The sequence below is a fragment of the Puma concolor genome, chromosome A2 (genome assembly GCF_028749965.1).
Source record: "Puma concolor isolate L17-30 chromosome A2, mPumCon1.1.hap2, whole genome shotgun sequence".
Lineage (NCBI taxonomy): Eukaryota > Metazoa > Chordata > Mammalia > Carnivora > Felidae > Puma > Puma concolor.
In genome coordinates, this window is record NC_141668.1 from 153,963,008 (window position 1) to 154,064,527 (window position 101,520).

At 53.6% G+C, this 101,520-nt stretch overlaps 4 protein-coding genes across 13 annotated transcripts; all 4 read left to right on the top strand.

Moving 5' to 3' along the window:
* Window positions 1-8,916: 8,916 nt before the first annotated feature.
* On the top strand, window positions 8,917-17,679 carry UQCRC1 (ubiquinol-cytochrome c reductase core protein 1). Of its 2 annotated transcripts, none has more exons than XM_025916038.2 (13): window positions 8,917-9,067; window positions 9,322-9,462; window positions 11,468-11,554; window positions 12,620-12,749; window positions 12,969-13,167; window positions 13,706-13,785; window positions 15,205-15,320; window positions 15,560-15,703; window positions 15,835-15,995; window positions 16,106-16,191; window positions 16,526-16,614; window positions 16,967-17,042; window positions 17,484-17,679. In XM_025916038.2, the coding sequence occupies exons 1-13, from the start codon at window positions 8,999-9,001 to the stop codon at window positions 17,546-17,548; spliced, it is 1,443 nt and encodes a 480-aa protein (XP_025771823.1). In that variant the 5' UTR covers window positions 8,917-8,998; the 3' UTR covers window positions 17,549-17,679. The 2 variants fall into 2 exon arrangements, with proteins under 2 accessions (XP_025771823.1, XP_025771822.1); XM_025916037.2 differs by having other exon boundaries at window positions 8,922-9,067; window positions 9,319-9,462.
* Window positions 17,680-21,438: 3,759 nt separating this feature from the next.
* COL7A1 (collagen type VII alpha 1 chain) lies at window positions 21,439-52,458 on the top strand. Of its 5 annotated transcripts, XM_025916101.2 has the most exons (118): window positions 21,441-21,683; window positions 22,189-22,369; window positions 22,993-23,158; window positions 23,238-23,331; window positions 23,423-23,584; window positions 23,821-23,984; window positions 24,062-24,191; window positions 24,289-24,405; window positions 24,540-24,686; window positions 24,772-24,888; window positions 24,963-25,112; window positions 25,195-25,323; window positions 25,907-26,050; window positions 26,139-26,264; window positions 26,367-26,510; window positions 27,108-27,227; window positions 27,387-27,530; window positions 27,839-27,964; window positions 28,064-28,210; window positions 28,396-28,518; window positions 28,816-28,962; window positions 29,219-29,353; window positions 29,439-29,585; window positions 29,667-29,803; window positions 30,101-30,227; window positions 30,312-30,458; window positions 30,546-30,718; window positions 30,819-30,854; window positions 30,939-30,965; window positions 31,058-31,102; window positions 31,176-31,238; window positions 31,676-31,747; window positions 31,843-31,878; window positions 32,012-32,047; window positions 32,213-32,284; window positions 32,396-32,473; window positions 32,718-32,744; window positions 32,827-32,880; window positions 33,022-33,084; window positions 33,170-33,229; window positions 33,334-33,369; window positions 33,567-33,611; window positions 33,691-33,726; window positions 34,082-34,126; window positions 34,210-34,245; window positions 34,373-34,405; window positions 34,772-34,804; window positions 34,983-35,036; window positions 35,114-35,173; window positions 35,266-35,301; window positions 35,408-35,488; window positions 35,591-35,626; window positions 35,824-35,868; window positions 36,022-36,093; window positions 36,311-36,355; window positions 36,603-36,629; window positions 36,829-36,858; window positions 36,977-37,057; window positions 37,134-37,169; window positions 37,246-37,281; window positions 37,370-37,450; window positions 37,706-37,741; window positions 38,393-38,455; window positions 38,692-38,736; window positions 39,726-39,761; window positions 39,835-39,870; window positions 39,983-40,078; window positions 40,200-40,235; window positions 40,332-40,367; window positions 40,476-40,523; window positions 40,847-40,882; window positions 41,015-41,137; window positions 41,219-41,419; window positions 41,514-41,549; window positions 41,631-41,684; window positions 41,867-41,935; window positions 42,012-42,056; window positions 42,173-42,235; window positions 42,384-42,428; window positions 42,744-42,779; window positions 42,907-42,942; window positions 43,084-43,128; window positions 43,349-43,381; window positions 43,461-43,523; window positions 43,614-43,649; window positions 43,730-43,810; window positions 43,950-44,018; window positions 44,139-44,174; window positions 44,249-44,290; window positions 44,444-44,488; window positions 44,578-44,622; window positions 45,233-45,268; window positions 45,351-45,410; window positions 45,545-45,652; window positions 45,829-45,900; window positions 46,042-46,077; window positions 46,203-46,262; window positions 46,360-46,404; window positions 46,628-46,663; window positions 46,774-46,809; window positions 46,889-46,945; window positions 47,095-47,166; window positions 47,646-47,717; window positions 47,931-47,966; window positions 48,283-48,363; window positions 48,610-48,663; window positions 48,741-48,794; window positions 48,867-48,929; window positions 49,384-49,446; window positions 49,546-49,662; window positions 49,833-49,910; window positions 50,008-50,061; window positions 50,191-50,239; window positions 50,888-50,920; window positions 51,069-51,155; window positions 51,388-51,477; window positions 51,604-51,801; window positions 52,132-52,458. In XM_025916101.2, exons 1-118 carry the CDS (start codon window positions 21,599-21,601, stop codon window positions 52,146-52,148), a joined length of 8,817 nt encoding a protein of 2,938 aa, XP_025771886.2. In that variant the 5' UTR covers window positions 21,441-21,598; the 3' UTR covers window positions 52,149-52,458. The 5 variants fall into 5 exon arrangements, with proteins under 5 accessions (XP_086554414.1, XP_086554413.1, XP_086554411.1 ...); XM_086698285.1 differs by lacking the exon at window positions 51,069-51,155 and having other exon boundaries at window positions 21,440-21,683; XM_086698286.1 differs by lacking the exon at window positions 28,816-28,962.
* A 110-nt stretch (window positions 52,459-52,568) lies between these two features.
* UCN2 (urocortin 2) lies at window positions 52,569-54,453 on the top strand. Its single transcript, XM_086698289.1, has one exon. The coding sequence runs from the start codon at window positions 53,318-53,320 to the stop codon at window positions 53,807-53,809; it is 492 nt and encodes a 163-aa protein (XP_086554415.1). The 5' UTR covers window positions 52,569-53,317; the 3' UTR covers window positions 53,810-54,453.
* An 805-nt stretch (window positions 54,454-55,258) lies between these two features.
* Window positions 55,259-89,973, top strand: PFKFB4 (6-phosphofructo-2-kinase/fructose-2,6-biphosphatase 4). 5 transcript variants are annotated; one of them, XM_025916620.2, is made up of 14 exons: window positions 55,259-55,403; window positions 64,702-64,818; window positions 64,962-65,058; window positions 68,627-68,693; window positions 71,216-71,290; window positions 71,657-71,713; window positions 72,375-72,496; window positions 74,698-74,905; window positions 75,467-75,613; window positions 82,747-82,851; window positions 84,347-84,476; window positions 84,584-84,646; window positions 85,656-85,720; window positions 87,817-89,973. In XM_025916620.2, exons 1-14 carry the CDS (start codon window positions 55,340-55,342, stop codon window positions 87,874-87,876), a joined length of 1,377 nt encoding a protein of 458 aa, XP_025772405.1. In that variant the 5' UTR covers window positions 55,259-55,339; the 3' UTR covers window positions 87,877-89,973. The 5 variants fall into 5 exon arrangements, with proteins under 5 accessions (XP_025772405.1, XP_086554417.1, XP_086554416.1 ...); XM_025916618.2 differs by lacking the exon at window positions 55,259-55,403 and adding an exon at window positions 58,921-59,108; XM_086698291.1 differs by lacking the exons at window positions 55,259-55,403; window positions 84,584-84,646 and adding an exon at window positions 58,920-59,108.
* Window positions 89,974-101,520: the final 11,547 nt, after the last annotated feature.

Below are 101,520 nucleotides of genomic sequence, written 5' to 3' on the forward strand. Positions count from 1 at the left end.
ATTAATACTTGTACTCCTATACTTTCTGGCTGCTGACTCTGATAACCTCTATATAGGATGAAGATTTTGTAGTACAGAGGGGACATATCCTCTATACACAGAAAATAGATGAATTCAGTCTTCCTTCTAACATGGTTGATTGTTGAAATTTGTGTTTTAATTATTGATAGTTTAGAAAATCCCTCTCCTAAACTATTATTGATGATGTCACATAAATTGTCTGGATGTTTTTCAAATTTGGAAAACTGCCATCAACTTGCTTTCATACAGAAGCTCTATATTTTGGAAGAATTTCCCAAAGGTAGGCTCTGGCTCCACATACATTTCAAAACTTGTTTTCTCTCCATGGCTCACAATTTTTCTAGCACCGGGCACTCTGGGGCAGGTGCTAAATGCAATAGGATCCTGCCTTTCTGTCCTGACCAGAAGCTCTGTCTGACCTGGCAGGAGGTTCCTGGAGGCCTCATGTACCAGGACAGAAATGACAAGGTGAATGCACACCCGAGTGGAGCAACCACATTAGGTCCCTCTAAACCCCGGCCAAGTGTGTCCCCTTGGTAAACTTGGAGGTGGCCCCCTTTCAGGGAAGCCCGCTGCTGCCAGTCATCAAGAAGGGTCTCAGCTGCAGGCGGCTTCGTCACAGCTAGTTTTTGCCCTTGGCACAACCCTTTCCCTCTCTCCCTCAGATGCTGATCTCGACTCCCTGGTAAATGTCCTAATCTCCCTCTGGGGAGTCTGCTTCCTAGAGAACCCAACCTGGGACAATCCCCAACCCACCTTCCTCTTGGCTGAACCCCCCACATGTTATAACTTCTCCAGTATCCCCGTAAGAGGTGAGGTAGGATGGAGGGATTGACTAGAAAAGGACAGAGGTTCTAACTACATGCAGTTAGAATATCTTCATTTCGTGAGTTTAAAAAAGACTTGCCTCTATGGACACACTCCTGGGGCTCCTCCCAAGGTCTGGAAGAGAAGGGCATTGAAGCTTGAGATTCATCGGCCTCTTGTTAGGCCCACTTCTACATTCTACAAGGTTCAGTAAGCACCTACCATTTGCTAGTCTATTGTGGATACCAGGATCCATTGATGTACAGAACAGAACCAGCTCCTCTCTTATTCTTTTTTTTTTTTTTTTTTTTTTTTTATTAATTTTTTTTTTTTTTTCAACGTTTATTTTTGGGACAGAGAGAGACAGAGCATGAACGGGGGAGGGGCAGAGAGAGAGGGAGACACAGAATGTGAAACAGGCTCCAGGCTCTGAGCCATCAGCCCAGAGCCCGATGCGGGGCTCGAACTCACGGACCGCGAGATCGTGACCTGGCTGAAGTCGGACGCTTAACCGACTGCGCCACCCAGGCGCCCCGCTCCTCTCTTATTCAAATGGGAGGGTGGTGGTGGTGGTGGTGGTGGTGGTGAAACCAACTCAACAAAAGCCATGACTCTGCAGAGAGATGTGCTGGCCTAGTCAGGGCAGTGGGCGGCAGGCGGGTGGGGGCATGGAGCAAAGGTGGGCTGACTGCTGACACTTGAAAAGTGAGGTGACTAAAGTAGGGGACAGTGCTCCAGTCAGAATGACAGGTCCTTATGGAGGGTGTGGGGGTGGACCTTGGCCTGGTCCAGGAACTATAAGATGGTCAGAATTTCAGTGGAAAGAAGGAGCCCTGGAGAGGAGGAAGGGGCAGGCTGGGGAGGGACAGGGTTTGGTACCTCCTGGTGAGGATATGGTGGGCAGAATAGTGGCCCTTCAAGATGCCCATGGAATCTTTGGATATGTTATAGTACCTGGCAAAAAGAACTTGGCAGATGGAATTAAAGATCTTTTTGGATTATTTTGCTAGGCCCAATGGAATCACATGAGCCCTTAAAAGTGATGAAGAGGGCAGGAGAGTTGGTTAGATTTAAATTGTGAGAGGTACTTGATCCTCTGTTTCTGGTTTTGAAGATGGGGGAAGGGATCTCCCACCATCCAAAAATCCAAGGAATTCAGGCGAGCTCTGGAAACTGGAGATAACTCTCTGGTGACAGCCAGCAAGAAAACAGGAACCTCAGACCTACAACCACTAGGATCTAAATTCTACCAACAACCCAAATGATCAAGGACACAAATTCTCTCCTAGAACCTCCAGAAATGAACATAGCCCTGCTGATGCCTTAATTCAGCCAAATGAGATACATGTTGGACTTTGAGCCTATAGAATGGTGAGATAATAAATTTGTGTTCTGAGCCATTGAGTCTGAGGTAATTTGTCATGCTGGCAATAGAAAACTAATACAGATGTTGATATCGAGAGCAAGGTACTACTGTAACAAAGTCCAGAAACATGGAAATGGCTTTGGAATTGAGCAGTGAACAAAAGGTGGAAGAATGTCAAGGAGCATAATGGAAAAAGCCAAGACAGCCTTAAACCGTTAGCAGAAATCTTGACTTTGAGAATGCTGCCAGCGAGGGTTCAGAAGGAAATGAGGAACATGTTATTGGAAACCAGGAGGTTTCCTTTCCCCCTTTTCTCCTTTCCAGGAGGAAAGCTTAGTGGAGTTGTGTCCAGCAGTTTGGTGAAAGGCAGAACTTGTGAATGATGAAAGTGGACATTAAGTAGAGGAGATTTCCAAGGAAACTGTTGAAAATTCAGCCTCTGCTCTTTTTGCTATTTATGGTAAAATGCAAGAGGAGGGAGAAAGATTAAGAGAAAAATGGTCAAAACAGAACCAGGACCTGATACTGGAAATTCTCAGCCAACTGTCCAAAAAAACACTTTCCCCCAAATTATTGGAGTTGATATAATTCTTTTTTTGTAATAAATTTTTTTAATGTTTTATTTTTTGAGAGACAGAAAGAGACACAGTGAGAGCAGGAGAGTGGCAGAGAAAGAGGGAGACATAGAATCTAAAGTGGGCTCCAGGCTCTGAGCTATCAGCACAGAGCCCCATGCGGGGCTCGAACCCACAAATGCGAGATCATGACCTGAGCCAAAGTCGGATTCTCAACCGACTGAGCCACCCAGGCACCCCTATATAATTCTAATCAAATTAGGCTTTTCTTTTAGATGGAATATTCTTTTTACAAATCATTTAGAACAGGGTGTGACATCACAAAAGATGGCAGAGTAGGACTCTCCAGGAATCCTTTTCTCCACCAAAATAACTATCAAGCTAGCAGAAACTGCAGCAGCTATTTTTGGAACTCAGAAGTCTAGTTGAACACTTGCAGCATCCAAGGGAGAACTTGATGAAGAATTCAATTCAATGAATTTCCCTGTTTCAACCCCCACAGGCTGAAGCAGCTTCCCAGCTGCAGGGAATTTAAGTAGACCTCACCCCCCACCCCCATCCCCACCTTTCCTTTGGGAGCAAGACGTTTAAGGAAATCTTTGTCAGGTCACTGGCTGATTGCAGAAATAATAAATTCGAAACTTCAATTACTACACACAACAAGGAATATACACTTCGTAAAAGTAGTATGGAAAGGTCATGATGGCTCCACTCCTCAACAAGCTGAAATCAGCAATCCCTAAAGAGAGAATTCGATCTCCAGAATTATCATATGTAACACTCAGAACGTCCAGTTCTCAACAAACATTACAAAATATGCTAAGAAATGGGAAAGTGAGGCCCATTTGCAGAGAAAAAAAGGAACCTGACAGGAAACATCCCTAAGTACGCCCAGGCAATGGAATTATTAGTGAAAGGACACTATAGACAAATAGCTAAAGAAAACCAGAAAAATAATGTCTGCCTAAAATTAGAATATCAGTAAAAACGAAAATTTTAAGGGGCACCTGGGTGGCTCAGTTGGTTGGGTGTCCAACTTCAGCTCAGGTCATGATCTCATGGCTCGTGAGTTTGAGCCCCATGTCGGGTTCTGTGCTGACAGCTCAGAGCCTGGAGGCTGCTTAGGATTCTGTGGCTCCCTCTCTCTCTCTGCCCCTCCCCTGCTCATGCTCTGTCTCTCTCTCTCTCTCTCTCTCCTTCAAAAATAAATAAACATTAAAAAAATTAAATAGGAAAAAACCCCACAAAATAGTAAGTGGATCTAAAAATTCTGGAGCTGAAGACTAGAATACCCGAAATGGAAAACTCACGAGAAGGGTTCAGCAACAGATTGGAGCAGACAGAAGAAAGGGTCAGTGAGCTTAAAAGTAAGATGACTGAAATTATCCAGTCTGAGAATCGGAAAGAAAAAGGATGAAGAAAAAATGTGCAGCTCTTGAGGAACCTGTAGGACACTATCAAGCAGAAAAATATATGCATTGCGGAAGTTTCAGGCAGAGTAGAAAGAGAGAAAGGGGCAGAAAAAAATTTTTGAATAATGGCCACCCCCTTCCCCTCATATCTGATGAAAGGCATATCCAAAAAGTTTGGTCTGGTGGAATGGGGCTTAGCATAAATGACTATTTGGAATCTCTTGTTCTTAACAACGTATGTTGTATGATCCCACCAATGTGAGATACTTAAAATAGGCAAGTTTATACAGAAAAAAAGCAGAATCGAGATTATCAGGGGCTGGAAGAAGAAGGAAATGGTCAGTTATTTTCTGTTTAGGATGCTGAAAAAGTTCTGGAAATAGTGGTGACGATTGCACAACATTTTGGATGTAATTAATGCCACTGAGTTGTATACTTAGTAGTTAAGATACGAAATTTTATGTATATGTTAGGACAATGTAAATCTAAAAAAAATTTTTTAATATGAAAAAAATTTTTTAAACAGGAAAAAATCCAGAATAAACTGGTGAGTATATCAAACAAATATTGAGTGAGAAGAGTAAGTTGAGTGCCAGAGCCTTCTCAGGCAGCCCACACAGACCTGGTTACGTGTTTGAGAATTTCTGGGGTGGGTAATAAAGGAGATATGGATAGAGATGGATAGAAAAAGAAGGTCTGGTCAAGAAATGTTGTTAGAGGGGCACCTGGTTGGCTCAGTTGGTAAAGCATGCGACTCTTGATCTCAGGGTCATGAGTTCAAGCCCCACGTTGGGCATAGAGATCACTTAGTAATAATAGAAATGCTGTTAGAAAGTTCAGTTTGCAATTCAGGGAGAAAAAGGATATTTTGACTTCACCTCATTCCATATACCGAGTAAATTCCAAAGAACAGTGAATCATCAAAGACTCTTGCCAAGTTATTGCAATGGCTGCTGCTTGTACTTGACTTTTCAGTAAACATTTCCTTTTTGACCAACATCTTGAAACACATCCTTCCCCAGACTCCTACATCACACTTCCTGGTTGTATCATTGCCTTTCCCTTCTCACGCTAGGGTAGCAGTGGGGATGGGAGACGGGGATGTAGAAGACTGGATATAGAAATTATTTGGAACAGAATTTACTAAAGGATTAAGTGGGAAATTTGAGAGAGGAATCAAGATGGCTCCTAGATTTTTTAAAAAGTTTATTTACTTATTTTGATAGAGAACAAAGGAGAGAGAATCTCAAGCAGGCTCTGTGCTATCAGTGCAGTGGCTCCTGGTTGTTGTTGTTGTTGTTGTTTTAAGAGAGAGACAGCAGGGAAGAGGGGCAGGAGAAAGAGCATCTTCTTTTTTTTTTTAACATTTATTTATTTTTGAGAGACAGAGGCAGAGTGCAAGTAGGGGAGGGGCAAAGAGAGAGGGAAACACAGAATCTGAAGCAGGCTCCAGGCTCTGAGCTGGCAGCACAGAGCCTGACTTGGGGCTCAAATCCATGAACCGTGAGATCATGACCTGAGCCAAAGTTGGACGCTTAACCTACTGAGCCACCCAGGTACTCTGGGAGAGAGAGAATCTTTATTTATTTATTTATTTATTTATTTATTTATTTTTAAACGTTTATTTATTTTTGAGACAGAGAGAGACAGAGCATGAACGGGGGAGGGTCAGAGAGAGAGAGGGAGACACAGAATCTGAAACAAGCTCCAGGCTCTGAGCTGTCAGCACAGAGCCTGATGCGGGGCTTGAACCCACAAACCACGAGATCATGACCTGAGCCGAAGTCAGATGCTTAACCAACTGAGCCACCCAGGCGCCCCTGGGAGAGAGAGAATCTTAAGCAGGCTCCATGCTGAGCATGGAGCCCAATATAGGGCTTGATCCCATGACCCTTGGATCATGACCTGAGCCCAAATCAGATAGATGCTCAACCAACGGAGTCACCCAGGCACCCCAGTGGCTCCAAGATTTTTAACCTGAGCAACTGGGTTAATGGAGGTGTCATTTACAGAGATGAAAGCAATTATAGGAGGAATAGGTTTGGGAGGGAGAGTGAAGAGTTCAGTGTTAGCCATGTTTAATTCTCCAGGGGAGATAGTGAATTATGGGAATATAGGAGCCATTGTATGTACAGACAGAACTGAAGCCATGAGGCTGGATGAGATGACCAGAAAGCAGTCTTGATCAGGAAGGGAAGAGGTAGCCAGAACTGAGCCCTGGGCTCTCACTCTGTTAGATTGGGAGGTGAGGAAGAACCAGCCAAGGTTCTTGGATTGTCCAGGGAGGAGTGTCCAGGGAGGTAGGACAAGAACAGCGGAGTACGGGAACCTGAAGGTGGAGAAAGGATGAGGGTCTCATGAGGAAAAAGTGTCCAATTACATTGAAGGAGGCCACTAGGGCTCCCTGGTTGCCATGACAGATGTGGTTTTTGAGGAGTGATGTGGGCATTGGACTGGAGTGGATTTGGGAGAGAATGGGAGGAGAAGAATTGCATGCAGGGAACTCTTTGGGGGAGCTCTGCCAGAAAGGTATAGGATGTGGTGGTCACTGGAGGAGGTTGTCATAGGCAAGAGAAGCCTAAGGAGATGTGGTAACTAAATGTGATGTGGTATCCTGGACGGAATCCTAGAATGAGGCGGGGGTGGGAGATAGAAACTAAGGTAATTTGAATAAACTATAGACTTTAGTTAGTAATAGTGTACTGATATTGGTTCATTAATCACAATCAATGTACCTTAATAATGTCAGATGTTAATAATATAGGAAACTGTGCACATGTGTATAAGGGGGATATATACGGGAATTCTCAACTATCTGCTCAACTTTTCTGTAAATATAAAACTTAAGTTTTAAAAAAGTGGAAAGATGGACTAATTAGAAGATTCTATTTCATTTTATTTTTCACGTCTAAATCAGTGCTTCACACACTGAAGCATCTTTTGTCTACTTTTTGTAAAAGACAGTTATAATTTACATTTGACATTTTTTGAAAGATCGCAAAGACAAAACAATAAAGCACGTATCAATCATGTAGAGTTCAGAATTATGCTCTTTCAAAAGTAACTTTTTTTGTAGAAACTAAAAATTCTGCATTAAAATAACATAAGTGTATTCTCCTTCCCCTCAATCCATTTTCCAGAAGTCATTTGGCTGAAAGTTTCGAGGGAGTTCCTCCAGAATTTTTTCTATGAGGTCTACTAGAAAAGGCACATCGCTTCGTGTGTGTGTTTTTTCAAACAAGGAATCCTATTTCACAAATTGGTCTCTATACTGTTCCTTTTTCTTAGCAATATATTGGGTTTTTGTTTTGTTTTTTAGAGAGAAGGGATTTTTTAAATATTTTTTATTTATTTTTGGGAGAGAGAGAGAGAGAGAGAGAGAGAGAGAGAGAGAGCAAGAGCCGGGGAGGGGCAGAGGAAGGGGGAGACACAGAATTCACGCTCCAGGCTCTGAGCTGTCAGCATAGAGCCCGACACGGGACTCGAATTCGTGAACCAGGAGGTCATGACCTGACCCAAAGTCGGACGGCGAACCGACTGAGCCACCACCCATGCGCCCCTTAGCAACATCTTGATAACTTCCTTCGATGTCAGGCATCTGAATCTGCTTCACCCTTTAAAGAGAAAACCGCTCCAGAAAGGCAAGAGGATCATACTAAGTAAAAAGTGTGTTTAACGTTCATTGCTGATTAATCTTTTAGTAACTGGTAAGCCAGTAAAAGTGCTGCCTTGAACTCATTTGAAGACCCTTGAGAGTAGCTTCTTTGGGGGGCTGGAATTCTGATTTATCTGCAGAAGTCTCTTGCAGTTCTATAGATAGCATATTCTTGTGTAGCCAATAAAAATTATTTTGACTTTTGGAATGAACTTTTTGAGTTATTGCCATGGTTCTAGTGAATAACAACATGGGCCCAAAAATCATTCCCTTAAGAATTGGGGAGCTAGCCCTCCTGTCTTTCAACACCCATCTATGGGAAGGCAAGTTGGTCCTTTCTTACCCAGAGCTCTTCTGTGTGGTTGCATCTCTCCCTTCCATTCTCCATTAGCTGGACCATTCTTGTTCTTTTTTTTCTTCTTCTTCTTCTTCAGTGCCTGCAGTATTAGATGTTATACTCAAGTACACTTAAACATGTAAGCCGGTGTTGCCTCATCAGCTCTATGTTTTTGCATGCATTTCATATATCCAGATGTGTGTGTTCGCTTTCTTGAATCATATTGACTCTTCATCCACCACATGGTAAATGTTAGGACTCCACATTTGTCTGTATCAAAGAAAATGCATGTGTAAAATCCCTCACTCCCTCCCTGCCTCCCTTTCTTTCCTCCTTGCTTTTTTCCTTCAAGAAAAAGAAAAAAAAAAGTAAAAAAAAAAAATAAATAAATAAAAATAAAGAGAAAACCGCAATCAGAAGCTACCTCATAGTCCCAGGAGCCCTCGCTGGTGCTTTACCCCGGGGCGGGGGCTCCCATTCTCAGACACGCGGCGGCTGCAGCCCTACACAGCGCTGGAACTCCCGAGTACACAGTGGATTCGGGACGCCCGCGGTTCGTGAGAAATATCGCGCATTCTGCCTCCCACGGGTGAAAGGGGAAGAGGAACTGGACTGTGAACGGACCCGCGCAGGCCAGGTGGGTTGATGTGCGCAGGTACCGGTGGACACCGGGACAGAGCCACCGACTAGCCGCATGTGAATATCCATGGTCTCCGCTAGGAGGCGGCCGAGCGCCATATTTGCGGTAGTGCGCCTGCGCCTCTGACGCCGCTGCGTCCACTCTACGCAAGCGTGGCGCGACCTGGCGCTGACTGGAGCTCGAAGATGGCGGCTTCCGCAGTTTGCCGGGCGGCTAGCGCCGGGACTCGAGTGCTGCTTCGCACCCACCGCTCGGTGAGGCGACAGCGAGAGCGCAAGGCCGCGGAGCGCGGGGCTTCGGAACCCGAACGGGGAGTGGACTGTTAGCGGCGACGGGTCGAGATTGGGGAGGTTCCGGGGTCAGGGCCATGGGAAGGTCACGGCGCTGAGCGGGAATAGGAGTCTCGCGGCTGACCGGAGGTCTGGGGACGGGGTTCCCACTGCTGGCCTGGGAGCCGAGGAGCGATCCCGCAACCCAGCCCTAAGTCTCGGTTGTCCCTTTCCAGCAGCCGACCCTGCTGAGGTCGCCTGCCTTGAGGACCACCGCCACCTTCGCTCAAGCTCTCCAGAGCGTGCCAGAGACACAGGTCAGCTTGCTGGACAACGGGCTGAGAGTGGCCTCCGAGCAGTCCTCCCAGCCTACCTGCACGGTGAGCGGGGCCCCCTCTTGGGAGGTCGCCTCCATACTGCTCCTGGCGTCTTTTCTCAGGACAGGGTGTGACCTTGGGCTTGAGTCCTCTGTGGTTTGGGTCAGACTTCTCTCCGCCGCTGGATTGATTCTGCTACCTTAATCCCGACCCCAGCTAGGCTTGACTTCTTGGGCCATTCCTTACTATAACACTCATTTAGCATATGATGCTTGCCAAGCAGGAGGCCAAGTTCCTTTCCAGCGTTTTCCTTTCCTTAAGCAGCGCATACGAGAGAAGTGATCCTGTTTTCATTTTACAGTGAGGAAAATGGGTTTCAGAGACCTAAGGTGACTGCTAAACTCATGGCCCAAAGTCATGATCTCCTGGCTAGACCACTCACGCACTTGCGAAAGGAATGCATTTGAAGATTCCAAAGAAATGGATGGCTTTCCAAAAAATACAAATTTGCAAAATTGACTTAAGGAGAGAAATCTTGGCTAGATACAGTATATGAATAGGTGAGAAGATTCTCAAGATGTAATCCTCTTCTCTGGACCCCACACTCCAGGGTTAAGTGGTTTTATTGGTAAATTATTTTAGTTTTTCAGGAACAGATAATGTCTTTTGTTATAAGTTGTTACTAAATACAGTAAAAGATCATGGGCAGCTTCCTTATATGACACTTCTATGAACTGATCTGTTAAGACAGTTTGGGAGATGGGGCACCTGGATGGCTCAGTTGGTTAAGCGTCTGACTCTTGGTTTTTGGCTCAGGTCAGGATCTCAAGGTTTGTGCATTCAAGTCCTGCCATTGGGCCCTGCACTGACCACGCAGAATCTGTTTGGGATTCTCTCTCTCTGTCCCTCCTCTGTTCACACTCTCTCCCTCTCTCAAAATAAGTAAATAAACTTAAAAAAAAAAAGTTTGGCAGAGAATGCTGTATTTCATGGACTCTGAGATGCTCTAGATTGTAAGGGGCACCACTGTGCTCCAAATGTCAGAGAAAGATCGCTGTCAGTTATAATCTAAAGATACAGGTTGTTAGGCGAACTCTACTTCCTAAGATGTTAGTTATGAAATAGATGTCAGTGTAAGAATTTACAACATATGTGTATCAGCATCTCTTAGGAAAGTAAGTGTGAAATTTTTAAATCAACTGTGAAGGAAAATTAAAAGACTAGAACTATGTGACCTATGTGAGGTGCATGGTGTGGCGTGTGTTTCATAGCACACCAGGAGACTATTAAGAAAATCATGCGAGGGGCCCCTGGGTGGCTCTGTCGGTTAAGCGTCCAACTTCTGCTCGGTGATGATCTTGAGGTTCGCGAATTTGAGCCCTGTGTCAGACTCTGTGCTGACAGCGCAGAGCCTGGAGCCTGCTTTGGATTCTGTGTCTCCCTCTCTCAGCTCCTCCCCCGCTCACACCCTGTCTCTCTTTCTCTCAAAAATAAATAAACATTAACAAAAAAATTTTTTTTCTTAATTATGGGATTCTCTCATTGGGTGCCAAGGAGACACGGTGCAATGTTAGGTATCCAGGTCTGATTAAAACTTTTTTTAATAATTGTGAGCGAAGTCTACTTGCTTAATAGGATAAAACATTCAGCGTCTAAACCAACAGCCTCCTTCCTTAATGGGGAAATGACAGAATCACCAGAACAAAGGTAGGGTATAATTTTTAGAAAAGAGAAAATAAATTGTTGTTTGCAAATGATGTGTTGCTTGCCTAGAAAAAATTAAAAAATCAACTGAAAGGCAAGACAGAATATAAAAAGTTCATATTGGTAATGGAGCCGAGTGAATTGTGCACAGTTAGAAACTTCCTTGGAGTAGGTCCTTTTTCAGCCAGTGCCTGTGCCCAGGGCATAGCTGTATCTCCAAGCACAGGGGGCCTACTGAGACAGCTCTCCCCCACTCTGGGACCATGAGCCCCATCCTGGGACTTCTGCTGAGTCACCCAGAGTAGGGTGTGAGTGGAGTCTGGGGTGGTTTGTGTGTTACCTTTGTTGGTGGCTTCTCGTCCAGGTCGGGGTATGGATTGATGTTGGCAGCCGTTACGAGACTGAGAAGAACAACGGGGCAGGTTACTTTCTGGAGCATCTGGCTTTCAAGGTGAGGCTCCTGAAGTCCTGCATCACCCCTGGGCTTACAGCTGCCTATTGTCCCTCCTGAGGATGCAGGTCAGCAAAGCCAACCTCTTCAATTATGGGCTTCAGCTAGGGGGGCGATCTCTGGCTGGCCTTTCTGGAAGGAACCATGAGGGCTTGGCCTCTCCTGAGTGAGCACTTACCTGGTCAGCCCCTGCACAAGGCTCCTAGAGCCAGAAAAAAACCCGGGGAGCTGCAGGAACCCCACTCCTCACAGAGAGGCCAGGCCTTGTTATGTGCGCACGCTGGTGTGGAATCGAACACGTAGATAGATAACGTGCGTTTTAACAAATTCACAGACACAGGCAAGTATGTGTTCTTGTGAAATGTTCTGCTCTGGCAGAATATCCAGACATCTCTTGTTTGTAGAAGTAAATACTGAGCTTTCTTGAAGGTGGGGACAGTCACCACCCTCAGCCCCTAAGCCAGCCCATGTTGGTATGGAGTCTGAGTTTTTTGAATGAATGAAAAAATGGAGAAGGAGATATGGATCGGTAGGGGTGTGGAGCAGGACCGGGTAGGTAGCTTAGCCAGCAGCAGCATCACAGATGTGTATGTAGATCTCAACATGCGTGTGTGTGTGCCCGTGGACAGCAACACCCACACATACATAGGGGACTGGGGTCGAGTCCCACAGAGGTGTCCACTAGCACATACACAGTCTTATGAATGGCATGGGGGTAGAGTGGGTAATGGCAGTGTCATCTAAACATTGATGTGACATAATCTGGCTATGACTGTCAGTAAGGTGATTGGTAAGATCAGGCTGCTATGGGGCTCTGGATTTCAGGCAGCACTTGCACTGACCGTGCCCTTCTCTCCTGGCCCCTGGCTGTCTCCATTCTGTTAGCCCATGATACTGTGGCCTGCTCGGCACTTGGTGAGGACAGACTGTAGACTGTACATCCCCATAGTCTTTGATGAGGAAGGTGCCTGTAGACCACTGGTCCTGCTGGGACTTTAGCCTTTGAAGATAGGGGTCCTCAGTTCCCATGTGGCTCCTGATGGTCGTCTTGATATCTGGTTCCAGGGAACAAAAAATCGGCCTGGCAATGCCTTGGAGAAGGAGGTGGAGAGCATGGGGGCCCATCTCAATGCCTACAGCACCCGGGAGCACACAGCATACTACATCAAGGCACTATCCAAGGACCTGCCAAAAGGTAACATCTGGAGGATGGGGCAGGGACGGGGATAGGACTTCAGGGGTACAGAGGACAGGCCCCCAGGAACTTGGCCTGGCTGAAGAGTGGGGTTACCATGACAGCAGATCCTTGCCGCAGGGCATGCAGGCATGCCAGGCCTGGGGGTTTTGTGCTGTTACTGGCCTGCAGTGGCCCCACCTGCCCTTTGGTTCCCAAACCTGCCCTTCTCACGTCCAGCTGTGGAGCTCCTGGCCGACATTGTGCAGAACTGTGCCCTAGAAGACTCCCAGATTGAGAAGGAGCGTGATGTGATCCTACAGGAGCTGCAGGAGAATGATGCATGTATGCGGGACGTGGTCTTTGACTACCTGCACGCCACAGCATTCCAGGGCACACCTCTAGCCCAGGCTGTGGAGGGGCCCAGTGGGAATGTCAGGTGAGGGTTGGCTGGGCCTGTGCTGGAATGTGTTCAAGCCCCGCCCACGCGAGTTTGGTTTTAGTTGCCCTTTGCTATTATACGTTCTTAATTTGCACAACTGGAAATGTTTTCTCTGTGCCCTGTGGTCCTTGCAGGGCTTTTTAAATACCTGTACGGTCTTCACTCACATTGCGGGCTTCTTTGTAGGGTATGATTCTGTGCGTGTCCTGAAATCCTGAGGGAGGGAGCGTTGGGAATCTGTGCGGCTCCTTGTTCCCGGGTGGGATAAGCACTGATACTGCCCCTTGAGAACCTCACAGCATCAGCTCACCCCCTCCTCAGAGAGGAAGGACTGAGCCTGACCTAAAGGCAGACGTGAAGCGGGGCCCCAGAGGACTGGTCGACAGAGATGAGAAAGGGGATTGAGGGCTGTGCTAGGGCTTGCTCCCCGGAGAAGCCATGTCTTCCCTTGTCTATCTCCTCAGCCACTGTTTTGTGAGACCCAGACTGCTGTGGTTTGGGAGAGGCATTAAGCCATTGGCCATATGTCTTGCAGGAAGCTATCTCGTGCAGACCTGACCGAGTATGTCAGCAGGCATTACAAGGCCCCTCGCATGGTGCTCGCAGCAGCCGGAGGTGAGTGATGGGCTCACTGAAGCCCTGTGGTAATGGGTGCGTGGGCACCAGCCTTGCTTACTGGAACCCAGGTCTCTTGGTTCTGACCACAAGGGATCTTCCACTCCTGGGCACCCTGTTCCTGTCTTGTTCTTGTGGAGAGTGATCTCTCTCCCATGCTCTCTGAGGTGGGATGGCATTCTGCCCTACCACCACCACTGGGACCTGCCACATAGGGATGCTGCTCCCCCTCATTAGTACAGGCCTTTCTCAGCCCCACCTGTGTTAGGAGATCCAGTTTGCAGGCTGGTGGGAGATACTAGCTCCAGGTTTGTTCCTTATAGCTTTGCTAGTGGGCAGGCCAGACACTGGGGTGTGACAACACACATTCAATGACAAACCGGGAAGTGCCTTCAAGGGGAGGCACCCAGTGGCAGGGGGACTGAAATGGAGGACCCAGAGTTGGAGGTTAGGGGGTGCTCTTGGAACACATTATTGTTGGAACTGAGGTCTAAGGAATGGGAGGGGTCATTCAGGTGAGGAGTAGGGAGCCCGAGCAGAGGGGCAGGGCGGTGTCATGGCCTGACACTTGGCTGCCATATGGGGGGCCAAAGCAGAGGCAAGCCAGCCAAGGAGGGGCTGTGGCATGTTTCTGGTGGGAGGCAGCAGGAGCAAGGGAGGGAAGTGGATGGACTCAGGATAGTTCTATCAATGGAAATCTGCAGGAGGTCTGGCCGTGGTGGGGAGGGTGAGATTAAGGATGTTTCTCTAGCTTGTGGTCTTGGCAGCTGGATGGGTGAAAAGGACTGATGAAAAGAGCATGATTGGGGGCTTCAGGGCCTGGGAACCTGGGAACCAAGAGCAGTGTAAGCTAGTGACATGTGAGATTGTGTTGAGTCCAGTGGGGTCCGGGCACCTACAGGTCGAGATGCTAGAGCAGCAGAGGCCTCCTCTTGTCAAGGCGAGAATGTGAAGTCTGCAGGGGTCCTGAGGGCCTGAAATTACAATGTTGTTTATAAACGTACCCGGAGGTGGTCACGGCCCTGCAGTAGCACCTCTTTGTGTCCTCTCATTTGCCACCGCCCACAGGGCAGCAGCCCCCATCGGCTTGAGGAAGGGCCAGAGGGGCAAAGCAGGACAGGTGGTCTTGTGCCCAGGGAGCCCCCATCTCGTCCTTGATGTGGGTGAGAACGCATCACATGAGGACCCACCTTCAGGCGCAGCATGCAGCTGCTTCCCTGTGGTTGAGGTGACGGATGCTGTTCGACCCTGAGGTGCTTGCCCTGCCTGTGAGGCGGAGTCTGTCTGTGGCGGATTCTCTTCTCTCACCCTGTCCTGATGTCCTGTTTTCCTTCTGCCGTCTCCCAGCAAGATGGGACGTGGGGTCCTCCCCCTGTGCGTGAGTCCCCTGACTGGTAACCATGCTCTCTGTCTCGGCAGGGGTGGAACACCGGCAGCTGGTAGATCTCGCCCAGAAGCACTTCAGCAGCGTCTCTGAGACATACACAGAGGACGCTGTGCCCACTCTCGCTCCATGCCGCTTCACTGGCAGCGAGGTGGGTGGCCTTGTGGGCAGGGGTAGTGTTCTCAGCTGGGGCCTCTGGAAGGATGCTTGCGTACAAGGTTATCTTCATGACTCCAAAGGTGCCTCAGGAGTTGTGAACGGGTCCTGTGGCTGCTGCCTCACAAGCACACACGTTCACGCGCGCATGGGCATGCTTCACCCACACCCTGTACCTTTTCTCGTCGCCCGGACGTTGTGGCCGTCCCTCAGTCTCGCCATGTACTGTTTCAGATCCGCCACCGCGACGATGCTCTGCCATTGGCCCATGTGGCTATTGCGGTAGAGGGGCCTGGCTGGGCCAACCCGGACAACGTGGCCCTCCAAGTAGCCAATGCCATCATTGGCCACTATGACTGCACTTATGGTGGTGGCACGGTGAGTGCCAGGGCGGGCACGGGACTTTGTCCTCAAGGAACAGAGGGTGTCAGGCCGTGGGCTCCTGTACTGGGGTTCAGGGTGTGGACCACAGGCAGGAGGGTGGGTGCTGATGGTCCTTGCCCCGGTAGCACCTGTCCAGCCCACTGGCTGCAGTCGCCGTGGCCAACAAGCTGTGCCAGAGTTTCCAGACCTTCAATATCTGCTACGCAGACACTGGGTTGCTGGGTGCACACTTTGTCTGCGATCGCATGAAAATCGATGACATGATGTTCTTCCTGCAAGGCCAGTGGTGAGTGTCAGCCTAGTACTGCTGGGTGCAGGAGAGGCCTTTGAGGACAGTGAGGGGCTAGGAGACAGCACGGTCTCTTGGGATGACCATCCCATCCCCTGCCCTTTTAGGATGCGCCTGTGCACCAGTGCCACAGAGAGTGAGGTGCTCCGGGGCAAAAACATCCTCCGAAATGCCCTGGTGTCTCATCTGGATGGTGAGTGCAGCAGCCCTGTGGGGAGGGGGTGGAGCACATCCTGGCAGGGACAGCCCCAGTGTAGCCACCATTCCCAACTAAGATGGGAAAGGCAAACTTTGAAGGCCATGCCATACCCCACTCCCACCCCCAGGGGCTTGGCATGTCGGATACAGGTGTGGGTGGGCCAGGTCAACAACAGCCCATCGCTATGGTAGCAGATGGCTGTAGAAGTGAGGGTTGGGATCTGGAGTCTGAGCATAGTCCCAGTGTCAGCCTGGAGCCAGAGCTTCACTGTGTGCCTGTGGTCCGGGACTGGACCGGGTGGACCTGGAAGCCTCCCCTGACCTTGCAGGCACCACTCCTGTGTGTGAGGACATCGGACGTAGTCTCCTGACCTATGGCCGCCGCATTCCCCTGGCCGAGTGGGAAAGCCGGATTGCGGTAACGAGGGCCCCTGGGAGATGTTCTGGAGTCTAGACCTGGCAGGCTCCCCAAAGGGCGGGGAGTTGAGGCCTGACGGTGCAGATTGCTCCCGTAGGCTTCCCTGATGTCCTAGGCAGCGTCACCAGCAGGGGTGGCATAAGTGGAGGGCAGGGCAGAGGCACTGATGGCTGAGGAGATGGGTGGGGCCTGTGGCGGTCTACAGGAGGAGGGCCCTGCCGCCTTTCCCCTTTGGGTAAGGGGGCAGTGCCATGGTTCATATGGAAGATCTTGGTCGGCTGGGTAGTGTTGACTGGCTGAGGTGGTCCCAGGAGCCTGCCTGTCAGTTGGCGTGCTCTGTCTCACCCTGCAGGAAGTGGATGCCAGTGTGGTACGTGAGGTCTGCTCCAAGTACTTCTATGATCAGTGTCCAGCAGTGGCTGGATTTGGTGAGTGGCCTAGAGGGCCTGTTCTTTATCCTTCTCAGGTCTCCTCTTAGGCTCCCCTTCTGCCTCTGCTCCCCCACCCCCTAGCCTATCCTGGCAGCAGCAAACTGAGGCCCCTGAGAGGCTCTGCCCAATAGCCTGGCTGCCAGGGAGTTCTTGCTCAGAAAACCTGTCCCAGCAGCTCCCTGACTCCCTGCCAAGGTGCCTCCATCAATACCCCACACCCGCCAGGTAACGGACACCTCCATGTATGGGGTGGGGCTCCAAGAGCCAGGGAGCATGAAGGGACAGGCTCAGCACCCCTGGGGGAATGTGCTTTTCTTTTTTTCCACTCAGAGCCTGTCTTGTGCTGCTCCGGGCAGCCCTGGATCGGGTGCGGCACAGGGCCAGGTGTCCCTGTGCAGGCCAGGCACCCCACCCTGACGCCCCACCCTATCCCCACAGGCCCCATTGAGCAGCTCCCAGACTACAACCGGATCCGTAGCGGCATGTTCTGGCTGCGTTTCTAGGCTGGAAGGCTGTGCAGGCAAGAGGGCGGGGCCGGGGTTCATGGTCTACCTCCCGCCCCCTAACATACCACCTCAGCTCTTCAGACCTGTGTGCGGATTACCTTACCTCCAATAAAAGCCTGTGTTGAGAACTGCGTTGTTCTTCTCTTCACATTGCCATGGAGTCCACTGGGCAGTGGATGGGGGAGCAGGGACTTCCCTCCAGTTGTGTATCCCCCAGATCCTTCCATCTTCCCACATGCTGATGTATCCTCAGCCAGGGGCAAGCGTGAGGGCCACAGCACAGAAGCCGGAAGCCTTTGATGCCTGCAGGAGTTGAAGCCAGATGTTTCCACTTAGCCACATGGGGTATGCTCCTGACTAGTCTGTCCCAAGAGTAGGGTGTGGGAACCCATGCTTTTGCCCTGGTAGAGGTCCCAGCTTGGGAACTCTGGTGGCTCAGGAGGGAAGCGCTTTGATGTGGGCCTTGTGCAATCGCCTTCTGGCAGTCCCTGGTTCCCTGGATGGACCAGGAAGGGCTAAGGACTGTCCCTGAGGAAGCCTCCTTCATAGGTTTACTCTGGATTCTGGGAGGAGGATAGCCTGGGGCATAGTGTTCCTATTTGATTTCTAACTGTTGCCTGGACAGGCAGGGCAAGAATCCTTTGCCTCGATTTGCCGCTGACTCAGGCTCCGAGAATAGCCCTGAGCTCAGTGGGGCCTGAGCCCCCCTCCCTTGACTAGATCTGTCCCAGGCAAGTCCTGAGCTGCTGGCCTGATGATCCCCTTCCCATCTCCCTGAGGCAGCCAGGACCTGGTGGAGCTCTCAGCTATCTAGTCCCCCCACCCACCACCTTCAGGCCCTGGTCCCACAAAGCAGGTGGGCAGGTAGGCCCTTCTTCCTGTGTCCCCAGCCCTTCTGCAATCAAGTTCCCTGGGAGCCCAGGAGGGAAGTGGAAATGAGAGGCTGGATTCTCCTACGAGAAGTGCTGCTGGCAATCAGTTGGGAGCAGGGTCCTGGGACAAGGGTTGTTGAGAAGTGGGCTCTTCAAAAGTCACCCAGCCTCCCAGTCCTGTAGTGGCCAAAACAACTCTTGAATCACTCTTGCCCTGCCCCAGTGCTTTCCCTCCCCACTGCATCTCTTTGTTGCCACCAGTTGTCAATTAGGAAATAACTTTCAAGCGCCTTCTAGAGCCCAGAGCTGGATCCAGGATTCAGGTCATCCTCCTACTTTGTGCGATTGGCTCAAGAGAACCTGCTGGACAGCAGAGAACTCTGACAGACCCACCCTGGGTGCTTACAGATGCAACACACCCGGTCTGGGAAACAGCAAATGCTTAATCTTGGTCTAAAGTTTGAGCTCCTGGAATGTGGGGCTTGATTTCTAAGCCCAGGCATGGTCTTCAAAGGCTCCAGGTGTGCTGGACACAGAAGAGAGCCCAAGCGCCTGGAAGTGATCTGGTCCTAATGGGTCTTGCACACCAAGCCAGGGAATTTGCTCTTTACTCTGGAGGCATGTTGGAGGAGATGCACTGGAGGTTACTGGGAAGAGAAGTGACTTGGGCAGCCTGAGACTTAGCACAAGGACTCTCAGGCTGGATTTCTGTGGCACACTAGTGAGCTGCAGTGTGGTAGAGCAGTGGTCACAGCTGTAGGAAGAGCTGGAGCGAGCTTCAGGGGACAAGCAGGACAGCAGCCCCAAAGGGGCCGGGGTACCCCAGAGGAGGGGTACCCTGGAAGATGATAACCTGCCTAGCTTTGGTCACAGTTCTGATAAGAAATTTGGAGGTGTCCGGACAGTGGGATGTGTGGGGCTTGAATCCTGAAATAAAGCCCCTGTTAGAGATGTGGTGCCACCTGGCAGAGGTAGTGACTGAAGCCAGAGAAGCAAATGTCTGGGGGATGTGAGAAGAAGGACAGAACTCTGGGGCCCCACTACCCAGATGGAAGGAGCTGAGCTCAGGAGCTGTGCCCTAGTGTGTGTGCCTGCCGGGAGGTTGGAGCCAGCGGTCTCAGAGGGTCACATTTGCTCATGGGCCTCCTGGGAGCTCGTTTCACACCCATCCCCACCTGTGCTCAAACCTCCCTAACAGCCTCTCTCAGCACCGTTTGAAAGATCCTCATGCAGCAGGCAGCCCTTCCTTTCAGGGGCACATCATGGTCCTGATACCTTCTCAGCCGGGTGTCCAGTCTCCCTAAAGGCTAGACCGTGTGTGTGACCATACTGTATGTGTCCTCTGCTGTACAAGAGGAGCTAAGGGTCTTGGAGACTGTAGGGAGATTGTGTCTGGTTCTCTGCTGCACTCACCTACCGGATAGCTTCAAGGGGTTTGGGTCCTGGGATATAGCTGAGGAGACCATGACCTTGGGAAAAGGTTCTGGGCCCCATAGGTCACAGCACTGTATCCTGTGAGGGGGAGGGTTCAATAATAAAAGGGGTCATTCTGTAGCTTCAGTCTTACGGGCAGTAGGCAAACGGACAGCATGATGGTCTTCATTGCCTCCAGCTCTGGCCATACCAGAGACCCCAGGCCGTGAAAGAGCCCAGGGAAAATGAAGTGCTGTCCCCATCTCTCCCCACTCATTCTGTTGATTCCCAGGAGAGGGCTGGGGCCAGGCAGTCAGAAGGGGCCCGGTGGCAGTGATGAGTATAGACATACTTTGTGGGCTTCTCAGAATTCTCTAGGACTGGCAGGAAAACAAACAAAAAATGGGGCCTGCTGTTCTTGGGACTATCTCTGCCTTGGTGTCACTCCCCTATAAGACACGCATGTACAAAGATTCACCTCCTCTGGGTAGTATTTGTGACCTGGAGATGCGTTCAAGGGGACTGTCTACAGCCACAGAAGCCAGTCGAGGGAGATGGGTGGGAAGTCAGGCTGGTTAAGGGGAGAGCTGTGGGGCAAGGGTAGTTATAAAGGTGGCAGCCACAGGTGGCCCCTGAGGGCAGTGAGGAAAGGAGGGAGGGCCCACAGTGGCCTCTGGGCCTGGTGGGGTTAATGGGTGGAAGAAGGTCTTTGGGAAGAACAGAGTGAAGGAGGAGACTCTGGCAGGCCAGAATGAGGACATGTAGTTAGGGGGACTTAGAGCAGGACAGGGCCACCAGTGGGGGTGTAGGCAGGAAGGGGTGGATTCCTGAGAGCTGAGCTGTCGCTGTGGGTGGTCCCACCCTGCACATATGGACAATCCCGGTCCCTACAGGCACAGCTGGATGGCATCTGCCTGGGACTGGTTTAGGGCATGGTAGGGGGTGTGAGGTACTGGGGTAGACACGTATGCATATGCATGACACAGAATCTCTCCTCCTGGCTTCCCCCTCCCAAGGTGGGGGTGGGGTGGGGTGGGCATTTTTCAGATGCAGACCAGTGGTGCCTTGGTTTCCCTGGGATGAGCCCAGAGCACCTCATTCCCTGGGGGCTGTTCTGGCTGTCAAGGGGTTTGGGGTGGGGCACAGGAGATCCAACAGACAGAGGGATGGCTGAATCACAGGAGTGGCCGGCGGGACTCATGGCCTGAAGGCTTGTCTGGGCACCCCCATAGGGTGCGGGGTGAGTCATCTCCAGCTGCAGCCTCCCCCCACCACCATCCTGCTGTCTCCTCTGTCCCCAGGAACCTATTTGAATTCCAGCCTCCAGCAGTCATGTCACTAGTCACTCTGACCTTAAAGCAGCCAAGACTTCTGACCCTAGACAGAGTTGGAGAGGTTTCCCTCAGCATTTGTCAAGAACCTTCCCGGGGAGTCCCGGAAGCCACAGGAGGTGGGGGGCTTTACACTTAAGTAGACTCAGATCCTCTGTCGGGCAGGGGAGGTGGGGGCGGCGTCCTTTGGGACGCAGGGTGGGGGGCGGGCCGCCTAGGACCCCGCCCGCAGCTCCGCCCCCCGGGATCAGGGACTTTTTCTCTGCCGTGGCGGCGGGACCGCAGCAACGGCTGGCGGCGGGAGCCGGCGGACAGACAGACCTGCAGGCAAGACCCGGGTTAGGGTTGGGGGAGCGCTGGGCTCGGACTTGCCACAGCCGCGGGCCGAGGGACAGAGCCGGGGGCCTGGCTGACCGACTCCCCCACCCAGGATGAGGCTGCCGCTCCTGGTGGCCGCGCTCTGCGCCGGGATCCTGGCAGGGGCGCTCCGAGTGCGGGCCCAGCAGAGGGAGAGAGGTGGGCACCGCCGGGAAGGACGCCGTCCAAGCCGCTGCACCCTGTCACTTGTGGCTTTCATCCGGGACCCCCCACCACCACGATCCTCCCCGCATCTCTGCTAACTCTCCCCCCACTTCCCAAACCCTCCGCTGCAACCCCGTGCTGGCTCTCCCAAACGGCATCCTATTCTAATGGGTCTCAAACTCTGGCTCCCCAAGATGTGTACTGGGTCGCCTACTCTCTGTCACTCCACCCTGGCCCCTTGAGGCCAACCCCAGCCCCCAGATCCACACCGGCGTCCGTGGCTCTCCCTTCTCTAAACACACCAGTCCTCCATGGAGAGTCTGCTCTGGGCCCCTCCGTGCCACCCTCCAAGTCTCCCAGGCCCAAGGCGGCCTGCGCCGGTTGGCTTAGCTGATGAGGCCTACTCCATCCTCCCCAGCCCCTAGTGCGGAGGGACCATAGCGCAGGGAGGGGTGGGTGGGCTCCAAGAAAAAAGCATGATGGCTCCTCCCTGCCCCAGTGACCTGCACTCGCCTTTATGCTGCTGACATCGTGTTCCTACTTGATGGCTCTTCGTCTATCGGCCGTGGCAACTTCCGTGAAGTGCGTGGTTTCCTGGAGGGACTGGTGCTTCCATTCTCTGGGGCAGCCAGTGCACAAGGTGTGCGCTTTGCTGCTGTGCAGTATAGCGACGATCCACGGTGAGTGGTAGCCCCTGGAGCTGGGAACCCAGAGATCTGGCCAAGACTCTTCCCCCCAGAAGCAGAGAGCCCTGAAACCCCTAGGCCAGGTTTTCCGGAACCCAGAGACACCCTCCCCGCCCCGCCCCTGGCCAGGACATCCTGTGGAGACAGAGGCAGGGATCTCCCAGGTAGAGTCCTCACACCTGAGACACCTCCAGTCTATTGTCCTGCCAAAGACGAGGCTGTCTTTTCTAATCTGGAGATGGAGAGCCCAGGGGCCTCAGATGCCCCCTGCCTACTGAACTCTCCACGTTCCAGCCCTCTGCCTCTCCCCTCACACAGGGCCTCCCTGTCTGGCCAACATCCACCTCCCTATGACTAGACCCTTCCTCCCACAATTACTTAATTTTAACTAGACATCCTGCTTCCCGAGGCAGCGAGCCCCAAGAGCTCCAGCCACCAGCAGAGCACAGAGGGGTATCAGAGGAGTTTGTTAACTTAATGGCTTCAGAGGTGGAGGGCAGGAGTCACAGAACCAAGAGGACCCTCAAGGAGGCCTGATATTCACAGGCCTCACCCAGAGGCCTCTTAGAGGCCAGGGCCAGAGAAGGTCTGTTGCCACCTTCCCTCCCCTGTTGCAGGACGGAGTTTGGCCTCGATGCACTTGGCTCAGGCTCAGGGGGCGAGGTGATCCGAGCCATCCGTGAGCTCAGCTACAAGGGGGGCAACACGCGCACGGGGGCTGCAATTCTCCACGTGGCTGACCACATTTTCCTGCCCCAGCTGGCCCGACCTGGTGTCCCCAAGGTGATCTCCCACCCTACCATTCCCCCCACCAAGTTAGCTGCCTGAGGCAGCACTGATTTACCCCCGGCACCTGCCCCAGGTCTGCATCCTCATCACAGATGGGAAGTCGCAGGACCTGGTGGATACGGCTGCCCAGCGGCTGAAGGGGCAGGGGGTCAAGCTGTTTGCTGTGGGTGAGTACCCATCTGGGGTGACAAGTGGGCTATGGCAGGGGCCAGTCAGAGGGCATGTGGACAGCTGAGCTCTGATTGGGCATCACCTCAGGCATCAAGAATGCCGACCCTGAGGAGCTGAAGCGAGTTGCCTCACAGCCGACCAGTGATTTCTTCTTCTTCGTCAACGACTTCAGTATCTTGAGGACACTGCTGCCCCTTGTTTCCCGGAGAGTGTGCACAACTGCTGGTGGTGTACCTGTGACCTTGCCCAGTGAGTTCCTGCCCCCACTTGTGCCCTGACCTAGACCTCTGACCTCCCTCCCCAAACCTGAGGGTGCTGCTTCCATTCCCTGTGCTCCTGACACCAAGCTGGGGGTTCTGTCCTCTGATCCTGCCCTTGAGGTGCTGATCTGACCTTATGTGCCCCCGACCCTTGACCCCAACGCTACACTTTAAGTCTGACCCCTGATCCTCCTGCCTGATTGCCTGACTCCTCACCCTTCCCAGCTGATGACTTGACATCTGGGCCACGAGACCTGGTGCTGTCCGAAGCAGGCAGTCAATCCTTGAGAGTACGGTGGACGGCGGCCAGTGGCCCTGTGACTGGCTACAAGGTCCAGTACGCTCCTCTGACAGGGCTGGGACAGCCACTGCCAGGCGAGCGGCGGGAGGTAAGGATGTCAGGAGTGGTAGGTGGAGGGCTGGGGACTTGGCTGGGCAAGGTAAAGTGACCTCTGGCCTTGGGCAGGTGAGCATCCCAGCTGGTGAGACCAGCACACAGCTGCAGGGTCTCCGGCCACTGACTGAGTACCAAGTGACCGTGGTAGCCCTCTACGCCAACAGCATCGGGGAGGCTGTGAGCGGGACAGCTCGGACCAGTGAGCAATTCTGCTAACCTCTGACCCCGTTCATCTAATTGCCCAGTAACCCCTTCCCACTCCTGACTCCACTAATCCCTGCTGGACCTTCCCCCAGCTGCCCTGGAGGGGCCAGAGCTGACCATCCAGAATACCACAGCCCACAGCCTCCTGGTGGCCTGGCGGAGTGTGCCAGGTGCCACTGGCTACCGTGTGACATGGCGGGTCCTCAGTGGTGAGTGAGAAGTGTGGGCTGAGGGGGATCTTGGCATGTCAGACAGGGTTGTAGGGTCCTAAGTCTGCAAGGCGCGCTGATCCCTTGGTGCCCGCCCCGCCCCCCACCCCCCCCCCCCCGCCCCGCCCATGCAGGTGGTGTCACACAGCAGCAGGAGCTGGGCCCTGGGCAGGGGTCAGTGTTGCTGCGTGACCTGGAGCCTGGCACGGACTACGAGGTGACTGTGAGCACCCTGCTCGGCCGTAGCGTAGGATCTGCCGCCTCCCTGACTGCCCGTACTGGTGAGAAGGCTGGGTGCTTTCTTCGCGCTGGGTAGGCAGGCGGGCAGGGCACAGAGGCCACTGACATCCCCTGTGCCCTGGGCAGACGCTTCCGTTGAACAGACCCTGCGCCCAGTCATCCTGGGGCCCACATCCATTCTCCTTTCCTGGAACTTGGTGCCTGAGGCCCGCGGCTACCGGCTAGAATGGCGGCGTGAGAGTGGTCAGTGCAGGGGAGAGGGGCGGGCAGGCAGGGTCAGGCTCGGCTTCAGCCAGCCTGACGCTGTCGTCTTGCAGGCTTGGGGGTGCCACAGAAGGTGGTACTGCCCTCTGATGTGACCCGCTACCAGCTGGATGGGCTGCAACCAGGCACTGAGTATCGCCTCACGCTCTATACTCTGCTGGAGGGCCGCGAGGTAGCCACGCCTGCAGCTGTGGTCCCCACCGGTGAGGGCTCCGTGGGCCTTGCCAAGTGAGAGGGGAAGGTACAGGGGCCCGGGGCAGCCTTTAATGCTGTGCTCTCCAACAGGGCCAGAGCTGCCCGTGGGCCCTGTGACGGACTTGAAGGCAACAGAGCTTCCTGGGCAGCGGGTGCGAGTATCCTGGAGCCCAGTCCCCGGTGCCACCGAGTACCGCATCACTGTGCGCAGCACACAGGGTGAGGTGGACACAGCCACACCCGGACACACATTAAAGTTCCAGCTTTTGCGGTCTGACTACACCTTCACCCCAACACATTGCACCTCTGGGTTTCTACGGCCTGCTCCTGTCTCCTTGTCCGACTATCCCCCAAGGTGGAACTGAGCCCAGGCCTGTCACGGTGTCTTTCTGCTCCCAGCCCTGCCTCAGCCCATCTTCTCACCCGGATCTGTCTCCACTCCCTGCCCTGCATCCCTGCCTGCAGCTTTGGCCCTTCTCCACAATCCCAAACTCAATCCCTGCCCTTCTGTTACTCTAGCTGGAACCACTGTCCACACTGACCTCTCATCCCCTGTCCCCATCCAGTACTGACCCCCATCACCCCACATCACTGTCTATCAATGACCTGTCAACTCATATCACTATCCACTGATTTCTGTCATTCTACATTCCATGTCCCTGTCCACTGACTCCTATCATCCTGTATCTCCGCTCATCACTGGTGCATTATCCTGTGTCATTGTCCATCACTGACCGCCATCATCATCCCACATCCCTGTGTCTCACGGACCCCTGCCCACCTACCCTGCCTTCTCTCTTAGGGGTTGAGCGGACCCTCGTGCTTCCTGGGAGTCAAACAGCCTTTGATTTGGATGATGTCCGGGCTGGCCTAAGCTACACTGTGCGGGTGTCTGCTCGAGTGGGCAGCCGTGAGGGCGGTGCCAGCACCCTCACTGTCCGCCGGGGTGAGCACACAGGAGGGTTGTGGGGGGACAGCTCCTTGATTCACTCTGGTCCCGGTCTTGACCCCTGACCTCTGCCTTTAACCCCCAGAACCGGAAACCCCACTTGCCATCCCAGGGCTACGAGTTGTGGCATCAGATGCAACACGGGTGAGGGTGGCCTGGGGACCTGTTCCTGGAGCCAGTGGATTTCGGATTAGCTGGAGGACAGACAGTGGTCAGTGTGGGGTGTGTGGGAGGGCTGTGGAGAGGAACAACTAGGGTTTGGGGGATTGAGGGGGCAGGCAAGAGCCATGCCAACACTTCCCTCTGACCCTAGGTCCGGAGTCCAGCCAGACATTGCCCCCAGAATCCACTGCCACAGATATCATGGGGCTACGGCCTGGAACCTCCTACCAGGTGGCTGTGTCAGCACTGCGAGGGAGAGAGGAGGGTCCCCCTGTGGTCATCGTGGCTCGCACTGGTCAGGGCCTGACCCAGCCCCTTGACTGGCTATCTCCAGTGCCCCTTCAGACCCCCCTGCCCCCCTTCACAGATCCTTGTTTCGCTCCAGAACAGCCTCCCTCTTCAGATTCCCACTGCCTTCTCCCTCAGAGTCCTGCTTTCTCCTTCGGCCTCCCTTGCCTCCTCTTAAGCCCCCATCTTCTTCAGATTCCTCTGCCTCTCCTCAAAGATCCCACTCTCTTTGCCCTCAGATTTTCACCACCTCATCTCTCAGGCTCCCACTGCTTTTTCTGCTCCACCTTGCTCTTCTCTTAGGCTTAGACTTTTCCCTTTGTCAGACCCCCTCCCTGCCTCCTCAGACCTCCATCAGAACCCTATTATCTTCTCTGTCAGACCCTCTTCTCTCTGATTCCTATCACCTGCCACCTCAGATTCCCACTATCTCCTCTGTCAGATCCCCAGTTCTTCCCCCATCTGGCCCATTAACTACCCCCTCCATCAGATCCCTGCCTCCTTTTAGACTCTCACAGCCTTCTTTTAGATAGTTCCCCCAAACCTCCTCCATCAGACCCTCCACTGCCTCCTCCATTGGACTTCCCATTGCCTCTCCCCACAGACCCACTAGGCCCAGTGAGGACTGTTCACGTGACGCAGACCAGCAGCTCATCTGTCACCATCTCCTGGAACAGGGTTCCTGGTGCCACGGGATACAGGGTCTCCTGGCACTCAGGCCATGGTGGGGACCAGGGGTTTTGGAGGGGACCAGAAGTTTTAGAGGGTCATGGGGGGCAGGTCTGGGTGGAATAGGGGCTGGGGGGTTTTATTAAAGGTCCAGGTGGGGCATTGGGGGGCAGAGTCTAGCTAGCCCTGGAGCTGCGTCCATCCTCACTCCCAGGCCCAGAGAAATCCCAGTTGGTTTCTGGAGAGGCCACAGTGGCTGAGCTGGATGGGCTGGAGCCAGATACGGAGTACACGGTGCATGTGTGGCCTCATGTGGCCGGTGTGGATGGGACACCCGCCTCTGTGGTTGTCAGGACAGGTGAGTGGGCCCTGGCCAGCTCGAAATCACATCTCACTGGCTACCCCGCCCCAGTTGACCACTCCATCACTGCTCAGTGAGTTCTCCACATTGACACTTAGTCCACCCTCAGCGACCTCCTGGCTGCCCCACACTGCCCACTCTGGGGCACTGGCCTCATCCCTCTCAGAGGTTGCCTACACTGACCGGTCCATACTAACCTCACACTGACCTTCAGACCTTCCTGCATTGACCATGTTTGCACTCCCACCCTGTTCTCTGCCAGCCATCCAGTGGCCCCTGACCCCTTCCCCTGCCTTTGCCCTCAGACCCTGCGCCCGTGGGCAGTGTGTCGAAGCTGCAGATCCTCAATGCCTCCAGTGATGTTCTGCGGGTCACCTGGGTTGGGGTCACTGGAGCCACAGCCTACAGACTGGCCTGGGGCCGGAGCGAGGGTATGGTTCCCTGACCTTGCCCTTGTCCTTCCTGGCTGGGACTGCCCTGTCTGGTAAACCACCCCCACCCCGACCGTTGCCCCATGCTTGCCTGGCCAGGTGGCCCCACAAGACAGCAGATGCTCCCAGGAAACACGGACTCCGCCGTAATACGGGGCCTCGAAGGCGGAGTCAGCTACTCGGTGCGAGTGACTGCTCTTGTGGGGGACCGTGAGGGAGCACCGGTCTCCATTGTCGTCACCACGCGTAGGCGGAGCTTGGGCTGGGGCGAGTCTGGGATTGGCCTCCACGGTTTGGGGGCGGGGTTTGTGCTCTGCGGGTTAAAGGGGGAAGGAAGGATGAAGCCTGGGATGGGCAAAGGGGTCGGTTGGGATTGGCTTAGGAGCCAGTTGGGGGGCGGAGCCTCCCTGAGTACCTTGCTTTCCCTGTAGCGCCTGAGGCTCCGCCAGCCCTGGAGACCCTTCGCGTAGTGCAGCGAGGCGAGCACTCGCTGAGTCTGCGCTGGCAGCCGGTGCCGGGGGCACACGGCTTCCGTCTGCGTTGGCGACCCGAGGGTGAGAGGTTTCCCTCGGTAGGGGGTCAGGGACCGATGGGGGCGGGGCTGGTGGCGGGGTAGGAGAGGTAGGTCAGTGAGTGGGCCACGTCTGTCAGTGTCAGTGGGGGGATGTGCTGTGCGCTGGGATCAGTCATGCGGGGTCAGTAAAGAGAACAGGGTGAGCGAGAATGAGGAAGATCGGTTAGGAGGGTGGATCTGGTTAGCAGGGTCAGTCAGTGAGGTGGGCGAGATCATTAATGCCCGTCTGTAGCATCTTCCCACATGCCTTGGGTCCCCACTTCCATGCCTGCCCCAGGTGGCCAGGAACAGTCCCGGGTCTTGGGGCCCGGTATCAGCAGCTATGAACTGGATGGGCTGGAATCAGCAACCCCATACCGAGTGTGGCTGAGCGTTTTGGGGTCAGCTGGAGAAGGGCCCCCCACAGAAGTGATTGCACGCACTGGTGAGCCCAGAGTCCACTCTTCCCTGGTGTGATGTTTCCCCCACTGATAACCCGCACTGGTTTCCTGCACCCCATGGCCCTGAGTGACTCCTCCTGTAGCCCCTTACCACTCCTGTACCTGGGGTGACCCCAGCATGATCTCCCTTGACACTTCCTTTGCTAAGATGATCCTGCCCCAGAACCTCTTCAGATGATCTCTCTCTTCTGGGTTCTCAGGACATAGACTCTGATCCCTGGTTTTTGATTCCTTCTTCAGAGTCACCCCGGGTGCCAAGCACTGAACTGCGTGTGGTGGACACTTCAATTGACTCAGTGACTCTGGCCTGGACCCCAGTGTCTGGAGTATCCAGCTATATTCTGTCCTGGCAGCCGCTCAGACGCCCTGGCCAAGGTGAAGGGGAGGCCAGGATTGGGGTGGGCTGGCAGTTGGGGCTCTGTGGAAGACCTCCTGTTTAAACAGGTTTTATCTTTTGCAGACATCCCTGGGGCCTCACAGACACTTCCAGGGATCTCGAACTCCCAGCAGGTGACAGGGCTAGAACCTGGCATCTCCTATACCTTCTCCTTGACACCGATCCGGGAGGGTATACGGGGTCCTGAGGCCTCTGTCACACAGAACCCAGGTAAGGTGGGCACAGTGGGAGGGGCTTAAGGGGGTAGCTAGATGGGCCAGCTGCTTCAGTAACTCAGCCCCTTTCCTGCAGTGTGTCCCCATGGCCAGATGGATGTGGTGTTCCTGCTGCACACCACTCAGGACAATGCTCATCGTGCAGAGGCTGTAAAGCGAGCCCTGGAGCGTCTGGTGTCTGCGCTTGGGCCTCTTGGGCCACAGGCAATCCAGGTTTGGCCCCGGAGACAAACAGACCCCTTCCTATCCCAGCCCTTCCCCATCCCACGCTTCACAGCAGCTACCATTTCCCTCCTCCACCACTGGTCCAATCTGTCTCCCAGCCCTTTCCAGGCTCCAGATCTCCTCATCTGCTGGTTGGCTGCCTATACTGCCATCACTGCTGACCCCCTAGTGTTCAGGTTTAGTCCCATTCCCTGAGCTCTATATCCCGCCCCCCCTCCCCGCCCCGATAGGCTCTGCCATCCTTGCTTTGCCATCTTCCCCAGGTTCTGTGTTCCCCCACCCCAGGTTGGCCTCCTGTCCTACAGTCATCGGCCCTCCCCACTGTTCCCACTGAATAGCTCCTATGATCCTAACATCATCCTGCAGAAGATCCGCAGCATCCCTTACATGGACCCAAGTGGGAACAACCTGGGTAAGGACTGCATTGTACATGGACTCTTGGGGCCTACCTGTTGGGAGCTGGGTGCCCTGGGTTCTGACATGTTCTTTCTCCCAGGCACAGCTGTGGTTACTGCTCACAGACACCTATTAGCACCAGATGCTCCCGGGCGCCGCCAGCATGTACCAGGGGTAATGGTTTTGCTAGTAGATGAGCCCTTGAGAGGTGACATCTTCAACCCTATCCGTGAGGCCCAGGCTGCTGGTGAGGAAGAGGGCTGGTGGGGATGGGGCCTGGGAGTCGGGCTGGCTCCAGCAGGGTTGTCATGCAGGCTGCTGGACCCCTCCTTAGGGCTCAGAGTGATGATACTGGGCCAGGCTGGAGCTGACCCGGAACAGTTGCGTCGCTTGGTGCCAGGCATGGACCCTGTCCAGACTTTCTTTGCTGTGGATGACGGTCCAAGCTTGGACCGGGCAGTCAGTGGTTTGGCAACATCCCTGTGTCAGACAGCCTTGGCCACTCAGGTTTGCAAGGGGCCTCTGGGGGAGGGGTAACTGGTGGGGGAGAGGGAGCTGGAGACTCTTGGGACAATTGCCTAGCCTCAAAAAGACCTTATGTCCACAGCCACAGCCAGAGCCTTGCACGTTGCATTGTCCAAAGGTAAGTGTCCAGGGTTGAGAGGGTGGGCGAGGGCCACACCCGGGGCTAGCCAATCTGACCCTCATGTAATGTATCTTTCCCCAGGGTCAGAAAGGGGAACGTGGAGAGATGGTGAGTGACCCTAGTTGGGGGCAGAGAATGGTTGGGGGTCAGTGTGGCTGGGGGAGGTTGGTGGCACAGGGCTCACTGATCACCCTTCCTAGGGCCTGAAAGGACAAGCCGGGCCTCCTGGCCCCCCCGGCCTCCCGGTGAGTGCCTCCCCACGCCTGTCCTCTGCCCCCTGACCAGAGTACTGCTTCCTTACCTGCTCTCTCCTCTCAGGGCAGGGCTGGTGCTCCTGGACCCCCAGGGCCTCCTGGAAGTACCGTTGCAAAGGGTGAGAGGGTGAGTGGAAATCATTGGGGTTCCCCGAAGACACTCCTCCAAGTGTTCTCAGGGTTTTTAGAAGACAGAAGTAGAGAGCAGGGCTAGAACCGCAAGGGTGTTAGAAGTCTAAGTGAACATTTAAACCACACCAGAGACTCTGGGGCAGGGCCTACAGTAGAGCAGCCAGTGGGGTTTTGAGACTCCCCCCGAGAGCCTGGGTGTAAGTTCTAAATCCCAGAGGCAGGGAAGGCCCCTCCACCTCATCATTGCCCTGGTACCTGGGATGAGTCCCCATTTAGCTCAGAAGGGCTGCTTCTCTGCCCCACTGCTCCACCCCAGCAACACTCAGGGGCCTGTGGGGTGGGAATCTAGATAAAGAATAGTCTCGGCTCCTCCGGCAAACCAAGGGCACGGAGGGAGGGTCCCTTCCTGCCCTGACCTCTTTGACTCCTTAGGGCTTTCCTGGGACAGATGGGCCTCCAGGCAGCCCTGGCCGCCCTGGGACTCCTGGAACCCCTGGCTCCAAGGTAAGCAAGCCTTGCCCTTGCAGGTCACTTGGTAGGACTCTTTGCTTGAGTGGGTGAGTAGGTGGTCTGACTGCCCTGACTTCTTCCATTTACAGGGCTCCCCAGGGTGGCCTGGCCCTCGTGGAGATCCAGTGAGTTGCTTTCCCTTCTTTGCTCACCCAGTGTCTTCCCAAAGTTCTTTCTGGAGGGTGGGGACCCGTTGGGGGTGGGCAGTGTGGATGCGCTTGAGCCCAAGCATCACCCTTTGCTCTATTTTGTCCTCAGGGAGAGCGAGGACCTCGAGGCCCAAAGGGGGAGCCGGTAGGTGAAGGGGGAAGGGAGGGAGCCAGGATATCCCAGGGAGGAGCAGGCTGGATGCTATGCGGGGCCTGTGGCATGATAAGGAATATCTGGGTACCTCTGGGAACTTCTCCCGCCTCAAGGCTCCCATGCCCTGAATCCTGCCCTTTGCTTTCTGTCCTGCAGGGAGATCCCGGGCGAGTCATTGGAGGTGAAGGCCCAGGGCTTCCTGGGCAGAAAGGGGACCCTGGACCTCCAGTAAGTTCTACGATGTGTGGGGGCAAGAGGTGTGTGGTGGGGAACCAGCAGGAGGCAGGGTAGGAGTAAGGGTCAGTGGGGTTGTACTTTATACTTTGTCTCCTCCATTAGGGCCTCCCTGGATCCCGTGGCCCACTGGGGGACCCAGGACCCCGTGGTCCCCCAGGACTTCCTGGAACGACTGTGAAGGTGACAACATGATCCCTTTATGGTCTCATGACCTCAATGTGATCCAGTGACCTGGTGACCCCATTTGAACCCATATAACCCCTACTGGTTGCTCTGACCCCATATGACCCCTTAGCCCCCCCATGACTCCTCAGTTCCTCCGTGACCTTTGTAATCCAATTTGTCCCCATGACCTTCATTTCTCCTGGTATATTTGGGAGTGGAGGTGTGGTCCAGGGTCATGGAATCATGATCTGTCTTCCAGGGTGACAAAGGCGATCGTGGGGAGAGGGTAAGTGAGGGGCAAGGTGTCCTGGGGGTGGCTTGGAGTCTGATTCCCATTGGCTGGCTCCTGACCTACTGTTCTCTCTCAGGGCCCCCCAGGACCAGGTGATGGTGGCACTGTCCCAGGGGAGCCTGGGCTGCCGGTGAGGGAGCCTTGAGGCTCTGCTGGGGAACTTGGGGTCCATCTCAGGGGTGTGGATACTGAGGCTGAGGCTCTTCTGGGGCAGTGGGTGGGTGCTGGGCCTCATAGTTTGGGGCTCACGTTTTCACTCACTTTCTCCTAGGGTCTTCCTGGAGGCCCTGGACCCCAAGGCCCAGTTGGCCCCTCTGGAGAGAAAGGAGAAAAGGTGGGAGGCCTGACCTCTTGGTGTGCCCATTCTAGGGCGGAGGCTGAGGGAGGTAGGGTCTTCTACTCATCTGTTTCTCCTTCAGGGTGACTGTGAGGATGGAGCCCCAGGCCTCCCAGGACAACCTGGGAGCCCGGGTGAGCGGGTGAGTGTAGGGGCAAGGGTTCTGAGGGGTGGGCACAGCTCCCTCAGCTTCCCACCCTCTATCCTATGCTTATGCCCAAACTCAAGTATCCAAACCCCTTCTAGGGCCCACGAGGACCTCCTGGGGACATTGGCCCCAAAGTAAGTGCTATTTTGGGAGGTCAGGTGTGGGGTGTGACCACTGGGACAATTCCAGGGCTGGGGGCTGGGGGAGGATCAGGAGATGAGGGCTCTCAGCAGGTCAGAGGTTGTAGTTTCGGAGGAAGGATAGCTAGAGTTTGAGACGCCTTCTCTAGGGTTTGACAGTCAAGGCGCCTCTCCTATCTCTCTCCCCTTAGGGTGACCGAGGACTGAAAGGGGCTGTGGGTGAGATTGGCGAGAAGGTAAGTGCAGCCTAGGGGTTTCTCAGGGCCCCAGAGGGTCTGTGGCCAGACTCAGCTCTGACCCATTCTGTTCCCTCAGGGTGAACGTGGACCCCCCGGCCCAGTGGGACCACAGGTGAGCCCTCTGACCTGATGCCAGTGTCCAGCTGACCTGCGCTCTGTGCCCCTTCCTGGTTCTGACTTCTCAACCTTGATGCCCCCTGCCCCTGGCCCTCCACCTCTCCTCACATGACTCTTGCTGATGCAGGCTCCAACCCTTAACCCCCGGGACCTGCTTTTTACTTCCTGACCCTGCTGAACTGACCTTGACTTCCACTGACCTGGACTCTGTCACCCCTCAGTTTGAACCCTGCTGCCTAAATCCTGACCTTTTGTGCCCTCTCTTCAGCATCCCCACAATTTCTAGCCCTTGCTTGCTACTATCTCCCTGCCCATCCCCCTGGATCAGCATTTCTGCTCTTCTTTCCCAGGGGCTGCCTGGAGTGGCTGGACGTCCGGGAGCTGAGGGGCCCGAAGTGAGTCTGTGACTATGGTAGGATGGGGAGAGGGGTTTTCAAGTGTTCCTCCTGCTCTGGCTTCACACCTTTTCCACATGCAGGGGCCGCCAGGACCCACCGGCCGCAGAGGAGAGAAGGTGAGTCATTGCCTGGGCGTCAGTCCCTCCCACCCCCTGCACTTGGGATTGTGACAGGTGGGACACCAGGACCTGGAGTTCCTAGATGGGTCTCTGACTCATCCCTGCCCCCATCCTTTTTCCACAGGGGGAGCCTGGTCGCCCTGGGGACCCTGCAGTGGTGAGCAAAGGGAGGATGGGGCTCTGAGCACAGCGTGGCTCCTTGAGCACTGGCCTGCCTGTAGACCAGTATTCTAGGCTGAAACCCCATAACCTTGGGACCATGGGAAGGCTAAGAGTTCTGTGACTCTCCTGATGCCACAATGCATCTCCCGACTCTTGGCTGTAACCTGTGACCCTGTGACCATCATACAGGTCATGAACTCTGTGTAACCCATGCCCTGCTCCCAGCGGTGACTCTGTGACCTCTGGACAGAGACTGAGCTCTATCTATGACTTCTAGTTCCATATTACCTCATCCCCAGTCAATCACGTAGTACTGTGATCCCCAGGCAGGGCCAAGTGTGTCTGTCCTGTTTGTTTTCAGGGACCTGATGGTGCTGGGGCCAAAGGAGAGAAGGTAATTCTGGCGAGAGTGAAATGGAGGCTGATCCAGGGTTGAGGTCAAGGTCATGGGGTCTGCCTTTAGGCTTTCCTGGAGGCCCCTGGAAGTCATAGGGTTGTGGCATGATTGCTGGATTGTGGGGTCATGGAACCTGGGGCTGATGCTGATGGTTGATGGTCTTTGTTACTTCCAGGGAGATGTGGGGCCCACGGGGCCTAGAGGAGCTACAGGAGTCAAAGGGGAGCGGGTGAGTGAAGGGACAGTGTCTAAGGGGGTAGGGCAGGTGAGGGTTGTGCTCCCTGACTTCTGATCCTTTTGCCACAGGGCCCACCTGGCTTGGTTCTTCAAGGAGACCCTGGCCCCAAAGGAGACCCTGGAGACCGGGTGAATAAATGTGGGGCTGGGGAGTGTGGCAGGAGATGAGGTAGTACCCGGGAGCCCCAACTAAGTCCTGTACTCCCCCCTACACCCTGCAGGGTCCCATTGGCCTGACAGGCAGAGCAGGACCCCCGGTGAGTACCTATGGCCTTGGGTAACCTCAAGGTTTCTGGGGTTACCACCCCTCAGGGACTGGCTGCTATGTGCATCCTGCATCACCCCACTTTGGCTCCTCCACAGGGTGACTCAGGACCTCCTGGAGAGAAGGGAGACCCTGGGCGGCCTGGCCCCCCAGGACTCGTCGGCCCCCGAGGACGAGATGTAAGAAAGCTGGAGTTGGGGGAGTCTTGGGGGGTAGGAGAGTGGAATGTTGCTGTCATCGCGGGGGATCTTGGGACCAGGACTGATTCTCATGTCTCTCAGGGTGAAGTTGGAGAGAAAGGTGATGAAGGTCCCCCGGTAAGACTCCTTCCCACTCTGATTTCTGACCCGGTACCCTTGCATTGTGATCCCACTGGACTGGGGGCTCCCCCAGGTCATCAAATCCATTCCCTTGCCTACTGTCTATCTGGTGCCCAGACCTTTCTCTGCCCCTGCTCCTTGAGTCAGTTTGAGCCCAAGCCACCTGCTCAGTGTGGCTTTCTCTCCATCATCAGGGTGACCCAGGTTTGCCTGGAAAAGCTGGCGAACGTGGCCTTCGGGTGAGGCTGGCAGGGAGAAGTAAGGGGGTGCATATTGTGATGGGAAATTCAGGCATGATTTTGGGGGTGATGGGGAACCTGAACAGTATGGGGGGTCATGGGAAAACTGCAGAATGCCACGAGGGCCTGTCTCAGACCAGCTGCTCTTCTCAGGGGGCACCTGGAGCTCGGGGACCTGTGGGTGAGAAAGGAGACCAAGGAGATCCTGGAGAGGATGGACGAAACGTGAGTCCTAACCCTGACCCCTAACCCCAACTTCAGCCATCCAGTTCCCAGCCCCCGCTCCTGCCATCCCAACCCTGCAATGATAAACGCTCACAATCCCCTGTCACCCCTTCGTCACAACCCCCAAAGGCCACCAGGATCCCCATGAGTCTTTAGTTTGCTTCCAAAGCTTCCTGAAATTGCTGCCTATCTTGAGTGACCCCCTGACTTTCTACAGGGCAGCCCTGGACCATCTGGACCCAAGGGTGACCGTGGGGAGCCGGTGAGTAATGCCAGTGTTCTGGGCTTGGAGGGATGGGAGTTTCCAGTGCTTGGTCTGGTCAGTGTGTACATAAGGGGCCTGGAGGTCAAGGTGGGGAGTATTGATGGCTGTCTCCAGGCCTGACCTGCCTTCTGGGTGTTGGCATTGGGGTGCTTCAGGGAATCGGGGAGCAGAGTTGAGTCTGGGATGAACAGCCATGCCCTGTGATCTTGGGGCTCCTATTGATCATAATCATTTCCTTTCCCAGGGTCTCCCGGGACCCCCTGCACGGCTGGTAAGGGCTTAGCTGGGTGTGGTCCTCTATCCTGTCCCTCACCTGCCCCTGTTGGCGCCACATGGTATCCCTTCATCCCTTCCACTGCCCCCTGTTCCCCTCATGGCCTCCTGATAGCTCCATTGATCCCATAGACCCTCACTGGCCCCAATTCTCCTTGTTGAACCATTCACTGACTATCCCCCCTCCCCCCCCACAGGTAGACATGGGAGTTGGAGCTGGAGAGAAGGTATCAGGGTCTGTGGGTGGAGTGAAGCTCTGAGCACAGGGAAGCCCCCTGGTGCCTCCATGATGGGCATGCCTGCAGCCCTAGGGCCGTTCCTTCAACCAGCTTGTCTCTGCCACAGGGAGAGCCGGGGGACCGTGGACAGGAGGGTCCTCGAGGACCCAAGGGTGACCCAGGCCCCCCTGGAGCTGCTGGGGAGAGGGTGAGTGTGGTTGGTCCCATGAGGAGGTGTGGGTCTGGGAAAGCCTGGTCTGATTTCTTCCTTCCCCTATCCTCAGGGCATCAGTGGACTCCGGGGGCCCCCAGGCCCTCAGGTGAGTGATACTCTTTGCCCCAGCAACCTCAGTCCTCCTCTTACCCTCACCTCTTATCTGACCTTGTTCCCTCCAGGGGGACCCAGGTGTCCGAGGCCCAACAGGAGAAAAGGTGAGAGGGCATGGAGGTTTTTAGCCGCGAGCCAGGCTCTTAGGTCCATCTTATCCTTTGAGGCCTCTTACTTCTCTATTTTCCTCAGGGTGACCGGGGTTCACCTGGCCTGGATGGCCGCAGCGGGCTGGATGGTAAACCAGGAGCCCCTGGCCCCCCTGGGCTGCATGTGAGTCATGATGGTCATGGTCTGGTCATACCTTTCCCTTTCCTCTTCATATGACCCCAGCCTCACCTGGGTCTTCTTGGTCTTGATGAACTCGGGAGCTAGGTGGGGTATCTGTGTCTTCTCCTAGAACCTTCCTGGGTGGGGGATGTTAGTGCCTTGCAGGCCTGAGTTCACAGGAACTAGTGGTGTTGTTGGTGGGTGGTGCTCCTGACCCCGTGATCACTGCAGACTCCCTGACTTTGAGTCTCTCCTCAGGGTGCTGCAGGCAAAGCTGGAGACCCAGGGAGAGACGTAAGTGAGGGGAGATCTGGTTTTGTTTTGTTTTGTTTTAACATTTATTCATTTTTGAGAGTGAGAGAGACAGAGCATGAGAAGGGGAGGGGTAGAGAGAGAGGGAGACACAGAATCAGAAGCAGGCTTCAGGCTCCGAGCTGTCAGCACAGGGCCCGATGCCAGGCTTGAACTCACGGACTGTGAGATCATGACCTGAGTTGAAGTCGGACGCTCAACCGACTGAGCCACCCAGGCACCCCAGTGAGGGGAGATCTTAGGCCGGAGGGTGGCTCAGGTCCAGCATAAATTGCCCGGGGTCATCATTTCACAGTACCACTGGGAATAGGAGCAGTTGGTCCAGCCCTGTCCTTGGGAGGGGTCTCAGTCCCTGGCAGGCAGGTTTTAGCAGGGTCCAGCTTTCTGACCTTCTTGGCCTCGCCTTGGGGGCCTTATTAGGTCCCCCAAGTCCTGTAGGTTATTCCCTTGGGAGTTTTAGTAGGGGTGGGGGCCCTAACCAATGGAGTCTCTGCCTCAGGGGATTTCAGTGAAACCGCCAAATTTTGGGGGTCTCTACACTCAAGGAGGATCTTAATGGGGTCCTCCCCAGTCCATGGGTGTGCTCCAGGGGCTCTCAGTGGCTCTTTCAACCCTAGCAAAGACTTTTTCCAGGGGCTTCCAGGCCTCCGAGGAGAACACGGACCCCCTGGCCCGTCTGGCCCCCCTGGAGCCCAGGTGAGACTGAGTTTTCATGGTACCCATTTTTTTAAAGTTTATTTACATATGTATGTATATACGTATGTACGTATGTATGTATATAATCTCTACACCCAATGTGGGGCTCGAACTCATGATCCTGAGATCAAGAGCCTCACGCTCTACAAACTGAGCCAGCCAGGCCCCCCTCATGGTACCCTTTTGCCCTGTTACTGCCCTCACCCGATCCCTGACTTAATGTTCTGTTCCCACAGGGAAAGCCAGGAGAGGATGGCAAGCCTGGCCTGAATGGGAAAAATGTGAGTTTCTAGAGCAGACACAGGGACACCTACTGAGAAATGTCAGCACGTGTACCCAGACCAGATATGTAGCTGCACATGGGACACACAGGCAGACACTTGCTGAGGTGTGTCAACACCCATGTACCTAGCCCAGACCTACATACAGATACATACTGAAATTCACGTCACGTGCACATCAGGCAGCCTCGCAGTGAGTTATGTGGGCATGCTGATTTGTGCCCAGATGGACTGACACCTGCTAGAATAACCCACAGCCACGGGATCAGGTGAAGAGCCACAGACACAGATTGAGAGGGGCAGACATACTCGCATGAAGCCACATTGACGGATACTTGGAGACGTGTTGACACAGACACTTCCACCCAGACCAGATATGTGCTAAGACGTGGGACCAGGGCCACATGTGGACCTGTGCTGAAACATAATGAAACACACATCCAAGGCTCTGGCATGTGACACGTGCATTCATATCCACAGTCACTCATCTACATATGGCCACACATGTTGACTTGTACACAGATATTGAGACATAGAGACAATTCTCAAGGCACCAGAGACATGTAGACACATGTCCGCCCTGTGTATACATGTAAATGCCCGTATGTAGATATGAGTCACAATGTGCAGACCGACAGACACCTACTAAGTGCCACCTATGAGGACATAAGGCCCATGCATGGATACACATGCTAACACACACACACACACACACACACACACACACACACACACACGCATAGATGTGGTATTACATCTAGAAAGCCAGAGATAGAGAACATGTGCAGTTACATGTAGAAGTGAGCAGAACCACACAGGCATGCCCTCAGATGTATAAAGGCTCATTCAGATGGTCATAGGCCATGCTCCAAGACACAGAGGCTTGGAGTCATAGACACAGACATACAATCATCTGAGACCAGCCAAGCCAGTGTCTTGCAGCCAGACACCAGTGAATTTTGGGGCTGATGTGAATCTTGTGCCCACAGGGGGAACCTGGGGACCCTGGAGAAGATGGAAGGAAGGTAAGACCCCTCGCTTGGAGTCTGTTCTGCCCTCAGAATAGGGCCCTATCTAAAGTACCCTTGTCCTCCACAGGGAGAGAAGGGAGATTCGGGCACCCCTGGGAGAGAAGTGAGTGCTGGAGCCTTCTGCAACCTGACCCATGACCCTGTGATATCTGTGATATATGGTTCCACTCTTTTCTGGGGCCTCAGGGTCCTGATCCTGGCTGCATCCCCCACAGGGTCACGAAGGTCCCAAGGGTGAGCGTGGAGCTCCTGGTAGCCCTGGACTCCAGGGTCCCCCAGGCCTCCCTGGGCAGGTGGGCCCTTCTGGCCAGGTGAGCATCCAGGAGGGTCGTTCTAGGACTTGGGAGCGTCAGGGGCCATTGTGTTCCCACTGGATACCATCCTGGGATACCATGATCCTATGTGACCTCTTTGTGTTCTATCATATCTCAGGGTTTTCCTGGGGTTCCGGGAAACACAGGCCCCAAGGTGAGTGTGCATGTGGTGGGTAGGGGGTACGGTGAGGGGCTAGTAGGGTTGAGGCATTTCCCCCCACCTCTCTTTGTGATCACTCTTTGTTCTCAGGGTGACCGTGGGGAGAGTGGACCCAAAGGGGAACAGGTGAGGTCCCCACCTTTCTCACATGCCCAGGTAGCCATAGCTCGCACATGGTGCATGCACACTTCCCCCAGAAACTGGGTCCAGCAACTTGTCTCTTGGTGTCTCCAGGGCCTTCCGGGAGAACGTGGCCTGAGAGGAGAACCTGGGAGCGTGGGGGTGAGTGAAGCTTAGGACCTGGTCCTCGACTCTTATTTGCATGCCTAAAGGAGCCACCTCTATCCTCTTCCCCTTGCCCTGTGGCCCCATGGGTTCTGTCCTGTGTGTTCAGTCTCCTGTCCTATTGGGATTCCCGTAGTCTACACTGGGGGGACCAGGCAATGGGGGCATGCCAGGGAGGGGCTTCCAGGGCCTTGAGCCACCTCAACCAGCGCTAAAGTGTCCTGTGGGCAAGAGGCCTGGAGAAGAGAGTATGGAAGCTGTTTCTGGGAGCAGCGTGGGGCTTCTCTGAGGGTAGCCCCTCACCCAGCTTGTGTCCCCAGAATGTGGAGCGGTTGCTGGAAACGATTGGCATCAAGGTAGGTTGTTTGGGGGCTGGGAGTGGGGGTGGATGGAGGCCCCAGGGGGCAAGGAGTGCCCACATGGCCTGGCGAGGGCCTGGGTGGCTGCAGGAACGGTCCCTGTTTCCCCAACCCCTTGTTATCACTCAGACATCTGCCCTGCGAGAGATCGTGGAGACCTGGGATGAGAGCTCCGGCAGCTTCCTGCCCTTGCCTGACCGGCGCCGTGGTCCTAAGGGGGACCCAGGCGAGCGGGGCCCCCCAGGCAAGGAGGTGAGTGTCGATCACTCAGTGGGGATGTCCTGTGGACGGTGTCACCCACCTCTAGCAACATTCACTCTTCTGTTCCTCCAGGGACCCATTGGCTTTTCTGGAGAACGTGGGCTGAAGGGAGATCGTGGAGACCCTGGCCCTCAGGGGCCACCAGGCCTGGCCCTTGGGGAAAGGGGCCCCCCTGGACCTCCCGGCCTTGCTGGGGAGCCTGGAAAGCCTGGTATTCCTGGGCTCCCAGGCCGGGCTGGGGACGCAGGGGAGGCAGGAAGGCCAGGAGAGAGGGTGAGCTGGGCTAGCCAGGAAGGCTGGGGATGTGGGGCCAGGAGGGGCTGGGTTCCCCGTGGACATGGCCCCCACCCTGCTATTTGCACCTTAGGGAGAACGAGGAGAGAAAGGAGAACGTGGGGAACAGGTGAGCTGAGAGAGGCTACAGGGGGCGGGACTTCCTGGGTGTTGTGCTGGGGAAGCCACACCGTTTCCTTCTTCTCCACAGGGCAGAGATGGCCCTCCTGGCCTCCCTGGACCTCCCGGCCCTCCTGGCCCCAAGGTGATCAGCCAGCCCTGCCCTGGGCCTGTGACTGTTGTTACCAGGAGGGCACCATTAACTTAGGCCCCAGAAACTCCATATGGTGTCTCTAACCCATAATCCTGTGGGATCCTTTAATCTGGGGTGACCCCTCCATGCCTCTGTGATAGACATATTTCTCTCCTATGACCTGGTATTTGTAGGTGGCTGTGGATGAGCTAGGTCCTGGACTTTCTGGAGTGCAAGGACCCCCTGGACTCAAAGGCACTAAGGTCAGTGTGTGCGATCAACAGGGGGGCCACTCCCTGCCATGGCACCAGGGTCCAGCTTGACATGTCATCCCTACAGGGGGATCCAGGCAGTGATGGCGACCGAGGCCCCAAGGGAGACAGGGTGAGGCCTGCTAACCCACCATGCTTCCCTCTCCTTTAGGGGGGCACGTGAGCAGTGGTGTGTCTATGGGCACATAGCAGTGACTGGGGGCTTAGGACATGCCGTTCTGCTTGCAGGGTGTGCCAGGCATCAAGGGAGACCGGGGAGAGCCTGGACAGAGGGGTCTTGATGGCGGCCCGGTGAGTCTGTGCCACAGGTCACCCATGTGCCTGCACAGGGCTCTTACAGTGTTGTCTGGACTGGAGTCTGCACTGCCTGGGACTGTCTGGGGCGGCTGGGATGTGGGAACAAAGAGGATCCATGTGGTCTTAAACCTGTTCTCTTCAGGGTCTACCAGGAGAGCGTGGTGTGGCTGGGCCTGAAGGGAAGCCGGTAAGTGGTGGCAGGAACATCCTGGCCCAGGCTCCTGGGAACAGCTGCCCTCTGCTGGGAGCTGGCTGCTCTGTGCACATGTCACCAGTGACAAGGATGTTGTGCCTGCGTGCCAGGGTGTGAGTGCAGGTGTGTGTGTGTGTGTGTGTGGTGTGGTGTGTAGGCCAGGATGTGTTATCCCTGAGGGTATGGGGTGATCTATGCCTGAGGGGTGGCAGCCTGCATGTGGGCTCCCTAGACAGAGGCCTCTGCAGGTTGGAAATAGGCCCACATGAGGTCCGGATTGAGGCTCAGCAGCCCCCCTTCTCTATCCAGGGTTTGCAAGGTCCAAGGGGGACCCCTGGCCCAGTGGTGAGTATCAGAATCCTCACCCCTCCTGCCCCCATCCTGCCCCATGCCACAAGGGTCAGTACTGCCTTAGTTTCTCTGGTGGGGTGGGACTGGCTCCGCCTCACCAGACTCCTTCTCTCTCCAACAGGGTGGCCACGGAGACCCTGGACCTCCTGGTGCCCCGGTGAGTAACAGGAGAGCACTGCCTGGTGGGGGTGGGATGGGCACTAATCCCCACTGGTGAGCCAGGCCTTGTTTGTGTTAATCCCCGAGCCCCGGCAGATGACTCTGACTCCCGTCCCCTGCTCTTGATACTTTTTTCTAGGGCCTTGCTGGCTCCACAGGACCCCAGGGTCCTTCTGGCCTGAAGGTGAGTATAGGTGTGTGCAGGCGTGTGGCTAAAAGGCAGAGGAGGCTCCTCTGAGCCATGTCCACACCAGGATAGCCCCTGCCACCCCCCTGGGTTGTCATCACCCTGCGATGGGGCTAAGCACCAAGGTGCCCCATCCATGTGGGCTTTTCTTATGGGCAGAGGGCTGAGGAGCCTCTTGTCTTTTTGTGGGGTCACAAGGTCTCTGGGTTTTTGGCAGGGGGAGCCTGGAGAGACAGGACCACCAGGACGGGTGAGTGGCCCAGCTCAGGGGTTAGAGTCACAGGGAGCCACGTGGGATTGGAGCTGCCCTGAACTGTTTCTTCCCCCAGGGCCTGCCCGGACCCACCGGGGCTGTGGGACTTCCTGGCCCTCCTGGCCCTTCAGGCCTCGTGGTAAGTGAGGTCCCTGCAGGGACACCGTGTCCTGCCCCCTGGGTCCCACGTTCCCCCATGTTCCCCTCACATCTGACTTGTCTCCTTCAGGGTCCTCAAGGGGCACCGGGTCTGCCTGGACAAGTGGTGAGTCCTGGGGGTCAAGACTGAACTCCAGGGGGTCAGGAGTCAGTGGGCAGGCCCATGACAGAGCTCCTCCCTTTCAGGGGGAGACAGGGAAGCCGGGAGCCCCAGGTCGTGATGGTGCCAGTGGCAAAGATGGAGACAGAGGAGCTCCTGGTGTGCCGGTGTGTATTCTGGGAGAGCTTTCTCCAAGCCTGTGATGGGGCCGTGTGCCCGGTCCTGGGCCTAGAGAGTAGGGAGAGCAGCGGCAGCAGGCCCAGGGTGGTGGGGAGGTACTGAGTCCTTCCCATTGCCCTGTCACAGGGGTCGCCAGGTCTGCCCGGCCCTGTTGGACCTAAAGGAGAGCCTGGACCCATGGGGGCTCCTGGACAGGTGATCCTGACCCTGACCCCGACCCTCTGTACCAGCTCCTCTGCCTCACCATCCAGGCCGGCGGGGTGGGGCTGGGGAGAAGGTGGGGGTACTAAGTAACTCACTGGGCATTCCCCACAGGCTGTGGTCGGGCCCCCTGGAGCAAAGGGAGAGAAGGTGAGTGTGCAGAAGGCCTGGGGGGAGGGACTGAGGGGGGCCAGGGCATCCCACTGACCCTTCTCCCTCATCAGGGAGCCCCCGGAGGCCTTGCTGGAGACCTGGTGGGAGAGCCGGTGAGTGTGGAGCCTCCGACAGCATAGTTCACCCATCTTCATGACTCTGGGCTTTCATAATACGTGTTACATTGGACCCTGCACCTCCTTCCTTGGGTGTCATCTTTCTGTGCCCCTAATGCCCATGTTGCTTCCTGTCCCCTGTCTCTACAGGGAGCCAAAGGTGATCGAGGACTGCCAGGGCCTCGGGGCGAGAAGGTGAGGCAGACCCAGCCCAAGGGCCTAAGCACTGTGTAGAGGGGGGCCAGGCTGGGTGGCTAGATCCCCTTACTACCCTTTCTGTGCAGGGTGAAGCTGGCCGTGCAGGGGAGCCTGGAGACCCTGGGGAAGATGTGAGTCTGGGGTCTGGGCAAGTCAGCTGGGAGTGAGGAGTGCAGGTGTGGACATGAGGGACCATTCCCAGGCCTGTGCACCCTCCAGCATTCAGGATCCTGCTCCAGGGAGTACACAGGGATCCAGCCTCTTGGCTTCCTCACTCCTGGGTGGGAGCGGGGGTGTGTCTTTGCTTCCTGTGCCTATCCTAGGTCTTCTGCTCCTCACTGTGTCTGAGCACACATGTGTGTGTCCCTGTCTGATGCTCTAGGTCTCCTGTTAATGTACCCCTTTCCCCTGCCACCTCTGCGTTCCATGTATCTGAATGCATGCTTGTGGGCCTGTCTTAGCTCCCCAGGATGGGGTGACATTTGTGTGCTCCTGGGAGCTCCTGTGTGTCTGTGCTCACACCGGAGGTCCCTATGCCTGTGCTTCTGTGTGGGCTCCCCGTGTCTGTAGCCACGCCTAAACTCCCACATATGTGTGGTCACCTCTCGGCTCCTGTGAGCCAATCCTTGCTTACGTGTCTGAGTTCCACATGTGAGCTACCCTGGGAATATTCTTGGGCCGTGTCTAAGCTCTGGGTTCATGTTCCTCCCGTCTCAAGTACTGTTTACTTTGCTTTTTTAGGGTCAAAAAGGGGCTCCTGGACTCAAGGGTAATAAGGTATGTGTACCCTAAAGCATCCCTGCTGGGGGTCATATTCCTGGGACTCAGAGAGCTGATCTGACCCCTCTTTCCCTTGAAGGGTGACCCAGGAATCGGGGTCCAGGGCCCCCTTGGGCCAGCTGGTCCTCCAGGTCTGAAGGTTAGTCGATGCCCCATCACCAGTGGTATGCAGCAGGCAGGGAGGTGCCTGGAAGTGGGAAGAAGGCATTCTGGGCCTGGTTCTGGGAAGGAGTCCTGTTGGGGCCATTCCTCCCTTTGCTATCTCTGTTCCAGGGAGATGCGGGCCCCCCTGGGCCCCCTGGTGCTCCTGGTGTTGTCGGATTCCCCGGTCAGACAGGCCTTCGTGGAGAGATGGGTCAGCCAGGCCCCAGTGGAGAGCGGGTAAGCGTGCTGGGAGCAGCATGCAGGGACTTGGTGACTTCAGGACTTCTGAATTTGGTAGTGGGTGAGGAGAAGGGGGCCCAGGCCCTGCCTCAGGGGCTCCAGTCTTGGAGGGGCCATAGGGGAGGAAGGTCTCCAAGTCATTCTCTGCCTCTTTTGCTTTATTGTTCCCGTAGGGTCTGGCAGGTCTCCCGGGGAGAGAGGGAGCCCCAGGTCCCTTGGGGCCACCTGGACCACCAGGGTCAGCGGTGAGTAGAAGTGCTCTCTGTCCCGGGTATCTCATTCCTGTGTGTTGGAGTCTGTCCAGGTGGGAACTGGGACACACTGTGTGGCTGGGTATGTGTGTGTGCTTTTGAGGGCATGGGACACTCACCTTACTCTGCCCACAGGGAGTGCCCGGGCCCTCTGGACTCAAAGGAGACAAGGTAGATGGGACAATGCTGCTGGCTCTCCTGTATCCATCACTCCCTCCACCCTCCACTGACCTCCCTTGACCCTCTGTCCCCCACTGATTCCCCTCTCATATCCCTGGTGTCCTGTTGATCTCCAGGGAGACCCTGGAGCAGGGCTGCCCGGGGCCCGAGGCGAGCGTGGGGAACCTGGTGTCCGGGTATGTACTTCCTGCTCTGCAGCCATGGCTCCCTTTACCACAGCTCTTGCCTCTCATGTCCAACTTCTGAGTCAATGAACTCAATGTCACCATCCAGGGTGAAGACGGCCGTCCCGGCCAGGAGGGACCCCGAGGACTCACGGTGGGTCCCCTTGGGGAAAGCACCAGTGATGTGACTTCAGTCCCCTGCCTGTGCCCTCTGTGCTGTTGGGACACACTCTGTAGACTTCTGGTTCTTTTTATGTACTCTCTGGTCCTTCATGTCTCCCATTCCCCTTGGACCCCTTGGTCGTCCCCTACCCCCTGAGTGGTCTCCCCGCTAATGCCCCCAAGTTTATTTAGCTCACTGTTGTCTTCTCATACAGGGGCCCCCAGGCAGCCGGGGGGAACGTGGGGAGAAGGTAAGGACATGGGGAAAAGGCCCCAGGGTGGGTGGGGGTGGAGCCAGATCTTGTAATTCAGGACTTGGGACTCCTCAGTTTGGAGAGATTCACACTCTTCCACCCAATAGGGTGACACTGGAACTACAGGGCTAAAGGGTGACAAGGTGAGTGTGGGCATGCGGGAGGGCAGAGGCAGGGGCTAAGTGTGGTCCTGCGTCCTCTGATTGCCCTCTGTCCACTCAGGGTGATGCAGCCATGGCTGTGGGGCCTCCAGGGCCACGGGGTGCCAAAGGGGACATGGTGAGTAGGTCTGGCTCATGTACAGAGTGGGTCTATCTTGGGTGTGGGAGGAGCTCCCGTGGGGGCTGGGCCAGGGAATCTGAGAGCTCAAACCCTCAGATGGTGAGAGACCACCAGCCCCTGACCCTCACTTCTGACCCCTGACCCAGGGCGAACGAGGGCCTCGGGGCATAGATGGTGACAAAGGACCTCGAGGAGACACTGGGAACCCTGGAGAGAAGGTACAGAGAAGAGGGTGGGGTACTCTATATAGGGTCAGGAGAGGGTTACTGTGGGCTGTGGGGGCTCTATTGAGGGTCTGTGAGGAAAAAAGGGGAGGATGGGGGCTTTCTGGGGGTTAGAAGGAGGGGGTTCAGCAGGCTGTGGCAACTCTGTGGAGTGGCTGAGAGGATGGGGGCTCTACAGTGGGCTCGAGGACCTCCATGTGAGGTCGCCAGGGAGCTCTGTGGAATGTAGCTCGAAGAGAGGCCCTCTGGGAACAGACAAGGGGCTTCTTAGGTGTCAGGAGTACTCCAGGTTAGTTCAGGAGCCCCATGGTAGGAAGAAGGGGCAGGGATCTGAGGGCCTGGGATGAGAAATGAGCCACACTGAGGGTGATGGGTGGGAGTGAGCGCTGCCCCACCTGGCAGGTTCCAGTCATACTTCAAGCCTCCAGCCTGGTGTGGTCCTGATTATGTCCCTCTCCTGGTTACACCCACAGGGCACCAAGGGAGAGCCTGGTGACAAGGGCTCAACCGGGTTGCTGGGAGCTCGTGGACTCACAGGACCCAAGGTCAGCCCTGCCCCAGGCACAGACCCCAAACCACCCATCACACACATCTGTCTCACGGGTGTCCTCTGAACGTTGGAGGGTTTCCAGCCTCCCTCACTGCTGGCCACGTGGCCATGTGATTACATGGGATTTGTGTGCAGCCTGGGAGTCACTGAGTGGCACGGGGGACAGTCACACTGAAAGGTGGCCCTCCCCCATCTGTGTTTCCTACAGGGTGAACCTGGTGCTGCAGGGATCCCAGGTGACCCGGTAAGATGCCCCTGCTCCCTCAGAGACCCCCTGCCCCACAGGGCCCCATCTCCCTGTGGTGGCCTTTGACCTTATAGTGATCCAGTGGTCTCATGGTGTCCTCATGCTGCCCAGTGCCCCCACCTTCACAGTAACTGCTATGATGTCTCCACCCGCATGGTGACCTCTGCCCATGGAAAATCCTGCCCTTCCATTGGCTCTGGCCTCCAATAGTGACTCTCACCCCTGTGGTGTTTCCTGTTCCTTTCATCCAGAGTGATTCCCCTGGATCCCTCCTGACCTCCCTTGACTCCATATTGACCCCTCTCTCTACCAGGGATCACCAGGAAAGGATGGAACCCCTGGTATCCGAGGCGACAAAGGAGATATTGGCTTCATGGGTCCCCGGGGCCTCAAGGTGGGAAGGGGCTGGGCTTTTTTCCTGGTCAGGAAGGCCTGATGTTGGAGGGCAAGGTATCTGGGGTCAAAGGTCAGGTATCTGGGGTCAGATGTTGGGGTATATGGGATTGAATGTGGGGCATTAGATTAGGGGTTGGAAGGTCAGAGATTAGAGTGTCTGAGGCCAGTTTGGAGAGTGGTTACATGGTCTGGTCAAGGGGTTAGGTGTCTGGAAGTCACTTTTCCATTTCTTTCCCCCCCCCAGGGTGAACGAGGGATAAAGGGGGCCTGTGGCCTTGACGGAGAGAAGGGAGATAAGGTACAGAGGTGATGGGAACATGGGCGTCTGTGGGGCCTGGGGCCTGTCTGACCCTTCTACCTGATTGATCCCTGCAGGGAGAAGCTGGTCCCCCTGGCCGCCCTGGGCTGGCAGGACGCAAGGGAGATGTGGTGAGTGTGGGGCACCCAGAATGGGGAGAGGATGGGTGGGCCAAGGCCCAGCTCATGTTTTCTCTTCTCCAGGGGGAGCCGGGTATGCCGGGCCAGTCGGGGACCCCTGGAAAGGAGGGCCTGATTGGTCCCAAGGTATGGGCCCTCTCGACAGTGGACAAAAGGGGGTCAAAATGGGGCAGGGAAGGTCATGGTAGGGTCATGGGGGTTTCATGTCAAGAGGGTTGTAGAAAGTTGGGACACTGAGGGGCAGAGTAGGGTTGGTTTTGAGGTTTCAGGGCGAGTTGGGGTCACAGTGGGGACTTTGGATTAAGGGATGAGAAGAGGAGCAGTGGGGAGAGGTGCGTCAGGGCTAAGAGGTCAGTAGGGGAGGCTGGTGTGTGTATATAAAGGAAATAGGTGGAAGCAGGGCAAGGGGTATTACAGTCAGGTCAGGGTCGTGAGGATCACAGCAGATTGAAGGTCCTGGGATGGTAGGGTCACAGGTGCTTGGGTCATGGAAGATTGTGGCCATTGGACCAAGGGGCTCATGGCAGTTGAACTGAGGACATCAAAACAGATGGTCTCTCATGCTTCTTTCTGTTCCCAGGGTGATCGAGGCTTTGATGGGCAGCCAGGATCCAAGGGTGACCAGGGTGAGAAAGGGGAGCGGGTAAGTGGAGGCCAAGGTCAAGCTAAAGGGACTGTACTTTCTGGAAGTGGGTCCATCTTTGGGGACTTTGATCACTGACTCTGACCTGTCTCTCCACAGGGGCCCCCAGGAATTGGGGGCTTCCCAGGTCCCAGGGGCAATGATGGCTCTAGTGGCCCCCCTGGGCCACCTGGCAGTGTTGGTCCCAAAGGCCCTGAAGGACTTCAGGGCCAGAAGGTAAACAGCTCTGGCCCTGACTCCTGATCCCTGAACCTCCCTGACCCTTCCAATATCACTGACCTCTGACCCTGCAACCCATCGCCAATACCCCTGAGCCTATGATCTCAACTTTCCTTCCTTCTGACCTCCACTGACTCTGACTGCTCACTCATCCTTGTGTCTGACAGGGTGAGCGAGGTCCCCCTGGAGAGAGAGTGGTGGGTGCCCCTGGGGCCCCTGGGGCCCCTGGAGAGAGAGGGGAGCAGGTAAGTGGGGATTCCTGGGGTTGGGGTCAGAGACTGGGGTGACCTCTGGTGTCCCTAAGATCAGAGGTCACAGTCTGGTCCCATCTGTTGCACACAGGGGCGGCCAGGGCCCGCTGGCCCCCGCGGGGAAAAGGGAGAAGCTGCATTAACAGTAAGTGTAGGCCTTCGTGGGCTGGGCCCCTGACTCAGTGCTGTCCCCCTGTGATCCCTGCATCATATGCCCTTTGTCCCTCCCGTGATCCCTGGGTTCTTCATGATCCTTGTGGTCTTGTGCTCCCAGGAGGATGACATTCGGGGCTTTGTGCGTCAGGAGATGAGTCAGCATTGTGGTGAGTGGGGCCCAGCCCAGAGCCTCTTGGGTCTCATTCCCATTCTACTCCAGCACCCCTAGACAGGGGCAGGTGGGGTCCCCAGAACTTATGGGGGACCAGCAGTCACAGAGATGGGTGGAGATGGATAGATACACAGGAGGGCATGTATGCTCAGGACAGACATACTATGAGGACTTTCCCCAAACGGTGACACGCAGCAAATGTGGGTGGACACACGGTGTTCCTAGAAGCCCAGTGTGGCCGTGTGTGGAGGGGTGGAGGCGGGAGCAGCCCAGTGGGGCTCTGATGGCCCTGAGGGGTATCAGAGAGTGAAGCTCCGTCTCCTCCTGTCTCTGCTTCCGTTCCCTCTCCATGCCTGTCTGTTTCTGACGCTCCCTCTCTTGCCCTTTGTTGGCCTGTTCCCAACTTCTCTTTCGTCCTTTGTCTGTTTCTCCTCTGCCTTTCTTCCTCTTTCTTCCTTCCTCTTTCTCTGCTTCCCACCCTCTCTCTCTTTCTGTCCTGTCGGTCTCTCTGTCACTCTCTCCTGCTGTCTTTCTCTGCCCCGCTGTGTGTGTCCCTCTGTCTCTCTCTTTCTCTGCCCCTTTCCATCGTTGTCTCTTTCTCTCTGTTCTTTTCTCTCTCCCTGCCCTTCTCTGCCCCCTCCAGCCTGCCAGGGCCAGTTTATTGCATCTGGATCACGTGAGTAGTTTTCTGGTATTTTCTGCTCCTGGGACTTTCCTCATGCCAGGTCCCACTGTGTCCATTACCTGGGTTTGCTCAGCAGGGACTTGGCTGGGGTGGCTGCCATCATGACCCCAAGGCCCTGTGCCCCTGCTCCTTGCTCCAGGACCCCTCCCTAGTTATGCTGCAGACACTGCCAGCCCCCAGCTCCACCCTGTGCCTGTGCTCCGGGTCTCTCATGCAGAGGAGGAAGGTGAGGACAGGGGAACCATGGGGCATGTGTGGTGGGGCACAGACACATGCGGGGTTGCTCATGCATGCAGGGCACATGCCACGTGTATAGGGGCGACATGGAGGGCACAGCATGAACACTGGGCACACACGTGGGAGACCAGCGCTACCCGCCCCACTCCCAGGGCCGGGGTTGGGCAGCATGAACGTGGCCCAGCAGCAGCCTCACTCATAGCACCCCACCCTGTGTGCAGGCGAGGTGCCCCCAGAGGACGATGAATATGAATATTCTGAGTATTCTGTGGAGGAATACCAGGACCCTGAAGTTCTTCAGGATGGCGATGGTGAGAAGGGGGGTTGGCCCAGAGGGACTCAGGGAGGGACAGTAGTGACCCCTGCTGACCTCTCACTGACCCTCAGTCCCTGACTGCCGCCACCCCTGCTGACCTCCTGACCCCCGTTGGCCCTAGACCCCTGCTTGCTTCCACTGGATGAGGGCTCCTGCACTGCCTACACCCTGCGCTGGTACCATCGAGCTGTGGCAGGTGGCACAGATGCCTGTCACCCCTTTGTCTATGGCGGCTGTGGAGGGAATGCGAATCGTTTTGGGACCCGTGAGGCCTGTGAGCGCCGCTGCATGCCCCGCATGGTCCAGAGCCAGGGAACAGGTATGGGCCTACCCCTCCACCCCGAGAGGGACCTGGACACTGAGCCTACCCAGATCAGGTCTTGGTCGGGGTCCCACGTCAGGACCCCCCTCAGACTGGGAGGCCTGGGACAGACCTCCCCAGACCAAGTTGCTGAACAGAGGACCCTAGCTGTGGAGTCCCCTCCATGCTCCCTCCTCAAGGGTCTGAGTGAGGATCCCCTCTCTGAGGTCAGAACCTCACTCTTGTGCTCCCAGCTGCCCCACTGACGATCTGCGCACTGCCTCTCTGTGGCCTACATGCTGGGTGAGGCCAGATGCCTGAAGTCAGCTCCCAACCTGTTCCACCCAGGTGCTGCCCGAAGCTGAGGCCCAGATGATGAGCTGAAGTCCAGCATTCCCTGGTGGACTCCTGTCCCTCCCCTTGGTGCTACAGGCCTGAGTGCATGTGAGCGTGCATGAGCGTGTCCGTTATTTCAGTGACTTGGTCCCGTGGGTCTAGCCTTCCCCCCTGTGGACAAACCCCCATTGTGGCTCCTGCCTCCCTGGTAGATGACTCAGTGTGGGGGTGGCTGTGGGCAGTGAGCGGATGTGACTGCATCTGACCCGCCCCTTGACCCAAGCCTGTGACGACATGGTGCTGATTCTGGGGGGCATTAAAGCTGCTGTTTTAAAAGGCCCCTGTTGTGACTGTTTGGGGAGATGGGGATGGCAGGGGGTCCGGTTTTCCCTGGGAGGTCAGTGCTCTCCTGCACGGGTGCAGAGTCCCTCTGTCCAGCCCTGGTCACTGTTCTGTGACTCTCAGTGTCCAACTTGTCCCCAAAAAGGAGTAGACAGAGTGGAGGCTGAGGACACGTCCTCACTGCCCCCCCAGGAGGGGATGAGTCAGAGGTGGGGGGCTGCTTCATGCCGGAGCCGTGCCCAGCTCCTACCTCAGGGGCGAGAGATAAATGGGCCCAGAAGGGGGCAGAGGCCCGACCACAGCACAGCACCGCCTGGTCCCAGCCGCGGGCAGCCCCAGCGGCCCCACCTTGCTCCAGAAGAGGCTGCGGCTGGTAGGACTGGGATGGCTCTGGGTGGGATGGGCAGGGCCTTGGGGGCTGAGTCAATCCGGGTATGGGTTATTGGAGGTCTCCGGACGTGGAGTCTCTGGCTGCTTCTCTACCTTGACGACCCCATTCCTGCCCTTCTTTGTCCACGATCTGCTGCAAGCTCCCTCAGACCCGAGGCTCCCCTTTTGTCCCTCTGTGTTCTCTCCATGCCTTGGTGTCCTTATTTTCATCATGCTGTCTGTCTCTGGGGTGGCTCCAGCCTCTTTGTCTTCCAGTCTCCCTCTTTTGCTCTGCCTCCATGTCCTCCCTCTCGTCTTTTTCCCTCTTCTCCCTCCCCTCCCCAACTGTATCCATCTCTACATCTAGATCCAGACCTAGCTGTGCTCTCTGTCTCTTTCACTCTCCTTCTTGCTCTCTCCGTCTCCCTGGCCCCTGCTCTGTCTGGCTGTCTTGTGCTTTCATCTCTGTCTCTCTTATCTCCGTCCCATGCCTGGCCTCTCTAATCTCTACCTCTCTGTCTCCTTTCCTTGGTCTCCCTCTCTCTGTCTGTCTACTTTCCCCGTCTGCATCTGTCCATGGGCCACGGCTGCCCAGAACCCCTGCCCTGAGCCTCTTTTCTCCTCGCAGCCTGACCACGCGATGACCAGGCGGGCTCTGCTGGTGCTGATGATCCTGACGTCGGGCAGGGCCCTGCTTGTCCCCATGACCCCTATTCCAGCCTTCCAGCTCCTCCCTCAGAACCCTCCCCAAGCCACTCCCCGCCCTGTGGCCTCAGAGAGCCCCTCAGCCAGCACCGTGGGCCCCTCCACTGCTTGGGGCCACCCCAGCCTTGGCCCCCGCCCAGGCCCCCGCATCACTCTCTCACTGGATGTCCCCATTGGCCTCCTGCGGATCTTACTGGAGCAAGCCCGAGCCAGAGCTGTGAGGGAGCAGGCCGCTGCCAACGCTCGCATCCTGGCCCATGTTGGCCGCCGCTGAGCCTGAGGGCAGGGGTCACCCTGAATTAGGAGACCTGGAAGGCAGCAGCAGAGCAGGACGCACTACATCTGGGCACAGTGCGCCTGGCCACAGCCCCGTGCAGTCACTGCCATGTGGTGTCATATCACAGCTGAGTGCCTCACAGAGCCACAGTTTGTTTGGACAGCCCGGACATTGCCATATCGGGTGACTGCCAAATGGAGTCTTGCCATACCTGGAGCCCCACAGACTTACAATATGTCTGGACAGCTTGGACACTACTGTGGAATGTGACTACCGTGTGGAGTCTTGCCATGTCTGGGTGCCCCACAGTCAAAGAGCAAGAATCTGGACACTGCCAATGTGGCCACTCTTGTGCCAGTTTTAGGAACCTCAACGTAGGAGCCCAGTATTGCATCTCAGACCCATCCACCTAAGACCAGACCTGCAGGTCTTCCCTGACCCCAACAGGTCACCACACAGGGGAGTGCAGGCTGAGGGTCACATGCATGTTTTGTGCTTCATGAGGCAGCACCCACCCCAGAAGAATGGGGCCATCACAGGCATCTCCAGGCATGGGTGACCGTACGTGGAAAGTCTGTGGTTGTGACAGCCTTGCCTTGTGCTAGGTGTACGTGTGATCGGTGGGTGCATCTCTGCTGTGGGTGTGTGGGGGTGAGGGGAGGGCATGCGAGGGGGCTGGGCAGAACAGATACTTGTCCCCCAAACCCACATGAAGCACACTCAACACACAGCCAGGCACTGTCCTACCCACAGCCCTGCACACCTGGCCTCGGCCCTTGGACACACATGACTCAGGAGAGAGGAGGCTCGGGCTGCTGGGGCTCCGGTCCAGCCCCATACCTCCTTTGTTGAATTGTCCCAAGCAAACTAAAATGTGCTCACCTTTCCAAGCCTTAGTTTCTTCCTCTGTAAAGCAGCATGATGCCACCAAGCTTCTTGCAAACATTCAGTGACGGTGCACTTGAAGGTTCTAGCACGCAGGAAGAGCTCAATAAATGTAGTGACTGGAGAATGGGATGAGTGAGAATCACAGTCATGTGCACCCAGGCAAGGACAGTCAAGGGTTTGGTCATAGCTGACTATGTTGCCCCTCTGCCCACTCCCCTCCACCCCTGCCCCATTTCACCCACCCGGTTCCTTGGTGTAGAAGGAGTAGGTTTTGCCTAATCTCACACCCCCAGCTCCATTGCTGGGCTGGAGATGGGGCTGACCTTCTGAGCAGTGTGGACAGGCTTGCCTGCAGATGGGGCAGATACCCTGGGTACTGTAGACAGCTCCAGGGCAGACACTGGGCAGTATGGACCGCTCTGCCTGGAGAGAGAGGCCACACGGGCAGGAGTTTGGCTGCCTGGGGTGGGGGCACTGTTGATCTCTCAAGTTGTGAGCGGCCTCGGGGGGCGGGCCCAGGGCGTGGCCGGGGAGGCGGGGCCACGGGGCACACCGAAGCTCCCTCACGAACCCGGAGGGCGGGGCTGCCTGGCTTCAGGCTGCAGGGGGGCAACGGCCCGGGGCCAGTTCGCTTTCAGTATGGAGAGAGGCACGGAGGGAGGCAGCGCCCTGACGGACCCCGGGTCAGGGAGCAGTAGGCGGGGTAGGCACCGGCGGCGGGGAGAGGGTGGGGGGATTGGGGAAAGACCAGGGCGCAGTGGGGGTGGTGCTGGAAGGGGTGCGAGAGTGTTGGGTGTCTCTCTAGCTGTAGGGGTGTTCTGAGGGGGCATCAGCCTGTCGGTGGCAAGGAGGAGGGGGAACCCTGTTGCCGTGCAGGGGAGTGGAGGGGCTGGGCCAAGGGGGAACTATAAATAGCTTCTTCCTGCAGCCCAGGGAGAGGGACAGCCAGCTGGAGCTGCCTGAGGCCCTCCCGCTCTACCCTTTGCTGGCCTCCCAGGGGGTCAGGTTTGTCCAGGTCCCCCTCAGGGGTCACACATCAGTTTGGGGAGGCCCAGAAGCTCATTTGGGAAATTTTTCGTATGAAGTGGCTTTAGCCCTTAAACCAGGATTTCTAGGGCACCTACTGTGTGCCTTGTGTGGGTCCTGAGCTGTTCTAAGCACCTACTGTGTGCTCTATCCTGGTCATGAACCTCTCTAGCCCTTACTGTGTGCCTTGGCTGGCAATGAGTCACTCTGAGTGCCTACTGTGTGCCTTGTGCCAAGCTGCAATCAGCAAGTGCCGACCACAGTTCACAGGCTGCTTGGTCACATGGCTCCATACCCACAAGCTGGAACCTCACACCGTCTGTGAGCTCTGGGCCCAGGGAGACACTGGGGATGATCCTGGGCTTGAACTGGCTGGACGAAGCTGGAATTCCTGGGAACCTTCCAGTGGCACAGAGGGAAGAGGAGGAGGGAAATAAAGGGGAAAGGAGGCAGTAGAGAGCAGCGGGCTGTGCAGCCTTCCTGTCTGTGTAGGCCTGGGTGCAGGGCTTGCTAGTGTGTGTGCACGTGTGGCTCTGTGTTCATGCTTCCGTGCACTGGCATGTGGGGCTGTGTGGCATTCACTGAGGTCCCTGGGCCTTTATGCTGCAAAGGGTGGCTTGACGGTCTGGCCAGGACTGACCAACAGATACAGGTTTGGGGAAGAGTTTGAGCAGCAACAACTGAGGATCGAGGACTTCAGCCAACCTATAGCTTGTAGCCTGGGACACTGGAGAGAGGTCTAGTGGTCAGTGCAGAGGGCACCATGGGAGCCAGCCAGGACCAGGCCAGGCAGGTTCATAGAGGAGGGGGGAGGCTGAGCAGGACACATTCACACATGAGTGCACGCCGACATCCCAGCACACTTTCCACCCCGTCACTTTGGGATGGCTCCAAGGAAGGAAAAGCCATGAAGGCCAGCTGTTCTCTTGGAAATCTACTGATGCTGTAGGAGCAGAAAGCCAAGAGAGCATTTCAATGGAAGGAACAAGCCAGAGCCCAGGGGTAGGGGTAGGAAATGTGGTGATATGGAAGGTGTGGGAGGTGAGGTTTTAAAGGGCTGGGAGTTCATCTCAGTCTGTCCTGCACTGTGGGCTGGCTCTGTGACGCCGGACCCTGCTCTCCTCCGTCAGTTTCCTGAGAAATGGGCAGGGAGACGAGGAGCATTCTTAGAGCAGAGGTAGACTTTGACCTTGGGGAGGGGCCCCAGGCTCCTCCTGCTGGTGACCTGTGGCCTCCCACTGGATGTTGGGACTTGGGAAGGTGTGTCTGGGTCAGCCCAGGGCCAGACTGTTGGGGGAAGAGTGGGAGGTACAGTCATTGCTCTTCCTGAGAAGTCAGGCTCAGACTGGCCTTGGGGACAGCTTCCTCGAAATGGCCCTGGCATCCTGCCCTGCCCTACCCCCTACCCCCTACCCCCAGCTTTTGACTAGCATCCCAGGAGGGGTAAGGAGGAGAATGGCAGGCAGAGGAGGTGCTGGGTGTCTGTGGGTGCTAGAGTATGTAGCCTTTGCAGTGAATGCTGGGGGTTGGATAGGGTGTGGGTGGGTGGTGACAAGGTCTCTGAGGTCGAGGTGACCCCAGGATGGCCTTGGCAACGGCTCAGAGACAGACTGGAAGATTGACTGTGCCAGGAACCAGTGAGTGGCTTTGGAGAAGTAGGAAGCAGGTGGGTGGTCACAAGGGGCATCAGGAGCCACATATGAGTGTGTTCAGAGCTGCCCTGGTGTGAGGTGGAAGGAGGTGGGAGGTGGACGCTGCAGAGAGAGGATGAAAGAGGAAGTGCTCAAGTCTGTCTGGGGCAGGGCATTCCTCTGGGGGTAGGCAGCTAAAGCTGGTTTCAGGAAGGATCTAGGTGGGCTTCCACCTCCCCATCCATCTCCTGTGAAGTGGGCAAGACATCTGTATCAGAGTTATCTTAAGGGTCCTTGCCAGGCTCTGAAGTGCTGGGTGGAGACAAGTGGGTGGCAGGGAGGTCAGAGGGAGGGGATGCTGCTCCCCTGATGCACCTGGCTCCTGGCTGGGCACACTTTGGGCAGAGAGAACCTGAGAGTGCCATGATCCTGTCTGGGGGTTTTGTGGAGGACATCGCTAGAGGGCAGTGTGATCCAGGTTTGAGCAGTGTCAGTGGGGGTCCCGGGACAGAAAGTGTACCAAACTTTGAGAAATTGGGCTGAAGAGACAAAGGAAAGTGACACAGGGTTCCTGAACTTCTGGATTTCTCCCTTGCCCCCTGCTTCCACTGCATTCTTAGAGACGGGAGGGAGATAAATAATATAAATGATATCACTGATGTGCTTTAAAATGGATTTCTCAGACACTGACACATTTAATAAATACCAGAATCTTGTAGGTTGATGATGCCCGCATTCTGTTTTCCTGATGGAGAGGCAGAGATTCATTTAAAAAATATGTAGATTTACAATTTAAAATTTAATTGGTAGAGATGAAATCCTGGCAGGAGAAGTAAGATACTGCCAGGGATCTTGGTTAAAAGGTCCTGCTCATGTGTTCCAGGTGGGCCAGAGTTTTAGCCTGAGCTTCCCACTAGCCAAGGTAAAAAGAGGAAACATAATCAATTTTGAGATTTGTCCCGTGCCCCTGTCCATGAGGTAAAGAAACTTTTCCAGCGCGGGTGAGTCGGTCGCTTCAGTGGGCGAGGTTAGAGTCCTGGGGTTTGAGAGAGGGTCGAGAGAGGACCGAACGCAGGGCTGGCGGGCGTGGCAGTTGACAACTGGGATTACGCAGGAGTCACCAGACAGGTCCCGAACAACTGAGACCTGAGGGTCAAGCAGGCCCTGCTCCCGGGCATGCAAATCCCTTCCTCCTAGGGAACCTGAGGTCAAGGGTAGCAGTGAGCAGAACCCGGGTGCTGGGGGGGGGGGGGGGGAGGGGGAGGGGGGGGGCAATCTATGCAGGCGAGGCCGTGGGTGAGACTAATACTAACGCGTATCTGAGTGTACGGTTGGGTGTGCCGGGCTAGAGCCTCTGCACATCCCGGGCTAGAAGCTGTGGGGAGCTGGGCATGCGCGTCCTCGATCCCGGCGTGACTGGCGAGCCTGCTGGGTCCAAAACCGGCTGGCAGTCGAGTTGGGCATGCGTGGTCGGAGGCCAGCCCTCTTCTGTTGGGGGTAGGGCCTATTTGTTCTGGGGAGGGGCCTGGAGGAGTTGGATTGGCGTCTGCACGGCTCGAGGAGGGGCGGGGCCGAGGGGCGGGGCCTCGAGTGGCCCGAGGTGGCCTGGCTGCTGGGTCGCGGTCCGCGCAGTCCGACTCATCCCATCCCGGGTATGGCGTCCCCACGGGAATTGACTCAGAACCCCTTGAAGAAGATCTGGATGCCCTACAGCAATGGGCGACCCGCTCTGCACGCCTGCCAGCGCGGTGGTGAGGCGGGGTCCTTGGGGAAGGGGAGGGCGGCGCATCGGGATGCGTGGATAGGGCGGCCTGGGCAGTGGTCTCCCATGGAGAGGGGGCCAAGGACAGGTGGGAAACCGGGGACAGATGGGGCTGCCGTGACTGGTGGTAGAGGAGCAGGAACAGGCCGGGAGCCGGGCACAGGTGTGGCAGAGCAGGGGGAAGAGACATGTATATGGCCGCGTCTACGCTCGCTAGGGGCTAGGTCTGGCCGCCATCACCTCTGGCAGGTACTCACTAGGTCAGGGCAGGGGAGGATTCGGAGCTTCGTCCTGCCCTCTCTGCAAGCCAGAGAGTGTAGACCGGTTCTGAGCTGTGTTGGCCTTATGGAAATCATTTGGCCTCTCTGAGCCCGGAAGTTTCAAACGCCCAAGGGTGGGCCATTCCTCCAGTGGGAGGAAGGGTGCTCCTTGGACTTAACTACCCACTTCTGGGCCTAAAACTGAGCTTTGAGAGGAATTTCAGGGAAGTGCAGTTGTGTTGAGAATGGAGAAGGTGAGAACACTGTCCCATATGGACCTGTCTTTGTGTTCATGGCTGTATATGCATCCAGATGGGGTTGTGGGCGAATGGTAAGGTTGGAAGAGAAAACATCCAGGAGACATGCTGAAATCTGTGGAATTGTTAATGAATTGTTACGGCGGGGCCTGCCTTTCCTGGGATCCCGGTGTTTAATCCACTTTACTTGACTTTCTATTTGTCCTTACATGAGTCTGCAACCGCTTATTGCCAAGAAAAACAAAGATTTTTTTTTTTATAACCGAAACATTATAATGAATTTGCAAATTGGCAAGGACCTCAGAGAACATCTAGTCCAACTCGTGGTACAGATATAGAAATGGAGATCAGGAGATTGTGTGTTGTGCTAGGATCTCCTTGTACACCTTGATGTTTGCTTGGGCATAATAAGGGAGGGGAGAGTGCCCTGTGCTTGTTTTGCTTTGGGCCAGCCTGGGGGCTCTTTGACCAAGATGTGAGTCCTGTAGGTGGGCTGTGTGTATCTCTTACTGTACTGGGTCCTGGTAGGGGGTGGTCATGGTTTTGACCAGACATTCTGGTGGGTCATGGCTCTAATCATGATGTAGGTCCTGGTAGGAGGCTGAGGTGGTGGTCAGTCTCTTAGCCCGGGGGCCATGGCTTTCCAGTCAGTACTCAGTCTGACTGGCTATGGCTCAGTACTGAGTCTATGGCTACAGCCTAGACATCCTTTCTTCCAGACTTTTCTGGAGGGACCGAGGCCAAGGCCTCTTGCTCTTGTGCTTCTAGCCAGTCTGCATTAAGCTGTCTTGTCCTAACAAGGGGGTGGCTGCTGTTACTACATAAAGGCGAAGGAGTCACAACCTGGGCTTTTGGAGGCAGGAACACTCCAGCCACATGGTAGCTCAGCTGTGTGACCTTGGGCACGAGGCTGACTCTCTCGGCCATGGGTTCCTCATCTGTGGGATGGAGGCAGCCATCTCCCTATTCCCAGAAGCTGCCAGGAGCCCCCTCAGGAGGAGGCGCTTGATAAGAGGCAGCAGGTGGCTCTGCCATTTCATCACCACTTTGCTTCTCTGTGTGTCAGAGTCAGGAATTGAAGCATCAGCCCTGAGCCAGCCCCCATTCCAGGTGGCAAAGATGCTGCGACCCGTTGGGGAGGGGTCTGTGTTTCTCCACGCTCCAAGGATGCGATGAAAATGTGGCTCTGGTCTGAGCAGAGGAACTTGTGCCATGGCACTGTCTCAGGGTGTTGCAGCGGGTGGGATTCTGGACTGTCCCAGAACAGGAGAGCTACCTGGAGGAGGAGGCACCCAAGAAGCCAAAGATGAGACCTGCAGATTGTGTGGTGGTTTGGTCCCCAAGCAAGGGTCCCTGAGTTCACAGCAGGGAGTAAGCCAGGAGTGAACATGGAACCTGTCTGGGCAGCACCTCCAGTCCCTAGAGACTGTTCATGCGGCACTGTACCCTCTACATGGTGGACTTATAACTTGATGGAAGACCACAGGAGGCCCCCCTCTGAGGGAGGGGGATGGGTAGAAGTTGACTTGATCACAGGGCTTTGTGGAGAAGAGGATATAGGGCCTACGGCTGATCTGTGCTGTGTAGTGGGTTGGCTTTGGTGTATAGTCCCTGGCTCCTGAGGGCACCACAGGCTGGTTGGCTGTGCTTCCTCCACCCCCACTCCCCATTAGCAATTCTTCTTCCTTCGGAAAAATTCAGAGCTACACATGAAGGCCTGGAAGTTGTTACCTTCTTCATCATTGACCCCTCAGCTCAGACTTGGAGGAGTTCTGGGGGCAGGTGGGGCAGGGAATGAAGAAAGGAATCAAAACAGAAAGGACAGTACTTTTGATAGATTTATTTTATTTTATTTTATTTTTTAAGAGAGAGCACGAGCGTGCACACATAAGTGGGGAAGGGGCAGAGAGGCGTGCCCAGCATGGAGCCTGATTGGGGGGAGGGGGGCTCAATCTCATGGACTGTGAGATCATGACCTGAGCTTAAATCAAGCGTTGGATGCTTAACTGACTGAGCTACCCAAGTGCCCCTATGATAGCTTTTATTAACAAAAAGGTAACAAGACTTTTCTTTTTTTTTTTTTAATGTTTATTTATTTATTTTTTTTTAATTTTTTTTCAATGTTTTTATTTATTTTTGGGACAGAGAGAGACAGAGCATGAACGGGGGAGGGGCAGAGAGAGAGGGAGACACAGAATCGGAAACAGGCTCCAGGCTCCGAGCCATCAGCCCAGAGCCCAACGCGGGGCTCGAACTCACGGACCGCGAGATCGTGACCTGGCTGAAGCCGGACGCTTAACCGACTGCGCCACCCAGGCGCCCCAATGTTTATTTATTTTTGAGAGAGAGAGAGAGACAGAGCACGAGCGGGGGAGGGGCAGAGAGAGAAGGAGACACAGAATCCCAAGCAGGTTCCAGGGTCTGAGCTGTCAGCACAGAGCCAGACATGGGGCTCGAGCTCACAAACCATGAGATCATGACCTGAGCCTAAGTCGGACGCTGAACTGACTGAGCCACCCAGGTACCCCAGGTAGCAAGACTTCTGGGCTAAGGACACGATTGGTGCATGCACGGGACGATAGGAAAGATGACTTTCTGTCCCCTCTGAACAGGACAGTGATGCCAGGCTGCTTTATTTTAAAGAGTACTCCCTTCCCCAGCCTGCCTCAAGGAAGTAGGAGCACGTGCAGTTCAGGAATCAGTTCTGGAACCCACTCAGGACTTGTGGCTGCCCCTGAGGTGACACCGCCAGAAAGTCATCCCTGTGTTGCACTAGGCTTATGTCGGGCCTCTTGACTCCTGGGGCTCCTAAGGCCTTAAGCAAATTTATAGGAAAAGAAATCAGTGAGGTAAGTCGAATTGACATGTCTGCAGATTTCCTTCTGCACCCGCCTCATGTTCTAAATGGTGCGTTCTGTTGTCTGGTTGCTCGGGACTGAGGTTCTTGAGGGCCCAGAGCTGCAGTTCCAGCTGTGCACCCAGCTCACCTGGCGCGTATGCTCTCTGTTCAGGCGTGGTAGTGGGTTCCCTCTTGTGGGCCTCAGTTTGCAGATTGTCTACTGCTAGCACTTGCTTATGTTTTGCTGTTGTAAGCAGAGCTATTGTGAATACACTTGTACCTTGATCTTTCTTTGGGTCATTTCCTTGGGAGCTTATCTTGAGGAACAGAGATGGTAGGTAATTTATTGCTCTTATTCTGCACCCAGCCCTGGTTTACTGCCCTGCCTGCCCACCATGGCTGTGCATGGGGTCAGGGGATGCTGTTACCAAACACTGGGAGAGGAGGCCACGAGTTTCTCTGGGATGGGAGATGTGAAGACGGATCCTGAGGTGGTGGGAGAGCCCTTCAGGGAGCAATGGGAAGGAGTGGAGCAGGCTGGCTGCAGGTTTCCCCCATAGTTAGTAGCTGATTCACTGCTCTTTGGTTGCTTGAGAGCCTGGCCAGCAATTGTGCAAACAGCACAGGCCATCGTGTCGCTGGGCCTCAGGATGCAGGGTCTTGCTTAACTTGCTTTTCTCTCTCCTTAGCCAATGCTGAGGTTTTTCTGCAAGCTCACTCTTGCTCACTGTCATCCTGTGTTCCATGGGATCCTCTCCTTCTCTCCCCTGAGGCTCACAGTTTGGGTCACATTTGCCCAACGGTCATGTGCAGGAGCGATGGAGCCCCGACTGACAAGCAAAGCCCTTTACTTCTCTGCAGGGCCTGCCTGGAGACAGACAGGTGCTTCTGTGCCCTAAGTCTGAAGGGCAGTCTGTGCTAAGGTGCACTTGTGTCCTTAGCCAGGTGTGCTGCCAGGGCTGGGCAGAGGGCACAGGTTCCCAGACCTGCTCTGGCTTTCACATGGAATAGTGCTAGACCTCACTGAGGGATTGTCATCCCATTTTACAGGTGAGGACACCAAGTCTCAAAGTTGCCAGTAATTGTCAGAGTCAGTATAGGAACCCAGACCTGTCTGACTCCTGACCCCTAGACAGGGCTGCCCCTAGGGCCTCTGCACTCCAGCTCCAGTGAGGGAGACAACTTGAGGGGTGGGGCCCAGTGATCTGTCCAAGGACTACCAGGTGAAGGCACTTGCAGAGCATGGGGCAGTGACAGGTCCCCACACGGGCCCTCTGTCTGTCTGCTGTGGTTTCACATGGCCCAGGTGCTGAGGACAATGAAAGGAAAGCTTCCTCAGGTTTCTGAGGTGAGGCTACACTGAAAGCTGAGACGGGTCACGTGAGGCTGGTGGTTCTGCTGTCTTGGTGTCTGTCCTAGTGGACCAGGGTTTGGGGGTGCTGTGTCCAGACCTGTCCCCGCCTCCAGCCTTGGCAACTTCTCTGGCTGCCACACTGACCCGGTGACATGTGGGATGGTGGGGGGTGGGCTATCAGAGGGTCAGTCCTTGTGGACATTGGTCTCAGCCCCTCATGGCTCTCACCCCAGGGGATTTCGAGAAGCCGCCCCTCCCCCCAGCCTGCGCCCATAATTTTTGAGCATCAGTCCTGTGCCAGACCCCATGGTCCTGAATGGCTCAGATACTGCAAGGCTGCTCTTGTTTCAAGTGATCAAATGCAGGGGGCAGACTCGTGGGTGAGGTGACCAGGACTGAGGGAGAGAGAGGGTGCCAAGGCAGTGTAGAGGTGTCTTGGAGGAAGGGTTCACTGAAGAAGCAGCTTTTGAGCTGGGCTTTGTACGATGAGGCAGGCAGGAAGGGTAAGCAGTGGGAATGCGCTAGTGGGAACGCTGAGTGACTGCTAGGCTGGGGTGCGGATTCCTGGGTGACAGGTGGCGCGTTGAATACCCTCTGGGCTTTGGCTCTGTCCTGCATGTTCATCCAGGGGTGTGGCACATCCAGCTTTATATCCACAGTGCACATCTGGATAAGGGGCTGGTGAGATTCTGCTGTATCTGCTGGAGCCCAGACAGGCCTGGGCAGTGGGGCCATGCCAGTGGTGGCTCGAGACCAGGGTATGAGGCCAGAAGGCCTGGAGGGCACATCTGAAGTCCTGTGCCAGGAGCAGAGGGAGGGGCACACTGGGAGGGGTCCCAGCTCTTGTCTGACACCAGCTCCTTGCCTTTCAGTTTGCATGACCAACTGCCCAACGCTCATTGTCATGGTAGGCCTGCCCGCCAGGGGCAAGACCTACATCTCCAAGAAGCTGACTCGCTACCTGAACTGGATTGGCGTGCCAACACGCGGTGAGACTTGGCCTCGGCTTCCAAGGGGGCCTTGGGGCTTTGTGAGGGGGAGGGGAGAGGAGGAGAGAAGGCTGGTCTGGGATGTGTCAAGGGCAAGAGCTGGGGCTGCTGCTGTGTGAAAGATGAACCTTTCTTTCCCCCAGAATTCAACGTTGGCCAGTACCGCCGGGACATGGTCAAGACATACAAGTCTTTTGAGTTTTTCCTTCCAGACAACGAAGAGGGCCTGAAAATCAGGAAGTGAGTGTATGTATGTGTGTGTGATGTGTATGTGTGATTGTGTGTGTTTATGGAGAAGGCCCTGGAGCCCAGGTGCCGATCATGACTAAGCTGCTCCTGAGCCCTGGCCTTGCCCTGCCCCCACTGGGCTGTGATAGGGCTGGTCTCCTGACCATCTCAGGATGTGGTGGAGCTGAGGATGTGTTGGATTTGGGGACAGTGGGAGAGGGTGTGTGGCCTCTTGGTAGTTGGCCCTGCCCTGGGGTTCATGAACTCTTAGTAAGGACATCCTGTGGGAGGGGAAGAGGGGGCTTCAGGGAGATGCAAGGGGCTTAGCCAGGGCCAGTCAAGGGCTGGCTGCATAGAAGCCTCTCAGCTTGCTTACCCCAGGCCTTCCATGAGGATGACCTCTAGTAGGGAGGGAGGCCCGAGTAGGTGCAGGGACACAGGCCTCAGGGATGGGGCAGAGTGGGAGTGGGACTACCTCCAGGCAGCTTCTCACAAAGCCAGAAGGATCAGCCCAGAACCGTGGCCTTCCTTCCCTTGCCCCAGAATAAACTGTGTACTTGGAGGATGTTTGGCATGTGCTTGGCATGTTCTTGGCATGTGTAGGGTAGGCCGTGGCTTTGCTTTCATGTGGCTCAAACTTCACACTCTTGCTCTTATTCACGAGATGGGAATTTGCATGTGACACTCAGACTTGAACCGAGAACACCAGCTGGTGGTCTGAGGAGCTATGCTGCATTCTTTTCGGCAGATGTCAGCTGAGGGTTCAAGAAGCTTCCTTGCCCTTGCTCTGGACCCAGCCATTGTGGTAGGGCATTTAGCAGAGGTCTGCCCAGCTGTAGTGACGTCTCCAAATCAAGTACGGGTCCAGGCCAGAAGCTACTGAGTTGTTGCCCAGGCCTGGATTCTAGGCTGCCTGCTCTGTCTCTGGCCACCAGGGGGCAAGAGCTCTTCGCTGTGGCGCTTGGCCCCTCCCCAGGGTTTGCTCTTGGGTCAGTAGGGCTGGGCCAGGCTGCTGCACCAAGAAGGTGGGGGAATCTGACATTTCAGGCCTGTGGCCGAATTGTGGGTCAAACATGAGACTGGACCCTTTGGTGACCCTGACAATAGGGAGGGGAGTGATATTTGAACTCCTGCTGTGTATTGGGTGCATGCTGCCCATTATCACCACCCCTTCCCATTTTACAGATGAGGAAACTGAGGCTCAGGTGTCTCATATAAGATAACAAGTTACTTCAAAGAGCCCAGACTTGAATCTAAGCCCATATACCACTAAAAACTGTTGTGTCCATCTTCTAGTATTACCCAATTAGTAGGTCAGAGATCATATCAAATGCAGATTCTACAGCATCCTCAAGCCGTGGGCACTGACTAGCTTGCCTGATCTTTCCTTCAGTGGGTGCTGGCACCTTACTCTCCCAGATGTGGAGACCAGGTCTGAAAGTGATGGTATTTTAGGATCACGCAGGGTTTGAATTTGAAGCAAGGCCTGTCTGAATCCAAAATATTTGCGGGAACAATAAGAGAGCTGGCACTCCTAGGGCTCACCGGTAATTCTGCTCAGGCTGCCAGTCGAAGGTAGGCGTATTGGGATTAACTGAGATGGGGAAACCCAGCCTTGGAGTGGTTGGGGAGCTAGTCCAGAGTCACCCAGCTGGAACAGAGGCCCCAGCGGTAGCAGCTGGGGGCAGGTTCACATGGGCCTCTCTGCAGGCACACCCTCTGCCTATTCCTAGAAACCCTCCCTTCTGGATCTAAAGCCTGGGTCTGTGCTACCGGACCATTTCCCAATAACCAGCCCCGAACGTCCCACAGCTAACTGGCAAAATAGAAGAATCAGACTTTTTAAAGTGGGAAGCCTGAGAAGAGAAGACTGTATTTCCCAGAGGCCTAGGTTCTTGTATATCGTCGAGGTCCCTGGGGTTCTACAGCATTGATGTCTGTCCCAAACACTGGGCACAGTGGTCTCCTACTACACACGAGCCCATATGGCGACCGTGGGCGCGTGCACATTTGTCTGACAATTCAGTTCAGTTCTTTTTTTTTTTATTAATTTTTTTAATGTTTTTATTTATTTTTGAGAGAGAGAGAGAGAGAGGGAGACACAGAATCCAAAGACAGGCACCAGGCTCCAAGCTGTCAGCACAGAGCTCTATGTGGGGTTCAAACTCACGAACCATGAGATCATGACCTGAGCCAAAGTCGGACGCTCAACTGACTGAGCCCCCCAGGCGCCCCAATTCAGTTCAGTTCTAACACTATCTATCTGGAGTTAGCATCAGTCTACATAGGTTAAGGGCTCAGTCCCACAGACTGCCCCCACTTTACACTCACACCCCCATCCTCTCAGGCTCCCAGGCTGTTCCTCCCACATTTCCACTGGAGCCCTGAGATGTACGTGGTGCTGCCTTAGCCAGAGCAGCCCACAGATTTCAGCCCAGAGCATGGTGCTGAATGCAGGTGGCCAGAAATGACTCTGGCAATGCCAACTTCCCAGACTCTCAGAATTCAGGTTTTTGGGCGTGCAAAAGCTTTTTGAAATGTTAACTAAAAGACCCACTGGGGCACAGAAAGGTCACAAGGAGGCATAGGAACAGAGCTCCTCCCAGTGACCTGGACTCAGCTCTGCCACCAGTTTCCCCATGACCCCAGCAGGCTGCCTCCTGCTCCGCTTGGCCCGTGCCTCCATGCACGGGCACAGTGGCCCGGCCCGGTGGAGGCCCTGACAGCACAGCCCTTTGATGCACTGGGGGTTTACGTGCAAAATCAGAAGATCAAACAAATGGAAGAAGATCTAATTTTATTCTTACGTCAGAAAAGATAAAAAGAAAGAAAGAAAAAGAAAAAGAAAGAAGGAAAGAAAGAAAGAAAAGAAAGAAAGAAAAAGATTAAAATGATTTATCTAGCTGCAGACCTTGTGGGAGAAACGGATAAAATTAGGAAGATCCTTATATATAGCAGTATGTTTAGCCGCAGTAAACCAAGAGGCTGAGATGTTCTGAAGGCAGTATAACCAATGATCAGTCATGGGGAAAGTTTCACCTTCCACAGGGCCAGTGGACATGGTGCAAGAGGCAGAGACATAGCGTCCTCCTCCAGGAAGGATAGTATCACGTGTTTTCTCTCCCAGGAAAGAAAATTGAATATTAAACGTAATGTTGCCCTGGGGACCAGCGATAGTGTTTTTTGTCTCCCCACTGCCAGCCCCCAACAGTCACATATGAGGAAATGTCTGGTTTTGAAAGTGCTTATTTTGATATCAGGGGAAATGCATGACACTTGGAAGTCATGCATATGGCAAAATGGCAGCCTGGATTTGCGCCCAATGAGATGAGAAGAGAAAGCACAGAAAAGTGGTATTTTAAAAACTATTCCCAGTGGCCAGGAACACGTAGCCTTTCACTTACAGGAGCAGAGTTCACAAAAGCGCTGAAAATTACCCGAAGGAAAGAGAAACCTTGAGAAGAGAAGGGACCCCAGGGACTGTGCCCTCTCTGGTCTGGGGTAGAACATATCCCTGACCTGTTGCCCTCCTGCAGCCAGGGTCGGGTGCTGGGCTGACCCTGTGTTTTTTCTTCTGAAGGCAGTGTGCCCTGGCGGCCCTCCGCGATGTCCGGCGGTTCCTTAGTGAGGAGGGGGGACATGTGGCGGTGAGTGTAACACCCTGGTGACTTCTGGGAGTGACATGTGGGAGCCTATATACATCTAGCCCTTTGCTCATCAGGAATCCAGAAGGGAAGTCAGGGTGTGTGTGGCCCCAGCTGCCCCTGGGCTCCAGCCCTTGGGCGGAAATCTACAGCCACCATGTAAGAGGAAGCTAGAGGCTGGATGTGTGCTGGGAATTTCCCTCTGGGCTTGTGGTTGCATTTGATCCTGTAGGACTTCCTTCTGAATACTCACATTATTGGCCACCGCATGTGGTAGATCATGTTACCAAGTCTTTAGCAAATGTGATTTCTCCTGGGGTGGGGAGAATCCTGGCCCGTATTTAGTGGCTGTTCTGGGAGCCAGCCAAATCCTGGGTAATGGAATTCCCCTGTGTGTTGGCCCCTCCTGTCAGGTGGATGGGTGGGACACAGTTGAGCAAGGGTGTCTGTTGGAAAGGGCCCTACCCTAACCCTATGCAGTCAAACACAGGGGCTGCTTTTTCCTTCCCTTTTCCTCTCGGAGACGTGCCTCCCACAGCTCTTCATCCTCCAGCTCCATCTGGATCAGTTGCCTTCTCAGTCTGTGGTAGCCTGGGAATTCCCTTCTTCTGACTCCCGAGTAGAATGCCCTGCTCTCGGACCCCGTGTCTTCTTTTTCCTTGTTTACTGACTTGTTTTGTTGGAGCACATCCTCCAGTAGCTTCCTGAGAAAGGTACTTAGGAAGTACATCACATGAGACCTTGCATGTCTGGTAATGTCTTGTTTTATCCTTATAGTTGATGGTTGGGTGTAGGTGGGAGGTATTTTTCCTTTAGAATTTCCACAACATTGCTCTGTTGTGTTATGGCTTCTAGAATGGCTGTGGAAAAGTCAGATGGCATTCTGATTTGTTGATCTTCCTAACAGTTTCATCTCTTGGAGGGAACTGGAGATGCTCATGGCCTTTTCTCTGGGGAGAACTTTAGGGCCTTGCCGTGGGTCCTCTCCTCCACACTGGGTCCTGGGGTGACTTTTCCAATGGGAAACTCTTCTTTAACAGATCAGGAAATTGTTGTCTATTAATTACTTTGATAAACCACCCGACCACTTTCTGACAGTGATTTGCCATTCCACTCCCATTTCCTGAGCTGTTTTTTCTAGAACTCCTGGTGGCTTCATGCTAGGCTTGGGCCCTAATTTTATCTTTTTTCTCCTTATTTTCTATGTCTGTCATTTTTGTTCTATTTTCAGGGAGACTTTCTCAACAAGCACTTTATCTTATGAGCATTGGGTTGAATTTAAAAAAAGTCATATGATCATATTTTAATTTCTAAATTCTAAATTTCTTATTCTCCTAGTGTTCCAGTTTTTTATAACTCTGTCTTGTGGTTACTATAATATTTTGTATCTCTCTTTAAATAACAATTGTAAGTTTTCTTACATTCCTTTATATTCTATACCCCGTCTTCTTTTGCTGAAAGTTCTTTTTATTCTTTTTTTATCTAGTCTGTTTTTCATGTTAGAGGTTTTGCTGGAGCATCCAGTGAGCCCTGATTAAGAGCCCTTTTAAAAAAAGTCCTGCTCTAGGGCGCCTGGGTGGCTCAGTCAGTTAAGCATCCGACTTCGGCTCAGGTCCTGATCTCACAGTTCATGAGTTTGAGCCCCGCATCAGGTTCTGTGCTGACAGCTCAGAGCCTGGAGCCTGCTTCAGATTCTGTGTCTCCCTCTCTCTCTGCCCCTCCCCTGCTCATGCTCTGTCCCTCTCTCTCAAAAATAAATAAGTATTAAAAAAAAAATTTTTTTTTAAGTCCTGTTCTAAAAGCTGCTTGGACATGCATATAAGTGGGTTACCCCTGAGGGTGTGTGGACAGGCCCCAGGCAGTTCATAAGGAGTTCCAGGCGGGTCAGCCTGGCTGGATGTGGTGGGGAGAAGGCCTAGGGTTCCACCTGGTCTTTGCTGTACCACCAGGCAGTCCTCCCTCTTCCTCTGCACACATGTCTCTTTGCTCAGAGACACCTGTGTCCCGATTCCGACTATCCTGGTTCTGTACAAGTGGGTGTGCTCTGGTGGGTGAGGGCTTGTATTTGGTTTTCTCCATTTCTTGTGAGTCATTCACCCAAATTTTGTTAACATCTCCTCTCCTGTTCTCTTTACTCTTCCCATTTTAGTAGAGTCTGAGGATGGCACAGAAATAAACAGGGGTTCTGCTCTCCATGTGTAACTGGTTTTACAGGAAGCATGAACTGAGTCAAGCGTAAACTGAGTGCCTGCTGCATGCAGGGCAGTGCTGAGTGTGTCCTTTGTGCCAAGGGTTTGCTGCCCTGCCAGGAGCAGAGCCACCCACTCCTTCCAGCTTCCTTGAGGTGTGTTCCTCAAGGAAGGGGAGTACCAACCCAGCCCTTGCAGGTCTAAAGAACACTGGCCAGGAGGGTGGCCTGGGCAACAGAAGGTCCCTGTGAGAAATCCGGTCCCCGTACTGCAGCTGTTGGCTGACTTCCCCTCTTCTCCAGGCCAGAGGCTGAGTTAACCCTAGTTTGGTCCTAGGTTTTTGATGCAACGAATACCACCCGAGAACGGAGAGCGACCATCTTTAATTTTGGGGAACAGAATGGCTACAAGGTGAGGCCTCTTTGGTTTACCTTCTTGGTTGGGCTGTGGCATAGTCGGACCCTCTGGAGCCCCTTTCATAGCCTGGTGACATGTGTTGGGCATCAGGCAGGTGGGTTCCAGAGTCGATTTGGGATAGAAGCGTTGCTATTTTCTCTCCACCTGGAATTTTCTGTTTGGGGAGGTGGGTGTCTTGATGGGAGAATCCTGGATAGGGTGGCATCTTCTTTGGTCTGGGGCTTCTTGACCCTTCCCTCAAATGCACAAATCCCTTGGGTCAGCGTGGCCCTCAGTAGGGTAGGGGCTCCCTGGAGCCAGGCCCAGGGCCCTGAGAGTGTCTGGTTCCTTTTCTCCTGCCTGCCCTGGTCCTTGCTGCAGACCTTTTTTGTGGAGTCCATCTGTGTGGATCCTGAGGTCATAGCTGCTAACATCGTGGTGAGTGGTGTATCTGACCTTGTGGGGCAATAGTACAACTGAGGTAGCATGGGACAGTGAGGTCCTCTCCAGGTCTGGGCTGGTGCCTGGGCCAGCCTTAATTTGGTCTTCTTGAACACTGGGGGTGGGGTGATCATAGATGCCCAAGGGCCACTTGTGTGGAGGGCCATGTAGCTGGGGGCATTCATTCTTGCTCCCTCCTCTTCCCTTCCCTTCCCCTCCCTTTCCCCCTCATAATTCCCTGGACAGTGGGAGAGGAGCTTCAGCCTCTGGAGGTAGAGAGTGTGGTAGGAGGTGGTTATATTTGGAAAGAGAAAGAGATTTGATCTCTCTCCTACCCCCTGTTTTACAAGGAATGAATATCTGGGGTTGGGAGGATGGTTCAGATGGCCTCACCTCCCCCAGTGCCACAAAAATGAGGGACTCTGATCTTAGGGTGCCCACTAATACTCTGTGGCACTGGTGTGGGAACTAAGACCAGGGAACTGTTGAGCTCTTCCTAACGGGACCCGTCTTCTGGGATTGGCCTCCAGCCTCATGCCCGAAGCCTTGGCCTTGGCCTCTGGCCCTGCCTCCCCCTTCCCCCTGCCCGGCATTCTCCTTGGTCTCTGGCCCTGCCTGGCCTCCAGCCCTGATGTGATGTCTGTGCTTGGTCCGGCAGCAAGTGAAACTCGGCAGCCCCGATTATGTGAACCATGATAGTGATAAGGCCACGGAGGATTTCATGAGGCGCATTGAATGCTATGAGAATTCATATGAGTCATTGGATGAGGACCTGGACAGGTGAGTGAGGAGAGCACTATGTCCTGCAGCTATGATGGGTGGGTGGTGGGGATCCCCCTGAGCTGCCTCCTTGTGACTCCCTGTGGTGGTGGCTGATGGGCCACTCCAACAGGCAGAGATGGTCTGGCCTTGTTTCTTTCCTTCAGGCAGAAATTGAGGACCAGAAATGACTTGCAGAACCCCATTACCTTATTGGAGCTCTACAAGTCAGAATTTTCTGTTATTCCATACAGTTCTTGATCTCAGGGTTGTAAGTTCAAGCCCTGTGGTGGGTGTAGAGCTTACTTAAAAAAAAGAAAGAAGGAAAGAAAGAAAAGGAAGGAAGGAAGAAAAGAAGGAAGAAAAGAATTTTTGCTATTCTGTTATAAAATCAAGCCTGATTTCTGTGCAGCGGATCTTCCTGCCAGGCATTTGCAAACATTACATGCTGCCCTTTAAGTGCGCGGTCTGCATTTTGAGCAGGCAGGAAGGAGTGCCCAGATGCTGCCTACAAACAGCTGGCAGTGGCCTGTGCTGATTAATTCCACTGCCTCTTTCTGGAATGGCAGACCCAGCAGGCACTAGGAATTAGTGTCAGGTGGGGAGGGGCCTTTAGGCCCACAAGGGGCGTTCAGCTGAGGCTCTTACAGTAGCAAACTTTTTCTGTAAAGAGTCAGGTAGCAAATATTTTAGGCTTTGGGGTCATACAGTCTCTGTTGAGCTATTTAACTCTGCCATTGTGGTGCAAAGGAAACAGACAATGTGTCAATAAATGGCTGTGGTCCAATAAAACTTTATTTACAAAAACAGGTCGTAGGCTGAATTTGACTTATTGGCCATAGTTCATTGGTTTCTGTCTAACAGCAAAAGTGGGGGCAGTGGTTAAGTAAGTGACAGTGTGGCCCCTTGGTAAAGTGTTGTATAGTCACAGATCATACCGACAATGCATGGGAAGGTGTCAGTTATGTAGCATTAAGTGAAAGACTGGAATATAAACTTGGGCGTGGGTTACTTATAATGACATGAGAACATCTGATGTATTCAAACTAAGGAGAACAAGCCACTATAAGAGGGATGGTTTCTGGGGTTCTTTGCAGAGCACTGGCTGAGTCTCCTTGGCCAGCCTAAGGCAGTTGCACTAAACAACACTCATTGCCTGGGCCCCCTCTGTGGTTTTTCGTGTTTCTCCAGTCACTCCAGCTCAGCGGTTTTCCTCATGGTTCTGTGATGTCACCGTGTGAGACGCTTAACTGGAGCAGCTCCTGTTGGATTCCTCAGTTAACGTGCTGCTGTTTTTTGGTTTTTCAATTTTTTTTTTTTGACATGTATTTATTTTTGAGAGAGAGACAGAGCACAAATGGGGGAGGGGCAGAGAGAGAGGGAGACAGAGAATCCAAAGTGGGGTCTAGGCCTTGAGCTGTCAGCACAGAGCCCAACGCGGGGCTGGAACTCAAGAACCGTGAGATCATGGCCTGAGCCGAAGGCGGACGCTTAAGCGACTCCGTTGCTGCTATTTTTATTGGTGTCCATGTAACAACCCTAAACCTAAAGCCAGGCTCCCGGGCCAGACAGTGAGAGCTCAGATGAGAGCATGCAGGGAGCTCCTGGGCCAGTCCAGAGCACGATGCCTGAGAAACCCCACCTTTCCTCCTGGTGCCTCCCCAACACCCAGCAAACATATCAGCAGAGAATGTTCTCCCAGCTGCAGCACTTCCCAGCCAGAACGAGGGAAGTGGCCGAGCTGGGTTTCAACAGGAGGGCTCACTGGGGGAGGGAACGGCAGGTGCAGGGGTGGCTGGCCAGGGGAGTGGAGGAGGAGTGCTTGCCAGCTTCTTTCAGGTCAGTCCTGGAAAAAACTATCTCTTATTCACCTTACAGACTATGCGTTGAGAGCTCAGAGGTAGGCAAGCGGGGTCCGGGGGACACAGAGCAGTGGCGAGAGTCACAATGTGTATGACTGACCCTGTGCTTTGGATGTCACCTTTTGGAAACACGACAAGTGTTGAGCACTTCTCACAGGGTTTGTCTGGATGTCACACGTGTTGTGTTGCTCCCCCCTCACCCCCATCACTTATACACCGGCTGACGGTCCTGTGTGTTGTAACCTGAAGCCTCGTGGTCAGGAAGGCACCACTCTGCGGCCAGTTCCTGTGGCTGGCGGGACGGACCCTCGAGGGCCCTAGTAGCACTCACAGGGCTCTCTCTACCTTCTCTCTGGAAAGGGATCTGTCCTACATCAAGATCATGGACGTGGGACAGAGCTACGTGGTGAACCGTGTGGCTGACCACATCCAGAGCCGTATTGTATATTACCTCATGAACATCCATGTGACCCCCCGCTCCATCTACCTCTGCCGACATGGGGAGAGTGAGCTCAACCTCAAGGGTCGGATTGGCGGGGACCCAGGACTGTCCCCTCGGGGCAGGGAGGTCAGTGTGTGTGTGGAGGAGGGAGGGGCGGGTGGGTCAGTGTGTACACGCTCCCATATTAGGTTGGTGGTGCTCCAGCTCTTGTAGCTAATGTGTCATCAAGGTGGATGACCTTCATTCAGTCTGGAATGTTCCTGTCATTTAGGGAAAGTCACCAAGCACCAAGCTTGTATTTCTGGCTTCCATGCAAGTTGTCACCAGCTGAGCCCCTTTCTCTGGAAAGGCATGCCATTTTGGGAGTGATCCAAATTCCTACAGTGCAGCTGATGGCTGCACCACAGTCTAGGGGAGATATTGAGGCCACAGTTGGGGGTTATAAGGACTAGGACACATGGTCAGGAGGTGGGCAATGGCAGGGGACGTAATGATCCACAACGGGAACTACACAGAGGGTTCTGGAAAGAATGCATAAGAACAGCACTTAAGGACATGGGTATTCTTAAGAGATTAGTTCTCTGTGTTCTTGGAGGCTGGGCACAATGCCATGTGCCCTGTGGCTTCATGGTCCTTGGAGGGCAGCCTGGAATCTGTGAGACTGAATTTGCTTATGATGCATTTCAGTTTGCCAAGAGTCTGGCCCAGTTCATCAGTGATCAGAACATCAAGGACTTGAAGGTCTGGACGAGCCAGATGAAGAGGACAATCCAGACAGCTGAGGCCCTGGGTGTGCCTTATGAACAGTGGAAGGTCCTCAACGAGATTGATGCGGTAATCCCCATCTCTCTCTTCCGTTGCCTGGGTCTCCTGGGCATGGCTGCGCTCAGCCAGGTTGACAGTGTTGAGGGTCAGGGAGAGCTTTCTCCTTAACTTTTCTTCATTTCTTAGGGTTTTGATTCCTCACTCCCTCCCTCTTTCCTTCCTTCCCTTCTTTTCAATTTAACTATGTAGACCAACTAGGATTTATTTTGATGTTCTAACATAGGCCTTAAATCTGATTTTTCCCCAGTTAACTCACTTACCTGTAACTATCTGTCTATCCTTGTCCTGTTGATTTATTTCACCTACTTTTATATTAGGTATGATTTACATATCTGTTCACGTACCAATAGCACACTATTTTAATTATGACAGTTTTTACTAGGTTTCTTGGCCATTTGAATATCTTTTGTGAGGTCTTCTGCTCTTTTTCTCCCCCTATAGGATTGTCTGCCTTTTTCTTATTAACTTTTAGGAGTTCTTCATGTATTTTGGATACAGTGCCTACCTGGTGATTTTTTTTTTTTTTTTTAATTTTTTTTTTCAACGTTTTTTTATTTATTTTTGGGACAGAGAGAGACAGAGCATGAACGGGGGAGGGGCAGAGAGAGAGAGGGAGACACAGAATCGGAAGCAGGCTCCAGGCTCTGAGCCGTCAGCCCAGAGCCCGACGCGGGGCTCGAACTCACGGACCGCGAGATCGTGACCTGAGCTGAAGTCGGACGCCCAACCGACTGAGCCACCCAGGTGCCCCGACCTGGTGATTTTTGATTGGGAGCTGGACATTTTGGATGAACAGTGTTGGAGATAAGTTAGGCTCAAGTTAATGTTATCTCTCTCTAGAGGATAAACTTTTACTTGGGGCAGGCAGTTGGGGTGGGTTACCTTAGTCTGCTCAGGAATAGAGCAGTTTCAAAGCTGCTTTTTTTTTTAAGTTTATTTATTTATTTTTGAGAGAGATAGTGTGTGTGTGTGTGTGTGTGTGTGTGTGTGTGTGTGTGCGCGCACGCGCAAGCAGGAGAGGGACAGAGAGAGAGGGAGACATAGAGAATCCTAGGCAGGCTCCACGCTGTCAGTGTGGAACCCGACCTGGGGCTTGAACTCACAAACTGTGAGATCATGACCAGAGCCAAAATCAAGAGTGGGACACTTAACTGACTGAGCCACCCAGGCACCCCCAAAGCTGTATTTTGAATTTGTGGAGGCCACTCAACTCCCAGGTCTTCCTCCTTCTCCTATAATATAGCCTTTAAGATTCTGATGGAAAGACTTGTGGGCCCAACCTTTTTTTTTGTCCCTTCAGCCCAAGATTGCTGCCAGTTCTGCCAGGCTTGTGTCCACTCAGTCCCTATACTTCCTGCTTGGCTTCTCCTTCTCCCCACTATCCCTGGTTTTATTGAGATATAATTGGCATATAACATTGTAGTAGTTTTAGGTGTACAACATGATGATTTGGTATATGTGTATGTTTCAAAGTGATTACTAAAATAAGTTAACATCTGTCATCTCCCATAGTTACACATTTTTTTCTTGTGATGATAACTTTTAAGATCTAATCTGTCAGCAACTTACAAATAGACAATAGACTATTGTTAACTATAGTCACCGTGATGTACATTATATTCCCCAAGACTTAATTATCTTATCACTGGAAGTTTGTACCTTTTTACTACCTTCACCCATCTCCCCCACCCCCCAGCTTCTCATCCTTTTAACTGCCACTTTCTTTTCTTTTTTTTTAATTTTTAAAAATGTTTTATTATTTATTTTTGAGAGAGAGAGAGACAGAGTGTGAGCGGGGGAGAGACAGAGAGAGAGGGAGATACAGAATCTGAAGCAGGCTCCAGGCTCTGAGCTGTCAGCATTGAGCCTGATGGCAGGGCTTGAACCCACGAACCTCGAGATCATGACCTGAGGCAAAGCCGGACACTTAACCGACCGAGCCACCCAGGCGCCCCTAACTGCCATTTTCAAAGCAACAAAATGATGCCGTTAGCAGGTTTGCCGCTTTGGGCTTCCCTGTTCTCCAAGACCTTGGCCCCTCATGGCCCCTCTGCCTGGAGCTCTATGATAATATCAAACAAATATAAATTTTTTTCTATCTGGGTTTTCTAGTTGCTCTCCCTGGAGGGTTGGTCTAAACAAGCTAGTCCACTATTGCCTGAAGTGCAAGTTGGTAATGAGATCAGATTTGAATTGTAGAAGGGTCACCCCAGTGGGTGTAGAGAATGGTTTTGTTGTTGGGGTGAGGTAAAGGGGACAAGCTGGAGAAGCGAGACCGGTTAAAGGTGCTTACGGTGGCCTGGTTAGGTGATGACATCTGGAACTTGGCTGGCAGCAGTGCAAGAGAGAGAAGTGGATGGATTTGCAGGATGTTTATTCAGTTATTCACATATTTATGCGGGCCTACCCTGTGGTAAGAACTGGGACAGGTGCTGGGGACTGACATGTGGTGAAGTGATAGAAGCGATAACTGATGGGGCGCCTGGGTGGCTCAGTCGGTTGAGTGTCTGACCTCGGCTCAGGTCATGATCTCACAGTTCGTGAGTTCGAGCTCCGCAACAGGCTCTCTGCTGTCAGCACAGAGCTCATTTTGATCCTCTGTGCCCCTCTGTCTCTGGTCCTTCCACGCTCACTCTCTTTCTCTCAAAAATAAACATTGTTAACAACAACAAAAAGTGATAACTGAGTGGTGAGGTAGAAGAAGACAGGCATCCAGGACAGTTCCGGGTTCCCGGCCACTGGGAAGGGTTCTGGGTCACACGAGGACAGGAGCTGTGCCTACTTTGTTCACTACAGGGTAGGTGCTCAAAAAATATGTACTGAGTGAAAGGAGAAAATTTGGGGGAGAATTAGCGGGTGATCTCTTTAAAAGAGTAAGCACTTTTTGTAACCTATCTGGGAGCTCCCTTAACCATTCTGTAGGCTTCCATCACTGGTGGCTGCCGGGAGTCCTGGGAGGCCCACAGCCATCGCTGTCTTTGTCTTCCTGATGCAGCTTAGGTGCCAGTGTCTGCCCGCCAGGGACACGGATGTGGCTCCAACATTGGGTTTTGCAGAGAAGCCCTGGGCCACCCCAGTTTTTTTCCATTGTAGTTAATCTGATTATTTTCCTAGATGCTGGTGGATTCTCTTCTTTTTCTTTCGAATTTTGAGACTGTTCCAATATCTGTGTGATCTGTTCATCATCTTTCTATGTTTATCTTTGTTCTTTTCGTGGGTTCTGGTAAACAGCCCTGGGCTAGTCTTCTATTTCAACATTGGGATTTTTTTCTTAGTTCAATCCACAATTCACGGCCTTATTTTTCCTTTTTAACAAATACCAGCTTTATAGGGGTGCCTGGGTGAGTTCGAGCCCCACATTGGGCTCCAAGCTGACAGCACAAAGCCTGCTTGGGGTTCTCTCACTCCCTCTCTCTGCCCCTCCCGTGCTCATGTTCTCTCTCTCTCTCTAAATAAAACTAAAAAGAAAATTAAAAAAAAAAAATACCAGCTTTATAGAGAATTAATTCACATACCATACTGTTCATCTACCTAAAGTAGTTCAGTGATTTTTAGTGTATTCACCCAGTTGTGCAACCATCACCAATTGCAATCAGTTTCAACATTCATTACTCCAAAAAGTAACCCTGACCCCCTGTCCCTCCATTTTCTTCCAACTCCTCCCTTCAGACCTAGACTACCACTCATCTATTTTGTGTCTCTGTGGACTGGCCTTGTGGAGATATTTCATGTAAATATGTGGCCTCTCTCTCTCATAAATAAACATTAAAAAAATTAAAAATTAAAAATAAGTAAAATGTTTTACCCATTTTTTGAGAGACAGAGACAGAGGGTGAAGGTGAGCGGGGGAGGGGCAGAGAGAGAGGGAGACACAGAATCCAAAGCAGGCTCCAGGCTCTGCACTGGGGCGGCACGGGATGGGGGGTTTGAACTCACTAACCGAGAGATCACGACCTGAGCCGTAGTCAGATGCTTAACTGACTGAGCCACCCAAGCACCCCCAGAATTGCTCTTAATGCCCGTATTTTTACCAAGAGTCTCATGGTTGCCAACAATCCTTGGCGTTCCTTAACTTCCAGCTGAGTCATCCCAATCTCTGTCCTCACATGGCCTTCTTGCCTGTGTGTGTGTCTCTGTGTCTTCACATGGTCTTCTTGAAAGGACATTAGTAAGTGCATTGAGACCCACCCTGGTGACCTCATCTATTTGGTTACATCTGCACAAGCCCTATTTCTAAGTAAGATCACACTGTCTGGCACCAGGAGTTAGGCCTTCAGCATATCTTTCAGTGGGGACACATTCGACTCAACAACAAAAGCCGGTTTGTCTTTCTAGGAATTTTCTTATTTCATGCAAGTTATCTAATTTGTTGGCACAGAGTTGTTGGTTAATAGTCCTTCAGAGCTTTTTTTTCTTTCTGTAAGCTTGATAGTAATGTTCTTCTTTCATTCCCGATTGTAGTAATTTGAGCTTTTTCTCTTGTCATTCTAGCTAAAGGCTTGTGAATTCTAAAGAACCAATTTCTTTCTTTCTTTTTTTTTAATTTTTTAATGTTTATTTATTTCTGAGACAGAGACAGAGCATGAGTGGGGGAGGGGCAGAGAGAGAGGGAGACACAGAATCCGAAGCAGGCTCCAGGCTCTGAGCTGTCAGCACAGACCCCGACGCAGGGCTCGAACTCACAAACTGTGAGATCATGACCTGAGCCGAAGTTGGACGCTCAACCGACTGAGCCACCCAGGCGCCCCATCAAAGAACCAATTTCTAATTTCATTGCTTTTCTCCATCTTCTGTTTTCTAGTTGATTAATTTCTGCTCTGGTCTTTTAAAAAAAAAATGTTTATTTATTTTGAAAGAGAGAGGGAGAGTAGGGAAGAGGCAGGGAGAGAGAGAGAGAGAGAGAGAGAGAGAGAGAGAGAACCCCAAGCAGACTCCAAGCTGCCAGTGTGGAGCCCAGCATGGGGCTTGAACTCAAACCATGAGATCATGACCTGAGCTGAATGGACGTTTAGCCAGCTGAGCCACTGGGTGCCCTGCTGTGATCTTTGTTACTTCCTTCCTTCTGTTTGCTTTGGGTTTACTTTGCTCTTCCTTTTTCCAGTCTCTTTAGATGGGAGATCAGATTATTGATTTGAGATCTTTCTTCTTTAAAAAAAAAAAAGCTTATTTATTTTGAGAGAGAGCAGGGGAGGGGCAGAGAGAGAGGGGGTGAGAGAAAATCCTAAGCAGGCTCAGTGCTGTCAGCATGGAGCCCAACATGGGGCTCAATCCCACAAACAGTGAGATCATGACCTGAGCTGAAATCAAGAGATTGATGTTCAACCGACTGAGCCACCCAGGTACCTCAAGATCTTTCTTCTTTTTTGATACAGACATTTATTTTTTATTTTTAAATGTTTACTTATTATTTGGGGAGAGAGACAAAGAGCGCACGCATGCAAAAGGGGAGGGGGCAGAGAAGGAGAGAGAATCCCAAGCAGACTCCATGCTCAGTGCAGAGCCCCATGTAGGGCTTGATCCCATGACTGCAAGATCACGACCTGAGCTAATATCAAGAGTTGGACGCTCAATCTACTGAGCCACCCAGGCACCCCTTGATACAGACGTTTACAACTGTAAATTTTCCTCTTGGTCTGTACTTTTTTATTTTTTTATTTTATTTTTATTTTATTTTTTTTTATTTTTTTTTAACGTTTATTCATTTTTGAGACAGAGAGAGACAGAGCATGAATGGGGGAAGGTCAGAGAGAGAGGGAGACACAGAATCTGAAACAGGCTCCAGGCTCTGAGCTGTCAGCACAGAGCCCGATGCGGGGCTCGAACTCACGGACTGCGAGATCATGACCTGAGCCAAAGTCGGACGCCCAACCTACTGAGCCACCCAGGCGCCCCGGTCTGTACTTTTTTAATAGACAACTTAGAACAAAGGCAGAGATCAGCAGCTCTTTTTTTTTTTTTTTAATGTTTATTTATTTTTGAGAGAGAGAAAGAGCACAAGTGAGGGGAGGGGCAGAGAGGAGACACAGAATCTGAAGCAGGCTCCAGGCCCCAAGTGGTCAGCACAGAGCCCATCTCGAGTCTCGAACCCATGAACTATGAGATCATGACCTGAGCTGAAGTTGGACACTCAACTGACTAAGCCACTCAGGCGCCCCTCAGTAGCTTTTTATTAGGGCATTTTATTACTTCCTCTCTCAGTACCCTTAAATCACACTTTGGTGTTCTCAACCAGTGTTCTTCTTTGATGGATTTTTAAAAAATAGCATTTGTAGGGGTGCCTGGGTGGCTCAGTCAGTTATGCGTCTGACTTCAGCTCAGGTCATGATCTCACGGTTAGCCCCATGTCAGGCTCTGTGCTGACAGCTTGGAGCCTGGAGCCTGCTTTGGATTCTGTTTCCTTCACTCTCTGCCCTCCCCCACTCACACTCTGTCTCTCTCTCTCTCAAAAATAAACATTAAAAGAAAAATAGCATTTGTATAAGGTAATCTATGCTACGTGTGAGTGTGTGTGTATCCTGAAGAGACACAAGTGAAATCTTGCTTTATAACTTGTACAACAATCCATACTTAGAGTATTTCTATAGCACAGAAAACAAAAGACACAAGAAAAGACACATAGTTAACATTCTGTGTTATTTATTTATTTGATTTCGATGTTTATTTTTTTATTTTAATGTTTATTTATTTTTGAGAGAGACAGAGACAGAGACAGAACATGAGTTGGGGAGGGACAGAGAGAGACAGAGACACAGAATCTGAAGCAGGCTCCAGGCTCTGAGCTGTCAGCACAGAGCCTGACGTGGGGCTCGAACTCACTAGCCATGAGATCATGGCCTGAGCCGAAGTCTGATGCTCAGCTGACTGAGCCACCTAAGCATCCCTCTGTATTTATTTTTATGGCATAAACTGGATGGATGGAAAAGACTGTCCTGGTAGCTCTTTACAAACCAGAAGCTGCCCCCTTTGCTCAGTAGTCCCACGGACCTAGTCTTCCCAGATGCATTCTAAGTTCCGGGCTGGGAGGGCCCCTATGACCCAGGAAATACCCTGTAAACCTGATCCCCTCTGCCTGCCCTCCCCCCGACACAGGGCTGATCCCCAGGCCTGGCATGGGAGGTGTGATGACCGCGGTGTCTCCCTAGGGCGTCTGTGAGGAAATGACTTACGAGGAAATTCAGGATCATTATCCACTGGAGTTTGCCCTGCGGGACCAGGACAAGTACCGGTACCGGTACCCCAAGGGGGAGGTAGGTGGGATTTGGGGGCTTAGCCACCTGCCGTCTACCCCAGGACCACTGGGGGGTGCTCTGTGGAGGCTGTGTGGGCGGTAGGTGGTGTCTGACCTCAGAGTTTGGCCAGGCTGGGTGTGCATGTCATCTCCATCACCTCCCAGCCATGGGGTCCAGGCCACGCGGTCCCTGCCCGCCTTGGACAGTGGATGGACAGTGCTGCACGGGACTCCCACCCCTGAGACTCTGGATCCCTGCTTCCCAATGTTCCCTACCTTTGCCTTTTTCCCTTCCCCGGGATATCACAGGGATTGTGTCCTCCCTGTGACTCCAGACACAGGCCCCCGAATGCAGACATAGGGAGACCTTCCCCAGTTGAGTCGTGACCACTATAAGCCATGTGCTCTTGTCTCCTTCCCTCAGGCTGGCTCCTGCTTCAGCCCAGGCCCCAGGTCAGAAATAGGTGGCCTTTGACTCCAGTATCTCCTACTTCCAGGAGGTGGCCTAGGGCGGTGGCCAAATAAAGATACCACTACAGACACACAAGTGTATGCACACTTACACATACACATGCGGAAGTCCCCATCCCCACCCCAGAGTCCAGACTCTGGGCCCACTGTCTTCGGGAAAAGCACAGCTCTGGGTAGCATTACTTTTTTCCTGTTGTACTATGAGGCAGAGCTCAGATTTAAAACTAACCCAGATAACAGTAAAAAGGAGTAAAGCAGCTGGCTGTTCAGACTTGAGAATACAGGAAAATAGCAGTTACCAAAAGGACTGATCTAGGATTCCTCCAGAACTACAAGGCATTGCTCTCAGTCAGAGCGTGGAGGCACATTCAGCTCCCAGCTGGAGACATTTGTTTTGCTGGTTGTGTGCAAAGAGGACTCGGTCTCCTGGTGGAAATCTCTAAACCTCATGGCTGAGGGATTGGTCTAAGGTGTCCCTTGTCAGCTACCTCCCAGCACCCAGGGGAGGCACAGGGCAGGGAGACTGCCAGGATCATTGTTCCTGGCCCCTTAGGCATGCAGACAGGTCTTGTTCCAGGAAGTTTTGGGAGCCATTATTGCCCCTGCCCCCACAGCTCTTTCTGTGCACTCCATCTACTGTGGGCTGGAAGGGCACAGTGCCTCCTACCAGTCCTCAGTTGCCAGCATGTGAGTTCCAGCAGTGGAGGGTTCAGCCAAGGGCCCTGTAGGTGAGCACAGAGGTGGCCCCTTAGGATGGCAGCCTGAGGCCCAGCCCTGCCCTCTAGTCCTCCGGGGACCTGGCCTGGGGTGGAGGACGCAATCCCTTTCCCAGGCTGCCCATCTTTCTCCCCTCCCAGCTCCCCTCTCAAACTGGACATCTCACTGTCCTAGAGGGTCCCCAGGGGCCAGGCTAGAGGATACCAGGCTGCAACCTCCCAGAATGGTGAGCATCCTAGGAGCGAGGAGGTAGCTGGTACCCAGGATGTCTCCATCACTTACCCCTGGAGCAGGGCCTGAGGGACCCTTCCCACTTGCACTTGCAGTCTTACGAGGACCTGGTCCAGCGGCTCGAGCCTGTCATCATGGAGCTGGAGAGGCAAGAGAATGTGCTGGTCATCTGCCACCAGGCTGTGATGCGCTGCCTCCTGGCCTACTTCCTGGATAAGGCCGCAGGTGCGGGCCGGGCCCCCAGGGAGGTGGGATGTGTGTATGTGAGAGAGACAGTGGGACTGTCGTGTGGGCGTCCCTGGCATGCCAGCCCTCCCCATCTGTGTCCACAGAACAGCTGCCCTACCTCAAGTGTCCACTGCACACCGTCCTGAAGCTGACCCCTGTGGCTTACGGTAAGGAAGCTTCTTGCACACTGACATGGTTGCCAGATGCTGGCTTTCCACAGGGTTCCACGATTTTGCTGCAGATCCCTTGAAAATTCCTTTAGGGACTCATTCTTCCTCTGCCCACTCCACTACCTTTCCCAACTTACCTTTTTTTTTTTTTTTTTAAGGAAGCTCTATACCCAGTGTGGGGCTCAAACTCACAACCCCGAGATCAAGAGTCACATGCTCTACCAACTGAGCCAGTCAGAGAGGCACCCCTCCCAATTTATAATTTTTAGTTGTTGTTTTTTTATTTTCTGTTTGTTTGTTTGTTTGTTTTTAACTTCTGTGGCCACTGGTGCCTTTCCAGTGATCCTCAACCATCACCCACCCACATGAGGGGCTTTTCTACTGGTTTTTCTGAAACCCCCGTAAAGCCCCAAAGCCTCTAGGACCTGGGCCTTAAAATAGTCTGGGTGCAGGGCCTGAGCTCCTGGGTCTCAGCTCCTCACTTTCAACACAGGCCATGAGGCACCCCTCAGGTGGTCGTGTCCTCCGGAGAATGACCATAAAGCCTAGTGGCAGCTGATGTCATTCCCGTGTGTGCTCATCCCCTCATCCCCCATTGCACTGAACGCCTGGCCTATCGGGCTTGTGTTTGTAGTGTGCTTGGGCTGTAAGTGGTTTGGCGGCTCTGAAGACTCACAGAATGACTCTATGCCGAGCTCAGGCCCGCCACTCAGGCTGCCCTCCGCCCCGCCAGTGGGCAGCTTGGGTCCTCGGTGTAGCCCTGCCTGGGTGTTTGGGCTCCTCACCAAGGCTGCGCTGTGGCACGTGATAAATGTGGGCCTGACTGGGTACCTCATCCTTCCTCACATGCTCTGCAGAGCTGCCTAAGGTGAGAGGACCAGGACGAGGCAGAGGATGGCTGTCTAGTCTATCATACCCCAGGCCTCGACCTGAGAGACGTTTCTACCCTCTGTGGCTCCAGCGGCCTTCCAGGAGGGGAAATGGATTTCCATCTTCCCTTTGGCAGGTTGTAAAGTGGAGTCGATATTCCTGAACGTGATGGCTGTGAATACGCACCGGGACAGGCCTCAGGTAGCAACGGGGTCACTGCTGTGGGGGCGAGCACATTCCTGGGGGTATCCAGGCACAGCATCTTCAAGGCCCAGAGCCAACTGGGGTGCCTGCCAGAGTGAGCTGGAGTTCTCTGCCAAAGCTGCTGTCTTATCACCAGGGCGAGGTCATGGCTCTGGGCTAGGCCTTCCCGAGGATGCTGGCCTGGGGGTGGAGAAATCCCTGGAGCTGGGTCCCCAGGCTAGGCAGTGCCTGAGTCTGGGTGTGGTGGCTTCTTCCCAGCAGCCCTACCATAGCGGTCTGAGCCAGGGGGTGGGGGATCCCAGCTGGGAAAGAAGCAAGAGGCCCTACTAGGGGGCATGTGGGGATCCTTCCATGTTCCCCTACAAGCTCAGGCCTCACGAGCATCTTTTCCAACTTGAGCACACCTTTAACAATTAAAGTGGTATTGTGCTTTGTTGCAGAAAGGGCCGTGCAGGTACTGAGAGGGTGTTGGCACTGGACAGAGACTGTCATGCAGAAGAGCAGTTCACTATCCTGTGTTCCCCCAGTGCCTTGTTTAAGATAGAAGCTCCTCAAAGTTTTGCCCAGAACCACTTTCTATGTCCACGTGAGGTCTCTCTTTCACTGAGGCCAAGGGCCGGAGTCGCCCTTCTGGACCTCATTCACAAGGTCTACTGCAGCAAGAAGGCCTCTGGGGCCTCTGTTGTGCCTGCTGCCACCTACAGTGGAGCATGGGGGGCTCTGGGTCCCTATCAAAGGTGTAAGCCTTGGGCTGCTCACCTGCCACCCCTTGACCTTGAACCCCACTGGCAGAGATATGTGCATGTTCTTAAGACTGCTGCCCATCACTGGGACCATCTACCGTGTAGGCCACTTCTCTATTTGTCCTGAGAGTCTGCCCCAGGCCTAGCCTGGCACCCACAGGTCACAGGAGAAGGCATGTCCTAACAGGCACCCTTTGTGCGGAAGAAAGCCCAGAAGGCACTGGGCCCCAGTACTGACTGACAGGGTGATGGTTGGTGATGGTAAGAGAAGCCCCTGGAGCCAGCAGTCATTGGGGGCTGATGCCCGCATCAACGGGACAGGAGCCGGCATGACCATGGGGTAGGTCGCAGCCACCTTGCCCACCTCTGCGTGGTGGCTTCTGAGAGGCAAACTTCTGCTGGCCATAGGTTCCTGGCTGGTTTCCTTTCAGGTGGCGGGATCCCTGGGTCCTAGCCCATTCTTGGGAATGTGATGGGAAAGGGGGCCCTCGGGAAGCCTGCCCCACCCACCATGAGAATTGCACCTGCCCCTCCAATTCCAGTGGCTGGTTCAGGGCACGCACAGGTGTGCCTGTGGGGGCAGTGTCTTCCTCCCTGCAGATCCGGGCACATCACATCACATGGGGCTGTGGCCCAACGTGACCTGCTTCAGCAGGTGATGGTTGCAAGGGCCCCCAATCAAGAAGATGGGCCACCAGGATTTGGGGGTCCCATAGGACCATCTCAGGGAGCTGAAGAAGGTGTCAGGCTCTCAATCCCTTAGGCCACAGCTCAGCAAGCTGTGGAAGGAAGTGGACTTTGTGGTTTGACAGGGCCCATCTGTAGCTGAGGGCTTCAGGAGGTCCAGAGTGCCCCACCCCAGGTCTGAGAGGACAAAGCACGCCACAGACTACGAGATGTCCACAAGCTGCTGGGGCTACATCTGACACCTGTCCACCGACACTTCGAGCCAGGAGGAGGTCGCCCCCAGGAGCCGGTTCCCTTCCCTGCCCCCCACTGGCGAGGATGCAAGCCAGCTGTTTCCTCCTGGTTGACTCAGGCCTGGGGCAGGAGGTGGAGATAGCCTTACTTTGGGTGATGCCCGGCCTGTGTGCAAGGAGCAAGCAGGAACTGGGGGCATCTTCCACCCCTGCCTTTGAACCCTTGTGTTCGTCCGCCCACCATATGTTGAGAGGCTCTTGGGCCCTTGCTCTTAGGGAAATTTGGGGAACGGAGTCCTGCAGCCAGGGCTCCTGGGGGGTGAGTATGTGAACCCACAGGTGCACAGTGATGAGGAAAGTAGGCAGCAGGACAGTGGGTGTCTGTCTATTCTCACCACAGCGTGAATCTTCTGTGTTGTTTGTTTTGCAGAATGTAGATATCTCGAGGCCTCCAGAGGAAGCCCTCGTCACTGTCCCTGCTCACCAGTGACCATGTCTCATCCACTGCGACCCCCAGGCAGGTACTGATCTCTGCAGATGAGATCATTACAGGCCCCTGCTCCATGTGACAGTTTCTATGCTGGATCATCCTCAACGCCACACCTGGTTGGTGGCACCCAGAGCCCCCGCACCAGCCCACCTGCTTCCTTGTTAATGGCGACAGGGTTATACGTGGTGCCTGACCTGCTGCTAAGAATCATTTGGCCAGACTGCGTCTGCCCTGGGCTGGTGAGAGGTTTCCTAGCAACCCGGTCCTTCTGTTGCAGCTGTGAGGTGTCCTCTCACCAGTCGGTTGGCTTTGTGAAGTGTGAAACCCTAAACATGTGAACAGAAAGCACTTGCTGTGACGATCCCACCACGGCCGAGCTGTCTGAGGTGGACCGGGGGGGCCCCCTGCAGGGGCTCCGCCGTCTCCTCTGTGGCCACTTCCTGAGCCTGAGGCAAGGTCTTCATGGCAGCCTGAGCTCCACTGCCTTGGGTGAGAAAGAGCCCTTCCCATCCTGCCCTGCCAGGACCCGTAGAGCCACCAAGGCAGGTACCTCCACTGGCCAGGCCACTTGTATGAGCAGTGTGCTCACTTCACCACGACATGATGTACAGAACACGCAGGGAACACAGCCTTTGTGGTCACCGCTTCTCAATTGCGCACACACTGGAACATTGGCGAGAGCTGATGGCCAAGGCCACCCCTGCCCACCTGCTGCACAGTGAAAGCACGTAAAGACAGGGTGGTTGTGTGAGTTCTTCCCAGTGTACACCCAGGTGCTTGAGGGAGGGGCTGCTGTCCCCCTCCCCTCCTGGCCCTGCCTGCTAGGCTACCTCTTGCCTGTTGCCGCCTGTGTCCACACGGGAGTGTACCCCGGTGGCCGAGACATGCATTTGCTGTGAACGATTCAGAGAAAAAAAAGCCTGTCCTGGCATTCATTGACCTCTGCCCGTGGGACTGAGCCGGGGAAAGGGCGGACTCCTGAGGCACCCTGTCCAGGGGAGGATTTGCTCAGCCATATCGTAGCTTTTGATTCACGTGTATGGGAGCATGGCAGAAAACGACCTCAGAAGGCTACCATCTGTCACGCCCCTGAGTTCTTTTGAGCCCAGAGAGGCAGGCTGGGCAGTGGGTTTGGGCTCCATTTTATAGCTGAGCAGGAGACCTGTCCAGCAAGTCGCAAGGCTGGGTGAGGAGGTGTCTGGACCTGTAGTCGGACGCCCCACCGTCCACAGGACCCAGGATCCCGAGCCCACCTTGTACCCGGAACCTTCCTTGGCAGAACAACCCACCTTTCCCAGCCTTCCGGGGCTTTGCAGCCTGCAGGTGCCACCTGTCCCTGAGGGAAGTTCATGTCCCTGCCCCAGCTGGCGGTCTGTCAGCCTTGGGTGCTGCAGTGGCTGTGGACAGACACGGTGGAGGGCTGGGGCAAGATCTTCTGGACTTACCTCCTGCCAGAGCCCCAAGCCCTAGACTCAGGACCAGGGGACCATGCCACTGCCTTTGGGACATGAGGACCACAGCCTTTGTTTCTGTGTCCCCAGAGTCTTGGGTGACTCGGTCACTTGGACACACTCACTTTTTGGCCATAATGGGTCTCTTTTGTTGGTGGCACCTACGTCTGGATGTCCCCACTTCGCCAGGACCTCGAACTGACTGAGGCATGACCAGCGAGGCCTTTTTTCTGTGCCCAGAGGGCAGTCAGGAGCTGCCGGGCCCAAAGTGTCACAGGGCCTGGGATAAGGCAGAAGGAAGCCTGGGGGCATGGTGTGGGTTGGGGCCTTTCCTCTCTGCCTCTGCCCTGGAGTGGTCTCTGCATGGTCAGCAACCCACTGGGTTGGCCACTGGTTCTATCCATGATGGTGGATGTGCTTATTTTGAAGACACTTTCCCGTTCTTTTCAGAATGGAGGTTGTTGGATCTCAGCCACACATTACACTGTGTCTAGCATTCTTTGCAATAAATACTTTTTCTAAAAAAATTGGGCACCTGACTGGCTCAGTTGGTAGAGTGTGCAGCTGTATCTCGGGGCCATGAGTTCGAGCCCCATGTTGGGCCTAGAGCTTACTTTAAAAAAAAATAAAATATATAAGAATCTAAGGTTGTATCTTGTGACCATCTCTCCATTTGTGAGGTATTTCCGGCTGGCTCTGCACACTCCCATGTTGTAGTCTCTCGTAGGTCTGTGTTGGGGTCCTTGGTCCAGCTCCCACCTCCATGCCTACCCCTCTCTGGAGAGGAAACTGTCTTGCCCTGGAGTGTGCCCTGGGCCTGGTGCACATGGGCAGGGACAGGGCCGAGTTTTCTCTGGGCCAACCTAGGGTTCTGGGTGCTCATCGCTGAGCAGGAAGCAGATGTGTGAGGGAGCATTTGGAGCAGAGCACCAATGAGGGGAAATTATGGATCTCAAATGTCGGCATCCCTGGAGAGGGGAACCAGGGGCTGGATGGAGGATGGACGGAAGGTCTGCATGAGGCTGTGGGTGGGGACGTGTTGGCTAGTTCTGTTGTGTTTTCTTTGTCACCTACCTCTGGATTGGGGAAGATGAGATGAGGGGCAGGGTTTTCCCTTTCTTGTGCCCCAGAAAATCACTGGACTTTCCATACCTCTCGCCCTGGGGCTGGGCTGTTGGGAGGGCAGGGCTGCTCTTCAGTGGACATGATGGGGCTGGACATGGCTGGGTGCCCATCTGCACCTCTCTCGGTGTGTCAGGTTGGAGGTGGCTGTGGCTGGGCTGTTTCTGAGTGGTTTGGTGTTGCCAGTGGCTATGGCTGTGCCTTACCCAGCTGTGTCATGATGGATGACAAAACCCCCTGGGCATCATCCCCGAGTTCAGAGGGATTCCAGCTGCAACGGTCCTCCTGGTAGGTGAAATTAGGAGACAGCTTGATGGTCCTCACCCTGTCTCTGGGCACTGAGTTCCTGGGTGGACACCTGACCTGAGAGGCCTCAGCACTTCTGGAAGAAGGTGTTAAAGATTTTTAGCAACAAAGCAACAGCAGAAGGAATGAGATTTAACACTATGAGAATTTTTCTTCGGGTCCAGTGTTCTACCACAACCTAGAAAGAGCAATTATATATTGTCATGTTGAGAAATTTTGTAGCATTTTGGATTGCTAGAAAACAATGACCATGATTGGATGTTAAGATCAAGCGTATTTGGATAGAAAGAAATGTTGCAAAGATATAGGTTTCAGCAATATTTGAATTATATTTATAATATAATAATCATATACTATATATTAATAAATTAAAATACAATTATCATCAGCAAAGGGGAGTGTTGGCATGTATGGCTTAAAGCAATCATGTGTGGGGCTGGGCACATTGTTGTTTGAGCAAAACCTTTTTTCTTTAAGTAATTTATTCATTCATTTATTTATTTATTTTGAGAGGGAGAGAGAGAGAGCATGAGTGGAGGAGGGGCAGAGAGAGAGAGGGAGAGAAAGAGAATCCCAAGCAGGCTCTGTGCTGTCAGTGCAAAGCTCATGTAGGTCCTGATCTCACAAATTGTGAGATCATGACCTAAACTGAAATCAAGAGTTAGATGCTTAACTGACTGAGCCATCCGGCACCACTGAACAAAACTATTTATTAAAAGTGAAAGATGGGGAGCATATGGCTCTTGACCTTGGGGTCATGAGTTCAAGCTCCACATGGAGCATAGAGATTACTTTATTTATTTATTTTTTTTTTAATTTTTTTTTTTTCAACGTTTATTTATTTTTGGGACAGAGAGAGACAGAGCATGAACGGGGGAGGGGCAGAGAGAGAGGGAGACACAGAATCGGAAACAGGCTCCAGGCTCCGAGCCATCAGCCCAGAGCCCGACACGGGGCTCGAACTCACGGACCGCGAGATCGTGACCTGGCTGAAGTCGGACGCTTAACCGACTGCGCCACCCAGGCGCCCCAAGATTACTTTAAAAAAAAGAAAATGGGGGCACCTACGTGGCTCAGTGGGTTAAACATCGACTCTTGATTTCAGCTCAGGTCATGATCTCACAGTTTGTGAGATCAAGCCCCAAGTCGGGCTCTTCGCCAACAGCGCAGAACCTGCTTGGGATTCTCTATCTCCCTTTCTCTGCCCCTCCCCTTCTCTCTCTCACTCTCAAAAATAAAAGAAAGAGAAAAGAAAAGAAAAGAAACATGGTTTTGGGGTAGACTAGAACTCATGTCGGCCACACCCTAGTTAATGGCCACAAGTCCCTTTGGGAAGGACTGTGAAGAAAGTGCCAGCATGAACCTGTAACATTTGCACAGGGCCCTCCTTCCTTAAAGGGCACCCACCCTACTTCCTTCAGGGACCCCTGAGTTTATGAACTGATTTTACCTAGAACGTTGGAGAAAAAAAATCTTCTCTGTTGCAGGCAGGTCTCTGTTGGTCTGACCTCTGGTCCTTTTATTACACACATCAAGGAGAATTCTATGGGCCTCCCTGTCGGTTTTGGTCCTAGGGGCCTGGTGATCCTGGCAAAGATCCTTTCAGGCCAGGCCTTTCAGATGACCACTAAGTCTCCTGCATGTCATGGTCTCTGTACCTCTCTCTCCTCTGGCAGCTCAAGGCTGCTACTTGCCTCTCAGTGCCCAGGGTCCTGGTATCTGCATTGAAATCAAGGAGTCATCTCAATTACGGTGTCTCCAGTCAGAATCCCTGACCCATGGAGGACAGTGACTACGGTGCTTGTTAAGTAAAGGTTGAATTGTGTCCCCCCACAAAACAATTCATACACTGAAGACCTAAGCCTTGTAACTCACAATGTGACCTTATATAGAAATAGCATCACTTTTCAAAGATGATGTCCTTGGCAGTGAACTTCTAAATGATGGTAAAGGGAGTATCTCTGAGTTGTCTGATGAACTCAGCCCAACATTGGATTTCAGTGAATGAATGAATCTTCCAAAGGTTTTGGATTCTTTCTTCTACATTATACCAGCGGGCTTTGGACATCTCTGTTGCATTTAGGGAGACTCTGCTGTCTTCCAGCCAACTGGATAGACACACAGAACAAGCCTTAGTGGCTTAAGCCAGCACACTGAATCCAAAATTTCTGTCCAGTGTACCCGTACCAATAAATTCAGCCCAATCTAAACTTAGGTTCTTATCTCCTGGGTCTAGGACCTCAATCTTTCCTCACACATATTCTCCACATTGTGACCAAGGTAACTTAACAAAAGTCTTACAGTTCCTTTGATACATAAGCCTTCCCCTCTGCGTTTTACTTTGTAATAAGATCTCCAGACATGCTGGAATCCATCTTTTTTTTTTTAATATTTTATTATTTTTTCCTTAATATTTTATTTTTCAGTAATCTCTGTACCCAATTTGGAGTTCGAACACACAACCCTGAGATCAAGAGTCACATGCTCCACCGACTGAACCCACCCGGCACCCCACTGGAATGCATCTTTAGTTTAAGGCACTGGGGTTATTGAGGAGTTTGGGAAGAGGGGAAGGAGAAGAGTTGGCTTCCCCTTGCAAACGATAATGTTTCCTCTGAGTTCATTCATAGATCTTCATCCTGTGTAATTTGTTAACAGGTGAAGTGCCTACTGTGGGCTAAGCTGTGGAGACAGAGCAGTAAGCCCGACAGGCAAACTCCTGCTGTCACAGAACTGCTGTGGGAGACACAGTACAGAAATACATAAGGATGTAATTCCTCCCAGGGCGCTGGGACAGAGGGGAGGGTGTGGGAGGGCGTGTAAGAAGGCCTCACTGAGAAGGTGGCCAAAAGGCCTGGATGAAGCCGTGGAGTGGATGGCTACAGAAGCCAGAGTGAAGAAGAGGAAGGCCAGGTCAGAGGTCATGGGGTACAGGTGATATGGGGCCTTGGAAATAGGAGGCCCTTGAAGGCCTTTGAGCCAAGTGACTTGATCCGATGAACATTTTTTTTTAATGTTTATTTATTTTTGAGAGAGAGAGAGAGACAGAGCATGAGAGAGGGAGGGGCAGAGAGAGAGGGAGACAGAATCCGAAGCAGGCTCCAGGCTCTGAGCTGTCAGCACAGAGCCCGACGCGGGGCTCGAACTCACAGACTGTGAGATCATGACCTGAGCTGAAGTCAGACGCTCAACCGACTGAGGCCACCCAGGCGCCCCATCAATGAACATTTTTAAAGGGTCCCTCTGGCTGCTGCTGCCTCTAGAATAGACTTCAGTGGGGCAGAGTGGAGGTCAAGAGACCTGTCTGGAGCCACTGTGACAATCCGGGTGAGAGACCTTGATGCTGGCATTGGGGCTGCTGAGAAGTAGTCGGATTCTGCCTAAATTGTGAAGGTAGAGCCAGGATTGGCTGCTGGTGTGGATGAAGGCCTATGAGAAAGATATGGTGCCCAGGGGTGGGGTCACCACTGTGGACATATGGAAGTCTGCATGGGACAGTTCAGCTGAAGGCGCATTCAGATTAAATGCCAGCTGGAGATCTAAGTGGAGGTGTGACAGGAGTTGGATCTTGAAGTCTGGAGTTGAGGCCTGGGCTGGAGATAAGAAATGACATCATCCGTGTGTAGACGGTGCTCAGAGCCGTGACACTGGATGAGCTCTCAAGGGGAATATAAATAGAGAAGAAATGGCACCTGAGGACCAAGCCCTAGGGACCCCACATTACGAGCGTGACATGAAGAGCCAGGAGACGGTGTGAGAAGGAGCAGTGTGGGGAGCGTGGGGGAGCCGGGAGTGGCCCACTGTGTCAGGTGATGCTCGTGGGTCAAGGAAGGTAAGAAGGCCAGTGGATGTGGGCCTGCGAAGTATTTCCCAGTGTTGCTGCACACTCTCGGTGCTCTGTCCTGAGCAGTGCCTGGCTTTCACATTAAAGATTTAGGGACGCTGTGAATTCCCTCAGCATTTCACCTGGAAGCCATAGAATCTGCCTATGGGTTTGATAATGGGCTGTCTCAGCCCCATGGCTGCAAGAGATAGGAGACTCCTTTGCAAAGCAGAGAAAGTTTAAAAAAATTTTTTTAATGTAAATGTTTATTTATTTTTGAGAGAGAGAGAGAGAGAGTGCGCGTGAGCCTGAGCAGGGGTGGGGCAGAGAGAGAGGGAGACAGAGGATTTGAAGCAGGCTCTGTGTTGACAGCAGAGAACCTGACACAGGGCTCGAACTCATGAACCATGAGATCATGACTTGAATGCTTAACTGACTGAGCACCCCCCAGGCACCTGGAGAAAGTTTGCCATTTGTGCTTGGACACACAGCAGCTGGGAATCTGACCCTGTTGTTCTCTTTAAGCTGCTTAGATGCTGTTAAAAGCAACCACCTGGCAGCAGTCAGTGCATTTCTCAGGACCTTCATGTTTTAAGGTGAAGCCCTTGGCCTTCCAAAGCCCGAGTATCAATGGATTCCTCACCTGAGGGGCTACCTGTGGTGTCTTGTTTTCTGATGCCACTTGGGACACTAAATTTTGTGGGGTTTTTCACACCAATAACTAATTCTCTGATTCTCCCACACCAACTAGGTGTCCAACAATTCAATCCAATTTGGACACCAACTCTTGAATTAGTGCAGACCCCACAGGTTAAGGGCTCAGTCCCACAAGACTGACCCTACTTCAGTGCTGGTCCCAAGTCCCAAGAGGGCCACCCATAACTTCTGATCAACTGGCTATAAATCAGGTCTAAGCCCCCTCTTCAAATTCAATAACTTGCTGGAATGACTCCTAGAACTCAGGGAAACACTTTATTTACATTTAAAAAAGATGCAATTCAGGAACCACCAAACGGAAGAGATGTATAGAATGAGGTACTGGGGAGAGGGAGAGGGTGGCATGGAGTTTCCAGGATAACCAGGGCTGTTGCCTTCCTAGCACATCAGTGCGTTCACTAATCTGGAAATTCCCAGAACTCCACTATGTAGGGGGTTTTACGGAGGTTTCATTACAGAAGCACCATTAATTAAATCACCGGCCTTTGCAAGTTTAAGGACAAGTGTAGAAGTGGGGTACTGGGAGACCTTACCTTCAAAAACCCTAGAAACCAAGTTACATAGATCATAAAATACTTGGATTAGAATTTTAAAAATAATGTTTTGACTTTAAAACTTTATTTAAAAAAAATTTTATGTTTGTTTGTTTATTTATTTAGAGAGCAAGCCGGGGAGGGGCAGAGAGAGAGAGAGAGAAATCCCGAGCTGGCTCTGCACTGTCAGCACAGAGCCCGACACAGGGCTTGAACTCACAAACTGTGAGATCATGACCTGAGCTGAAACCAAGAGTCAAGAGCCAAATGAAGAGATGCTTAACCAACCGAGCCACCCAGGCGCCCCTAAAACTTTATATTTGAAAGGAAAGAAAATTTGATATTGCTGGTGTTGATTATAAAAAAAAAAAAAACATTGGCCCCTGGTTGACAGAAGTGAATCTCCAACCCCCACCTCCCCGGTTTGGGCTGAAAGTTCCTACCCTCTATTCATGGCTTGGTCTTTATGGTGACCTGCCCCCATCCAGAACCTTTCTAAAGGGGTTTGGGCTGAAAGTTCCTACCCTCTATTCATGGCTTGGTCTTTATGGTGACCTGCCCCCATCCAGAACCTTTCTAAAGGGTTTGGCTTTCCCCGGCTGGGAGTCTTATTAGCGTACGAAAGACAGCAAATCCAAGTATTTTTAGGAGCTCCGGTGCCAGGAAGCAGGGACTAAGAACACGTATTTTTTATTACACCACACCCCAGCGGTGGCTTCAGGCTGCCAGGTTCGCTAGAGCCTTTCCCTTCATCCTAGCTGGGTTTCCACTGCCTTCAGCTCCTACCAGACAAATGTCCAGTCCGGACCCACCTCTATTTCCCCGCAGCACCTTCTGCCATTCCTGGTGACATCTCTATCACTTGCAGGAAACGGACTCTGCCCGACCTAATCAGAAACAGAATTTGTGAAAAGGAACTTGTGTAGCTTCCAGAGCCACGGAGGGGGCCGGAGGACAAGACTCAGAGCCGGACAGCTCATTTCCAGTCCAAACCTCCGTCCTGCTCTGGCCTGCTGAGCAAGCCACCACCACTGCCACCGCAGGATCCTCACCGTAGCCCAGACACTGCAGGATCCTCACATAGCCCAGACACTTCGAGCCCTGAGCCTCGAAGGAGGCTCTCTGTTGTCCAGACGTGGCAGCCAGCACCCCAGCGAACTCCTGGGAGGGTACGTCTGATTGGCTGGGCCTGGACAAAGGCCCTTGCCCTGGGGCGAAGGACAGCGAGCCAGTGAGTCTCTGGCATTTCTGCCTTCTCAAGTGGAAGAAAGGGGCCCAGGTGCTGGGTGAAGAGGAATGGCAGGGGCCTCTACTTTAGCATTGCTAATTAACAAAAATTCGACTGAGTAAAATTTAAAGATCTAATTGGCTTTCTTAAGTGATTCCTGAAGTGGGCAGCATCTCATCTTACCCGTGGAGGGGAGCTCTGAGGACTGGGACCAGATGGAAGGTTTCTATAGAAGGAGGGTGGGAGCAGGAAGGTTATTAGCAAAAGAAAAGGATTGTTCCAGACCTGGCCTCTTTCTGGGGGGCGAAGCAAGGTGTCTTATCATGCAGACGACCCCATCTTTCTTTGAGGGGTGGGAGAGGAGCAAGAGGCCGACTCAGTGGCGCTGATTGAAAAATTCCTGACTGACCGGTTAAGACTACATTTCTGGGAGAGGTTGAAACTGCAATTAGATCGGGTATCAAGGCCTGGTTTGGGAACTTGGTCTGAGGGACGTCATTTGGGGCCCGTGATTTTTGTTTTGTTTTGTTCTAATTTTTTAATGTTTATTTTTGTGTGAGAGAGAGAGAGAGAGCAGAGGAGGGGCAAAAGAGAGAGGGAGACAGAATCGGAAGCAGACTCCAAGCTCTGAGCTGTCAGCAGAGCCTGACCGGGACTCGAACTCACAAACCGTGAGATCAAGACCTAAGCCAAAGTCCGACGCTTAACCGACTGAGACACCCAGGCGAGCCTGCACCAACCCCCCCACCCCGCCCGTCTTTTTTTTTTTTTTTTTTTTTTTTTTTTTTTTACAGCACTCACCTCTCCTGGCCCAGAGTCTCAGTCCTGGGCTGACAGGTTGCGCGCCCACCCCCTGTCAGGGACTGGGCTTTCTGGGCATCACTGGGTGCTCCCCATGCAGAATTGCCACTACAGGTTGGCCACACACTGGGGGCTGGGCATTTGAGGTCAGCGCTCAATACAGGGGCCATTTACAGAGCTATAGACAGGTTCAAGTGGTCACTTAGGTCGGGGCAGCACCAGGGGCTAACATCAGGAGACCTTTCAGTCCACAGGCCTACAGGGGCAAAGTGGGGAAGGGTTACCGAAACCTGGTGTGGGACCATCCCTTAGCCACGTACTGGTCCCCACACCTCCAGTTTCAGTTCCTGTAATCTGTCCACCAGAGGGATCTCTGAAGTCACTCACTCCTGTGGCCCTCTAGATAAGTCTCCGTTTCTGAGCACTATGGCCCTGAAGGAGAAGGAGGAGAGAGGAGTGGCTATGGGGTGGCACATATTGACTGCAGGCAGGAGGTTGGGGAAGGAGTAGGGGGGAGCAGCCCCACCCCTGCACTCTCCTCTCCCACCTGACCACCCACTTTGCCTTTTATTTGCCAAGCCTAGAAAGAAGCCCAGGAAAAGGGAGCCCCAGGACAGGGTAGGGTGGAGGGCGGGACTGGAGGGGAAAGTAGAAGACAGCCAGCTGCCACAGGCCCCTCCTATGGGTGGCACCGAGGACTGGGGGCACTGAGGCAGCCCGCCCCCAGGGGGGAGTGATTTCAGGACTGGGACTCAGGGGAAAGAGGTCAGTGGGCTGAAGGGGATCTTGTCTTTCCTTTTTCAATTATCTGGCACCTACTATGTGCATGCATGGCCCTTGTGCTGGATACAGAAGACAGATACCAGCCCAGCCTCATAGAGCCCCCAGAGTAGCAGAAGACACCCATATGACCCAGGGGGTTGTTTGTGTTGGGCTGGGGGCGTCACAGAGGGGAGCCCTAACTCAGACTTGACATCTTGGGAGGCTTCCTGGAGGAGGTGGTATTTCAACTGGAATATAAAGGTTGAGGGAGGGGTGGGAAATGTGTGTGGTGTCTACAGAGCCAGAAGCACGAAGAGCCCCATTTATTGCTGGGACTGAAGTTGGAACTTTATCTTAAGAGCCATGGGTGCCTGGGTAGCTCAGTTGGTTAAGCATCCGACTCTTGATATTGACTCAGGTGGTGATCCCATGGTTGTGGGATCGAGCCCCAAGTTGGGCTCTGCGCTGACAATGCAGAGCCTGCTTGGTATTCTCACTCTTCCTCTCTCTGCCCCTCCCCGCTCATGCTTTCTCTCTCTCTCTCTCTCTCTCTGTCTCTTTCTTTCTCAAAATTAATAAACTTAAAAAAAAGAATTTTGGGGAACCCTTGCAGGGTTTAGAGTCGGGAGGGCTACTGATTTGTTCTTTAGGAAGATCAAGACTGGAAGCATGGAGAGAGGTGGTGAGACCAGAGCTGAGTCAGTGGTGAGTAAAAGAATGTTCTGGAGGGGCGCCTGGGTGGCTTGGTCGGTTGAGCGTCCGACTTCGGGACTTCAGCTCAGGTCATGATCTCACGGCCCGTGAGTTCGAGCCCCGCGTCGGGCTCTGTGCTGACCGCTCAGAGCCTGCAGCCTGTTTCAGATTCTGTGTCTCCCTCTGTCTCTGCCCCTCCCCTGTTCATGCTCTGTCTCTCTCTGTCTCAAAAATAAATAAACGTTGAAAAAAAAATTTTTTAAAAGAATGTTCTGGAGATGAGAGTGGCAGAGTGGGGGGGAAATTGAGCACCAGCCTGGGTGATCAGGTGGAACTGGGGATACAGGTGTGAGTTGTCTGTGGAGGCCCAGAAGGTCTTTGGAGGTGGTGTTCTGGGAGTCCTCAGGGCCTGGATGGCGGCGGATGGGCAGGAAATCTCAGAGGCCAATGCGCTGGGTGAGAGGTCAGGGCAGGGGCCACTGTGAGCACAGTGGGTAGGGGGCAAGAGTGGAGTTGTGGGAGGAAGGTGAGGAAGGTGACAGTCAGGTGGTCCAGGACACCAGCAGGCAGTGCAAGGCAGAATGCAGAGGGAGAGGGTGAGGTCATAGGGGAGGACACTGTGGTGCCACTGGCCTGGAACAGGGGGGGAGCAGGTGTGGGGGGGTGGTGCCCTGCGATGAGGTGTAGACCACATGGGAAAGAGGCATAATTTGAGGTAGGGCCTGCCTCTAAGCACGGAAGGGCACCTGCTGGAATGAAAGGGGGGGTGGGGGAGGCCTGAGGAGAAAGGCTGTCAGAGGGGTGGTTCTGAGAACAGCCCCAGCTTCCCTGCCTTTCTACCCCATACCTGTGCCTGGCATTTTTTTTTGCTGAGCTAGTCTAGCTGGTCTGGGTCCTCACATCATGTGTCTTGTCTGGAGGACCCTCAATCTTGTTGAGTACACTTTTTTTTTTTTTTAATGTAAACTCTACACCCAAGGTGGGGCTTGAACTCATGACCCTGAGATCAAGAGTGTCATTGGAGGACCCTCAATCTTTTTTCTTTTTAGTTTTTAAATTTTTAAATTTACATCCAAGTTAGTTAGCATATAGTGCAATAATGATTTCAGGAGTAGATTCCAGTGTTTCATCCCCCATGTATAACACCCAGAGCTCATCCCAATAAGTGTCTTCCTTAATGCCTCTTGCCCATTTAGCCCATCCCACCACCCACAATGCCTCCAGCAACCCTCAGTTTGTTCTCTATATTTGAGTCTCTTATGTTTTGTCCCTCTCCCTGTTTTTATATAATTTTTGCTTCCCTTCCCTTATGATAAATCTGTTTTGTATCTTAAATTCCACCCACATATGAATGAAGTCATATGATATTTGTCTTTCTCTGACTAATTTTGCTTAGCATAATACCCTCCAGTTCCATCCACATTGTTGCAAATGGCAAGATTTCATTCTTTTTGATTGCCGAGTAATACTCCATTGTCTATATATACCACATCTTCTTTATCCATTCATCCATCGATGGACATCTGGGCTCTTTCCATACTTTGGCTATTGTTGATAGTGCTGCTATAAACATAAGGGTGCATGTGTCCCTTCGAAACAGCATACCTCTATCCCTTGGGTAAATACCTAGTAGTGTAATTTCTGGGTCGTAGGGTGGTTCTGTTTTTAGTTTTTTGAGGAACCTCCCTCCTGTTTTCCAGAGTGGCTGCACCAGTTTGCATTCCCACCAACAATGCAAAAGAGATCCTCTCTCTCCGCATCCTTGCCAACATCTGTCGTTGCCTGAGTTGTTAATGTTAGCCATTCTGACAGGTGTGAGGTGGTATCTCATTGTGGTTTTGATTTGTATTTCCTGATGATGAGTGATGTAGAGCATTTTTTCATGTGTCAGCCATCTGGATGTCTTCTTTGGAGAAGTGTCTATTCATGTCTTCTGCCCATTTCTTCACTGGATTATTTGTTTTTTGGGTGTGGAGTTTGATAAGTTCTTTATGGATTTCGGATACTAACCCTTTATCTGATATGCCATTTGCAAATATCTTCTCCCATTCTGTTGGTTGCCTTTTAGTTTTGATGATGGAGGACACTCAATCTTGTTGAGACCCTCATGTTTGGCACAGGGAGTTTGATTTCTGCTTTGGAGGGGCTGATTTCCCTGGGCAGCTGTGGAAGTTACCATTTCCCAGCTTCACAGGCTTGGTGTCCTCT

Bases quoted from the DNA above. Each gene is read 5' to 3' on its own strand.
- COL7A1 (XM_025916101.2), top strand. From the start codon at position 21,599: ATGAGGCTGCCGCTCCTGGTGGCCGCGCTCTGCGCCGGGATCCTGGCA. The intron at 23,159-23,237 runs GTGATCTCCCAC...CACCTGCCCCAG, and splicing joins CCCGACCTGGTGTCCCCAAG to GTCTGCATCCTCATCACAGA. The intron at 33,727-34,081 runs GTGAGCCCTCTG...CTTCTTTCCCAG, and splicing joins CCGGCCCAGTGGGACCACAG to GGGCTGCCTGGAGTGGCTGG.
- UCN2 (XM_086698289.1), top strand. From the start codon at position 53,318: ATGCCTGGCCTCTCTAATCTCTACCTCTCTGTCTCCTTTCCTTGGTCT.
- PFKFB4 (XM_025916618.2), top strand. From the start codon at position 59,012: ATGGCGTCCCCACGGGAATTGACTCAGAACCCCTTGAAGAAGATCTGG. The intron at 82,852-84,346 runs GTAGGTGGGATT...TTGCACTTGCAG, and splicing joins ACCGGTACCCCAAGGGGGAG to TCTTACGAGGACCTGGTCCA. The intron at 84,477-84,583 runs GTGCGGGCCGGG...CTGTGTCCACAG, and splicing joins CTTCCTGGATAAGGCCGCAG to AACAGCTGCCCTACCTCAAG.
- UQCRC1 (XM_025916037.2), top strand. From the start codon at position 8,999: ATGGCGGCTTCCGCAGTTTGCCGGGCGGCTAGCGCCGGGACTCGAGTG. The intron at 11,555-12,619 runs GTGAGGCTCCTG...ATCTGGTTCCAG, and splicing joins TGGAGCATCTGGCTTTCAAG to GGAACAAAAAATCGGCCTGG. The intron at 13,168-13,705 runs GTGAGGGTTGGC...TATGTCTTGCAG, and splicing joins GGGCCCAGTGGGAATGTCAG to GAAGCTATCTCGTGCAGACC.